Below are 116,472 nucleotides of genomic sequence, written 5' to 3' on the forward strand. Positions count from 1 at the left end.
CATCATTCCTCAGGCACTGTCCACTACCTTCTTTTAAAGATCTCTCCCTGGGAGATCCTGAGATCAGCCAGTAGGCGAGACTGGCTGGCCAACCAGTCTCCAGGATCTGCTAGTCTCTGCCTCCCCATGCTGGGATTACAGAAGCACACTGCCACACCAGGCTCTCCACACTGGTTTTAGGTCTCGAACTCTGATCCTTAGGTTTGTGTGGCAAACACTCCACCTACTGAGCTGACTCCCTAGTCCCAGAGAAAGCCTTCTCGAGCAGCTGTTGTTACTGAACACAAAGCTCATAGGAGGTGGTCAAAGGATGGTGCTCCCTGTAGGGGCCAAACGTACCGGCAAATGCCGGCGGTACCGGTGGTTGTAGGAATTAGAGAATAACCACGATAGTCCTTTTATAATTAATCAGTTTTAATACAAGGGGAGATAAGGGAACTTACAGAACCAAGGGTCCAGCGGAGCAGAAGGTACGCGGGGGAGAGCAAAACGGGGGTCCTTCCAGCGCCCCGATCCTATTTAAGGGGAATGCTACCCCGCTGGAGCAGCCATGCCCCTGAACGCAGGGATTGGGCCAGCTGCCCCAACATCTCCCAGCAGCTGTTTCTCACCCTTTAGTCTCCAATCCAGCCTGCAGCCAAGCCCCTCTTTCCTCAGGTTCCTCCTTTTCCTGGTCAAGAGAGATCTTCCCTGAAGATTCCCTTTGCAGAAGGATAAGTGCACTCTGTGTGACTGTCCCGGAAACTGGGACACCATAGGCGTTGGTCTCTTGAGGAGCCAAACAAGGCAAGAATTGGGAGCATGTATGGGAATGCCAGTAGCCAGATGGCAATGGGGATGGAGGAGGGACCAGGGGATGAGGACACAGGGACTTGCTCCCTTCTTGGTGCCTCTGCTGATGTGGTCCCTTGGCACATGGACGGTCACTGGGTCTTCCTTTCCTTTCTGTAACTTTTCCTTCTGGCTGGTTTCTTTGGTCTTTTTGGTTCGTGGTGGTGTTCTTGTCTTTTTCTGTCTGAAAAAGAAGAATTTATTTTGTCATGGACTGTATGTGTGTGTCTGTATGCACATGAGTGTGGGACCCACAGAGGCCAGAAGGGGATATGAGAGTCTCCGGGGCAGGGGCTACAGGTGGTTTTGAGCCATCCATCGTGGGTGCTGGGAACTGAATTCAGATCCACTGCAAGAGCAGTTCATGCTCATAGCTGCCGAGCCCTCTCTTTTCTCTTTGGGACCTGTACGCGTGTGTCTGCAGGTGTATAGTGCATGTGTGTGTGTGTATGCGTGTTCCATAGGTGAGCCTTGGGCATTCCTTAGGATGCTGTCTGCCTTGGTGTCTAAAACTGGCCTGGAATGGACTGATTAGGCTGCTAGCCTGGCTGGCCACGAACTCCAGGGATCCCCCTGTCTCTGCCTCCTCCGTGTTGGGACTTCAGAGTGTGTCTCCACACCTGACTTTTCTGCATAAGTACTGGACAGGGGTGGGAGGGGGTGGGTGGGTGAGCTCAGGTCCTCAAGCTTAAATGGCGAGCACTTTCCTGGCTGAAGCACCTCAGCCGCAGCCCTTCTGTTTTGCATTTCTTAAGTGCTAGTTTTGATGCTTGAGAAAGAGACGACACCACAATCCCCTGAGGCCCAGTGGTTCAGAAATCTGAATTGTTTGCTTAGTGCAAATCTTACTGCCATTTGCCCCACCTCTGAAGTTTAACTTTTATTGGCGGTAGCTGGAAACGAATCCTTCACAATGTGTGAGCACTGTTTCTGGCCCACCCAGAGTCCCTCCAGATACCCATGAGCCTGTTCTACTCCAAGCAGGTTATTTTGTTCTTTTTTTTTTAAATGTAAAATCATAGTCCTGCCCAGTGCCTGCATAGGGTGTCAGTGGCTTCCCCATCACTCCCAGGGTTCAGTACACACTCCCTACTTGAGTTTTATGGTCTTGAGGGGTTTATGGTGTCATATCTGCTGTCTTTAAGCCTTATGGGGTGGGACTGGGGTCAGCCATGGAAGCTGAGCCACAAGACAGCGTACTATTGAGCAAGACCATGCTACAGAGACCAGAGCAAGGCACCTACAGCCGGAGAAGGTCTAGACAGAGCCCTTTAGATCAAGAGAGTCTAGATGGGTGGGAGCACTGGACCCGCAGGACAGCGCTTCCGGGAGAGGCTGCTGTGTGTGTGGATGCGGGTGTGAGCTCTCCGTGACCGCTGCTCTTGTGAACTCAAGTGCAGGGCTGGATGTAGGTTTGATGCTGATAGAGTCTGGGCACAACTGGGCACATGCAGGAGGATGGAGGGTGCAGTGGGATAGGACTGCCAACCGCCCCTGCACAGCTGCCTGCCTCTCTCTGCCCTGACCAGCACTCCTCTCAGTTGGTGGCCGCTGGCTCTGTTTGAGAATGCCTGTGTAAGTGTATATATGTGCACACACACACACACTCACACACACACACGCACACACACACACACACAAGCGCACATGACTTCAGAGGGAGAGCAGAGAGGTCTAAAGAACCGTGGGGCAGATTCACTGTATGCTGTGTGTTATGTGGTATGACAAGTCCATCTAGACAGCGCTATAGCCTTGGCCACGCTGTTGGCTTACATCTTCCCTTTCCTTCTCCTGCCCTTCCACCCCTTGTCTTCTTTCCTCTCTTTCTCCCCCCCCCCCACCCCACTGTATCCTGTATTAGCGTTTATCTCATTCTTGTAACACACTACCCCACATAACACACAGCACACAGTGAATCTGCCCCACGGTTTGTCTGGTTCACAGTGGAGGGTACAGTCCATCACGGTGGAGGCTGGAGGCTGCAGGCTGCTGGTCACATGTCAGGAAGCAGAGAGAGACACAGGCTGGTTCTTGGCTCACTTTCTCCTCTTTCTGCATCCAGAGCCCACCCCCCCCCCCCCCCCCCCGCTCATGGCATCGTGATACCACGCTCAGGGTGGGGCTCTCCACCTTGGCCAATATAGAAGCTCTCTTACAAACATACTCTGAAGTTTATCTCCTAGGTTGTTCTAGACCCCTTTCAAGTTGACAATCAAAATTAAAATTAGCTTTAGTCATCTTCGCTCCAGAAGTGTTTCGTCTGGCTGAGCTTGAGTTTGGCCCAAGCATACAGCTTTCTCTCCAGGAGCCCTAAGAGCCCCATGCTGAGATCCCTTACTGCTCTGAGCTTTGGGGACTCTATCCTGTGCACTGTGGAGTGAGGGTGGCATTGTCTGTACCTCTGGCAGTGGCTCAAGTGACTGTGGCTTCCTTATCAAGTGAAGGGGCTCTGGGAAAGACATACAGTCCACAAATACACTTGCAATTCCAGACACACAGGAGTTGTGTGCTGAGGCAGGAGGATTGCAAGGGTCAAGGTCTGCCAAGGGCAACAATGTAAATACAAGGAAGTGAGATCCTGCCCCCCATGAAATAAGATAAAATGGTAGAGTGTTTGCCTTGTGTGCTGGAGACCCTGCGTTCAATTCGAGTACCACTAAATAAAGAAAAAGTATGCATGCATAGTAACCTAGCACTCACATGTTCACATACATACACATGCACACTCACATGCATGTGCACACAGATGTGGGAGCACACACTCAAACACACACACACCCCATACACATCACACTACACATACACAGACCACACACACATACAAAACACACATACACCACACTCATCATACCACATACCACACATGCACACACAAAGCTTACACATCTCTTGAAATCTAAAACACCCCTGTGTGTGGTTCCCCCTAGAATTTGACTCTATTCTTTGTTACTTTGTTATTTAACAATGCAACCTATAGTTTCTTTTCCAGGCTCTGTCAAATGACCCAGATCTCAGGGTGAAATGTACCAACTCCCTAGAGCAGAGAATCCCAGCCGTGACCAAATTAAGTTTAGTAGTAGAATATTTCGTGTGATGCCCCACTCCACGTGGAGGCAGTAAGCCGGGGCGCCTCAAGGTTGAACTCTATGTTCTTAGGCAGACCTGCGTGGGTCCTGTTGGCTTTGCTGTGAAGAGCTGGCCCTCCCAGAGCCCAGGCAAGCCTGCTAAGCTAGGTAATTGCTGCAGTTTACCACACACTGGCTGCATGCTCAACTGTGGAGAGGCAAAGAAAATGTCAGTGAGGTCTAATAACATTGTGAAAATGAGAAGATGAATGGAGGGAGGAATGGAGGGAGGGCGGTGTGGAGACCAGCCTCAAGGGAAGCCTCCAGAGTCCTCAGAGCAAAACCCAGCCATCAGGGGCTTGGGATCTAAACAGGGGAGTGGGGTGGGGGGGCAGCTAACCTCCCCTGAGCCATCACCAGCCAGATGTGCAGGTGGCCTGGGGATCCTCGCTGCAGGAGGAAGGAATGCAGGACAGAGTGTTTTGGGGGTGACATTGAGTACTCCAGAAACCGTATGAAAAGTGGGGCCAGACTGCCTCTGCCAAGTTTGAGTAGATTTGATTGCATGGCTGCATTTGCTCTTTGCTGCTCCTGTTTTGAGGTCCTCTGAGGACATAAGTGACCAGGTTGTGGAGGCCCTTGTGTGTAAGGAAAGGAGAGTCGAGTGAGCCTCTAGGAGCACAGAATTCAGTCCCCAGATAACTGTCAATGAAAATGCAAGGCCAGGAATCCAATATTCCAAAGCAACCCCATGGGCCTGGAAGTGCATTCTAGCCCAGTGAAGCCTCCCTTGACACCACAGCTCAGAATGACTCTATATTGTACCCTTGTGAGACCCTGGAAAGTGGACATGCAGAGCTACACCTAACCTCTTAGCTCAGAGACTGGGGGACAGCCACTGTGAGCTGAGCTGCATGGAGCTGTCAAGAAAATAGCCACACTGCCACCAGCAGCAATTAACCCAGGGGCAAATAGTCAGATAGAAGCCAAGTGGCCAAGTAAGATCTCTTCTTGTGTGCAGGGTCTCCAGCACACAAGATCTCCTAAAGGAGGTGAGAACGGAGCCTCTGGGGACTGGCAGCCGAGAGCCACAGCTCACATTTGAGTTGCAGTTCCACATCTTAGGAAACCAATTTCTCACTTGCTTGTTGGGTGCTGAGCACGATTACAGGACTCCTGGCTCTGACTCCCAAGTGGGTGGTTATAGCTGTAGCGACGCTTCTGGAACAAGGGTTCAGCTTGGGGAAGTCCTGATCATGTGCTCTGTGCCCACATGGCAGAGATGGGGCTGGTGGAGCTACAGGAGCAGGCAGCCAAGGCGAGAGCCAGTGCTGCCTCTGCTCTTCCCTGCTCCACAGTGACCTGGAGAACTTTGGCCCTGGGCCAATCAGCTCAAGATCTGGTTTGCCTGTGGCTGTATTTGCATAGTACACATGGGTCTAGCAGGCACTTCCGCTGAGAAGAGACAGAGCCAACTCTTCTCTCTTTCCAAGGACTACTTCCTGGGTGGAATTGCTTTCCCAGGATGGGCTCAGTGTGTTTACTGCTTGTTTATTTAGAGAAATGAAGGGCTGATGGACGGAGCTGTCATTTGTTTGCTTCCTGGGTTCCCTCTAAAGCAGTTTATGGGGAGAGCCCTGCAGAAAGGTCTAGTTCCCCTGCCCCCTCTCTGGTCTTATTTGGGACCGTGTTAAAGGGACAGGGTGATGGAATGGCATCACGTCCCTTCCTATGCACTCTGGGCTCCTTCACATGGCCTTGAAGGTCTCCAGGGCCATGTCTCATGGTTGGTGGTTGTTCTTCACCCTTTGGCTCTTTGGGGGGCCTGCCACCCTGCTCCCAATTAAATAAAAAGACTTATTATTACTTATGAATGCCTGGCAGCCTTAGCTTAGCTTATTTCTAGCCAATTTTTCTTGTTATCCCATCTACCTTTTGCCTCTCTGCTTTTACCTTTTCCTATTTCCGCGTATATTTTCTTTCCTTCTTAATCTGTGCCTGGCTGCGTGGCTGAGTGGCTGGCCCCTTATTTTCTTGTTCTTCAGTCTCTCCTCCCAGACTTCTCCTATTTATTCTCTCTGACTGCCAGCCCCACCCATCCTTCTCCTGCCTGGCTATTGGCCATTCAGCTCTTTATTAGACCGTCAGACATTTTAGGCAGGCAAAGTAACACAGCTTCATTGAGTTAAACAAATGCGACATAAAAGAATGCAACACATCTTTGCATCATTAAACAAATGTACCACAGCATAAGCAAATGTCCCACATCTTAAACTAATACTCCACAGCATCTCAGTTCTTTTCTGTACCTGTTCAGGCCCCCGTTCCCGGCTCTACTGTCCCCTTGGAAGGGCCCCAGACCATTTCCTGGCATCCTTTATTTCGTTTTACTTTCTGAGAGACGGCCTCATGTAGCTGAAGGTGTCTTCAAATATTACTATATATCCAGAAAAACCTGTAACTTGGCTCCTTCTGCCTCCACCACCCAAATTCTGGGATTTCAGATGTGTGTCACCATGGCTGATTTAGACGATGCTGGGAATTGAACCTAGGACTTTGTATATTGAGGTGGATCAAGATTAACACTTACCACTGAGCTACATTCCACCCCTCTCTTCATCCTTCAGTTCTCGGCTAAAGTGTCATCTACTCAGAGATGACCCCTCTCCCCACACACATACTGTGAATAGGCTTATTATAGGACATCTGTGACCTTTGGCCACATCGCACCCTTTAGTAAAGCAATCAATTGCCATTCATGGTCTTGGTTAGAATGTTATTTCGTGACATTGGGGCCAGAGCACAGGGATTTGTGAATGGATGGGTGGCTGACTGTTGGTGTTTCTGCTCTACTCAAGTCCTTACCTGCCCTTTGAAAGGGGAGATTTCTTGACTTAATTACCACGTTAGCGCCTGGCTTTCTGACGAATGGCGTGTGAACCCCTGGCATGTGGCATGAGAAGCGTGAGTTGGAGAATGATAGTGGCTTAGGCAGGGACAGGAGGGACAGCTTTGGGACTGGAGCAGATCCAAACCCTAATTAGGTCTGACACACATCAGATCTGCTCAGAGAGCATGAGGTTCCTTAGAATTGAGGGTGCTGTACTTCAGGGCCACTGGGTTCCTGGAGTCTAGATGGCTCCTGCAAAATCCTGTATTCTGTTTATTCCAGAAACGGTTGTGTGCGAGCGACCCTTGGGTGAGCCTGTGTGCCCAGGCCCTTAGACTTGACCTTACTGGTCCCACCCCCAGCAGCTCTTCCCGCCTCCCTCAGTCCCTTCCCTGATCCTCCTAGGAGCTTTCCCAGAGTCTAGCTTGGTAGCTCAGGCTGCCCCAAACTCCAAGTCCTCCTGCATTGGTCTCTGGGGCACATGTGTCCCCACACCCAGCCAAACCAGTTTGGATTAAGGGGAGCATAAAGTGTTGAGGTTAGAAGGGCAAAGAGAGGTAGAAGGTCCAGAGAGGGGAAGAGAGCAGAAGCGGGGGTTGGGGGCAGAGTTCAGGGAAGGACTCCTAACAGGCCTGCAAGGTTGTTTCCAAGCCACTTCTGTCAGAGGAATGCCAGCATACACGCACACAGACAGACACACGCGTGTGCACACATACCACAGAGCAGAGAGCTGTTCATTGAGCAGCCAGACAGAAATCCTTGAAAGACAGATGTCCAGACATCCAGGATGGAAGATGGATGGAACTCCCATGCCTGACATTGTCTGATGAGACCCAGGCTCTGAGAAGGGGCTCGGGGAGCAGGCTGCAGGCTGGTACTTTAATATTCTCATTGCTGTCAACTGCCTGGCTGAGGCAACTGAGGGGATGAAGGGCTTTTTAGATCTTCCTTCTGCCCCCAGTGGCCCGTCAGCCACCCACCAGGTGGTCCTCTTTTCTCCTCACCTCAGGACCTCCTTCCTCTGGGGTCAGCTGATTTGGCCTTTCTATCCAGAGCTCTGTTCCAGTGCTGTCCATGCTTCCTGCAAAGGGACCTCAAGTCTCTACTTAGAAGGCAGAGTGAGTCATTGTTAATTGCTGACCAGGGATAGAGCAGATGGCCTTCTAATGGTGGGCAGTCAGTCCAGTAGCTCCCAGTTGCCTGATGCTTGTTAGAGGGTCATGTGGATGTCTCTCAAGACTGGGCCTAGCAGGCTGGAGTCTGAGGGGTGTTCTAGGATTGGTTTGGGGGTCTCACTTCTCAGGTCTTCTGAGCAAATGTTCACAGAAGGGAGGGCCAGAGGCCAGCCTGTCACTCTTACCCAGCATTGAATACTGGATCACCTGATGGGCTTTCCCCTGTGTACTCCACATACGTCTGCCCGGGTCCTGCTCTCTGGTATGTGCCCTGCTCCTTAATGCCCTCCTGTCCTGGGTGGATCCTAGTGTGGACCCTGGCTTTCCACCTTCCCTGGGGTCGGCACACTCCCAATTCCAATCTAGTCATGGAGTATGAGGGATGGCCCAGTGTTGATGTATGTATCAGTCAACAAAACAACACACAATGTAGGATAGACTTCTGGAATGTTCTCTGGGGTTCTTGGCCTTGGACATTGGTACTTTCTTATTCTCTCCAGCTTCTCCTCTGAGTGTTTCTTGTGTGTGAAGGAGTTTTCACCGACTCTGTTCGTAGGGTGGAAGCTCACAGATGCGCCTCAACTGAGGATGAGCATGGCAGCTCTCAGTTGTGGCAGGGACAGACCTGGCACAGGGCTCAGCCTTATCCTTTTAGTGGCCATTTAAGTTTGTGTTTGTTTTTTTCTTTGAGACAGTGTTTCTCTGTGTAGTCCTGGCTGTCCTGGAACTCACTCTGTAAACCAGGCTGGCCTCGAACTCACTACCTGCCTCTGCCTCCAGGGTGCTGGGATTAAAGGTGTTCACCACCACGCCCAGCTCTGTCCATTTAAGTCTTAAATAAGATTTTTCTTATTTATTTTATATATGTTCTTTTGCAATTCTGGACCTTAAACCCAGGGCCCTGGGGTCCATCTGTGAGCTGTATCTCCAGGCCTCTGTCACCTCAAAGGTGATCTTTGTACAGAGAAGGCATCTTTAGGCATCGTCTCTAGGTCACTCAGTCATCAGCATCTACCTGGGCAGTGCAGTGACTCTGACACTGGAGTACATTATCAGGGTGCTCAGCTGAACACCTGCTGATGGAGAGAGCTCCTTTCCCTTGTAGACCAGGGACAATGAGAATCACCAGTGTCCTGGGTTCTGCAGAGCCCGAGTTCAGGATCCCCCAGAGGAGCTTGTGTTATCAGGGACTGTGTAGTCCAGGCTGCCCTCACACTCACTGTGTAGTCCAGGCTGCCCTCACACTCACTGTGTAGTCCAGGCTGCCCTCACACTCACTGTGTAGCCCAGGCTGCCCTCACACTCACTGTGTAGCCCAGGCTACCCCCAAACCTGCAGTATCATCTTTCCTCCCATCCCTAAAGCTAGAATTACAGGTGTGTACAAGTGTGAACTGTGTTTGTGTTTTGTCTTCCAGTCTCTTCAATAGGCGTCAGAGGAAGCTGTATGATTTTAGCATGTACGTATATCATATATCATATATCATATCATCATATCATATCATCATATCATATGCACTGCACTCAAGCTCTTCCAGTTGTAGTTGATTCCAACTTGTGATTCATTTTTCATTCTGCATCAGCCCCTTCATTTCATCACCTGGAGATCATGTGTGCAGTCCCAGCAAGCTCAGAACCTGAAATAAGTGAGACCAGGTAATCTCTCCTTGGCTTTTTCCCTTGGAAGCTGCTAGCATATATTCTGGTGGGCCAAACGTGTGTTTTCACAGTTATCACAGTTATTAATCTGTGTGTGTGTGTGTGAGAGAGAGAGAGAGAGAAAGAGAGAGAGAGAGAGAGAGAGAGAGAGAGTCAGGGAGCCCATGCAGAGGTCAGGGCACAGCTTGCTGGAGGCAGTTCTACATCCCCACCATGTGGGTCTCAGGAATCGAACTTAGGCTTGACAGTGTCTTTACCCCGAATCTTCTCACCTTCCAGAGAGCTGTGCCTTTAGTGTGCCGTTCTCAGCCGTGTCCCGCTAATGGCACACTGTGGTGGAGAGGAGAGAGAGCACACTGCGAACTGTGTGGGAACCCTGGAGTTCTGTCAATTCACAGAAGCAGCTTGAGATCTGAGCACTTGAGTCTTTTGGGGGTGGAGGGGGCTGGGCCGTGATTGTTTGCCAGGGAGTTCTGCCCACCAAGCACACGCGTGGGTGCCGATTTGTTGTCTGCATCTTTCTAGGGACTGCAGGCTGGTGATGATGGTGTTTAATGACAGGGCTCAGAGGCTCAGTTATGACAACTGTGTCACTGTCATCAAAGCCCTTTGTTTTCAGTGAGCAGAGAACGCTGCTTCATATTCCAGCCACGAGAAAGAGGGAAGGTGGAGTCAGCGCAGAGAAGACAGAGTGGGCCACCTAATACTGTTTCCAGAAGTTGTACCTGGGCGTGAGGTCAGCTGACTTACATGATGAGGGGCCTCAGAAACATGGACACGTTTAGGACATGCCGTTCCTTCCGTTAGAAAAGCAATTGCTTGTGTTTATAAACGCACATCACTTTTGCCATTTTTGGTTCCTAGAATTGCCCTAGGGAGATGCTATTTTTGGTAAGGGGGGTCTTCCTGCTTTGGCGTGTAACTGTGAGACGCTGGTTTTGAATCTTCTCTAGCATGGGAGAGGGAGTAGAATAGGAGGTGATGCTGGCAGAAGACCTACTAGGTGTCAGGCAAAGGGTGTGTGTGTTCACATGTGTATGTGTGTATGCACTTAGAAGGGCAGACGACAAACTTGGGTGTTGTTACCAAATGGAATTAAAGAAGAAAAAAGTCACACTTATTTATCGTACATGTATACACCCATGCAGAGGTCAGAGGTCACCTTTCAGGCCTTAGCTCCCCGCTTCCTCTGATCTTGCTTGAGTCATCACGCCTAGTGGCAAGCACCCTTACTGGCTGAGCCATCATCTTGTGTTCTGAGGTTTGGTCTCTTGATGGTCTAGAGCTCACAAATTCAGCTAGGCTGGCCGGCCAGTGAGCCTTCCCCCATCTCTGCCTGCCTTGCCATCCCCCACCCCCAGGCCCAGTGCTGGGATGTGGGGTCTGGGAATGGAACTAAAGTCCTCATGTTTGTGTGACTGGCACTTCACAGACTGAACCATCTTCCTATCCCAAGGTACATTTCTAGGTGCTGGCCTCCTTCTGTTTAGACAAATGATCTGGTTGTAACTGGTCTCATTGCCAGGTCATTAGTGAAAACAGCCACAAGAGAACATAGATGTTGCCTCTGCTGTCTCTCAATCATTTAGCAGAGATCAAGGCTTTGAATGAAAAGTGTCTCCATAACTTACTACACACTACAACCGGGAAAAAGAACTCAACAAAAACAAACGAAAAGTATCTTAGGTCAAAGAGGATCAAGAAAATGAGTGAGGCAGGAGGATGGTTTTATTTGTAAAACCCCCAGATGACTCAAAAATAAAACCCAAATTTTTGGAAGAAACTATTCTGATTCAGACATAAAAAGGCGGCATCCTTTTTGGGAACTTACCCCTCCCTCCACCTTGGGTGGACAAGACATTCTGTGTTCCCATTTTTGGGTGAGAAAGTGGCAGAAGCGGGAAGTCCAAGGCCAGGTTGGGCTCGGCCTGTCTCTGCCGAGGAAGTGGCACTATGCAGTGACACTGGTTTTATGGGAGAGATCCAGCTTCTTCTCAGGGAGTTCCCACCCCTTCTTGGCCCCCTACATACTGGACCTTGGAGCTGGAGAAACTTCTGGTAAAACTGGTCAGTTAGCAAACAGAGTAGAGAAAACAAAAAGAGAGAGAACAAAAGCTGTGTCATGTGATGGCAGATCCAAGCCACTTCTGCTAGGACAGCCCCAGAACTAGCCAAAACTTGACCATAACCCCCTCAACTAAGGACAGAATGTTGACTCCATCCAGCTCGGGCCAAACCGAGGTTCACTGTGCTATGTGACAATTTGGATAAAGGCACTTCAAGTTCAGGACGGCTTCAGATTTTCTGGTCCCTCAATGCCTGCCACGTGGATTCTGAATGTCGACCTGTGTGCCTGGCTACAAAAAAAAAAAAAAACAACCCAGGCAGGATTGGGGGTAGTGAAAAGGTCACCATGGAAGGCCCAGGCCCCTGGAAATTCCCTATTGCCCAGAAGAGGGGCCTCAGCTCTTCTACTTCCCTGAAAACTTGGGAGCCTCAGAGCTCTCATGGAAGCGCTTCCTCTTGTACCCCTCAAGTTGGTACTAAGCCCGCAAGAGCCAGAACATCCAAAGTCCAAAGCCCCCTACTGGACACACACCCTGAGGCCTTTCACCTGAGTACAAGTCAGCTGTGACCTTGAACCTAGAGTGCTTCATCAGCTGGGTCTCCAGGGACAGCTCCACTCCAGGGCGGGACTCTTCACCCTGCTTCACCCTGCACAGCAGCAGCCAAGCAACTTTCTCCACTGTTTCGATTTCTCTTGGCATGGTTCACAGAGGGAGGTCTAGGGTGGGGCTAGTGGCTGGGGACACCCCCTGGGAGTCGCTCTGACCTCAATCAGGTTTTGGGAATCACCTGAAAGGACAGGTGGGGCTGCTGCAGGGTACTTCCTGGAAGTGCTTGTTTGACAGTGCGCTATCAGAGACCTCTTGGCATGGTCCCCTGAGTACTGGGCGTCTAGACTGTGCTTGGGGAGCTAAGGGTGAGGAGAAGGAGAGGAAAGGGAGGAGGGAGAGGGAAAGGAGGAGGGAGAGGAAGTCCCTGGTGCCTGAGAGGCTGGGTCAGGAGCGCGTGGCCGCGGACGGTTGGGGGCGCGCCGGGCTGGGACGCGGAGCCGCGGAAGGGGCGGCGCGTCGGGGTCCGCGTCGGGGTCGCGCGTCGGGCGCGCCGTGGCCCCGTCGGGGCGGTGGGAGCTGCGGAGCCGCCATGGCGGACCTGGAGGCCGTGCTGGCCGACGTCAGCTACCTGATGGCCATGGAGAAGAGCAAGGCGGCGCCGGCTGCGCGCGCCAGCAAGAAGGTCGTCCTGCCGGAGCCCAGGTACGGCTCCGGCCCTCTCCGCCCTCTCCAGTCCCCTTCGGTCCTCTCCCGCCCTCTCCGGTCCCTTCCGTCCCCTCCTGTTCACTCTGGTCCTCTCCCGCCCTCGCCAGTGCCTCTAGTCCCCTCCCTTCTCCTCCACCCCGCCTGTCCCGGGCTGGTTGCAGGGCCGTCTGTGTGTCAGCACCCCTTCCCCTGCCCTCCGCCCCTCTTCCCCCGTAGCAGTAAGCAGACCTTGAGTTCTTCTCAGTTCTGTCAGCAGTGCCATCACCACAGCCACTTTCTCAACTTGGACCCCTGGTGGTCTGCCCTTTCTGGAAAGGGTGACGGGAGAACTGCTTGAGTCTAGCCTGTCTTTCAAGACCTGGCTTGTGAGTCCCTGCCAAGTTGCCTTTTATCACCACTGATTGATTATTGATTTTACGGAGGTGTGATGGCTTCTTTGGGCTGTACTTGTCCCAGGGAGTTCCCACCAGTGTTCTACCTTCTTAGCTGAGCCCATTGCCAGTTGCATAGTTGGTGTGGTGTGTCCCCCCCCCCCCCCCCGTGCACAACAAACAGCCCCTGGAGTTGACAGGAAAATTGGCTCGGACTTTATGGCAACCCTTGAACCATGCAATTCTGTAAGGATCTAAAACCAAAGCTGCTAACTCCCCCCCCCCCCCCTTGAAATGATCAAGTGTGACACACCCACTGTAGCCCCAATGTTACCTTGATTGTGATGGAAAATATACATATGTATTCTTTCAATCTTTTGAGGTACTGGGTAGGGGACCCAGGGCTTCACATGTGCTAGGGTAAGCCAGTTTACCATGAGCAGCATGCACAGCCCCCAAAGAAACTGTTCAGTGCTGAGCGATGGTCAGATTATTTTTTTCCAAGTGTGTTTTGTGAGCCCGTGATGCAGGGAGCATCAAATCCCTGTGCTGTGTTTGCTGGGAAGATTCGTACTGTACACACAGCTGCGCTGGCTGGGTATTTTTGGCTTGCCTTCCCTTCCAAGCCTTGGCCCCTTGCTGTTTTTTTGGGGGTGTGTTGCTCCCCTGATAGTGCAAACCAGGCACGAGGGGAGACCTCAGCGGACAGTGGACAGTGCATTCCTCCTGGAGTTTAACCTATTTGGAGCTCACTGGAAATGAGACTTGATTGACATCTCTAGTAAGTGGGAGGCAAGACCCAGGACTCCCAAGTCAGACTCAAGCTTCAGTAGAAAACTCCCCTGTGGGGGACACAAAAAGGCTTCATTTCGTTCTCTCATCCCCTTCCTCTGCCCCACCCTGTGAGGGGCATGGAATCTTAAATATGTATGGTTTCTATATATAAACCGATAAATCACAACTCATGGGGAGTTTTGCGGGGGACGGGGACGGTGAAACCCAAATATGAATCCTAAATTAGGAAGGTCTGTCTGCTCGTCTTTTCTTCTTGGTATCTGAACCCTAGCTGGCTTCTGCTTTGCACTGTTGCTCTTGGATGCACACTCCAGTGCCCACTTCCCCGCACCAACACCTCCGTTTTTCTATGGCCCTCTTCTTTTTGGCTTTGGCGATACTTTCTGCAACGGAGAAGTGGTTGTGTTTGAGTTCGCAAGCCCTGACATTCTAAGGTTGAGGGACATCAACAGGAGAATAGAGTTAGGACAAAGTCCTTGGAGGATGCTTTTCTGTCGCTATTTTCCAGGGGACTCTTGAATTAGGCCATCTCTTTCCTTCCAGGAGTCTAATTGGTTGCCTGCTTGTCTTAGTGGCTTCTGCCCCTAAGTAGCAACCCACCTCGGTGACAGTTCCTCCTGGTGCCTTATGAGGGCTTGACTGCCGGAAGACATTTTTCAGAGTTGTGTTTTACAGTAATGAGGAGTGTGCATTTTGAACTTACCCATTGGTCTGTCACTATTAACTTTTTTTATTTTTCAGCTAATTATCTGGTTACCATCAGTATTCTCCGTGCTTCCTCGTCTCGGTACCTCTGCCCTCTTCCCAGTTTTCAAGAAGAACCAGACAGTATCACGTTAATTATAACAAAACTGGTCTGCAGGGCCCAGCCTCCTTTGCCTGTTACAGAGAATCTTGGAAAATGGAACACTGAGCCAGGGGAGAGTTTTCTTTCCCCAAGAAGGCAAGAGGCAAACATTTTGTTATGTTGACACATTATTCAATTAACGGGCCGATGGCGTTTGTAAATCCTCTGAAGGCGACTATTTGTTCAAATCACATCTCTGCTTTAGTCACCCCAAACATTTGTTGAGCTAATGGAGCTGATAATGGGGCCTGCTGGAGGTGGTGGCTGTGACCCTTGCTGCCCTCTTAACCAGGGTGTTTATCTGTGGTCCATTGTATGCTACGGTGACAAGAAATGTTTTCCAGTTGAATTAGGTCTCACTCACAGGCTGAGGCCAGAGAGGCAGGCTCTTAGTCATGCTGTGGCTAAGAGCTCTTCATATTGGGTCCATTTCTCTGTTAACCTTTTCCAAACAGACTGTTACTGAGTTGACTTGAAGTCACATGCGACTGAAGGAAGTTTAGTCACGAGGCTAGGTCCTCCTCTGAGAAACGCCTTCTGTCTACTGGACGTTGACAGTGTTGGGTCTCCTTAGGAAGCTCTCTGTCAATTACTCATGCCAACTCCCTGGGCGAGGACCGAGAACACAGCTGAGGCTGTGGGTGTGCCAAGGTGGATGTGCAGCCGTCGGAGGACACCTGAGGTGTGAGCATGCCAAGGTGGATGTGTGTAAGCCGTTGGAGGACAGCTGAGGTGTGGGATGCAAGGTGGATGTGCAGCCGTCGGAGGACAGATGAGGTGTGGGGCGTGCCAAGGTGGATGTGCAGCCGTCGGAGGACAGCTGAGGCTGAGGGCGTGCTGAGGTGGAGGAAGCTGAGGCTGAGGGCTGTGCCGAGGGGGTGTGCAGCCGTCAGAGGACAGCTGAGGGTGTGGTGTTGCCACGGTGGATGTGCAGCTGTACAGAGGACAGTGAGGTATGGACTGTGCCGACGGTGGGTTGTACAGCCGTCAGAGGACAGTATGAGGTGTGGGCGTGCCAAGGTAGATGTGCAGCCGTCGGAGGACAGCTGAGGCTGAGGGCGTGCTGAGGTGGAGGACAAGCTGAGAGGGCTGTGGGTTTGTGCAGAGGTGGGTGTTGCAGCGTCGGAGGACAGCTGAGGTGTAGTGTGCCGAGATGGGTGTGCAGCTGTCAGAGGACAGCTCAGCTATCAGTCCACACTTCCCACTGTGTTTGAGCCACGTCTTGTTCACTGACCCCACTTCTGGTCTTCTCCTGTCTCTATCTCCCTATCTCCATTCTGTTGTCCCTCTTTATGTGGGTCTCTGGTATCCGAACTCAGGTCCTCACACTCTTGATTTACTTCCTAAGCCATCTCCCCGGCCCTGTTCAGTGTTTCTTATCCCTAAGTGGGAGCTAGCAGTTGCGGAACCTGTTTCTCGGAAGCTGATATGGGGATGTGAAGGACACAGGGAGCAGACCTGGGCAAGAGCTTTCTTCCAAGCGTGGGTGCCTCACCGTTGTATTTAACCCCACACAGGCATCATTTGGATTCCGAGGTTTCTGTATTTGTGGAACGCATCATGCTTGCGAAGAGCCTCTCATGACTCGTGAAGAGCTGGTCCACACTTGGCAACACACGAGCGACACGTACATTCATGTTTACTGTCTGTCAAATCTTGACCAATGTGGAAAGGTGTGGCCTTCTGCCTTGGTTTCACACTTGCGATCACTTGAGAGAGCCCTCCCTGTCCAGCTTTTCCGATGTTCCCTTGGCTTCGTTTCTGTGCCCAGAGCCTAACCTGGGAAGGAATCCGATAAGGGCAGGGCGCGACGTCACCAGGTGGTGGCTTCTCTGCAAGGCTCCCCATTCCCCCACAACAAACAAACAAACAAACCCGCAGAAACCCTTGGGGAAGACAGCTGTTTCATCTTCGATAGGAAGTCATTCTAGAGTTCGAAAGGCAATTTGTCCTTTCATTCTTATTTCTTACTTCGTCAAAGTTAATTCGTGCCAGCAACTCGGAGTGGCACTGGCTGCTCACAGCTGCCCGGTTCTTGTACACAGGATGTTCTGGAGCCATCAGTTTGGGGCCAGGACCTGTCCAGCGGAACGCTGTAAAATGTGTCTCCTTTGAGGTACAGGCAGTCCTTGCTTTGATGATGTGTTCTTAGCACACAGTCTTCTGAAGCACTGCCCAGAACTTGGCTTGCCAAGCACCCATGAAGACAAGGTTGTCAGGGTTGGAGGAGGACACAAGCAGGCTGGCAGATGGATGGCAAAAGGGGTGAAGTGAGATTGGAAGCAATAGGAGGCTTTTCTCCTTGGGGCCCCCAACACCCAGACAAAGGAAAGGTGTCTGCTAGGTAATGGCATATAAAACTAACGTCACTGGCAAATGTCTCCTGGGCCAGGGTCTTGGCGCCATCAAGTGTTATTGAGGTAGCCACACCAGGTGCACACCATTTTCCTGTTTCACACATGCTCAAGAATACCAGGGAAGATGGCAGATCTGGGTTCCCCATTCTACCCATTGAGCACTTTAGCCTTTCCTAGTTTGAACAGAAGAACCAATGCCCAAACACTTTATTTTACGAGAAATGGATGAAAGGCCCGTTAGGAGATCTTAATCACTGGGGTGGCTTGCAGATAGCAGGGCTGTCCTCAGGCTGTAAGAGAGCAGTGACCCCCCCCCCCCCCCCCCCCCGGGGAACCTCTGAGGAAGGTAATTGTGATGTATTCCCACAGGAGCGTGAGGTTCTGATGACACAGGAAAAACTGTGCTGTGTGTCCTTGCTGGGGTGGTGAGGAGCTGTGGTCAACGCTTGCCTCATTTTGGCAGACAGGTTTCCACCGGGGTGTCTACTCAGGAAAAAGGGGGTGCTGATCCCCACTTCCGCTTCTAGGAAAAGAGAATGTATTTAGCTTCATTCTTAATAAAAAAAAACCCACTATTTCAAACACCCTTCTCTTGTTAGAGAATAATAAGGTGTGAAGACGACAACTGGGAAATGAGTGAGCATGGTTGTCTCCTCATCACGGTATCCCTCTGCGGACACTGGCAATAGGGACAGAAGTGACAAACTCTGCCCTGCTTAATTTTGTTTCGGCTTGACACAGGCTGGAGTCGCTGGAGAGAGGGAGCCTCAGCTGAGAAAATGCCTCCAGGGAGATTAAGCTGTAGGCAAGCCTGTTAGGGCGGTTTCTTAATTAGTGGTTGATGGGGGAGGGCTTAGGCGACTGTGGGTGGGGCTATCCCTAGGCTGGTGGTTCTAAGCCAGCAGGTTGAGCAAGTATGTGGAGCAAGCTAGTAAGCAGAACCCTCCATGGCCTCTGCCTCAGCTCCTGCCTCCAGGCTCCTGCCCTGACTGACTTTGGTAATGAACAATGATGTGGAAGAATAGTCAAATAATCCCTTTCCTCCCAAGTTGCTTTTGCGTCATGGGTGTCCACCACAGTTACCCTAACCAAGACACTGCATGTATGTGTGACCTAGAGCTCACTATTTAGGCCAGGTTGACTTCAGACCTACAGAGCTACACCCGCCTCTTCCTCCCAAGTGCTGGGATCACAGGTGTTCACCTTCATGCCTGGCTTTTCCACCTTATTTTCTGTGGCAGGGTCTCTCTGTGAACCTGGGACTCATTGGTTCGGCTGGACTGGCTGGTCAGCAAACCGCAGAACCATTCCTCCCCCCCCCCCCTGCCTCCAGTCCAAGCTCTGGGCTGAGGACATGCACTATCACGCATGGCTTTTAACATGGTGCTGGGAGTCCTACTGTGTGCAGGGCTGAGGCAGCTGTGCTCAGGTCACCAGCACATTCCTGAGCCACTGTGTCAGGTGGAGCTGGTGCCCCCTTCTACCTTTGCTTCTCTCCAGCCTCTCATGTCTTCCTTCTTTCTATTCTCATCATTAGTGCAGAATCGGAATTCCCAGGCCTTCTGATTGCTCTGTGGGTCAGTCCTCATGTCCTGCAAATGTCATTTCTAATTTTAGAACTCATCTTTTGGGTCCTCTGTGCTCTGGCCAAATCATGCACATATTTAAATACTTTCTAGTGTGGCTTTACAGGAGCAGAGTTCTGCCTTCTGGGTACCTGGTAGCTGGCAAAGGTCAGCATGGACTCCACCTGGGGTCCATGCACTTGTCTCACACTGCTCCATGCTTCCATGGTGTTAGGAGCAGGAGAGCATGGATCATATATGAGAGGAGGTGGCCAGGACCTCCATGCAGAGCGACCTGACAGCCCTCTTCCATCAGGGTCTCTCAGCTTCCTGTGTCCTCCCTCCTATCATTGATGAATGTAGTAGAATAGAAGGTTCTAGGAGAACCTCGGAAGAGAGGACTTGGGAAAGTCTCCGATCGTTGTATTCAGTTTCCCCACCTCTAATGCACACTTGTCTACTCATCTGAATGCTCAAACAGAAACCCCTGTCATAAGTATTTTTATTCATTCATTAGTAGAGCGTGGAACGGGGGAAGGCTCTTGAAGAACGCCAGACACAGGAAAAGGCAGACTTCCAGCGTACTGTGTGGTTGTTGGGATTGTGCACACATAGTACAGGGCACTGGTATACTTTCAAAAAGCATATGTATGGCATGGCTAGGAGTGTGGGTCAGCTTGGCATAAACATGTGCCACAGACGCATTTGCCCAGCATGCATGAAAACCCAGGTCCACACCTGTAATCCAGTAACTGGGAGGTGGAGGCAGGAGGGGTCAGGAGTTCAAAGTCATCTTTTGCTGCATAGTGAGTTAGAGGTTAGCCTGGGCTACTTGAAAACCTGTCTCAAAACTCAAAAGGAGGACTAATGGAAAGAGGTGGGGGAGGAGGAGCTCAAATTAGACAGTGGTAGTTGTAAAGCAGTGTGCTGGAGGCCCTGGTGCCAGGCTGCCGGAGGAGAGGGAGGCAGAATCCTGGAGAGTTGGGAGGCTGACTGATTGGGCCAGGGAAGGCAGCTGGTGAGGGCCGAGACCAGAAGTGGGTGCACATCTCAGGCGTCTCCTCAGCTTCTCTGTGAGCTCTGTGAGCTCTGTGTACTGTGGCCTTGCGTGTCTAGATCCTCCTACACAGTGTTTGCTCCCTCCTCTCTCCTCCCTGCCACCCCTCTACCCCTCTGGTGAGATCTGGGGTCTTCACAGGCCTTCTGCTCTTGACTTTGTGCCTTCCTTCCCTAACATGAGCCAGGATTGATGGTGTGATGCTCTAGATGGCTCCGGGTCATGAGCAGAGGGTGATTTACCTGACTCTTTCTTAGGCGTGAGAGATTGTGTTTAAAGGGCTCTCGGAGAGCGACGAGTCTGGCCACACGTCTCGGACACCTTTGGAATGTCTGTTCTACAGTCTGAGTGCTGGGTTCCTCGTCGCTCTGTGTTCTCCAAAACACAGCCTTCCAAGCATGGCAACTGCCCATCCTGTGTTGGCTTCTGTGGGAAGTTCTCTGGTCCTTTGTCAATCTTGTGTATAGTGAGGTGTGCACATCGCTTTGTAGTCTACCCAGCACAGGAGTGTCTCCGTTAAATGAGGATCTTAAAATTCACACAGATGTCAAAAAATACCGGTATAAAATCCCCATAACTACTTTAGGTATGGTATCTTGGATGTTGAACGTGTGGTCGGCTTACTTCTAAGTTCAGTTTTAGGAAGAGATCTTTGGCCCGGGAATGCTTTAAAATCTGTGGTGTCAGCTTTCCGACCAGGGCTCAAACTAGGACGTGGAGTGAGGGGTGGGTTATACTCATATTCTGTCAGTAACCTTGGCAAGCCAAGGGCTGCTGAGCACTCAGTGGGTTCCCTACAAGGTAGAAGGCTCGCCATTGTTGATGGGGATGTTTAAGGAAGAAGGGGGCCCTGATTGTGCTGACAGCTGCCCTACCTTGTGAGAACGGAACGATGAGCATTTCAGGGATTCAGAAACACAAATCCCATTAGCCGGGAGGGCTCTGCTCTCTTAATCCTAGCAGCCAAGCTCTGCTGTCTGCAGAGCTGGGTGTGACCGGACCTCACAAGCTAGGCAAGCATGGGCGGTCTCCCTCCTCCCCAGCGTAGCATCCTGAATCATATTACCGAGCAACACATTCTGGTGTGTGCTTGATGTTTGAGTGCCAGCCGGGGTTAATGTTTCACGAAGACGAAATCTTCTCAAGAAGGTTTTCTGTAGTTTCCAGACACTTCATCCAGGGTTTCTGTATCCACATGGCTCTTGATAGGGATTTAAGTTAGAATTGGACTAAGAGTTGCCTGAATCAACCCTCATGTGCTGCTAAATCCCAAAGGCTGCGTCTTAGCTTCAAAGACATCAAAGGCTGTGATATTCTGCCTATATCCTCTTGTGGAGTATGGGAGTCTGGAGGGCCTGCGGTAGCAGAACTCTTGCCTAGCTTGTGTGAGGCCCTGCACAAAGGGGAAGGAAGGAAGGAAGGAAGGAAGGAAGGAAGGAAGGAAGGAAGGAAGGAAGGAAGGAAGGAAGGGAGAATAGCCTTGCATGTGAGCCTGAGGGACTCAGTGGTGAGTCACCCAGGCCCACCCAGCACTGACCTTCCGTGACAGCAAGCTGAGGCACTGCTCACCTGCAGTGCGGTCTCACTATCTCCTACTAAATTGTGGTGTGGCACACGCATGCGTCGCACACGTGCGTGTTGCACACGCATGTGTGTGCAGGTGCACATGGACTGCATGCGTGCGTGTGCATGTGGAGGCTGGAAGCCAACCGAAGTTTTGTCCCTCAGAAGCCGTCCACCTTGGTTTGCTGAGACAAAGTCACCCACTGACCCAGAACTCACCCACAAGCTGGGCTGGCCAGCGAGTGCCAGGGAGTCCCCCAGGTTCTGCTTCTCCAGTGCTGCGACGACAGAGCCAGCAGGCACTTCCTCTGACAGTCCATCTCCAGCGCTCTAGCACTTCTGAGCGGTGTGCAGTCTTCTCAGCAGGGCGTTAAGTGTAGGCTAGGGCATGCCCTGGCTGGTGTCCTTGGTGCCGCCCACTGAACCCTCCTCAGTGGGGCAGGAAGGAGTTTGTGGAAGAGTCCTAGCACTCTGTGGCACCGGTGGGGCACTGCCTCTCCCCCTCCACACTGACAGACGCACCTCCAGGGTCTGATCAGCGGCTGGCTGGCTGGCTGGCTGGCTGGCTGGCTGGCTTAGATCCTTGTGAAACAGATGCCCGCCCGTGATTCTGTGCTATAGACTGATGGCTGATGCACAGAGCTGGGGCGGCTCCATTTGGCGGCTCTGCCTCATTGCCGTTTCAAGCTCCGGGCTTAGCTTGTGGCTCTCTCCCATCTGTCTGGGACAGCACGCTTGATGGCAGAGTCCACATAGGAAAAGGTGACGAGTCCTGCGGCTCCATAGGCCCTCCGCGTTCGCTGCTGGTCAGTCATTTCATGCTGAATTTGAAGCTATGCTTTAACTGTTGGCTGCTCTGGGTCAGGGCAGAGCCACAGCACTGGGTGACAATCAGGGACAGGTGGGTTTGACCAGATCCTGATTCAAGTCCAACAGCCACGGGAAGGCTGGTCCTGGAGTCAGAAGAGGGAGCAGGCTTGTGTATCTTCCGGAGTTACAGTTTCTTCTGGGAGGGGGGGGGGGGGGCGGGGCAGGGAAGAGTGCAAAGATGGACGAAGTGTGGGAGGCAGAGGAGCCCCAAATCCAGGTAGCTGCTAAGGATGGGATCTGCGTGTCTTTATACTTGCTGTCTGAGAATATGATGATGATGATGATGATGATGATGATGATGATAAATTATTATTATTTGAGATAGGATCTCATGTTGCACAGGCTGGCTTCAAACTCACTGTGTAGCCAAGGATGACTTGAATATCTGATATTCCGACTTCTTCCTCTAGAGTGCTGGCTTACAGAATGCACCATCGTGCCCTGTTTGTTGGTGCTGGGGTGAAACCCAGGGCTTGGTGCATGCCGGGCAAGCAGCCTGGCGTGGGAATCCCTGTGCGATGGCGAGGTGTGAGGGTGCTAACTGTATTCTTCTAAGGTGGAGGGCCTCCGTTGTCACACAAGTGGACTGTGACAGTGTCACATGGGTGCAGCCTCTGCATTGGCAACTTCCTGGTGCAAAGAGCTTTGCTGAGGTTCCCTGAGAGCTAGAGTCCGCAGTGCTGCTAAAGAAACCCCGTGGGAAGGTGGGAAGAGCCTGGCTGGTTCAGATAGGCCGCACTTCCAGCACACTGTCAGCCAGTCGTTTGTTACCTGTGAGCCGGCTCAGCAGGTAGCAGTGTCGGTGAACTGAGTTCGATCCCCAGGACCCACGTGGGTGGGAGGAGAGAACCAGCTTCCACAGGCTGTCGTCCTGAGGGCCACATGCTCGCCATGACATGCGCACAACCAGCCCATACCTGCCACCAATTCACAGTGATTACTGAGTTTCCAGATGTGTTGCTAAGGCCAGTATGAGGAGAAACAAAGTCTTATTAATGAGAATCTGGACAGTCGAGAGCTACAGAGTTTCTAGAGCAGATGTGGCAGTGTGCCGACGTCAGTAACTCCAGACAGCTTGTTCATTCCTGAAAACACGGGCTGGGACCTCGTCAGTGGTAGAAAACATTGCCCAACCCAGGACAGGCCTTGACTTCCATCCCCACCCCTGAACAAAGTTGGTGAAGACCCTAAAGGAACTCCTAAGTGGGTCCTCACTAACTCAGAAGAGAAAGGGGACAAGATAACCAGTAGGCTATTGAAAAAGTAAGACAAACCCAGGGAGTCGCATCCTGCTCCATGGATTAGATTTATGAACTAATAACTCTGAGCTGTGGGGGGGAAGGGTGGGCTCCCGGTCACTATCACACAAGACTCTAATCCCTCTACATTGAGTGCAAAGACGAGTTCCAGAGCATTTAATGAAGTTGTCGTGGAAGAGTTATATCAGAATGCAGGGGACTTATGTCTGTGGGGAGGGGAAACACAGGCTTTCCTAAGCAAACGCTGAGATATATAGGACTGTGACTGAAGAGGTGAGGGATCTGAAGTTCTCACGTGACCCAAGTTGCCATGCACCAGCTTAAAAGACCAAGTGCCCTTTGGAGAGGTGCACGGACCAGAAGTGTCCCAGACTGGGGGTTTAGCTTTTTAGATTTTGGAATATTTTCAGGCACATACCGTGATAGGACACAAATCTAGTCAAAGAGGGAAGTCTGTGTCATGCACACCTCCCACCCTTGGCCCTAAAGGGCATTTTGTTAGTGAGACCTTGTAATTAAAACAAATACACAGACAACACTTTTGGGTTCTGGAGTATTCTGAATTCTGAGTCTTCAGATCAGGGGTGCATCGGGTGACCGTCCTAGAATGGGGTGACTTAGCTTGTCACTTCTTTGCTGGGCAATACTCATTTAATGACATTTCTGCTGAACTCACACGGCTTCAGGGAGGAGGTGGCCTGGCCAGTGCTGAGAGCACAGGCCTTTTCTGTCAGTGAGTCGGTTTGCTGGACAGTTTCTCCTCATAGACTCGGAGGGAGGAGCTTCTTTCCAGCAGCCACACGGGTCCTGATGCTGTGGAGGCAAGCAAGTCCCCCTGCAGATGCCGCTCGCTGACTTCTGTTTTCCTGCATTTGAAGGGAAATTACTGGTCTTTTGTGAGTCTGTTTGCTGTGTTCTCCTGGTCTGGAAAAGCCAGCGCCTCCTGTCCCTGCTTCTCTCTTTGTCCTCACGGGGGACCCCCCTCAGTAGCTACAGTCCTGAACAGTATGGGTGTCTCCATGCCCCACTGTTCTAGCTACGTTCTCCATGCCTCCCCTACATGAGGCCCTGCAGGGCAGGGAAGATCAAGTCTAGAGCCGACTTTGAGCAAATGAGTGACTAGCAGCTGAGCGAACTCTCTCTTCATTGTTCCCCCGAGGAAGAACATGTATTTAGAAAGCAAGGCCTGGTGGTGCAGGCCTGTAATCCCAGCTGCCAGGGAGGCTGAGGCAGAGGGCTAAAAGTTTGAAGGCCTGTGACTTTTACCTTGACAGAGTTAAGTTCAGAGTGGGCAACCAAGTAAAGAGTGCTGTGGGTACAGCTCAGTGGGAGAGCACTCGGCTAGCATATACTAGGCTCTGGGTTCAGTCCTCACCCATCCCCCCAAAGAGAGCGAGAGAGCTTGCTAACCTATATGTGGTAGTATGGTCGATATCCAAAGTGCTGAACTTAAGGCAGTCGTGTGGAGGACAAGGTTCTTTGTGCTTATGACATCAGGAACTCCTGGATTCCTTTGTATGCATAAAACACAAGCAAGCACCGTTATAGGAAGGACAGTGATTCTCAACCTGTGGGTCATGACCCCTTTGGGGGTTCCATGGTCCTTTCACAGGGGTTTGCCTAAAACCCTCGGAAAACACAGATATTTACATTACGATTCACAACAGAGGCAAGATTATAATTATGAAGTAGCATTGAACATAATTTTATGGTTGGGGTCAGCACAACTTGAGGAATTGTATTAAAGGGGACGCAGCATTAGGAAGGGTGAGCGCCGCTGGTCTGGGAAGTGACCTTAGTGACCTTATTTTAAACTGCAGATTTGGATACATTGGACTGAATAGCTTTCCTTAAGCTGTGAAAATCATTTTAGTTTTCTTTTTCTTTTTTTTTTTTTTTCCCAGACAGGGTTTCTCTGTGTAGCCCTGGTTATCCTGGAACTCACTCTGTAGACCAGGTTGGCCTCTGCCTCCCAAGTGCTGGGATTAAAGGCGTGCACCACTATGTCCGACTCAAGAATCATTTTTCTCTAGACAGTTCTGGGGCCCCTTACATGAGAAAAATACCAGGTGAGGAATCTAAACCATTTTTTTGGTGACTAATGAGACAGGAGGCTCGACCCACTGGGCTCAGGGCGAGACTGTATGGGTCAGAAGCCGCGGGGCTCAGGGCCAGGCTGTGAGGTTAGAAGCCTGGAGTCTTGGAAGGATATTTTCTGGGAGGCTCGTTTTGTTTTGAAAGTAACTTGACAGCTCCACGTCAGTACAGGACTTCACACTGGATGTGACACTGGACGTGACACTGGACATGACACTGGACTTCACACTGGATGTCACACTGAATGTCACACTCAACCTCTTGCCTTGCTGTGTGTGTCAGTTGTCTGAGAAACAGAGATAAAGGGAACCTGGGTCATCTAGGGGTTTGTTGAAGGTCCGTGCTGTTTGGGCAGGGTATGGTTGGTAAGATCCTATTACATTAGGATCACTGTGGAGGGTCCTAGGGTGTGTGTGTGTGTGTGTTGTGTGTGTGTGTGTGTGTTGGTGTGCTGTGCGTGCGTGTATGCAGAGTGGAACGTACACATCTGTGTGTGTATACACTCGTGGAGGTCAGAAGTCAGTGTCTCCCTTACCTGCTCTCCACCTTTGTCTTTCCATTTTTCAGACACAGTCTCTCCCTGGGCTCCCTGATTAGGCCAGGCTGGGTGGCTACAGAGCACCAGGAATCCCATCTCCTCTCCAGGGCTGGGATTGCAGGTGTGTGCCCTGGTGCCAGGGAGCCAAACTCCGATCCTATGCTACATGGCTAGCACTTCTTTCACCGAGCCATCCCCTCGTCTTCCCATGACCCCAGGTTTGGCAAGGATGAGAAGCCAGTGAGCAACTAGCCCTGCTTCCCGTGGCTGCTCCATGTCCCTACCATCCACAGTGCTCTTCCTGTTGGCTCCTGCCCCAGGCCAGATGCCAGCTAGGGATGCATCCCCAGCAGGAGCAGGGGAGGAGTAAGAGCAAGCCAACTTCCTTTTAAGAAAGTGATTAGGGCTTGTCCCTTCTGGAAAGGTTTCCACTATTGAGAACTTGGTCATGTGACCACACTGATTGTTGAGGTGCATTGCCTATGGGCTGTCCAGGGTTCTTCTCTGTTCAGATGGAGATGGAGGATGGTGAGAAGCAGCCCCCTCGGCATCAAGGGTCCTGGATGCCAGAGGCTCACAGGCTGCAGGAATTTGCAGGTTGTAGATCTCAGTCTTTAGCTGCTCTTCCAGGCTGAGAGGTTTTTATTTGGGCCCCCTTAGGGTAGGCTATGCAGAGATTCAGGGGGGCAGCATTAGACAAGGTGAGGTCCAGTGCTGCCACTTGGAACCCTGGGTAATGAAATTTAAGTGTGCTTACTGTAGGGCAAAGAAGAGGATTGGGGAGTGGGTTCACAGTGCGACCAAGAGGGCCAGCGTTTGTGTCTTCAACATTCACATGCCCAGTGGCTCCTGTGTATAATCCTGGCACAGGGGACGGAGATGGGGAAACCTGTGGAGGGCTGGCCAGCTGACCTCATGGAATCTGTGAGTTCCAGACTCAGGGAAAAAACTCCATCTCAAAAAAAGGTGGTGCATGCAGGGTGTGGGTATGCTGGTGAACATCTTCCATTGATTGGGAAGCCGAGCCTGGCAGATATCTGTGAGTTCCAGGCCAGCCAGGGCCACATTGGGAGGCAATGTTGCAATAAATAAGCAAGTAAATAAACAAATGGAATAATGAATGGAAAGGAAAAGAGAAAAACAATGACACGTTGTGGAAGAAACTCATTGATCTTTTCCTTCCATGTGCTGGAATACATATGTGGGCATACGTCTGCATCACACCACACACACACACACACACACACACGCACACGGCATGGCATTGACTGTCTAGATCCTGTTGGAGTAGCACCAGGAGTAGCACACAGCTTCACTGGCATATGGATGTTCAGGGACAAATGACTATGGGTGCTAGATCGCTCAGGACTGTGGGATTTATATGCAAGACTGAGTGCTGAGGAGCTGGGGGGGTGGAGGAGGCTAGGGCGGAGCTGGGGATGGAGGAGATGAGGGAGGAGCTGGGGGGTGGAGGAGGGCTGGGGAGAAGCTGGGGGTGGAGGAGGGCTGGGGGAGAAGCTGGGGGTGGAGGGGCTGGGGTGGAGCTGGGGGGATGGAGGAGGCTGGGGAGGAGCTGAGGGTGGAGGAGGCTGGGCGGAGCTGGGGATGGAGGAGATGAGGGAGGAGCTGGGGGTGGAGGAGGCTGGGGAGGAGCTGAGGGTGGAGGAGGCTGGGGAGGAGCTGGGGGGATGGAGGAGGCTGGGGAGGAAGCTGGGGGGTGGAGGAGGCTGGGGAGGAGCTGAGGGTGGAGGAGGCTGTGGAGGAGCTGGGGGGAATGGAGGAGGCTGGGAGGACCTTGGGGGTGGAGGAGGCTGGGGAGAAGCTGGGTGTGGAGGAGGCTGGGAGGAGCTGGGGGTGGAGGAGGCTGGGGAGGAGTTGAGGATGGAGGAGGCTGGGCGGAGCTGGGGGGTGGAGGAGGCTGGGAGGAGCTGGGGGTGGAGGAGGCTGGGGAGGAGTTGAGGATGGAGGAGGCTGGGCGGAGCTGGGGGGTGGAGGAGGCTGGGAGGAGCTGGGGGTGGAGGAGATGAGGGAGGAGCTGGGAGTGGAGGAGGCTGGGAGGAGCTGTGGGGTGGAGGATGGGGAGAAGCTGGGGGTGGAGGAGGCTGTGGAGGAGCTGGGAGTGGAGGAGATGAGGGAGGAGCTGGGTGTGGAGGAGGCTGGAGGAGCTGGGAGTGGAGGAGGCTGGGAGGAGCTGGGGGGTGGAGGGGGCTGGGGAGGAGCTGAGGGTGGAGGAGGCTGTGGAGGAGCTGGGGGTTGGAGGAGGCTGGGATGAGCTGGGGGGATGGAGGAGGCTGGGAGGAGCTTGGGGGTGGAGAAGGCTGGGGAGAAGCTGGGGGTAGAGGAGGCTGGGGAGGAGCTGAGGATGGAGGAGGCTGGGCGGAGCTGGGGGGTGGAGGAGGCTGGGGAGAGCTGGGGGGTGGAGGAGGCTGGGAGGAGCTGGGGGGTGGAGGAGGCTGGGAGGAGCTGGGGGTGGAGGAGGCTGGGAGGAGCTGGGGGTGGAGGAGTCTGTGGAGGAGCTGGCCCCCATCTCCATAGTGAAACACTTACGCAGCCTACTGTGCAGCCTGTGTGGTCCAGTGGCTTAAACAGCAAGGCAAAGTTTCCATGGTGACTTTAGCTATTTGGTTCTGGGTTGTGTGCCTAATGAGTTGTTTGTGGAAAATCTCTAGCAACTGTACATTAGAAAACAAAACACCCAAGTCTTGCGGTTTCGTTTTGAGGGACTTGACGTTTGAAGCGGCTGCCGAGCCATTTTTCTTAAAAGAAGCTGCCCTGTGGTTTGTGATCCTGATGAATGGTGACAACCGCCATCTGAGTGTGTGTGGTTTGCAGAGCCCTCGCACACACCAGCTGGCCTGGTTTCCCCACCTGCTTCCTGTGCAACTAGACTTTTACAGGAATGGGATGCCTACCAGGTAAAATATTTATGCTCTAGAGTGAAACAGCCAGGCCTCAGGTGGAGCTTGGTGGATTTTAACTGTGGAAGCTGTTCAGTCAGGTCAGCCGCTGAGTCTTCTCAAACAGCCACAAGCTGGGGCTCCACCTCTCTTCCCTTGGCCTGAGAAGATCAGGTGGCTGGTCCTTCAATCGATTAATTGTGTGTGGGTGTGCATTGAAGTCAGAGGACCACTTGTGGGAGTCACGTCTCTCCTTTCACCATGTGCGTCCTGGGTATTGAGCCCAGGTTGTCAGTCTTGGCAACCAGCCCCTTTGTCGGCTGGGCCATCTTGCGAGCATCTCATGTGATTTAGTAGCAGAGGCGTCTCAGTCATGGAGCTGTCTGGTCCGTGTCCTCAACAGTGCTGCCGTCTCTACCCAGCTGCCGTGCAGTTTTAAGGAACCTACTGGACTCCAGTCAGAATCTGTCTTATATCCCGGCTTAAGCTGTCAAGGGAGCTGGAGGCCGGGCTTGGGTCCTTTCACGCTTTGTGTGGCAAAGCTGTCACAACTGTGCAGAAGGAGAGAGTGGCGTGTGAAAGCACCACCTCACCCAGCTGTCACTCTGGCCCCCTCAGCCTGTCTTCTAGGGCACCTGGCCATTCTCATCTCCCTCCACCCCCCATTCCCCCTGGTTATTAAGCAACACCCCCAGGCAGGTACGTTGTTTCACCCCAGCTCTTTCTGTACCCATTCATGAGAGCAAGTAACTCTTTTCAGATACAAGTTGCTTCAGATGTTCAATCAAGCCACAGGTATCTCTCTCTCCTTCCCCCCACCCTCTCTGACAAAGTCTCACTATGTAGCCCAGGCTGATGTCAAACTCATGATCCCCCTGCCTAAGTGCTAAGATTAGAGGTGCCACACCTGGCAACATTTTAACATGAAAAGATTTTTTTTTCTTAGTTTGTACTTACCTGGTACTTTCTTGTTTTGTCTTGCAGGACACTTGTCCCCACTTCTGTTGTTACCTTTTGACTATTTTTTTTTTGTTCCAGAAATCAGGTCCCTTGTGTTCTGCTGCTGTGGTAAAAACACCATGACCAAGGCAAGGTCAGAAGGAAGGATGTGCTATGGGTGTTCCATGGATAGGAACCCATGGCCGTCATGGAGGGCGCATGACAGCAGCAGGCAGGAGTGGCGCTGGAGTAGCAGCCGAGAGCTCACATCTGACTCACAAATAGGAGGCAGAGAACACGCTGGGAATAGCCAAGTCTTCTGAAACCTCAGAGCCAGTCCCCAGTGGCATACCTCCTCCAACAAGGTCATACCTCCTAATCCTTCCCAAACAGTTCCCTCAACTGGGAACCAAGTATTCAAACATATGGGGACGTATGTTCCCAGCACCCACATGGCAGTTCACAGCTGCCTTGTAACTCCAGTCCCAGGACATATCCAATACCCATTTTTGGCCTCTTCTGGCACCAGGCACTTGCATGGCTCACAGAGGTTCAGTCAAGCAAAACATCTATACATATAAAAAAATTTAAAAGTTAAAAAATAAACAAGACAAGACAGACACACAGTGAAATATAAGAAACCCAATAAATTTGATTCTATCAAAATTAAACATGCAAGTATGTGACTAATGACATATACTAGGTAATAACACACACATCTCCACACACCATCCTCAGCACCTGGGTCTGCCCTCTGCAGTCAAGGAACATGCACTGCTTTGAGGGGAGATTCAGAGTCTCTGTTCGTTAACTCAATTTATCTATGCTGTTTAGTGCATAAATCAGTAGCTTGTTTCCTTCTGATCCTCTGTTTTGAGACACCTCATTGCTCTGGCTAGCCCAGAATTCACTATGTAGAACAGGCTAGCCCCAAACTCTCAGATATCTACGCCTCTACCTGGCTCATCCCGTTTTATGGCCAAGTGATCGCCATTAGTGGACGTCCTTGTGGCAATGTGTGTGCTTTCCAGATGTTAGCTTGGATCAGGCTGAGATGACCAGCCTGTCATGTGTCAGCTTGTATTTAGTTGTATGCATTCACATTTCTGGGGTTAGTGCCCAGGAGCGGAAGGTGGGTCTTGTGGCAGTGTTGTGGAACTTCTGGACACTGCCAAGCCCTTTGCCGTGTCTGTTCCACGCTCCCAGTAGTTGTTATTCCACGTTTGCTGACATGGGGTTTGGTCTTTTCTCTGGCAGTGTGCGCTGGAGTTACACTGTGGTTTCAGTTCCTGTTTTCTGGCAACTCATAATGCTGTGTCCCTCTTCACGAGCCTTTTCACCATCTGTAGATCGTCTACAATGAAGTGTTTGTTCATTTGTATTTTCTCATTTATATTGGGTTGACTTTTGTTTCCTTTTTTTTGAGACAGGGTCCCAGGTAGCCCAGGTTGGCCCTCAACTTGCTATGTAGCTGAGGACGTCCTTGAACTTGTGATTCTCCTGCTTCCACCTCCAAAGTGCTGGGGTTACAGGAGTTTACCAACACACACAGTGTTTTAGATTGCTGTTCTCTTTAAATTTCTTTTTTAGATTGATTTATTTTATGTGTACGCATGGTTGCCTCTCTCTCTCTCTCTCTGTGTGTGTGTGTGTGTGTGTGTGCGCACCATGTGCATGTTTGGCACCCTCTGAGGTCAGAAGAGGGTGGTGGGTCCCCTGGAACTGAAGTTACAGACAGCGATGAGCCACCATGTGGGAACTTCACCCCTCTGCAAGAGCAACAGGTGCTCTTAACCGCTGGCTGTCTCCAGCCCTTGTTTTCATGTATGTTGGATTCAAGCCTCAGGCAGATGGCGATCTGCATTTGCAGTTGGTTCTCTTAGGCTGTGGCTTTTCCTTCACCCTCCTAAATTCTAAATGCGAAAGGGAAGTTTTGATGCCAATGGCTCAGTTTTTCCTTTACGGCTTCCGGTTCTGTTTTCCCGTGTGTGGTATGGAGGCCAGAGTCAATGCTGAGTGTCTGCCTAGATCACTCTCCACTCTGTTTTGGTACAGGGCCCTCACTGGCAGGTTCCAGGGGCCTGTCTGTCGCTGCTGCCCTCCCGGGATTGGATTACAGATGTGCGTTGTCGGCCTGGATGTCACATGTGTTTCGGGTCTCTGAGTTGCGATCCTCACTGGCGCAACATAGTTTATTGACTACCCTGGCAGCTGTGTGGCTTGTGGCCCCGTCTCCTATCAGACATCTTTGTTTATTCCTCTGGGGGTAAAGGCTTTTTTTGTGGTTTTCTTTAGGAAGTTCTGTGGCTCCGTACGAAAGTCTATGGTGCACCTCCCTGAAGTCTATGGCACATTTCAAATTATTTTCTGTATGCTGCATTGGAAGACCAACCACTTTCTCTGAGCCTGAAATTAAACATGAGAAATATTGAAGTACAAGCAGGATAAGCATAGAATAGGTTTCAGTGAGAAAGGAAATTGGGCCTTTAAATGAAAGATAATTATATTGCTTTGAGAACTGCATGTAAGTGGACTGGGCTCTGAGACTCGGGCCAGATTTTATGGGAGGCAGATTCAAAAGTCTCAGCATGGTAAATAAGGCAAGAATTGAGAGTCGGAATGGAACCAATGCTAGGCTGGTAAATGTGCTTACTGTGGGAGTCTAGAATGTTCCCGAGACAGTCTCTAGAGGTGTCAGGATGGTGTGTGAGCCAGTCATAACATGCGAGATTCTAGATCAAATGGCCTTAGTTCATCAAAGAAGAAAAGATCCTGTCTTCCAAAGGAAGCAAATCAGCAAGCAGCCCATGTAGAGCTGAGTTTGGTCCCTTTCTCCAGGCAGCAGTTGACACACTGAGAATTGAGGAACGTGCGCTTGCCTAATTTTACTTTTACATTACTTATTGTACCCTATTTGAAAAGTTCATCACTAGTAACCAACTCCAAAGAAGGACAGTAATGAGCTGAGCGATACTGCTGTCTCTTCTCTCCCTGCAGCTTGCAGGGTGGAATGCAGAGCCAGGAGTAGTCCTCATGTCTCCACAGCTTGAAGCACCGTCATCGTGGTTCAGGGGAGAGAGCTCTGATAGGTGTTTTCACTAACAGTGCTGAGCAAGGAGCCTCTGCAGGCAGAGAAGTCAAGGAAACACCATCCGCCACACCCCAGAGGAGCCCCGCTGCATCTTAAGCCTGCACTTAGGAGCTAAAGTGAACCTTCTAGAAGAAACCCTCGTGGGGCAGGTTGTAGCCTCAGACTAAGCAGTTTTGGTTTGGTTTGGTTTTGGCACCAGAAGCTCGATCCATAGTAGAAAAATATTGAAAAGTCAAGATTAATCAAGTTGCAAATACTAACGCCCTTCGAAGACATCAAGGGATTTCAAGACAGACTTTAAACTCTGAGGAACTATTTAAATAGCTGTCATGGTTTCCATTCTAGTTGCTAAAGAAACTGAAGAGAGAAAGGTCTATTTTAAGTCCTAAGTCCAGGTTACGGCCGTCACTGGAGGGTAGTCAAAGCAGCAGGGAGTTGGAGCAGCAGCGTCCACAGAAAGGAGCAGCAAGGACAAATCCTACACACTTGCCCTTGATCACTTCCTCCTCTTTCATAGCTCTCAGGTCTCAAGACAAGGGAATTGCACTGCCCACTTTTAGGCTGGGTCTTCCCAAGTCAGTTAACATGGTCAAGATGATCTCCCACAGGCATTTCCACAGACCAGCCTGACCTACAGTCCCTCAGTGAGTCCCTCCCAGGTGACAGTTGACAAAACATCCTGATGGTAATATATGATAACTCAAGTCCTGAATACAGAAAGAACTAAATAATAAATACCAGTCCTCGTCAAAGTAGGCGAAGTATTTGAAGGGGTTCTCCCACAGAAGACATGCCAGCAACAGACAGATTAGGTGCTTAGCGTGTTTATCATCTACTCTGGCTAATTTACTATCCAGGCCCATGCAGAGGCCAGAAGGTAGACACTGTCTACAGTGCATTTGCGGTATTAGCTCCATGGGGAGAATGGTGTATGTGTTCCTGGAATCACGAATGGGCAAGTCACATGGTATATGCAGCCTACAGGATTCCCCTCGCAATGCTGAAAAAGGGATTGCACATACGCCATATGCAACAGCGGCAGACAGGAAGACCGTACTCTGCACATTTCTACATGGAATGTCTAGGGGTCACTAGAGACAAAGATACATGGCCAGTGGGTGGATAGCCTCTGGTGGGAGCAGACTTAGATCGCTTGTGGACACAGAGGATCCTCTTGGCACATTGAAAGTGTTTTGGGATGGATTGACGTGGCAGACCATGTGTTTGTTAAATGTCATACAAGTCATCACCTGAGATGGCCCAGCAGGTAAAGCTGTTTGCTGCCAAGCCTAGTGACATTTGAGCCTGGAGGACCCACATGGTAGAAGGAGAGAACTGACTCCCTGGGCTGGCCTCTGATCCCCATATATGCACCACCATGGCGTGTGCATGTGCGTACACACCAAAATAAATAAAATGTAAAAAAAAATACAAACAAATTAAAATCCTTCCAACCTGCATTTCCGTGGCTAAAACTGAAGAAAAAGAGCTGACAGAAAGCACAATAGCAGGGTTATCTATTTAAGTCCACCCACATACAGTCAATGAAAATTGTCCACATACTTCACTGAAAAGACAAAGAGGGGTCAAAGAGAACAGGGAAGTCAGGTCCAACTGTACGCTGTGAGCCAGAAACTCACCCAGGTAGGAAACACAGATGCTTAGGCAGCGGACCCCACACAGACACCAGTGAGAGAAACCTGCAGCAACCTAGTCAGGCTTTAATGAACCAAGGCTGTGACATGCATGAAGAAGAGGAGCTTCAGGGTGATGGGTCCCCTCAGTATTGAGATACAGTACCCTCTGCTCATGTGTCTAATAGAACTACAAAACAGACAATGCAGGTGACGTCGGAAGCAGACATGACAGTCAGGATTAAAGTTTGGGAGTTCTTTATCCCTGCCCAGGCAATACTGAATCTGGAAAATCTAAGTGGCACTATTACTCATTCCGGCCCAATGATTATTTACCAATCAGTTCTTCCAGTAGCACACATGTATGAAAGACTCAAAGATAGGTTACATGCAAGACAGTAAAGCAAAGATTGACAATCCAGAGAGAACAGAACCATTTGGTGTGTGCTTCTAGCCACTGAAGAATTAAGCCAGAAATCAATAACTGGGCAGGCACCTGACATCTCCAAGAGCTCAGGGACTCCCAAGCTTACCTCAAAACTATTATCACCCATGCAATCCCCAAGCTAGTGAAGGAGCAATGAAAACCAGACCACATGGTACTTCTGTCAGGGGTCAGGTGGGGCAAATACAGAGCTGTGGGTGCGTGCTGTTGGCTCCACAGAGGGTTCAGGATGCCTCAGTGAGGATCAGATGGTCTTATGACAAAACAGTGACCCATTAAGGACAATATGGAAAACAAGATGTTTTTGTCTTTTACCCTATCAGCGCATAGAGGTCAGCCTGAAATGAACACTGCACTGACAGGAGAGCTACGGCTAAGATTATTTTGTTATTTTAACTGTGTGTGTCTGTGCATGGGTCTAAAAGAGTACCTTGGATCCCATGGGACTGTAGTCACAGGTTTTTGTGAGTCACCGGTGTGAGGAACCGAACCCTGGTCCTCTGCTAGAGCGAGCTGTGCTCTTAGCCACTGAGCCATCTCCCCAGCTCTGATTGTTCTCAAACTTCTAAAGGAAAATATAGATGGCCTTGGAGGTATGAACACTGCCAAGTGGGGTTGCTGAAATGACCCATCGCATGATGTCATCAACTAAACCAGTGTTGCAGAGACCCCGTGAGAAACCAAGAGAAGACGCTGAGGGCTAATCCAGGGACAACTCGAGTTGTATAGACACCTGTTCTTCCAGGCTGCATAAGGAAGCTTTCCGTTCAATAACCAGGCAAGCATCCCAGCGAAAAGCCAGACTATTTGATGAGGCTCCTCACAAAAGTAGATGTGTCGATCCCAGTCAGCACATACGGACATGTTCAACATCACCGCTCATGAGGGAAGTGCAAGTTAAAATACAAACTGAACTAAGATCTTCCACACGCAGCAAGGTGTCTAAAAGAGAGAATAGCCTGAGTACGGCCAGGGTGGAGGAGCAGCTTGAAACATCACATGCTGTCGGTGGCATTGAGACAAACAGGACTGCTTGGGACTGTGGGTGTTCACGGTTTCCCTTGATGGATGATAGAATTTACCAGGCGAGCAGCATCTCAGCTCCTCAGCGTTCCCCTGTGAGAGATGACAACATGTGTCTTTAAAAATGTTCTTGCAAACATGGATATTTAAGGTGTTTATTATTCATAACCAATCCCAAACTGGTGGCATATACAAATGCCCACAGACAAGTGATCAGCAAACCCTGGGCTATTCCTGCAGCAACAGAAGCTTGGCTGGGAAAGGCTAAGGACTCACAATATGGAGTGTGGGAGTAGCCCTGGGGCTAAAGAAAAAAGCAAGCTCATGAGATGAGACAGCCCAGCGTGGAGGCCGATGCAAGCTGCAGTTTTGACCTGCAGCGCGTGGCCTGTGTGGAAGGCCCCTCGCTGCCTGGACTCCAGAATCTGTGGGACACTTTCTGCCTTGTAGGACTGATGGAAACTTTTAATGTCTATTTTTAGGACAAGGAGTTACAGGGTGCGTGTACTTGTATAAGGTACACCTAACAGTGCTACCAAGATATGCATTGAATTATGACTTGTCGTGGTTTGAATAGACTCCCAAAAACTCATGCATTTTTGTCATAGTTGGGGTTTCTATTGCTATGAAGAGACACCCATGGCAACTCTTAAAAAGGAAATCGTTTAATTGGGGCTGACTTACAGTTTCAGAGGTTTCGTCTGTTATCATCATGGCAAGATACGATAGTGTGCAAGCCAACAATGGTGCTGGAAAAGGAGCCGAGAGTTCTGTATCTTGATCTGCAGGCAATAGGAAATGAACTGAGTCCCACACTGGGTGTAGCTTATGAGACTCAAAGCCTGTCTCCATAGGGAGACTTCCTCCAAGAGGCCACACCTATTCCAACAAAGCCGAACCTCCTAATAGTGCCACTGTCTATGGGCCAAACATTCAAACACGTGAGTCTGTGGGAGCCATACATATTCAAACCACCACAGTTTGAATGTTTGGTCTATAGAGAGTGGCACTGTTAGGAGGTGTGGCCTTGTGTGAGTGGAAGTATGTCACTGTGGGGGGCAGGCTTTGAAGTCTCATATGCTCAAACTACACCCAGTGTGGGACTCAGTTCCCTTCCTGTTACCCGAGGCTCAAGATGTCGAACTCTCTGCCTCCAACGCCATGTCTGTCTGCCTGCTGCCTTGCTTCCTGCCATGGATAAACCTCTGAAACTGTAAGCCAGCCCCAATTACATGCTTTCCTTATAAGAGTCGCAACGATCATGGTATTTCTTCACAGTAATAGAAACCCTAACTAAAATATGATATATGCTAAAACATTAAAAGTGAATTATACCTTAGTTTGCCTTTAAGCAGATAAAAAAAAGTAATTCTGACTATCAAGGAGCTCAGCGGGTAAAGGCGATTGACGAGAAGCCTGGCAGTAGGAATTTATGGCCCAAATCCACAGGCAGAAGAGAACTGAGCCCCCCACACCTTCTGACCACCTCCACACTTGTGCTGTGCATACTGACACACACTAAGTAAATGCAAAGCACGGAACTAGCTTGTTCCCTCACTGCCAGCGACCAGCAGACTAGATTTCATTCCATTTGAGTCAGTGCTCTGGGGCTCACAAGCTGAAAAGCCCCCTTCTCCGTTTCCTGTCTCTGTCCCACGTCATAGTTCAGTGTGTATGTTGTTTACTTTCTGCGCTCACCGCTCCTTCCGCATCCAGCGCTTCTTTGTGTCCCGGTCGTGTATAATTAGCCCTGATATCTTACTTCTCTTCTTTTAGAAATGCACTGGCGGCCCTAGACTCTGTGTTGTTTTATATAAATTGTTTCTTGTTTCTGCATTCTGTGAAAGTCCCCCTGGGGTCCTGATGGACTCAGACAGACTTGATAATGAAATGTGGCAGATCTTTAGATGTTCTTAATGTCAGTCTTTCTGTTCATAACCGTGGTGCGTATCCCCACTCCTTAATCTCTCTATGTGACTTATAATTTTCCCCATAAATGTTTTGTGCACATTTTTGGAAGATTTTAATTTCAAGGCATTTCAGCTTTTTTTTATTTTATTGTAACTAGGCTCTTCCCTTTTAATCACTTTAAAAATTGGTGGCATATGGAAATTATTTCAAAGCACTAATTCTGTACCTTGGGGGGCTGTCTTTTGCTTTTGTTTAAGGAAGAGATTGATAGCAGAATTTCTGTGTAAGCATGCCTGGTAGTGTATGGGGGTATGCATTTGGTATGTGTGCATGTGGCTAGGGCTGTGTGTTCAGTATACATGTGGCATTGATGTGGGCTGTGTGCAGGGTATGTGTACATGCATGAAACTGTATGGGGGAGTATGTGTGTACATGCATGGGGTCATGTGTGGCATATGTCTGCATGTATGAAACTGTTTGGGTTATGTATGCATACCTGGGGCTATACATGGAATATATATGTGGCATTTATGTGCATATATGGGGTGTGTGCTTGTGTGGGACTGTGTGGAGAGTATGTGTGTGCGTGTATGGGTCTGTGGGGGGTATGTATGTATGCATGCATGAAATTGTGGGGTATGTATGAATGCTTGGGGCGGCGGGGGTATGTATGCATGCATGGGACTATGTGTGGGATATATGTGCATGCATAGGAGCTGTATGAGGAGCATGTATATGCATACATGGGAGTGTAGAGGCATGAGGCTACCATGTTTGGATATATGTGTATGCATGGGGCTGTGTGAGGAATATGTGTGTGCATGCATGGGACTTAGATGGTATGTACGCATGCATGGGGCTGCGTGTGGGGTATATGTGCATGCCTGGGCTGTGAAGAGTACAGGTGTTCATTAATGAGGCTGTGGGTGGGTGTAGTGTGTATGTGCATGCAACACATACTGGGGTGTATGTAGTGTGTATTCTCATGCATACTTTAGAGAGAGGTGATACTGAGGGTGTGCGTTTTGGCTATCTTCTGAATGGATTCTCCACATACAGAGTTGGCCCGGGTCCTGGGAAAGGGTGGTGGCTGGAGTCTTGGCTGCTGTCAGTCCCCTGGACAGTTTCCCTTTATTCCTGGACAGCAGTGGGAGGAATCTCTCATACAGCTGATGTCCTGGAGTGGCAGTGACCGTCTCTTTCTCCCTCTGTGGATCAGGGTTACTCACGCTGCACTTTTAATGTAGTCTTTAAACTATGCCACTGTATCGATTGCTCTTCCTCTTGTCGTACCCGAATGCCTGACAGAACAAGCTGAAGGAGGAAGGCTTACTTCCTTTTACTGTTTGAGGGTGCAGTCTGTCATGGTGGGGACGGCATGGCGGCCGGAGGCTTCTGGGTGTGACTGCAGGAACACCAAGCTGCTTGCTTACATCTGGACGGATCAGGAAGTAGAGATGGGGCAGGAAGTGGGTTCTGACTGTGAGCCTCATGACCCATACTCTAGTGCCACACTTCCTCCGACTGTGCCCTGCCTCCTAAAGGACCCACACAGTCCCCAGACAGCACTACCGGCTGCAACCAAGAGTTCAAAGATAGGATTCTGGGGCGGGAGAGAGGGGGAGGTATTTTACACCTAAACGTAGCTTTCTTCCTGGGACCCCGCGGGCTCACGGCCACCTCGTGATGCAGCTGTGTCCAGTCTCATTTCAAATGGCTTTTTGTTCCCACACTGTTTTCAAAAGTCCAGGGTCTCAGCCAGGCCTGGGTGGCTCACACCTTTAACCCCAGCACTTGGGAGGCAGAGGCAGGTAGACCTCTGTGAGTTCAAGGCCATCTCGATGTACACAGAGAGTACACAGAGAGTTCTAAGACCCTATCTCAAAAACCAAACAGTTCAAAGTCTCTTCCTGGACTGAAGACAAACTGTTAACTATAAGTCCATGCAACATTAAAAGTATGTTCCTTACTTCCAGCATACGTGTGTTGAGTAGATATTCCTGTTCCAAAGGGCTGGGGTGAGTCGAGGCCTAGAGAGGAGAGACCAAGCAAAGCAGGAACAACCAGCAGGGTAGACCCTGGATCCCACAGCCCCAGGTTCAGGATTGGGGCTCTTGGTGGCATCTTATGGGCTCCAGCATTTTGGACATCCACAGCCTCAGTTCTGTTGCCTGTGGCACCTGTGACCATGCTCTTGGGCCTGCTCTACTGGGTGCTTTGTCAGACTTCTGTTTCTGGGCTCTCTCGATATCCTGGGTACCCCCCCCCCATTGCATCCTAGGCTTTACCTGCTCAGAAGTTCCCTCTACCCATGACCAGGGTTCAGGGTTCTGGAACCTAGGCTGCAGGCATTGCATCTTTATTCTTGCGAAACCAACACCACGTGGCTAGCCACCCATTCTGTTCCAGCTGAGATGTGGCCTGCCACCCCTACTCCTCCTTAGCCCACCCCATCCCATTCCCACCCTCTCTCACCCCACCCCACCCCCATGGACCACAGCTGCCCTCTGTGGCTGAAAATGAGAAAGCATTCTTCTTAGATGCCGGGGGGGGGGGGTGGGGTGGGTGCTCTTTGCTCAACCACACCCCTTGTATCGCAACACCCTGAGATTCTGGTTAGCAAGGCCCTTCCTCCTGTTCCAGCTCTGAGTCCTGGGCTCTTTCATTAATCACAGTTACAAGGCCTTGGCTTGTCAACATCCCCTGAGCGACTTTGACCGCAGCTTTGCTCATTCACTGTCCGTTCCTTTCACACGTTCATCTCTCTGCTCTCTGTCCCAGTCACATCCCCGGCCTGAACGCCGTGCTACCCTGAGGTGGTCTCTTCTCCGCACCCCATTGTATTTCAGCCTCACTCAAGATTGGGGGGGGGGCCCACAGGAAGAAGACAGCCGCACTCTGCCAGAATGTAATGTGAATGATTGTAGTCTGGCCCCCAAGGCAGCTCTTATCCCTGTGGACCTGCTGGGCGTGGCCTCCACCATTTGCATGTTTTGGGCATTCTGGCCTTCTGAACATCTTCTGCAACGGCCCATTAAGGTCTGCTAATAGCATTTAAGGGCTCTTCAGTTCTCAGATACAAACTCTTCCAAATTCCTCTGCAAAGTGGTTCATCAGCCCGAGAGCCACGTGGTCAGGTGGTCAGAGCCATGCACACTGGTTCATCAGCCCGAGAGCCACAGGGTTAGGTGGTCAGAGCCATGATTCCACTGCAGACGGGTTCATCAGCCCAAGAGCCACGTGGTCAGGTGGTCACAGCCATGATTCCCCTGCACACTGGTTCATCAGCCCGAGAGCCACAGGGTCAGGTGGTCACAGCCATGATTCCACTGCACACTGGTTCATCAGCCCGAGAGCCACGTGGTCAGGTGGTCAGAACCATGATCTCCGTTTCCAGCAGCAACTCTCTTCTTTTGGGTCTCTGTGACTAAATGTACAGCAAGAAAGGGGAGGGGCTTATGTTGACTTATAGTTTGAGGGTTGTGCTAGCTAGTTTCATGTCAACTTGACACAAGCTAGGTGGGGAACTCCACTGAGGAAATGCCCCCATAAGATTCGGCTGTAGGACATTTTTTTACTGAGTGGTTGATGGAGGAGGGCCCAGCCCATTGTAGGTGGGGCCATCCCTGGGCTGGGTGTCCTGGCTTCTATAAGAATATAGCTTGAGTGAGCCATGAGGAACAAGCCAGTAACCAGCATGGTCTCTGCATCAGCTCTTGTCTTCAGGTTTCTGCCCTGTTTAAGTTCCTGTCCTGACTTCCTTCAGTGATGAGCTACTGTCTTAGTTAAAGTTCTAGTGCTGTGAAGAGACACAGTGACCACAGTAACATTTATAAAGAAAAACATTTAATTTGGGCTGGCTTACAGATTCTGAGGTTTAGTTCATTATGGTCATGTCGGGAAGCATGGTGGTATACGGGTAGACATAATGCTGGAGAAGGTACAGAGAATTCCACAACTGGATCCACAGGCAGCAGAAAGAGATGGGGGGAGAGAGAGAGAGAGACAGACTAGGACTGACTTGAGCTTCTAAAACCTCAAAGCCCACTCCCATTTGCACACTTCCTTGAACAAGGCCACACCTTACAATACCACTCCCTCTACTCATTCAAATCTGAGTCTGTGGTGTCAGCTCTTACTCAAACCACCACCACTACGATGTGGAAGCATAAGCAAAATAAAGCCTTTCCTTTCCAACTCATTTTTGGTCATGGTGTTCATCATAGCAATAGGAACCCTGACTAAGACAAGGGTTCAGTCTGTCGTGGCCGGAAGGCATGGTGGCAGGAAAGGTGTAGCTGTGGTTGTTAGAGTCTGAGGCTGCTTGCTCACATCTAGGTCAACAAATAACCAACAAACAAAAACCCTGAGGTCAGGCAGTACGTGATGCTCCCAGCATCTGCTTCCTCCAGTGAGGTCCCATCTCCAGAGTGCCCCCAGCTTCCTCGAACCCTGGAGCGTCTGCAGGGCACTGTGCACGCATGCCCTAACAGCCCCTCTTATCTTGCAGTATCCGGAGCGTGATGCAGAGGTATCTTGCAGAAAGAAACGAAATAACCTTTGACAAGATTTTCAATCAGAAAATCGGTGAGTTCTGCTTCTTCATCGGGTACTGTCATGGCAGCAGTGAGAGCTGGTGATGTCACAGTGACCTCTGCGTAGAGCCCTTGGTGCTGTGTACCATGTAGAGCTGAAGAGGGGACTGGTTAGTGTCATGTGGTTAGTGATTCTCTTCACTCCTGTGTATTTTCCCTGTAATGCATTATTTGGAAACAGATGGTTTAAGCTTTAAGGTCATTGGTGGGTGTTTGTGGGGTATAACCCCACAGCCTGGAGGGAAAAGTGAGGAGAGGTTCAGCCCCGCCCCAGCAGGTTCCCAGAGCTGCCTCTCTCAGAGGGAGACATTTCTCCAGGTTTTTCTGCCTGTTCACACCAGATGGACATTTCTATGCCTCAGAAAGCCCCCTTCTACTGGAGCCACTCCTATTCTTGTTGAGAATGCCTCGTGAAGCATCAGGCTTGCTCTTTGTGTCTGAGCTTTAGACTTGCTGGCTATTTCTCATAGAGGGAGGCTTGCCCTGCATGGAGCCTGTGATCTCCGTGTCTGACCACTTTCCCTGACAACGAGGCTTTCATTTATTTATCTGCTGCTGCGATGTTAGCACTTCGTCCCCTTCCGGGGTGTGTGTGGACTTACCACACTTTGTTTATCCATGTAGGAGGTAGAAGACCGTTGGATTATCTCTACATTTTTGTCCATTCTGAGCAAGGTAGCTGTGACCTGTGAATATTTACAACACCCCCTCTATCTCTCTCCCTCCCCTCCCCTCCCCCCCCCCCGTGTGTGTGTGTGTGTGTGTGTGTGTGTGTGTACCTGTACAGCCATTCATTTCCTTAGATATACACCCCTGAGTAGAGTTGCTGGGTTGTATGGTAAAGTCACGTTAAGCTTTTAAAGAAGAAAGCAGCAGACTGCCTTCTAAGTGGCTGGACTGTTGCACACGCCTGATGGGGGGGGGGCTCTGGTTCCCTGAGTCCAAAGGCCTGCCCCTGACTGCCACCCCCAACCTGTCATTTGGTTGCAGCATCTCGTTGTGGGGTTTTTTTTTTCTTTTTTCTTTTTCTGGTTTTTCGAGACAGGGTTTCTCTGCAGCTTTTTTAGAGCCTGTTCCTGGAACTAGCTCTTGTAGACCAGGCTGGCCCTCGAACTCACAGAGATCCGCCTGCCTCTGCCCTCCCGATAGTGCTGGATTAAAGGCGTGTGCCACCACCGCCCGGCTCTCTCATTGTGGGTTTATTTCTCATTCCCTCACAGTAACAGTGTTGGGGTGTTTGAATAATCGGCTGTTTCTAGATGGTCTTTGGAGAAATGTCTGTTTAAATATCTTGCCCTTTGGAATCGGGTTACCTTTGTCATTGTCATGGTCATGTTTGAAAATGTGCTCTTGTAGGCAATACCTCCTTTTCCTGTTTCACTGGCGGCATTGGAGCCGTGAGGTTTCACTATTAACGCCAGTCCAGTCTGTACACTTGCTCTTGGGTCACAGCTCGGAGTCATAGTTAAGATGTTTTTGCTCAATGGTTTGTAACAACTTTCTTTTTCTTTCTTTTTTTTTTTTTTTTTGGTTTTTTCGAGACAAGGGTTCTCTGCAGTTTTGAGCCTGTGCTGGAGCTAGCTCTTGTAGACCAGGCTGTGTAACAACTTTCTTATAATTGTTTTGGGTTTTTCTCTTATGTTTTGTATTTAGCTTACTGGGGTAAGTTTTTTAAATCTACAATAAGATCTAAATTAGTGGGGTTGTTTATTTGTATATATATTTTTACATTTATTTATTTGTGTGTGGGGTGCACATATGCATGCCAAGACTTGTATGAGAGGTCAAAGGGCAACTTTTGTTCCGGAGTTGGTTCTCTCCTTCTCTCATGTGGGTTCTAGGGATTGAACTCAGGCTGTCGGGCTTAGCAGCAATCCCATTTTATCGGCTGTGCCATCTCACCTGCTTCTTTCCCTTTCTTATGCATGACATTTTCTTTTCCCCATTGTATTGCCTTTTATAATCTTTTCTGAAAATTGACTGTAGAATTGGCTTAGTGTGGCTTCTGATGTCTGTTTACCCCTGAGTCAGCTTAGGACATTGTTCATGTCCCTGCTTTAGAGCACGGTTTAGAACTGGAGAGATTAAAGTCTCCACTGTGCTCTCTTGTTGGTTTTAAGGTTGTTTGGGGACTATTCTGGACCCTTTACATTTCTGTGTGAGGATTTTTGGTAATCCCTTTGCAGTTTCCTCTGGGCCTGTGATAGAGAGCCTTCAATCCGTGCTGCTGGGAGCCCCTGTGTTGACCCTATTAGTGAATAGCCTCAGCTGCTTCCACTGCTCTGGCATTACTGTCTTTTCCAGCCTCGCGCTTCCAGTGAGTTTATTCCTAAGGAAGGAAAGCTCTTCCACAGGGTCGAGCTGGAGCTGCTTCCACTTTTGATTGCTCATTGCAGAGATTCAGAAATACAATGTGATCTATAGCTAGCTCCTGGGGTCCAAACTAGGTTAGTAGTTCTAGTTAGGTGGGTGCTTGTCTGTGTGTACACCAGTGTGTGTGCACTTGTGTGCATGTGCCTGTGTCTTTGTGTGTGTGTCTCTGTGTGTAGATGTACCTCTGTGTGTGTGTGTGTGGTGTGTGTGTGTGTGTGTGTGTGTGTGTGCATGCATCTGTGGTTCGTGTGTGTCTATTGCATGTGTGGACCTGTGAGTCTCTGTATGTATGCATCAGTGTGTGTGTATCTGTATGTGTGTGTTTGTGCTCTTATGCGTGTGTATGTGAGTGTGTGTGACTGTGGTTCATGTGTGGTTTTGTGTTTGTGTGTGTTTATGGTACAATTATGGTATTCGTGTGCATGTAAGTGTGTATGCATATAAGTGTATATATGTGAATTCCTTAGGCTAGTCTACAACCTGTCTGAATAACCAGTTTCAACTTCTTTCTTTCTAATCTTGTGTCTTTATTGTTTTTCATTTTAATTCTCAATGTTTCTCTCAATTGTTTTTAGCATGATTTAAAATAACATTCATCTATAAAGAATTCATAAATGCATTTTTGGTTCTTGTGGCCCAAGTATAAAATTAGGGTTCCCACAAGCTTTGAGAACAGAGAAGTGTATTTGCTGATGGGAAAATAAAAGTGTGTGGGCATCACAGAGGCCGCCATGTTGTTCACAGCCGTGTGAAAGAGGGAACAGTTTTTTTAGTCTTTTTCCTGTAGAGACAGAGATGAACTGATTCATCCAGGTCTTATTCTACAAAGCGTGTGGTCTTATTCCACACAGAAAACACTGGAACTAACACTAAACGCTATAGATCATACCAGTAAGACATTCTAGGGTCTGGTGATGTGGTTTGGTGGGTAGAATGCTGCCTCTAGTAGATGAAGCCCTGGTTCAATTCCCAGCTCTGCACAAACTAGGTTGGTAGTGCACCCCTGTAATACAGCACTTGGGGGCATAGGCACAGACGTTTCAAGGGTATCCTTTTGACCACCACTGAGTTTGAGGCTAGCTGGGTTACACAAGAGCTGTCTACAAACAAACAAACAGACACTTTAGGATTCATTGTTGTTGATCTTAATGAGCAAAGTTACCAATCTGTTTATTGGCTCATAAAATGATTGTTTTGGAAGTTTTGTGCTTTAAAGCAAAATAGTTGTGGCAGAATCTTCAGATCCGATAGCTGGGCAGCCTCTGCCTGATGACAACTGAACAGTCTGCTTGTGGCCCTAGATTGGGACCAGTACCTGTGACCATGCTGCAACATGGTCCATTCTCTCTGGACTGATTCTTTCCTGACAGACAATCCCAGGTCCCCTTCCCATTCCATCAGTGCTGTGTCCTTTAGCTCAGAGTCACCTTTACCACAGGAGAGGAAAGAACAAGGGTCCCCCTTTGTCTCAGCAATCAATGGTTCAATGGTGCTGGCCTTGTGAGTCACCACTGCAGGAGGGGAGGGGCTTAAGGATCCCTTTGGTCTTCCTGAGAGTGGGAATGAGCGCTCAGCTAAGCTCTGATAACTGAATTTTCAGTAGAAAGGGTTAAAGGGTAGCAGGCAGGTGAGCTCTGGGGAACCTGGGTCAGTCAGAGTCACAGATTCCAGTTTCTGCCTTGGATAACAAAGCCATGCAGAGGGAGACACCGAGGAGAGGAAGCAGACATTGTTAGATACTGACAAGGTGATCTTGGCAGCCACTCTGTCAGCTTGGGTCAGATAGGGGACCTGCCCCTCCCCACAGCCTCTGCACCCTGGGGACAAATGAGAGGTCTGAGGTGAACGCTGATGGAAGGGCCACATCTGTCTCCCAAGGAAACTGTTTGTCTTCCTGTTAAGCCATCACTCAAATTCTAGAAGCAACCACAGTCATCACTGCTCAGAGGAAGATTCAGGAAAGGTGCATTTTAGTCTGTTACATATCTGCTACCCTGTGCTTGAACCCCTGGCTCCTGACCTTTGACCCATGATTCACAGGCTGGTAAATCTACTTGCATTTTTTTCCCTAAGGGTAGATTTTCCCCTCCCATGAGCAATATTGTCCATCCAGGCTCAGACCAATAGCTTTGTCCTCTGCTTGTGCAGTTGGCAGTACTTGTGGTTCTCACTCCCTAAGGAGCCATGCTACTTATGTAATATTGCCCCTGCTGCTGCTGAGTTAACTTCCGCTATCATTTCCTCTCTCCATCTATGGGCAGACTAGGAAAGAACACTTGCATCTGTAGGGGCCGAGGCAGGGGCTCATCTGGAAGAGTGCTCAACCCCCACATGCACACCCAGCCATCAGAACACACAGGGCACCCAAACATGCACTCAGTACTTGTAATCCATATATGCGTGCAGGAAAGTGTGCACACATGCACACAGCACAACATACTTCCATGCAGAGACTGTGCACAGCACTCAGGAGTGACTGTATGTATAATGCATGTGCACATGTGTTTGTGCACACATGCATTCATACCTCTGGCTCCTTGCTCTACTTCCTGTGGGCATCAATGACTCCACTGTTCTCTAGACACTCAGGTAGGTGATTGACACATCTATCCTTGCCTATCACTGTCCTTCTCCACGCTACTACTGTAGCCTACACCATTATCCCTCTCCAGGATATCTCAGGACGTTTTCCGAACTGGTGGTTCTATTCTTACTTTTATTCCCTTCCTAACTGATTAGACACAGTACATCACACCAGGCTCACGCCATGACTCTAACCAGGGCAGAGATCTGCTAGACTCAGGAACGCAGACCAGCAAAACAGCCTCAGTCCGTTTGTTCTCTTTGACTTCACTGTTTGCCTCTGCTCCCTCCTTACTCTTCCCCTTCCTTCTCCTGCCTCCTGAGAAATGTCCCTACTGCCATCCTCAGGAGCACTAGGCTCCTGCCCTCATTGCTGTGTCCACAACAGCAGCTTCTACACTTGTGGACTCAAGAAGCTGCAAATTGAGAATATTCCTAAACAAATCACATCTGCGCTGAACGTCGCACTTTCCCTGGTCCACGCTCTCTGGGCACTACAGCAGACCTGCCATTTTCACAGTGTTTCACATCAGGAATGATGAGGGGATGGGAAGAAGGGACAATGGCGGGATGATGGGAGGGTGGAAAGGTGGGAGGATAGGAAGGTGGGATGATGGAGGATGGGATGATGGATGCTGGTGGGAGGATGGGAGAATGGGAAAAGTGTGGACAGAAAGAGCCTCACTGTATAAAATAAATTCAGGAGATGGTGACAGCGTGGTAGTCTTCACCACACTGGTCTGCAGGATGTCAGCATAGAGAAAAGGCACAAAGGGAGGGCGTGCTTATTCGGCAGAAGATGGTGGTTTTTAAAGTATTCCCTGCCCCCGACTGGTCTCAAGAAAATCTTGCTTTCTCTCTTCGTATGCTGGGCTTGACTGACACCCAGATTTCATCCTATTGGCTTAGGATACAATTATTTATCTATTAAATAATTTTGGGCTTGAGTCCGCCCTCTCTCTCTGTCTGGGCTGACATGCAACCAATTGCCTCTGTCTAGTGCTCGGCTTTTGGGGATCTGAGATAAGGGGCAGGAGGGTCTCAGCACTTCTGCTTATGAGTCATTCTAAAGAACTCTAAGCACATCTCATGCTGAAAAGGGACATCACACTCTTGTTTCTTTCTTTTCGAGACAGGGTTTCTCTGTAGCTTTGGAGCCTGTCCTGGAACTCGCTCTGTAGACCAGGCTGGCCTCTAACTCACAGAGATCCCCCTGCCTCTGCCTCCCGAGTGCTGGGATCAAAGGCTTGCGCCACCCCCTCCAATCACAATCTATTTCTTACAGTGGGAAGATGGGAACTGTGTGAGTGCATGGGTCCAGATTCCACCAGATTTCTTGGCACCTCAGGACTTGGATTACCTGGTGTTTTTTCCAAATCTGAGGGACAATGCCAATCACTTTGTTAAGGTGCCTGAAACCCTTGTTTTCTAAAGCGTTCACTGGCACATATGTGGAGAATGTGAGTTTTGTTTGCTTGTTTGGTGTGTGTGTGTGTGTGTGTGTGTGTGTGTGTATGTGTGTGTGTGTGTGCATTGTTCCTTGGGACCACTGGTGAAGGATTTGAATTCCCCATGTGGAATTTCAGATTAGCTCAGGGCTGAGTGTTCAGGAAGTGTCTTGGCTCAAATCTCCTCAGCTCTGGACTTGCAAGCTGGATTTTCATGTCTTATAAAACAATTGCCCACTTTATTAACATGATTCCCCACAGGCCTTTTGGCAGTTGGAAGCTTCCAGCAAACACCATGCTGTCCAGCTGATACATATCAAATGTGGGTTTCTTGCAAATGGGTCCCTGGGCCACTGAAAAAAGTAGCTTTAACAGCACCTTTGAGACCCTGTGCTGTCGCAGATCATCCCTGTCACCGTCCTTGTCCCTCAGGGGCTTGTCCTTCCTGAGCTGAAGTCGTGGTGTCGTCTCTGTTGAAAACGCCTGCATCAGGGCCTTTGAAATTCTTCCTGTAGCCCATGTATATCTCCATGCTTCCCTTCCTCTATGACCCTCCATGGCTTCCCACCATGCTGATTTTCTCACAGTACTGATTCCTGTCAGCCCTAGCCAGGGGACACAGAGGAGAGGAAGGGTGAACCCCTGTCTTCACACAAGTCTGACCTGGTGATAGGGAAACAGAGGGGAAAAGCTACTTATCCAAGGAGATGGTCCTAGATGTCAGTCATAGCACAAGGAAACACCCTCCGCTCCAGGAAGTAGGGAAGGAGCTGAGACACACATTGCTCACACTGGGCCAGGGCTCATACCACAGTCACCTCAGTCATGGCACCCTGTGGCACAGACTGGCAGTCTGCTGTGAGGGGCAGGCATATAGATCTTCATGAAGACTTCCAGTCCCAGTGGTAGTGTGTGCCCAGTCCCTGCACTTGGGAGGTAGAATCAGAAAGACATGAGTCTGAAGGCGGCTTGTGTTATTGTTCCTTTCTCTGTGGCTGGGATAAAACACTCTAACCAAAGCACTCAGGGAGTGTGGTGGTTTGATCGGATTGCCCCCCTCCAATATGTGGCGCTATCAGGAGGTGTGGCTTTGTTGGAGTAGGTGTGGTCTTTTTGGAGGAAGTGCGTCACTGTGGGGGCGGGCTTCGAGACATTTGCTCAAGCTATGCCTAAGTTTACTTCCTGCTGCCTGAGGATCAGGATGTAGAACTCTCAGCCCCTTCTCCAGCACCATGTCTGCCTGCAAACCATCATAAAGCTCTGAAACCGTATGCCAGCCCCAATTAAATGTTCTCCTTTATATGGGCTGCCATGGGCATAGTGAAACCCTAAGATAAGGAGGAAGGGTTTACTCTGGCTCTCAGTTCAAGGCACAGCCCATTATGGTGGGGAAGTCAAGGCAGGGAGAGCCTGAAGCTGATCACATTACATCCTCAAGCAGGAAGCAGGTTGCTTCTCCACTCATACAGTCCAGGACCCCAGCTAGGGAATGGTGCTGCCCATAGTGGACAGGTCTTCTCTGTTAATTCAAGATAACCTCTCATGGATGTGCCTGGAGACTTGTCTCCTTAGTGATGTCTTAGGAAAGTTAAGAAACCTAATGCAGGGGGCTAAGAGGAAATGGACGGCTCCCTGGATCTCTGAGGGGGGTCACTCAGGGGCTACTCCTTCATGTAAGGCACAGCAAGTGCCAGCCACCTGAAGTTGGAGGGCAGATGGCCAAGCAGTGTCCTGATTGGCAAGTGAGAGAAGAGTGTGGGAGTCTTAGTGTGTGGAGGTCAGGTGAATGGTTGATACAGTAGTAAATATAGTATGCAAATATGGTGGGTGGACCCTATGTGCTGGACACCGGCCAGCCAGGAAGATAGGATGTAGAGACTGTCTTTCGTGAGGCAAAACAGGTGTGCACTGTGGGGCGATGTGTGTTTTCTGATGTCTGCAGCAGCATCCATGGACGTTGGAAAGCACTGGGAAGGCGCTGGAGAAGGGCTGGTAGGAAAAGACACCGGAGGTTAGAGGTACTGCAGCGTAGGATGCTTGCTTGTGTGGTTAAGGGAGCCTCTTCCTCAACAGGCCAGTCTGTCTCCGTGTTCTAGTCAGCTGTCGGCTTTCTGAGTCTCTCGAGTCAGTGGATTACAGCTCGGAGGGCTCCTCATGACACACATGTGACACCCAAGATCCTCTTTTGTTTTCAGGGAACTTGTTTGAAATCTCATACCCCTGGGAAGATGTTCCCATGGACTCAGTCAGCACGGAACACCGGGTGGATGCACCTTGTCCATTGGCTGCTTGCTCTTGGCTACGTCTTGTTGGATCTGGTGTAGAAAACCAGCTTCAACAAAACTCCTACATTCCAGGGTAGGAGCGTGAGGATAAGAATTATTAGGCAAAAGGAACAGAGATAGAAGAGAAATAAGAGGCAGGAACACAGAACAGCATCAGCGTTGGGAGGGACATTCAGTGAATACTGAAACCACCTCGGTTATTTGCCCACCCGCACGCGTGGCTTATATGCTTCACTCAAAGGGGGGGGGGGGGCGCAACAGACTTCATTAGCATGACACAAGGAATAGATTTGAATTTTCTGACCTCTGGTCCTGGTGGAGCAGATCTACTCAAAACTCAGAATACTAATTAACCACACCCTAGGCCAGTGTCTCTTGTTGTTTGTAGCTTCGTCTGTTGTTAACAGCTTTGAGAGAGCAAAATAAACTCAAGTTCCCTCACCTTCAGACAAGGTGGACCACGTCTGCGTGAGCCCAGACAGTCTGGACATGCTGGGTCCATGTGGTCTGTGACACCCTCCTGCCTCACACCCACAGAGCCAGTGTGGGTGGGTGGCTCTACACAGTTCTTTGGGTAGTATTTGTCCAGCGGCTTATTAGACTATCTTCATTTTTTCGTAAATCATTTGAAATCGGCTTAATTGTCAGTGTTTGTGCTATAGAAGGATGTCATAAACTAGAGTCATTTGGAAAGAAGAAACATCAGTTGAGAAAACTTTTCCATCCGATTATCTGTAGGCAAGCCTGTGGGGCATTTTCTTGATTAGTGATTGATGGGGGGGCAACCCATTGTAGATGGGCCATCCTTGAGGAAAGCAGGCTGAGCAAGCCACGGGGGCAAGCCAGTGAACACACCCCTCCATGGCCCCTGCAGCTTCTGCCTCCAGGTTCTGGCCCTGTCTGAGTTCCTGTCCTGACTTTCTCCAGTGATGGACTGCCTTGGGACTGTAAGCTGAATTAACTCTTTCATCCCCGAGGGGTTTTTGTTTAGTTGTTTCTCACAACAACAGAGACCCTAAGTCAAGGAGCGCGGGCTGGGACTGGTGAAGATAGGATTGTGGCCTGGGGGAGCCGCCCTGCTCTAGGACTGGAGACTTTCACTGCACCTTCTGCCAGTTGTGACAAGATCGTTTTATACAGCCGGAAGGAATACAGCTATGGGAAGGGTTGGGTGCAATTTTTTCCCTCCCCAGTGTTATAGAAGTTTCCTCCCATTCCACTTTTGTTTTTTTTTTTCTAGACAAGGATGTTCCATGGGTTTTCCTTTGGCCTCATACATAGATAGCCATCTGCCCTTTGTTCCCAGGACTCACGGCACTTTGTGAGAAAGGAAAGGATCCTGTAGCTCCTTCAAGAGCGTACGGGTTTCCTGGGAACAGACAGAGCCTGGATTTCAACTCGGGTAACATGGCTGCTCTTGCCTTCAATGGCAGTATACTCAATATGGGTTCTTTCTGTGAAGGTTTAAGTCCACATGCAAAAGCTCCCTTACCATGAACAATTATGGCAGCCTGCACCTTTAATCCCAGTACCCAGGAGGCAGAGGGAGGCGGATCTCTGAGTCTGAGGCCAGCTTCGTCTACAGAGGGAGTTCAAGGATAGCCAAGCCTACACAAAGAAACCCTGTCTCAAAGAACTAAACAAAATAAAAGAATAACAAAAAGTTTACCAAGGAGGGCAGTGAGATGCTCAGTAGCTAAAGGTACTTACCATCAAGCCTGATAACCCAAGTTCTAGCCTCAGCATTCACTTGCTTGAAGGAAGGGACCGACCCAACTGACTCCTGTGACCTCCACATGCTTGCCGTGGACACACACACACACACACACACACACACACACACACACACACACTATACACATGGAAATAAACAGATAAATAAATGTATGTGACTAAAATTTTTAAACTTAAAAGACGTGGGAGGGTGTCAGGGAGGCAGTTAGCCATGCGCTTATTTTATTACATTCATTGGTTCCTGTTGGAACTGAGATGAATCGAGAGGGCCCAATGAGGACTGACAGCGTGGGCTAGTCAGATGGGCCCGCAGCAGCTGGGCATGCAGTACCGTATCTGATGGCTAAATGTGTGCCTTATTTGTTTTTCTATTAATTTGCTTTTCCATTCACTGTTTAAGGTTCCCTTTAGTATCCCGTATGTGGGACAAGACTCTGACCCCTTGTTTCAATGGCTGACAATGCTGGATATGGCTCCACGCACCCAGAATTATGTGTTTTGGGGGTGGAAATGCTAAGCCCTCGAACTCACGTATTTTTGTATGGAAATGTACTTAGAGTGTAATTATCAGAGTTCTTCCAAGGGTCTACATGCAAGGCTTTTCGCGGACACATGGCTTGCAGGCATGTTTCTCCAAATACTCGGGCTTCTTTTGCAGCTCCTAACGGAAGCGGTAAAGCAATACTGAAGTGCACTTTGCTGTTTTTCTAATACAGGCGGGTAGGCTGTTAGTGACCTTGGCTAACCTCAAAGGTTCTCCTATGACAGTCATCATCTGGAGTCACAGTCTTCTTAGGGTCCATTTGGCTGCAGCTTTCCTAGCGGTTCCTGTCCTTCATGCCGAGCAGCGGCAGGCGCAGTCACACAGAGGCCCAGGGGGTCCCTCGAGAGCCTTCTCTCTGCATTGGGTTTTTATCTTGTTTTACAAACCCCTGACTGTGTCCGTATACACCTGTCCTCTGTTCTGCCCACTGCTCCGTGTGCGTGTGTAGCTCATAGAAGGCTGAAGTCGAATACGTTCCCAGATAGTCCCAGCCGCTACCTTTGTTGTCTGAGTTCCTTCACATAAATGTTAGAGTCTGTTGATTGGCTTTTAAAGAAATTTCCTGATGAGCTTTGCACTAGCCGGGATTATTCTAAGACAATGGTGGACCTAATTCTTCCTATCCACAAGCATGGCGTTACTCTCTGCTTATTTGTGTTTTCTCGGTTGTATGCGTTGGTGCTTTGTAGCTTTTAGCCAAGGAGTCGTACACATGTCTGGCTAGGCTTGTACCCGAATCATGCACTGGTTGGTGTTGATGAGCTGCACGGCCGTGTAATTTCTCATGGTGCTGTGCACCAAAGCCTGACGTGAATCTATTGCATTAGTTGATCTCATTGTACAACAGTGAAGTCTTTTATTGCATTATAGCTCAGTTTCTAGACAGACACTGCTCTTTCAAGACAGTATTTTAGGTTGTGCATTTTTCATGTTGAATCTGGAGCTTCTTGGCATCCTTAACCTTTGAGACAGTGTAAGAAGATGCAGTACAGATGATTTTATTACCAGGGCCGTTTGTTCTTCTGCACAACATGATTATGCTGAGTGTTCACTGTCTGCCCTTTGGATAATTTTATTGTTATTCTTGGACCATTGAGTTTCTGGCATCTCCTGTCTGGGTGCTGCAAGCTTGCAGTGTCTTCTGCTGCTTCTGTTTCACCATTCTCTGGTCTTCACAGCATGATTCCTACTTGAACCGATGTCCGACCACGCATCCCACAATGTTCAGCTCACTTTGTCATATTTAAAAACAAACAAAAAAAAAGAACCTTAGTGGTGAAGACCCACCGGGGACTGATCCAAGACCCTTTCCTTTTTTAATTTTTTAAAATTTTTTCTGTGTTTTTTATTGGGGTTAATCATGGGTAGGAACTGTCACCTTCAAGGTATGCCCCTACCACCAAGCATGTCCATTTTTAATCCTCTTGGGATGCTTTCCGTAACTTTTTCTTTTCCTTTGTACTCTTTGTCGAGCTAACAGCAGCTTCAGGTTCCTCAGAGAATTTCCTTTTCTTCTTGGGGACAATGGGGCTTGCTGCCTCTTCTGGTTCACTGGCCATTTCCTCCTTCCGTGAGGATTTCTTCCTCTTGGGAGGACTTAAGCTGCTAGTAGTCCCCTCTTCAGCATCACTGGCCAACTCCTCCTTGGGAGGCCCTTTCCTTTTTTAAAATCGCATAATTTATTTGTGTGGGTATGAAGGTGCACCTGTGGAAGTCAAAGGTCACTTGTGTGAGTCGCTTCCCTCCTTCTGCTCTATGGGTCCTGGGGATCAAACTCAGCTTGTCAGCTTGGTGGGAAGCTCCTTTACTCACTGAGCCATCTCTGGGCCAAAGTCTTTTTGTTTTTTTTTTTTTTAAGTTGAACTGTGCACAAGTGCTAGGAAGACGATGTGCGTTTTGTGACCTCACTCACCCGGATGAAGCAGGCACGCCACATGTGCGGTGTTCCCAGATAGTTTCCGTGACGCAGTCATGAAACTGGCATGAAGACATTTGTTTGAAGGCACCCGATGAGGTGGCAGCGCGGAGCACCAGGGTGTGTGCTCGCTCAGTGCTTCCTGAAGGTGTGGAAAGACATGTGGAAGGCGGGAACGGCCTCCCGAAGGCCTTTCAGAGAACTCTCGGAGCATGGGGTCTTGGCTGGCCGCGTGACTCCTCTCCCCACTCAGCGTCAGGGTAATTGCCGCGGAGCTTAGAAAGGCACTCGAGTTAACTTATGCTAGCAATCCCATCCTTTTGTGTTTGCTCAAGGATGTAATATACTCAAAGTTTATTATTTTCTTTGTTGCCGAACTCAACCACCTCAAGTGGTTAGGAAACGGCTAATTATCTATAAGGGATGCATATTGGAAAGCCACACTGATAGAGTTTGTTTCTATTATTGGCCATATAAAAATTTTAATTATCAAAGGCAAGACTTTGGTTATCTCTCCAGCATAATAAAATGCCTCCTCCAGGAAATTATATAACCATAAATTATTTTTTATTTTACCTCCTGCCACTGTTTTGTTGTTGTTTGTTTTATTTCTAAGACATGGTCTCACCCTGTAGCCCAGACTAGTCTAGAATTTTACTATATAGCTCAGGCTGGTCTAGACTTTTAGCAGTCCTCCTGCCTCAGCCTCCTGGGTGCAAGATTGACACCTCTTGCCTCTATATTGTCTTTTTAAAAATAAAATTTAATGTGCCTATGGATTCAGAGATAGGAGCAGTGGCATTACTGGCCCTCCCCAGCAATGTGGGAGGTCTATACCAAGCATGGTCTTTGAAACCTGGCTATCCTAGCGGTTGGGAAGGGGAGTCTCCAAATACATAGTTTACACTGAGACAATGACAGGCACATGGAAGAGACCCTTCTATGTGTCTATACCCAAAGTGTTCAACCTTCATGCCCAGACATTTTCCCACTGTTTTATTAAGGTGTTTCCATTAAAAAAAAAAAAAGTGACTTACGAGAGTTTTGTTCAGGGCATGGAGAGATGGCTCGGTTGGTTCAGGGTACTCACTGCTCTTCCAGAGGCCAGGGATGTTTAGAATCCAGAGCTAACCCCTGACAACTCCCACCCAGCTCCCATCCAGCTCCCACCCAGCTCCCACCCAGCTCCCACCCAACTCCCACCCCGCTCACACCCAGCTCCCACCTAGCTCACACCTAACTCCCACACAGCTCCAGGGGATCTAATGGCCTCTCCTGGCTTGGCAGGCAGACACCTTTACTGGCTGAGCCATCTTCATGGCCCCTAACCTTCTGGAGTTTTTTATTCCTGCGTCTCCACCCTCAGTGTGCTTGGCTTGTTCAGGCTTGACTGTGAGGCTTCTGCTAGGTATCGTGGTTGTGAAGGACAGGAGGCTTGAGACTTAGAGAACTAGCTAGAGGCCCGAGGCCTGTGGGGGAAGCCATGGAAAGGGGTGCACTCTCCTGGGCTGGGAAGTGCTCGGGGCAGTTATGTGAGATAAGCTTGCTTTGCAAGCTTGAGGGTCTCAGTTTGGATGCCCAGCGCCCATGTGAAAACCCAGGTGTGTCTGTGCTCACCTTTCCCTCCATCCCTGGGTGTGCAGAGACAGGCAGATTCCAGAGCTCGCCAGGAGAACCTGATACTGACATCTAGCCTCCATGCACACACACACTTACCTGCACCTTCGAGCAGTCTTGCACAGACAGGGACATGTACCCCAGATGGACTCTAGTGTTGTGTCTCATCCTGGGCATACCTCAGAGCAAAGGTGGCTCTTGGAGCAACTGGAAGGAATAAAGGGTCTCAGAATTGTTTGTGTGGGGGGCAGGGCAGGGAGTTGGGTGTTCTAGGCATGAGGCATGGCTGGCTTCAAGGTGGTCCCGGTGTCCTGAGCAAGAATTCCTTGTCAGTGCTTGCATACCATGTGTTTGCTAGGATGTGAGGAAAGGGCCTAGAAGGGCCTAGTAGCTCCACCAGCTCCAGGCATCCTGTTTCCACAAGAATCCTGTGGTGGTCACATGAACTCTATCCTCTATGTCTCTGTCCTCTTGGACTGTTAACTCACTATAGTGACCTGCAGTCTCAGGGGCTGGTGACAATGGGAGGAGCTGTAAGCAGAGAAAAAAATGCCAAGCCAGCCGTGGGTATGGTACAGTCCTCTGGGGTTCACCCTCTTCAGTTCTCCATTTTCCCCCCTGCAGTAGGGGAAGGAGATGCTGAGTGATAAACACATTATTTCAAAGAAGCCCTGTGGGCTAAAATTTCCTCGTCTCCCCAGTTGAAGTTTTTTCTTCTTTCCCTTTAGGCTTTCTGCTATTTAAAGACTTCTGTTTGAATGAAATCGACGAAGCCGTGCCCCAGGTGAAGTTTTATGAAGAGGTAAGGCTCAGACCTCTTGTGCAATTCTCTTCCAAAGTATTTTCAGCTTAGCCTTGGAACAATCTTAAAGACCGCAAACACCTTGTGTAATTCAGAAGTTCATTAAATAACTTGGTGGTGGCAGATGAGTTAGCAGCGCTGACCATGCCCACAAGCCAGGGCTGGTGTACAGTTCAGGCTCCTAGCCTTGAACTCACAGCCTCTGCCTCTTCCTCTGCCTTTGCCTTTGTCCTGCCTCAAGAGGGCTGGGACTCAAGAGTGAGAGCAGAGGTTCTCAGCCCCTTTTGTGGGGTTCAATGACCCTTTCACATAGGTCACATATCAGACATCCTATATATCATATATTTACAGCACCGTTTATAACTGTAACAAACTTACAGTTATGAAGTAGCAATGAAAACAACTTTATGGTTGGGGGGTCACCGTGGCATGGGAAACTGCATTTAAGGGTTGCAGTGCTGGGAAGATTGGGAACCACTTCTCTAGAGGCTCTGGAGCACAAGGGAGGAAGAAAGCAGATGAGACTCCAGAGTCATTTGAAGGTCGTAAGCGGCACCTGCTTTTGGCCATCTATAGGTGTTGGCTGTGACCATGAGAGCCGAGGCTGGAGGATTTGAAAAAGAACTTAAAACCCGAGGTTTCCTGGCCATCTTGGAGGACTGGGGCAGGAACTTTGTGGGGTTGGGGCTCCCAGACATACATTTGCTTTCCCCAAGACATTGGGTGAAGTTTGGGATTGGAGGGACCTATAGAGTTACTGCAGAAGTTTCTGGAAGGTCCATTGAACTCTGTCTTAGCCTTATGGGGGTGAGAGAATGCAGGCTTCCTGGGAGCCACGTGAGTAAGTGAGGGACACCCTGGTGGGAGTGATATGCCCACTGCTGTTTTGGGGGTGAACTGGGTAGTCGGGAATTAAGGCTCCCCACTGGCCGGAGAGATGTTTCCAGACACAAGGAGAATGGAGAGGTTTTAGGGAATGACCCCATCCCTCAAGGCATGCCAAACACTGAAGCCAAGGAGAGTGAATTGTCACCAGGCTAGGCTGAGAACTCCTTGGTCTCTAGAAAAGACACATCTTTGAATGCCACAGAAGGCCACACTCAGGAAGGGATCTGTTGGCGGAGGCCGCTTGTTAGTTTCCAGCTTCCCAGGCCCAAAATAATCACACAGAAACTGTATCAATTAAATAACAGTTTGGCCTATTAGCTCTAGCTTCTTATTGGCTAGGTCTTGCATCTTAAACTAGCCCATCTCCATTAATCTGTGTATCACCATGTGACTGTGGCTTACCAGATAAAGTTCTGTCTCCAGCGTCTGTCTCCCTTGAGGCTACATGGCATCTCTTTTACTCCACATTCTCTGTCTCTGTCTCTGTCTCTGTCTCTGTCTCTGTCTCTCTCTCTCTCTCCAACCTGGCTATATTCTGTTAAGCCATTGGCTGAAAGCAGCTTCTTTATTAACTAACAAAATCAACATATACAGAAGGACTTCCCACACCAGGGATCAAACCCGAGGTAGATGGGGCATTTTGGAAAAGACAGCCCATCTCTAGTCAGGCTCACTTGCTGTGATGTGCCCACTAGTGCACAGGGAGACCCTGTTCTTGATGGATGCGATGGGAGGGGACAAGTGGGAAGACAAGGCCACCGAACACCAAGACCGGGTAGATGAATAGTGGAGTAACTGACAAGTACTTAAATAACTGCTCACAGAGGCCATGGTGTGTGTGTGTGGGGGGGGAAGTGGGCAGGGGCTGTTGGCACAGGCCTATGATCCCACACTCAGATGGCAGAGGGGGTGGGGGCCCAAGTCCATCCCACCCCTTACAGGACTCACACACAAAAGTCTCCTTAATCTGCCTGCAGCCATGCCCTCCAGGTGCTGTGAGATGTGAGACAAATCACATGTCACATGGCCATCCCTGGTGTGTAAGATACCAAACTCCCTCCACTCGAGGACTTAAGACTGAGGTCCAGTGAGCTGGGTGGTTATTCCCGTCCACTTCCCAGGACACCTGTCAAGACACAGACAGTCTTAGAAGAGAGAATATAACAATAGAGGGTCAGTCCCTAGGATTTTTTTTTTGCCCCTGCTGATTCAGTCTTATTCCTCGAACCCCAGCCTCATGCCTGGCATTGTGTGGTTCTGTGTCTCTGTGCTTATACTCTGGGAGAGAAAGCTACAGCCAGCTGGATGTCCACAGGCATAGAACTGCTCCAGTGGCTCAGACAGACCCCATGTGGTTCATTGTGGGTTGGTGGCCACTCTGCATGAATGAGCTCAGTATCATCTCAGCAAGGTGTCATTTAAACAAGAACATGGGTGACTAGAAGACTGGCCCCTCTGAGGTGGGATTAGGAGAGCACAGGAGGCCACACCCAACTTCGTGGTGGGAGGAGCTTAGCATTGAGGAGCTGACATTGAGGAGGGCAGCCTGGGGGTGGGGGGATGGGGAGGACAGGCGAGCCGGACGATGGACACAGTGACAGGTTTTGATTCTAGCATATTTGGGTGCTCTGATCCGGAGCCTCTGCCATGTGCTGGATGCTCTCCATCTAGACTCACATCACCGCAGGTCTCACCTACCGTGAGAGATGTTGAAATCTGCCACTCTGATGGGGGAAGGCCTTTTTGATTTCTCTTGAAGCTCTGTGGTCGGGCTCACACATGATATCACTGGTATATCACTACAAGAAGTGCCCTGCCTCTTATTTGAGTTCTCTTTTGTCCTAAACTGGCTTCTTTCTCCCTGTGCTGTGGCCAGAGCCGCAGCTTCTCCTTGCGAGAGACCGGGAGGTCTCTTTCAGGCCCGTGTCTTCACAGTGCCTCTTTGTAGGTACAAGAGTCCCACTGACCGTTCCCATCCTGGCAATGCCTGCTTTCCAATGAGTGATTTTAGACATCGTATTCATTTTGCAGAGTTTGCTGAAATTCTTCAGCCTGTCCATTGACATCTTTAAACAACTCTGGAGCCACTGGGACAGTTATCTCTTGGAGCACACGCTCTCCTCTCTTCCAGGACTCTGGGCGTATTTTCATGATTGATGGATATTATCCTGTTGGCCTCAGCACTATGATCAGTTTTTTCTTCCTCTTCTGCAAATTGGATTTTGTCTCAGCTTCTGCAGCCTGCTCTCCCATCCATCCGCCGAATGGCTTATTTCAGATTCCAGACTTTCACTTCTGACAATCCCAGTTGCTTTTTTTTAATAGCTGCTGTTCTGTTTTCATTTCTGTTGCTGTGATAAAATACCTAGACAAGAACCTTGAAGTGGGAGGATGGGATTATTGTGCTTAAAGTCCTGGGTCACAGTCTGTCGCTGACGTCAAGCCAAGAGTTTGAAGCAGGTCACATTACAGGCAAGAGTAGAAAGACCCTGAGGTTGCTCTTTGCTAACTTGCTTTAAGCTAACTTTCTCCTCTCAACCTGTTCAGGATCTCCCTTCTGCCTCTGGTGAACATTGCTGCCCAGGATGGACTGGACCTTTTCACATTAATTAACAATAAAGACAGCGTCGCATAGATCCACCCTGCCAAGGCCACCTACTGTAGAAAATCACCCAGCATTCCTGTCTTCTGGGTGATTCTAGGTTCTAACACATTGATGTTCAACTAGAGTAGCGTGACCATTTCCTTCTGATGCCACCCATCCTTCCTTTTTCTCACACACATGTTCTGTTATTTCTAATTACAGTCACTGGCGTGAAGTGCTTGTCCTGGTCATTCCAGCCCCGATCTTGCTGGATCTGGCTGCTGACCTGCTTTTTCCTGTGTGGCTCCATCTCCTGCACATGTGGAGAGCAGTGCAGTCCACAAAGGCGCGCTCAACCCCAGAGAGGGTGTGAGTTGTTTAGTGCCAGCAGCCACTGAGTCTGGCCTTCCCACACCCCTGCGCAGCGTGTCACCACTGAATCTGGTTCAGCTCCTTCGCCATTCTAGGCTGCTGAGGTTGGCCATGCCCAGATGCCCACATGTCATCATGTGCTCGGCAAGTTTGATAGAATGAATATCTGCGTGGATTCTGGAGCCCACCTTTGTGGCTTGTTATCTCCAGCATGTTCTTCTCTCATAGTTTCTGTTTGATGTCCCTTCTCTGTTATCCCTGTCTCTTAGGTCTCTCTGCAGTGCTTCCTTGAATTGACAGTCATGGTCTCAGGAGGACCACTCTGCTCCAAGGTTGTTGTCTGGGTTTGATGGGTTTTCAGTGATGCACAAGCATGAAGGATGATGGGTGCGGCACGTGGCAAAGAGTCAATGGTGACCCCTGTAACCAGGGTGGGACGTGGCGGCTGTGATTCGTGGCAAGTGGCTAGCTAGGGCTCCCTTAGATGACCCCAAATGGAGATGCAGGAAAGGTCACATGCGCTGCCCCTGTTGCTGACGTCTGTGGGCCTGACAGCTTTCCCTAAAATGTGTGTGGCTAGTGTGTGGCACACTTACAGAGTGCCCAGTGCTCTGAAGCCAATGGGAGACTGAGTGAAGTGGAGGCAAAGCCCTGGAGATGTGGAACTCAGATCCCAGAGAGGGGGAGCTATGGGACACAGCTGCGGCTTGGGCAGTGACATCTTCAACCATGCATGTGCCCAAGCAGAGAGTTGATGCCTGAGGGAGATGCTGTCACCACTGACACTGTGTTTGCTCTTTAGCATGGAGACACCTCTAACGTGGTCCCACTTACTTAAGTACCCGATCGGCCCTCCTACCAGGATTGGATGTAGTGTTACTAAATCAAGAATTCCTTTAGGCCAGCAGAGCCACGGCTGATGGCCTGTTACTTAATTAGTGATCTTTCTGAAAGAAAGTACGATGTAAGTTCAGCGCTGGTCCCATGCTTGCTGTACTCTGTCTGGTGTTCACACAGATTTCGTCAGACTCGGGTCTTGGAGCACAGACACAGGGCCATGCCTCATTTGTTCACGAAGCCAGGATTGTCTGTGTAACTACTGCAAGAGACAAATCATGGAAACTTCCAGAGAATGAGCATGTGACCCACCAGATGCCACTTTTCCTCATGGGTCCCCTGGACTCGTTTCCCATTATGCGTGTGTTCGGGATATTAGTTTGGGGTGGTGCCTTGAGGTCATTTGCACAAACCTTGCACAAACTCACAGGGACAAACCTTGGTCTCTGGTTGGGTTACATCTGTTCTGGCATCCAGGCCTGCTGGCATTAACCCTCAAATGTCCCAAGACCAAAATGTAACCAGAGCAATCACCAAGCAGAGGAAGTGAACCAAGCCCTAGTCCTTTCCTTTCTGGTGGCTTGGGTGCATTGTGCCTGACTTTGGCCACCTGGCAATGCCATCTATGCAGCTTCTGTGTGATTAGTTTTCAGAAATTGAGGTAAGATGGTTGAATCGGGTCCTTGGTTATGCCAGCTTCGCTGCACTGCTGAGAGCCTCTGATCCTCTTGAGCTGGTCCTATGGTGACTGTCTTCTGCTCCAAGAAGACCCCATTCTAAGCCCCAGAAATTCCATAGGCATGTGCGCTGGCCACCATGCTACACATGATGGGATCTTGGTAATTTCTCAGTGTGGGAACCTGCTAGTTGTTACAGAGCCTCAGTGGTGATGAGCTATGACCTCGTCTGTATGAGAAATCCTCGTAGGACTGACTGGCTTTAATTCCAGTATGTGAACATCAGTCTGTAAGGTCAAAGCTACTCCCACAAGGAGGTCCCTGTTTCTGCCAGCCCAGGTGGACGGCTCTCAGGTGTGACACCATGTGTGTAACCAGGTTACACACAGCAGCAGGGTGTGCAGAAGGTGTCTCTACCTTCATAGTTCATTGTCTTCAGTTTTGTCTTGTGTTGTCAAAATATGTCTTTAAAGGGACCTCTTGTAATCAGATAATAACAATTTGGACCGTTCCCACATAGGACAGTTGTCTCTAAACTCCATCTCATTGTTTAGTCAGCTAGGAGTCTTTCCTAGCATAGCATTTGAAATAATAGTGTGTCCTTCCTTCCAACTGTTTCGCTGTTAGCCCGGGCTAGCCTTGGCTACACTCCTTCATCTCTGCCTCTGGAGAGCTGGGATGCACAGCCATGCACACCACACGAGGCCTGCATTTGCAGTAAATAGTACACTGTTTGCAGTAGTGCTGGAAAAGCATTGTTTTTATCCAGTAGTGTGCTCCACCTCCACATACACACTTCCTTCACATGACTTTAGAAACCTGCTAATGAATCCCGACCAATTTCCCCTGCTGATCCTGGAACTCTGGTAGAGCGTGAGCCAGCTCCATCTCAGAGCTGAAGCACAGCCAGGTTGGAAGATCTGTGCTTTGGAGAGAACTGGCCAGGCAAGTGGTCCCTGGCTTCTGTGCTGCGGGATAACTGAAAATGCTCAGGGTCACCAGAGAGGGAAATCCATTTGTGTTTCCAGCTGGGTCTAACTTGATGCAACCCTGTTATCCCCTCATGCGAAGCGGTCATTTTTCGGGGAATCGCTGCCTCAGTAATTTGTCTTATCTCTCATGGGGAAGGGTTCCTGGCTGGGTCAGTCATGGTTCTAAATAAAGCTGGTTTCTAGGAAGCTGTAAGCTAATGTTGACAATCTCCGGAAATCTAGATAAAAGAGTACGAGAAACTGGACAACGAGGAGGACCGGCTGCGCCGGAGCCGCCAGATGTATGATGCCTACATCATGAGAGAGCTCCTGTCCTGCACACACGTGAGTGTCCCATCCGGCTCCCCAGACAGCACCCATGGTGGTTTCACTGACCCCCCCATGTTTCCAGAAGGGAGCCCAGCTACACAGCTGCAATCCTGGAGTGGGGTCTGGGTCTTCTTTTCTCCCATAACCGTGCTGGTTTTCTGACTCAGTGTCTCCTGCTACATATATGCTTGCTTTATCCCCTGAAGTCAGTCTTGGTACTGCGGGCAGCTGATGCCATGAGAGAGGGCTTGTTTGGATCATGAAGAAAGGTTTCTATTCTAGACTTGATGAAGGAAATGAGGATTTACTCTCATTCTTAGTGTCATTATTATTTGACAGGGTCTCTCTATGTAGCCCAGGCTGAACTTCCGCTCCCGATCCTCTTACCTCAGTGTCCTACATGCTACACCACCACACCTAGATGATGATGTGATGATGATGTGAGGATGATGTGATGTGATGATGATGTGATGATGATGTGATGATGTGATGATGATGATGTGATGGTGATGTGATGATGTGATGATGATGATGTGATGGTGATGTGATGATGTGAGGATGTGAGGATGATGATGTGATGAGGATGATGTGATGATGTGAGGATGTGAGGATGATGATGTGATGATGTGATGATGATGTGATGATGTGATGATGTGATGATGATGTGAGAATAATGTGATGTGATGTGATGTGATAATGATGATGTGAGGATGTGATGATGATGATGATGTGATGAGGATGATGTGATGATGATGATGTGATGAGGATGATGTAATGATGATGATGTGATGATGTGATGATGATGATGTGATGAGGATGATGTGATGATGATGTGATGATGTGATGATGATGATGTGATGAGGATGATGTGATGATGATGTGATGATGTGATGATGATGATGTGATGAGGATGATGTGATGATGATGTGATGATGTGATGATGATGATGTGATGATGTGATGATGATGTGATGATGTGATGATGATGATGTGATGATGATGTGATGATGTGATGAGGATGATGTGATGATGAGGATGATGTGATGAGGATGATGTGATGATGAGGATGATGTGATGATGATGTGATGATGAGGATGATGATGATGTGATGATGATGATGTGATGATGATGATGTGATGATGTGATGAGGATGATGTGATGATGAGGATGATGTGAGGATGATGTGATGATGATGATGTGATGATGATGATGTGATGATGATGATGTGATGATGTGATGAGGATGATGTGATGATGAGGATGATGTGATGATGTGATGATGATGATGTGATGATGATGATGTGATGATGTGATGATGATGATGTGATGATGATGATGTGATGATGATGATGTGATGATGATGATGTGATGAGGATGATGTGATGATGAGGATGATGTGATGATGTGATGATGATGATGTGATGATATGATGTGATGATGATGTGATGATGATGATGTGATGATGATGATGTGAGGATGATGTGATGATGATGATGTCATGATGATGATGTACTGATGATGATGTGATGATGATGTGATGATGTGATGTGATGATGTGATGAGGATGATGATATGTAGATGGAATGGCGGGGCAGCATCCTGCCACCCAGCTAGCTTTACCCAAAATAATTACATGGAAACTGTATTCTTTTAAACACTGCCTGGCCCATTAGTTTTAGCCTCTTATTGGTTAATTCTCACATCTTGCTTTAACCCATATTTAGTAATCTGTGTAGCACCATGAGGTGGTCGCTTACCAGGAGAGATCTTAACCTGCGTCTGTCTTGGAAAGGAGAAGCATGGCGACTGCCTATGGGGACTGCCTTCTCTCTCCCAGAATTTTGTTCTGTCTACTCCGCCTACCTAATTTTCTGTCCTGTTAAAGGGCCAAGGCAGTTTCTTTATTAAGCAATGAAAGTAACACATAGACAGATGACTCTCCTCCATCAATGATGATGTGATAATTAGTGTTGCTGTATTGTATAGAATTGAACCCAGGTTCTTACTATGCAAATACTACTAAGCCATCTCCCTAGCCTTGCTTTATTAGTTTTAATTTAGCTGTACTTTAACAATTAGGCGAATCAGAATTCGATTAATATAAATCTTCAGTGATGTCTTGGATTAATAAGAACTATAATTATTATGTTAATTTTATTCATGAATAGTTAAGTCCATTTTTTTCACGAATAGTTAAGTAATGGTTGAAATTATTGTCTTCTTAGAAGTCAGATAAACAATCTAATTGAGATAAACTAGATACCAGAAATAAGTGGACTAATTATCAATGTGGAAATTACCATGAGGATGCCTCTCTATTAATGTGGGCCATTTTATAAAGGACACACAGTCTTCACCTACTCTGTCCAGGGCCTTGGCCACTAGCCACATAGGCTATTTGAGTTTATTTAAAGCAATTAAAATTAGTTGAAATTGCTTCCTGTCAACCATATCTGAAGTATCCTGGAGCTCTGTGTGCCCAGAATCTTCATATGTGGCAACACACAGGCACGGCACTGTACTGTGGCTGGAAGGCTGACTAGATGGTCCTGCCAAGCCTTAGCACTTAGGGTGTGGTTACAGTTCTCAGTGATGCTATGAGCAGCTGTACACAAGCTGGCCCTCTCAGAGCTTCCATTGCTTTACTGTGCTTTATAGAAAGAATTGGGGCTGGATGGTGCCCTGGTGCCTTGGCTGAATCATAGAGGATGGATGTGTCTTGTGGAACCTATGTGAATTTGACTTTCCTCAGCTGAGCTACAGGGGGAGGGGCTTTGGCAGAGTGGATTTTATTCAAAAGGCTTGTAGTGATTATCCTCTAGATTAAGTGAGATTTATGTTCAGGAGTTAGAAGCAATGCTCCCAGAACCTTTAACAAGCCATGAATAGCAGCTGGGTGGTGGTAGTGACGCACGCCTTTCCCAGCACTCAGGAGGCAGAGGCAGGCGGATCTCTGTGAGTTCAAGGCCAGCCTGGTCTACAAGAGCTAAAACAAAACAAAACAAAAAAAAAACAAGCATGAGTGGCATGCCCATGCCACTTGACTCCCTCTATCCTGAACACTACAGAGATTTAAATGACCAGACTCAGAAAGCTGGCCTCTCCCCTGACAGGCCTGTGTGTGTCTTTGCTGCTATTAAGGGTGAATGGCTTCTCCCTGAAAGCCTTTTCCTGTATGGGTTTTCTGAGGAGGTGGCTGTGGTAGTTGAGGACGTCTCAGATAGGAAGCATACTTTCGTGTTTCTACGAATAACAAGAAATGTAGGAATCCCATTAATCAGAGATAAACAATTTGAATAAAGCAGTCTACATTGAAAGGTTTCTGGAACATAAAGTTTGTAACCCACATGGAAGTTCCGTTCTGTTTGCCCCAGCTGCCCTGTGCTGGGGTGGCAGTGAGGCCTCCCAGTCCCAGAGCCAACTGCCACTGTGGCCTGGTTTGGAATTCTTGTGCTGAATACATATTCATATTCCAGTATCCGTCTTCTCTGACACAGCAGACAGTTTACCTCTATAGAGCCGGCATCAAGAAAGGAAGAGGTTATGTAGTCAGGCAGTGGTGGGATTCCATATACTCTGTTGCCATGGGAACTTTGATTACTGAGGGTTCTATTCTGGGCACTTAAATAAGGGCTCTGGATGCTCAGAAGACACTATGTGCTTGGATTGTGTGCAGAGAGCCCACAGGTTACTCTTACAGGATCTCTGTGTCAGCCATTTGTTGTAATGTGTGATCTGTAGACACATCACCTTGTTAAAATCATGATGTCTTCCTTCCTTCCTTTCCTCTGTTATTGTTTCCAAGACATTCTCCAAACAAGCTGTGGAGCATGTCCAGAGCCATCTCTCCAAGAAGCAGGTGACAGCCACTCTTTTTCAGGTAAGACAAAATGGCTTCCACACAGATGCCCCTGACCTGCCTCCCAGTCAGACCTGATAATGTTGTTCTCAACTAGCAGAGCTGAATCCATCTGCTCAGAGCATGTGGGTCCTCTTCTGCAACCTGCCGCAGAGCCAACAGGTTTCCCCGATATTCCCAGAAAGGGGCCGCCTGCAGTGTTCTCGGAATGATATGTTCTGGAAATCTATTGAGCTAAGACAGAGTCGAGCCTTCCTCCTGCTCGGCACTTGGTGTCTGTGAGGAGTGGAATTCTATCACTCCTAGTGATTATCTACTGGGTTAAGTGAGATTTATGTCCGAGAGTTAGAAGTGATGCTCCAAGAACCTTTTGGGGTCCCATGTCACTTGGCTGCTTCTATCCTGAACACTACAAAGATTTAACACAAGACTTGGAAAGCTGGCTTCCCTGCTGATGGGCCTGTGTGTGTTTGCTGCTGTTTAGGGTTTTCTGTAGCCTAGGTTTTCCATAGAGGTGGCAGTAGTCGTGAGGGCAATCTGAGTCTCAGATAGGTAGCATCTGTTCATGTTTCTGTGAATTATAAGAAATGAAGGGACCCCACTAATCAATTAGTTCTCAAAAGTGACATGAATGCATTCCTCCTTTATTAGATTACCAGGTTGTTTACAGTGAGCTACACTTGGATAGCCCAGGCTAGCCCCTGGATCCTCCACCACCCTGGGACAATTACAGGCACATGTAACTGTACCCCACTGGTTTTGGATTCAGTGTCTTAGAACACTACAAACTTCTATAAAACAAAGTCAGTAATTCTCAGATTTAGAGCACCCGTCTAGTGACATACCTGGCATCGCGTTCCCTTCACACAGTCCCAAATGCTCTCACAGTTAGGTCAGAGCCCGTGTCCCTGGCAACACTGACAAGCTGGACAAGCTGACAAAGGGGCCTATAGGGAACTGGCTCTCAGAGGAGCCTTGGAGTTGAAGTGGGCACACACAGAATGCTTTCCAAGGGGCCTGCCCGTCTCACCATCCCACAAATGAAAGCTGTGATTAGCTATCACAGTCAGTGTGGTACTAATGTCTGCATTGGATTTGTAGTGTGAGAACTTTGGGTTTCAACTGATTTGCATAAGGACTAAGATAGCCCTTAGCCAGTCACGTGTGACATTGCTGGACTGTACCATAGACTACATGGCATGTAGATAGCCCTTAGCCAGTCACGTGTGACATTGCTGGACTGTACCATAGACTACATGGCATGTAGATAGCCCGTAGCCAATCATGTCTGGCATCGCTGGACTGTACCATAGCCTACATGGCATGTAGATAGCCCGTAGCCAATCATGTCTGGCATCGCTGGACTGTACCATAGCCTACATGGCATGTCGATAGCCTGTAGCCAATCACGTCTGACATTGCTGAACTGTACCATAGCCTATATGTCATGTAGATAGCCTGTCCTGATGCTGCTGGGCTGTATGGTCTATTGCTTGTCATGTCACTTGAAGTTCCCACAAGGGAGACGAGATATAGCATTAAGTCAGATTTATCTTCTAGAAACAACAGTGACTTCTTTTTTTCTTCTTTTTTTTTTTTTTTTTTTTTTTTTTTTTTGGTTTTTCGAGACAGGGTTTCTCTGCAGCTTTTTTGGAGCCTGTCCTGGAACTAGCTCTTGTAGACCAGGCTGGCCTCGAACTCACAGAGATCCGCCTGCCTCTGCCTCCCGAGTGCTGGGATTAAAGGCGTGCGCCACCACCGCCCGGCTCAACAGTGACTTCTTGCAGTAAAGAGTTTTACTCAGCTTTTAGCCAGTTGGGATGCTGTGTCCTAGGGTAGAAGCCCCGCAGTCCAACTTCCCTCTAGGCTGCCTCTTCTCATGGCCGGGGGGGGGGGCTTGAGGCCGGAGAATTGAGGGCAGGGTACAAGGCTCATTCCTTAATAACGTTCTTCTCATTGGAACTGGCCAGAGTCCCTGGAGAACTGAGCCCCTCAGGGCCCTGTCCATCTCCTGCCCATCAGTTCAGCATCACCTTGCTGGAGACCAGGCTTCCAATATATGACCCTGGGGAGACATGTGCAGCCACACTCAACCCTTGGCTCCTTCCATATTCAGATTTCAGCCTTAGCGACAAGGGCATAAGGTCGCTGTAGGCGAGTTCCAAAGACTACGGTAGCGGTGGCCCACGATGGAGTGTGGGTCAAGGCAGCATCCTCGGAGCCTAGTGATGAACTGGATGAACGGCTGGACGGAAGGACAGAGGGCCGTCACCTAGTGAAGTCACTTGCAGCTTAGAGCACAACACAAGTGTGTTAAAGCAAATACAAACCCATCAATTAATATTCCTTGTGTTTGCCAGTCTGGTTTGGAGAGAACTAAATTGCATCAGTGCATTTGGAGGGGGGTGAAGGGCCTGGCTGGAGGTGGGAGAGGGGCCCGGCTGGTGGGTGACTGAAACATGCTAGGCCTCAAGCTCTGCTGGCAACATTCTTAAATCTCATTTATTAGATGCAACTGTCCCTTCTTATAAACTGAGGAAACTGAGGACCCTAGAGGGGACATGTGCTCTCATCCCCACTGCTGACCACTGGTTCTGTCTCCCTTCCCCTGTGTGCATGTGCAGTGGTTCTGAGCAGTGCCTGACACAAGCCACCTCAGGATAGAAGAGTTTGTTGGGGCTCACAGTCCACGGAGACACAGCTCCTGTGGTGGGGAAGGTGTGGGGGCAGGAGTCCACAGTCAGGAAGCTGCCTATCACATGATGGTGTTCTCCGCATCACGGTGGCTCTTCCTTCACAGACATGCTGAGAGATCTGTCTCCATGGCGATTCTAGGCAGTCAGCAGCTACCAGCACAGGATTGATAGGTTAAAATGTGCCCAGATGGTGGTGAAGTAGTCCTAGAGAGGCTTGGCTGCTCTCCAGTTAATAGGAAGAATTCAGTGTTCGATAAAATGGAGAAGTGAACGATTAATGAACCCACCTGTTCCCTGTGGAGAAAGTCTATTAGAGGACACGGGGATGTGAGTCCCCGCCTGAGCGACCTGCTGCCAGGACACTGTCTGCTTCTGAGGACTCCAGTCTCCCACTTTCTCTATGTGTTTTGGCAAACTTTTAGTGAAGACGTGGAAAAGGTTAAATTTCCCATCTTCCAACTCATCAAGTGTTATCAAGATATTTTCCCAAAAGTCCACTCTGGTGAACTTTGAAGCATGGCCATCTGCCAGCTTCTTGTTCTCAACTGGAGTGTGTGGAATAGAAAATGTGGCTGCTTGTTCAGGATGATGAAGCAGAGCTGAGGTAGAAGGTAGCTGAACCCCTTGTGAGGAGCCTGGAGTTCTCAGTGGCTCTCCAGAGAACTCCCTAGACGTCCCAAGGGTGCCTCCCACTCCACCCCACCCCAGAGCCTCCTTTCCCTTCTCCTGAGTACCTTTAGCGTTGAATCTAAAGAAGGTATAACATTAATTAACCACACAGACAATTAGGACAATCAGCTTCCAGTCTTTAAATCCCAGTCCACATGGAAAAGGCTCCTAGCAATTTACAAGTGAAAACATGCAATCTCCTTTTCAGAAGTCAGGCAGAATTTCAAGACGATGACAGAGGTTCACATAGCTCAGGGCTGGGACCCTCTACATGGCTCATGAAGCCAATTCTGATCACTGGAGAAGTGTCTGTAGCTCCCGAGGAGCTGCTCTGTCCCTGACGATGGGGAATGTAGCAGAAGCTGCTGAGACAATGACCCTGGGATGAGGGGACAGCAAGAGGGACAAGCACAGAGCACGGAGTGTCCCCGAGAAGCGCGGTTGCTGACTTCAGCCCCGAGCCCACTGGTACGTGCCTGTCTTTGCTTCGTTCCTGCTTACATGGTGTTTGTTCTCCATATTTTCTAGCCATACATAGAAGAAATCTGTGAGAGCCTTCGAGGGGATATTTTCCAGAAGTTTATGGAAAGGTATGCAGCCTGTGTGTGGATGCCTGGTGTTTCCCAGTATGTGCTACCCTTCTAATGTGCATTGCCTTATCCCTCCACAGGCCTTTAGTGGCCATGGCCCACAGCCAGCCTTTGGTCATACTGCTTCCTGAACTTTATGTTATAGCTCTGGGGCATATGGCTTGATGTGCCCTGGACCCCTGCTTTCTCCTTCAGCATGGTCTAAAATTCAGACAGTCCGGGGAACTTCCAGGATTAGAGAGAGGTCTTTGCTGACACAGCACGGTGGCAGTGTTTTATCTGATGTCATATCTTGGGAGTTTGAGGCATGTCTCCCCACTGCGAGTCAAGCCTGGGAAAGGATAGACTATGTACTCAGAGGTATCATTTGCATACTTGATTGATTCGTCCCCCTGGGTTTCCAGGCTACAGAGTGGTGTGCAGTCTTGCTCTGAAGCTGCTCAGCGCTCTTTGAGCTGCTTGTTCGTGTGCCTTGCAGTCAGTTCTCTGGGCTCTGAGCCCCTGAGAGGCAGCCTCTTGTGTGTGTTCTCCTTAACCATGTGTGTGGTGATTTATCCTGTGCCCAGTATCTTGGGAAATTGGCATTTATTTATGGTATCGCAGGTACTAGCAGAAACCTCTGGAAAGGGGCCCAGTGAAGCCAGGGAGGAGTGCAGGCCCCGGGGGGCTGATCTTCAGCCTCATTCCAGGCCAGTCCCACTACCTTGATTTCTCAGATCTGGCTCCCACCTCTGAGTCTATCTTACTCTTGTGTGATGGGGTACTACTTGCTCCAGGCCTAGGGCCTATTCTGTTCTTTACCTCAAGAGTTGGTGATCCCTCATCATGGGATGCCAAGGACCATGGAGTTTGGGTTTCAAAAGCATGGGCCTTGAGCATTACCAGAGATGTATAGGCAGATGAGTAGGTGCATTCAGGGGCTAGGTGTGATTCCCCGTGAGCTCTGGCATCTGTGCGGAAGAAGGAGAAACCTTAGCAGTGTGGCTGTGACTCTGCTGCATCCAGGGAGCACTGAGGCTGGGGGAGGGGAGACTGGGAGTACCGCAGACTCAATGAGTCTCTTGCACGGAGCAGCAGAGTTGGTCCTGGACTCACCCAAGCCACTCCCACATCCAGGTTTCACCCTCTTTACCCTCCAGGTCCTTTGGCTCTGACTGCCCTGGTCCCTAGAGATTTGCCCTCTGCCCCAGGTATTAATGAGGAACCGTGCCCATGTTAGCCCTGAGGCATATACTCTGCTACATCCCCAGGGGACATCTGTGCTTCCTGAAGAGGAACTAGTCACAGCAAGTTCATGCTTAGCCGGCAAAGGGTACTGACTATTATTCCTCTTCCCGAGATGCCAGAACGCTAAGGCTGATTGTAAATGTGTCAGATCCTGTCAGACCCAGACTCTCAGAGAGAAGAGTAGGTTCAAGTCATGAGGGGAGGGGAGTCCCAAAGACTGGTGTTTCTGCACAAACCAATGCACGTCTGAACCGTGATTTTAGACAGCCTCGTAGAGACATTAGGAGGGCAGCAGAGACGGAAGGTCACTTCAGTTCACGGGGAGAACTGCTGTGTTTGCGAAGACCACAGGGCTTTGGGTGATTGATATCGGAAGCCTTTTATTCAGTCATCCCTGGAGGCTGTGGCAGTTGGCATCTTAAGCTTTCTCTTAGGATGCCAGTACCTGTGATGTCACACAAACCCCATCTTCCCTTCCTCCTCCCTGCTTCATTCAAAGAAGCTTGAATTCTGTGTCTTTATGAGGAATCAGTCAGGGACTAGGTGAGATGCAGCCTTCTGGTCCTCATCTCCTTCCCTTCTCCCTCTCTCCACTTCTTTTCTTTCTTTCCCCTTTCTCCTTTCTCTAGCTCTAGGGACTGAATCCAAGACCCTATACCTGTTCAATGGACATTCTACCCCAAAGCTACATTGCCTAAGCCCACACCCTGAGTTTCTTCTGAACCTCTTATAATACCACATAAAATTCTGCTCATTAATGAATAAGCAAGCATAATAGTGCCTGAGTTAAGAAGACAGAGGAAAACACTTCTCTACTGCATGAATGAAGACAGAGCTTGGCAGGCAGTGGGGAAGGCATCTTGAGTACCAGGGGCTCCCTGCTGCACTGCATGGCTTCTTGAGAAGCTCAGGAGCCTGTAGGTCTCTGTCCACCTGCTCACCCACATATGACCTTTGCCCAGCACCATTTGCTGGCCTTGGTCTTGGCAGCCATATAGTGGGGTTGGGTTGCCCCGGGTCACAGGGCTGTTGAAAGGGGTCAATGAGCCATTGAGAATGCTTTCCTTGTGTGAGAGGCAACACTGGAGTTGATTTCAGCCCGTCCCTTGAGGCTCTTCTAGAACGCCATTAAGTGTTTATCTAACTCTTTGGTAATGACTTATATTCTCTTTTAGCGATAAATTCACCAGATTCTGTCAGTGGAAGAATGTGGAATTAAATATCCACGTGAGTACCGTCCTTCTGTTTCCTCTGCCCTGATGTCATGAGAAAAACGCTGCTTTGTTCTGGAACATTTTCCCCAAGGGTTCTCAGCACAGATGTCCTTGTACGGCTCCGTGGCTGGAAAGGCGGGCTCCCATGCTCACTGATAAGCAGTCAGGACCTTGACTTTCTTTTCTCCTGTTTGTGTGAGAATGAGTTTATATACATAGGAAAGGCTATGTTAAGCTGGACTTGATTGACCCCCAAACATGGCAGTGACAACACAACCTAATGTGCTATCTCTGCAGCCTGGGCTCTGGCCACGTTGTGAAGCTTCCTTTCCCTGTCTACCGTAGGGTATAATAAAAGGAGCAGAATCCTTTGCTGGAATAAAGTTTCAGGGTTTTTTATTTCCTTTTTCTTATTTTGAAACTGACAGAAGTAGGGGTTGGGTATTTAGCTCAATGGTAGAACACTATTGAGTGAAAGAGTTCAGGCCTCAGCAGCATGAGGGACAAATCTCTCTCTCTCTCTCTCTCTCTATCTCGATCTCTCTCAGCATCTTCTGACCTCTCTCTCTATCCCCCTCCACTTCCATCCTCCTCCCCTATCATCTCTCTCTCTCTCTCTCTCTCTCTATCTCTCTTCTTCTCTCTCTTCTCTCTCTATCTCTCTCTCCACAAAACAGGAAATTGAAAAAGTTGGACGCAGACCACCGCTGTGTGTGTTGCTAGGTAGCACGCCATTCCCTAGTCTGAAGTGTCAGTCATTCCGGGAAAGGACTGCTCCATGGGTCATGTTTGGATGCACAATTCTGTCTCCATCTCTACCTTCCTCATGAGGATCTTTTGAAAAACATGGGGTTTAATGGGCAAAAGAATCAATTGTGTTTTGTTTTTCAAGAAAATTTGTACCTAAAGCAGTTCTGTTCTTTTGTATTGTTCATTTGTATCCCGTGTGGTTTAAAAGAAAGGGTTTGGAACACACACACACACATACATAGATACACACAGACACACACAGGCATATACACACACAGATACACATGTACACAGATACAGGCATACATATATACACATACAGACACACATACACACATATATACATACAGACACACAGACACACGCAGACACACATAGGCATGCATACACATGTACACAGATACACAGATACAGGCACACACATATACATACACACAGGCACAGACACACACACATATATACACAGACACAGATACATACAGGCATACACACAGACACACGTACACACATATATACACAGATACAGGCACACACATATACGTACACACACACACACACACACACACATACACACACCTCTTTCCTGGCCCCTGAGCTCTGTGGATGGAGGGAACACTTGTATAAATGAAGTCTTTTTCTGTGACTCGCTTTTATTTTCATCTGAGGAGTCCTGCCCACAGCCAGCCTCTCAGCATTTCCAGTTAGAAGGACATTTGTCCTGAAACAGATGCTCTTGACATGGACTCTTGTCCAACCCCCCCCCCCCCCAGGATAGTGCCTGGAATGGTCTCATCGTTCCCAAACTCTAGGCTTCCTGGTGGCTGAGATCATTATTCATTTTGAATAGGAATTCTACACTCACTTGGCCCCAGGGTCATGGCTTGTATAACCTAAGGTTTGCAAGTGTGCAGGGACAATCCCCTCCTACACTGCAGCCCCACACTCTCTCCCTGTTGGGCCTGGTGTGTCATGGGGAGATGGCCAGGGGAGAAGGCTGCTTCTAGTTACACTACCCTGAGAGGCTCAGGAATCTCTCCCGGAAGGGGGAGGGGACACCAGGCTGTCTGCACCTCACCTTGATGTGACTTTCTGTGATTTTGGTCTTCCTTCTGTCTTATGCCTCCACAGCTGACCATGAACGACTTCAGTGTGCACAGGATTATTGGCCGCGGAGGGTTTGGGGAAGTGTACGGCTGCAGGAAAGCGGACACCGGGAAAATGTGAGCCTCTGTCTTCTCACCGGGGCCATAAGAGTGCATTGTGGAGGCCTTGCTTCCACAGAAAGAGATAGGGCTTGAGCTTGGACTGTCAGCCTGGCCCTCCACTTCTCAGGGCTGCCGTAAAGCTAACAGGAGCCACATATAGAGTGCCCACACCAGGGAGAGCGTCCTGCAATTGCTACCTGTTCCTCTTGGAGCTTGATCCCCATGATGCCCACAGAGGCCCCCCGTAGGGCTCCTGCTGAAAGTTCCCCCAGGACCAGGGTGTCCTGTCCTCTCTGCTCTTCAGTAGGAGGTTTTATGAAAACCATCCTGGCAAAGGGTGACAACTGGAGCATCTCAAAAGTTCCTTGTCAGGGAGAAACTATTTCCCATGTACTGAGGGTTCCTTGCTGCCTCGGGAACCCGGTCATTGTAGGACTGCACAGAGAAAACACTAGAGCATCTGTCTGCTTTCCTATAGGTCATGTGACAGGGTCTCAGTGTGTGGCCGAGGTTGGCCTGGAACTGTCTACTAGACCAGGCTGAGCTCTGGCTCTTAGAGATCACCTGCCTCTGCCTCAAGGCATTTCCCAGCATGCCCAGCTCACACTGGTTCAGTTAACAAAACATAAGTGGGTTTTCTGAGTCCCAGAGAGTTGAAGCAAACGTGACAGGTCACCCAAACTTTAGATTTCTCTCTCAGCTTTTCCCACTGTTTTACTAAAAGTGCTTCCTGCTTTCCTCCACCTGAGATGGTTCTTGCAAATTTTAAGTTGTCAGCGGGCCCTCCAATAACCAGCTACAGACATGAAAAGGCTATTCATCACTTGAAAGAGCACAAGATATATAAGAGGGTTGGGAAAAGACAGTCAGGGTCTCCTGCTCCCCCCTCCCAGTATCATGGGGCAGGAGCACACGTTATGCATTTCTTTATTAATGCTTATTTATTTGTTTATTTATTGCTTCTGCTTCACTTTTTTCTCTAATTAGCTTCTCTACCCACGTGCTGAGAGAAATCCCTCTGGTGCTGCATGATTTCTTTCTTCCCATAGTGCCAGCAAAATGGAGATTTCCTGCAGGGCACCTGGGGGTCATCTTGCTTTCTTTCAATGTGGTAGAAATATTCCAGAAATTCATGTAATCTGGTGTAACTGGCCGACTGCACCCTCACCCGTATGTTCTCAGGTACGCCATGAAATGCTTAGACAAGAAGAGAGTGAAGATGAAGCAGGGGGAGACCCTGGCCCTGAACGAGAGGATCATGCTGTCCCTCGTCAGCACTGGGGTGAGTAGCTGGCCCTGTGGCTTCTTAGCTCGTATCCATTGCTCTGTTTGTCCCAGCTGATCACAGAGGTGGTTGAACAAGGGTTAGGGTGTGACACAGGGAGGGCCGTGCCGGGTGGATGGAGTGTGAGGACAGCACAGCCCTTGTCCTGCAGACCCAGCATCTCCCTCGGAGCCCTGCCCTTCCTTGGCTTCCTTCTTTGTGGCGTGTAGTGCCAGATGGCAGAAATTATAATGAGAAGAACATTTGAATGTGATTTAAAAGTTGCCTACACCATGGAAAGCTAGCCAGAGGAAGAAAGGTTGCCCCCTGTCCTTCATGTGCCAGGCAGGGGTGGGACTTCCACTCTGATTTATTTGTCTGGCAATGGTGTTGTCAATCACGGCAGCCTCAGTTCTGGAGCTGGAGATGTGGCTTTGGGAAAGAGCATGAGGCCTTGTGTTCAATCCCTGTGCCACCACCAACAGAAACCCCAGAAGCCACCTGGTGAGCTGACCCAACCAAGACAGCTTCCCTTGTCTGAATCTCTGCAGCATGTGGACACCCGAAGGCTGCGGGCAACGCTCAGGGCAGGGCAGGGGTTGGAACCATGGAGCTGAACTGTGGTGCAGTATCCCTGTCATAACTGGAGGGTGTCTGATTGTCCCTGTCCAGGCCATAGGTGGGCATTTCTTAATTGTCACCTCCAGCCACGTGTGGGCCCTTCTGATTGTCATCACTGGATTCTGTGTCCTGTCTGCCTAAAGGATCTGAAGCCATCAAACCTTAATAGCTAGTCAAAGAACCCTTTCCGCTGGTGAGGGGGCTGCGGAGACCCAGAGCGGACCCACCCCTTCTAGTTCTCGGCCTCACTGACCCAAGCTCAGTCGTCCCTTTGGAGGCAAAGTGGGCTTCGTGACCAGCTTTTGTTGACGTGTGGTTGGTAATGATTCTGATTTTCAGAGCTTCCAGAAGGACTGTTTGCTACGGAAGCAAAACAGTCGTGTCGTTTGGGCGAACTGTAGGATGAGAACGGGGCTCTAAATACTCCCTCATTGTGCTCCAGCTCTGGACATTTTGCTTCGTTCTCAATGAGTTATTTCAAAGCCCGGTTCGTTTCCATGAAGTCATACAGGGAATGTATTCTTTTGATGTTGGAAGTATACAAGGTCGTTTTGTTTGTATTCTTTTAATTTTTTTTTCAAACAAGGGTATATCTTTGGTCTGACCTGAAGGGAATAAATTTGAAAATGATGTTACATTGGGCCACTAACATACGCTGACTGAGAGAGCCCTACTTATGTCCAGATATTGATCTGGAGGCTGGTTAATGGGGGCACAAGTGTCTCAGCCTGGAGAGCCATAGCAAAGTGACTTGGGATTGTCAGCGGCTGGCTGGTTCTGCATGGACACCAGATGACACTCCTTCTGGTGGCCACTTGGCCCCTGGAACAGTGAGGCTCGCAGGCAGTGGATTCTGAGGCAGCACCCAGCCTACCCCTTTTCTCTGTTACTCTTTTGGTCTGTTTCACAGCATGTCCGTGATAAGCACTGTGGGGCTTGAACTAAAGCCATGAAATCTGTAACCACTTACCCCGGGGAAACAACTGAGCTCCAGACTAAAGAAATCAGAAGGTCTGGCTTCCTAGGTGTGGCAGGGGAGGGGGCTTCCTAGGTGTGGCAGGGGAGGGGCTTCCTAGGTATGGTAGGGGAGCTGTTGACCACAAGTATTTGTACAATCTCACAGTACTTTGGTCTGATGCCCAATGAGGCCAGCTGAGTTTGCCACTGCCACATGTTGCTGTTAGGCTCTCCACCTTCATGCAGAGATCAGGGAAGGCTTTGGTGGCAGGTGCAGCTTTGGTGAAGTAGCTGTGGGTTTTCTTAAGCATGAACTTGGAAGCAGGCAGAGATTATCACCAGGCTGTGGTCTGAGGCTGTGAGAAACAAGGCTTGCATAAAGGATTTGAAAGACTCAAACTTGAACGGCTTGCATGTCCAGAACTTGATGGTCAGGACTGAGGCTGGTTAAAAAAAAAAAAAGAAAAGCCGGGCGGTGGTGGCGCACGCCTTTAATCCCAGCACTCGGGAGGCAGAGGCAGGCGGATCTCTGTGAGTTCAAGACCAGCCTGGTCTACAAGAGCTAGTTCCAGGATAGGCTTCAAAGCTACAGAGAAACCCTGTCTCGAAAAACCAAAAAAAAAAAAAAAAAAAAAAAAAAAAAAAAAAAAAAAAAAAAAAAAAAAAGAAAAAAGGTGTAGATCCCACTGGTTGGAACTGGGTTGATAGGAGCCTATACCTGGCACTGGATGAAACCACCTTCTATGGAACCCTGGGGATGCTCAGGAGACTAGCAGGTGTGGGGCTTCCATCATGGTCGGCTACCCATTTTTTTTGTGGCCTCAGGCAAGCAGTTCCCTATTCAGTGGGCTTGGGCTTGACTTCCTGAGCTTTGAATTAAGGAAGTGAGACCTGCTGGTTTTTTAGAGCCTCTGATTCTAAACCTAAAACTCATTTATTTTCTTACTAAAGGCGCTTGCTCTCTCAGGGAGACCCAGCCAGCCCCTTTGCAGTTTCTCGCGGCTGTCATTAGAAGGACTACAAGACAGCGTGTCCCAGAATCTTCCCTGTGAGGTCCTCCGGTGTCCTGGGTACAGTTTCCCACCTAAGCTTGGAAAGACCGTGGCCTTACTGAGTTTAGGGTCCTCTGTTCCAATGAGCTGCCCCTTAGATCACAGGGCAAGTTTTAGGGGAGCCCCACTGAGGATTAAGGGGGAACTGTGGAGGAGAATAAGATGTTTTCCCCAGAAGGTCGTGGGGAGATCTGGAGAAGCATGGGGGGCTGTGCTGGCTGAATTTGTGTCAACTTGGCACAAGTTAGAGTCATCTGAGAAGAGGGAACTTCAATTGAGAAAATGTCTCCATAAGATCAGTCTGTACACAAGCCTGTAGAGAATGTTCTTAGTGATTGATGGGGGAAGGTCCAGCCCATTGTGGGTGGGGCCATCCCTGGGCTGGTGGTCCTGGGTTCTATAAGAAAGCAGGCTGAGCAAGCCATGAGGAGCAAGTCACTAAGTGGTACTCCTCCATGACCTCTGCATCAGCTTCTGCCTCCAGGTTCCTGCCCTGTTCCTGCCTTGTCTTCCCTCGGTGGACTGTGGTCCAGGATACGTAAACCAAACAAACCCTTTCTCCCAACTGAATTTGGGTCATGTTGTTTCATCACATTAATAGTAACTCCGAGTAAAGCAGGGCCCAGAAGGCCACTTGCTCACAGGAGGATAGCTCTGTGCTTCTTGTACTTGAGGGCACACACAACACTTGGCATCAATCAATTTGCCATCTCAGCAGAGGACCAAAGAGGAAGCTGTCATTCTTGACCCAGTTTTCTCTAGAACTTATGGGAATGAGTCTGAGTTTGTACACCACCTCTCTGCCTCTGTGGTGTTGGGATTTAGCTCTTTAATGTGGGCTCGGGAGATCAAACTCAGGCTGTCTCGCTTGCGTGGTGAGAACTTACGGATTAAGTGCCTACCTAATACCAAGGTTTTAAAGAAGTTTTCCTGTGGAAACCTCGGCACCTTCTTTGGATTTTAATAATTCGCAGTGTTGAGAAAGTCCATATTGTGTGGCTAGGCCGTGTTGTACTTGCAGCCCCCTCTAGTGGTGAGGTGTAGTTGGAATTTTCTTTGGGCCACCTACCAGCTCCCCAATAGAGACACAGAGACTTAATTAATTGTGAAGGCCCAGCCGTAGCTTAGACTTGCCTACTAGCTCTTTTAGCCTAATTTAACTTGTTTCTGTTCAACTATGTTTTGCCTCGGGGCTTTTTACCTTTTGTTCTGTATGCCCTACTTTCCTGCTTCCTCCAAGTCTGGCTTACTGGCTCCTGGTGTCTCCCTGGTGTTTTTTTTCTTTTTCCTTTCAAGACTGAATTCCTCCTCCTACTTACTCTCGGTGCACAGAAGTCCTGCCTATCCCTTCTCCCTCTTTCTTGGTCATTCAACTTTTTAATCAGAAATCAGGAGCCTAAGGCAGGCAAGGTAAAACAGGAACACATCTTTACATAATTAAACAATTGCAACAAATCCTTGCATAGTTAAACAAGGGTAACACACCTTTGTATAGTTAAACAAATATTCCACAGTGGTGAGGACATGTGAAGAATCTAGACTTGTGAGTCCCGCAGAAGAAGAGCAGTCATGAAGACTGGTCATCAGGAGCAGCAGCCTTGTCAGGAGTCAGAAGTCCTGAAGTCATCCAAGGCTTGGGACATTCCTCTCCTGAGCTTTCACAAGGTGGCTAGCTCTGCTGTTAGCCCGACCTATGTGTGACAGAGTCTGCTTCCCTCTCCCTGAGAGCACGAGATGGCCTGTGTTGCTCCACATGGCACTTGCTCGATGAGCTGGACAGCAGGGTTGGCGGGAGCTTCCCCAGGACCAGATCCAGCTTGAGGCCGTCTTCTAGACAGCCCTGAGCCGTTTCTAGATGGAGGAAGAGGACACAGGTAGACGGAAGATGCCGTGCATGGTCTGCAGAGCCGGAGCTCCTGTCTGGCGCTCCTCCTGCTGACTCTCCTCAGGGGCCTTTCCTGGGCTGGCCAAGTCCAGCAGAGCTGTGAGGTGCTCTTGCACCTGAGGCACAGGTGGGCCCCCGACTGTCTGCCTGGTGTGGAGTTGCCAGGTCGTGGGGTCAGCAGGTGATGCACAGTCCAGGTAACAGCTCCAAACAGCTGGTCCCGGCTCAGCACCTAGGTGTCTGAACCTAGGTCAACCTGTCAGCGCTCATTTCTCTTAGGGTTCTATGGGATCCATAACTGATTTAAGGGACAATGGACACCCATTTACTGTTGAGTTACTCTGTCAGTCACTCTACAACGTATGTTCCACCTTCAGAAGCTAATTTCATCCTAATAGCACAGATACCAACCACCCTCTCGTTCGGTTCTCCTGTGTTCAAAGCAGAGATTCAAATACATAGTTGACTGGCCAGGACCCAAACCATGGCCAGCAGAGGTCACTGGGGCAGCAGCGTCCCTGGAGGCTCTGAAGAGAGCAATGCCAGATTGAGTCAGGGTGAGAGAATGTCTCGAGTTCAGCTGCTCCGATGATGGCCTGTGTCTGTCTCTGTCATCAGCGGGATCTGTTGCTCCATGGTTTCTGAAGTGACCAGTGTATATCACACTCAGGGCCAAGGAGTCTGCAGTGGGGTGTTTGGTGGTAGGAATGGTTTCCGGGGCGGCTTCTGTTCTTCTCAGACTTGTGTTCGTTCTCTCTAGGACTGTCCCTTCATTGTCTGCATGACTTATGCCTTTCACACACCGGACAAACTCTGCTTCATCTTGGACCTGATGAATGGTAAGCAAACCCAGGGGTTCAGCTGCAGGGAGGGCTCTGTGTGGCATTCATTCTGAGCTGGTGGCACCCAGGCATGCTGGATTCTGTGAACCTGTCCCATAATTGTAATCTCTTTGTAATTTGGAGGGCATCTTTGCCCTTTGGACTTGGGTAGATTCATCTTCAATATTGGTTGTGATTTCTCTCTCAGCCTGCCATTCTCTCTCTGGGAAGAAGCTGGGTCTAGAAATTTCTCACAAAATTAATACAGGCCTTGAAGTTTTACCTTCTGGACTGCAGCTGCCCCCAGTCTTTAGTTAGCTTATTTCGTGGTCTCAACTCTTAGGAATGAAATATCTCCTAAGCATATAGGCCAAACACAGGCATGCATTGAGAAGCTGGCTTTCCAGGACTGGTTTGTGTGGGTCCTGCCTTGCTCCTTTGTGTTTCTGATGTCCTCAGGACTCTGCGTTCATCTTTGAAACCATGAACAGTCACCCCGAAAACACACAGATACAGAATGTTCAGCTGCGGAGGCTTTCAGCGTGAGGATGTGATATTGGAGCACTTGGAGTATTTTTAGGAAAAGCTGACATGAAAAATGAACCATTCAGCCATTCAGATTCCTTTTATTTTTTTAGTTCCCTTGAAGTTTTATTATGTTTTGAGTGTTTGATTTGAGCTCAGATCTACCCCCAAAATAGGAAGAACATAAGGTCAGTAATGAGCCAAAGATGCCAGAGCCAACAGCACATGCCTTGCAGATCCTGTGTGTAGACGGATGGGCAGAGGGGGCAGTGCTCATGGAGGGGTGAGGGCAGAGTGGCTCCTTCCCTGCCAGGGCCAGGCTGGTGGAGTCTGAGCTGGCCCACTGGGAAGAGCTTGGAGCCCTTTATTTGGTGTCTCAGTACATGTGCAATGAGGGAAGAGGTGTGTGGAGTCCAGGGCAACAAAGTCAGACATATGACAGACGGTATCATACACCCCCTCCCTGCCCTGGGCCTTATGGACTGTCCTTGAAGCAATGCAACTCTTTCCTTTTCCCAACATTGTATTTTGAACAATTCTGAAGTCATGGCTAAGGTAACAGTTTTAGGAGGTTTCTTGGATACCCATCGACTAGAGTTTGCCAATAACACTTCACTGGTCTGACAGCATCATATCCCCCTCCGTGGGACCAGTGTTGAAGGCTTTTCTGTTTTTTTTTTTTAAACTGTGGACTATTGAGGCGGTCATTGCTTTGGAACACTATGTAGGTGGGTTCAGTTACTAGGCAGGTTTAAATAATCAGCCGGCCCATGCTTGGTGGTATAATTGGTAGCAGAGCCCCCTAAAGCCCCTAATGGTTGGCTCCGTCTCATTCATGAGACATGGTCTCACCCTTCATCCACTTGAAGTTGTTTCTGTAATGATCAACACCTTTGATCAGATTACAGAAACCAAAGACAGATGTCAAGGGAAAAAGGAAGAGCTATTGTATTTTGCTCTACCACCCCTGTTATTTAGGGTGACCCCGTCTACTCTCAGTGAACCATTCTGGGTCTCTGGTTGTAGGGGGCGACATGCACTACCACCTCTCCCAGCACGGGGTGTTTTCTGAGAAGGAGATGCGCTTTTATGCCAGCGAGATCATCCTGGGCCTCGAGCACATGCATACACGCTTCGTTGTCTACAGAGACCTGAAGGTGAGGAGGGTTGGGGTGTGCCCACAGCAGGGACGGTACCTGTGGCCAAGCCCCATTGTCATGGCAACCTCACTGCCTGCTAAGGTGCTGGGTGGAGAAGTTCTCATGCTAGGTCCAGGAGTCGCACAATAATGGAGATGCTAGTTGGTATGTTTTGGGCATTTCCAAGTTTGTATATAATCGTGGTTTGGTTGACACTCACTAAGGAACAAATTTTATCCTGCTGGTGGGTCAGGGTTTGAGAGGGATAAGGACAAGCCACGGGCCAAGATAAAGGATGATGGAGTCCTTGCTCCTGTGAACAAGGGTGGTAGGTTGGAAAGGGGTGGGTTGTGGATTGCAGCTCAGTTCGTAAAACTTCCTGGGGACACCCTGTGGTTCCTTACGAAGCTGAGATTGACTCACTGAGCTGTGGTCAAGTGCTTGGTGCTGGGGTCTCCATGCAGGAGGGAATATGGCTGTGTCCATGGTGACACCATCTATGTGTGATGCAGACAGAGAAGAAAATAAAAGGGACTGCATTAGTCAGGGATTCTATTTCTTCAGTAAACCTCCATGACCAACACCAACTCAGGGAGGAAAGGGTTTGTTCCCTTTTATAGTTTGTAGTCCATCATGTAAGGAAGTCAGGACAGGAGCTCAGACAGGGCAGGGACCTAGAGGCAAGAGCATGCAGAGGCCATGGAGGGGTGCTTGTAATGGTCTGTCCTGTCCCTCTAAGAGATAAGCCCTGCCCACTCCCCTCCCCTTGGATCTTCCTCTTCCAGCCTGCAAGCTCCCTCCTTTCTGTCTCTCTCTTCCCTCTCCTGGAGAGGTAACTTCTGCCTCTCTCCCTTCTCCTCCCTTCTCCCCTCCCCCACTCTGGTTTTCTTTCTCTCTCTCTGCCTGGCTCCCCCACTCCTTCCCCTTTCCCCTCCCTCTCCCCCCACCCCCCCTCCCATAGCCCACTGAATAAACTGTACCCAAACCCTCTCTCCGAATGGTATGCCTATCCCTCTCTGCCTCTCATCCGCTACAGCTCCTCGAGGGACTACCTGGCCCACCAAGGGCTCTCATCTGCCACGCGGCTCCCTGCCTGGTACCCACTGCCCCTTGTGGCACACTGCCCGCTGCCGCCCCTAGGTGACCACAGTGTTTACTTTTACCATTACGGTGCTGCTTACTGGTTTATTCCCCCACAGCTTGCTCAGCCTGCTTTCTTATAGAACCCAGGACCACCTGACCAGGGACGGTACCACCCACAATGGGCTGTGTCTACCCCATCTATCACTAATTAAGAAAATGCCCTACAGGCTTGCCTACAGCTTGATCATAAGAAGGCATCTTCTCAGTTATGGTTCTCTCTTCTCAGATGACTCTAGCTTGCGTCAAGTTGACAAAAACAAACAAACAAAATCATCCAGGGTGAGACCCTGACAGATTATAGACACATGTGTGGGATGTGTCAGTAGCAACGAGAGGTAAATTGGTAGAGGTGACAGCTTACCAATAGGGTAAGAGAACGCTGAGAGAAAGTGCTAGTGACTCATTTCTGTTTCCTTCTGGAATGGTCAAATATGCAATGGTCTGGGACGAAGTCCTGTTACTTTCTCCAAGGCTCTGTGAGACGTTGTGTTGCTTGTTTGAGACAGGGGTCTCCCTGTGTAGTTCAGGGCAGCGTGGAACTCGAGATCCTCCTGTCTCAGCCTCCCAAGATGTACCAGCCTGTCCGGACGCTGATAGATCTAGGAAGCAAAATGCTATATTTTGGTTTTGGGCACATAATTTTTTTCCAGAATACTTCTGAGAAGTTGAAAGTGTTCTTTGTGTTAAAGGATTACTCTCTTAGCTTTCATGCATGCATACAGAAGAAAAGATAATTTTTTTATTGAACTAGAAATAACCAGATGCTGGTGGGCTCATGGCATGTTAGTTGTTCATGAATTTTATGAGGAACCAGTTACATGCTGACAGCTCCTGGAGCTGCTGCCCTGTGTCTTAATTTAGACCCTGGGATGGCTTTTACCCATGTCTCTCTGTGTTTGTTTTCTCAGCTTTTTAGTAGGCAATGATGTTATTCAGTTCCCATTTGAATGTAATGCTAGTCACTCATGATTATTCATGCTTCAGTATTGTAAGAGCTTGCCATTATTTTTATTTTATTCAAAACAATAGGTGCTTCATGGCGGAAGGCAAAAAGCTATTCCTGAGGAGACTATAGTTGGGTGTGTTGGGGGTGTGGTCTTTGTTTCTGTGATTGCTCAGCCCAAATCTAATCTGGATGGAAATTGTCCCGGTCACACCAGAGTCAGGGTCAGACCATTTAGCCATTTGCTAGGGCTCTTGTCAGCGATGGCTGTTCATCAGAATTAGCATGAAGCTTTGGGATGCTCCCAGTCCTTGGGTCAGCAGTTGCACATCTCTGCAAGATCCCTTCCTTGTCTTGGCCCTTGAAGCCATGTTCTCTAAACCTCGTGGTCCACAGATGACCTCCAGAAGCCTGTGAGCCTGCTCCCCATTGCTAGGATGTCCATGCGGCTACACCGGGGCTTTTGAAGTAACCCCATTGTTAGGATGTACATGCTGGTTATTACCAGAGTCACATCTAGGATGTCCATGCAGCTGCACCGGAGCCCTTGGAGTAACCCCATTGCTAGCATGTCCATGTGGCTACTACACCTGAGCTCTTGGGGTCATCCCATTGTTAGCATGTCCATGCGCCTACACTGGACCACATTGCTAGCATGTCCATGAGGCTACACCGGAGCCCTTGGAGTAACATACCAGTACAGGGAGGGTCCTTTGTCTCTCAGCACCTTCCGGAACACGGAAGTCAGCAGAGTGGTGCTGTGTTCCTTGTCCTGCTGGCTGATTTGAGAACACAGAGTTTCCCGAGATAGCATAGGGATGCCCCGTGGAGATCATGTGCAGCTCTGGTCATCTCCTGGGGACTCGTGAACTTCTTTTTCTTTCAGCCTGCAAACATCCTCCTGGATGAAAACGGTCATGTGAGGATATCTGATCTCGGTCTTGCCTGCGATTTCTCCAAAAAGAAGCCGCACGCCAGTGTGTGAGTAGCATGTCTGCTGCGTTTGCCGCGTTCCACAACATGGCACCTTTGTTCAGGCAGCACACCTGGCCCCAGGTGCCCCTGTCTCCTGTATCAGCTGCATTTTCTCTGTTGTACTCAGTGTCAAGGTGGTGGGAGTGGAAGTAAAGAGCAGAGCGCTTCCTGTCACTGTTTCTGGGGACAGACATGGCTCCCGGGGAACTGACCCTGCTTGGGAAGGGGTCTGGTTCTGAAGAAGCTGAAGGTCATGCTGCCCGTGGAACTCTGAGCAAGTCAGTTCACCTCTCACCTTTAGTCTGTTCTGAAAGTAGACCTAATACATTTTTACCCCATTGCCAGAGTATGTGACAGAGCCCGTGCCCGAGAGAGGCATGTGACGTCTGCCCAGGATGCCCCCAGGGAGGGCTCAGGCCGGCTTCTCACCTCCGTCTCCTGTACTTTGGGAACTTCGAGGAATCAGCCACCTGCTTACTCACCATTCAGGGTTTAACACAGGCCGTACCTTTAGACTTGAGAGGTGAACCTGTTGCCACAGGGAAGTGCCTCTTGAGCCCACAGCCTTTAGCCATCTCTGAGGACTGGGAGCTGCATTTAGTGGTGGCAGGTCTAAGTTCAGGTGACCTGGCCTTTGGCCACCTCTAGGTAAAATCCATGCCCTAGCTCTGAAGAGGAGTGTGCCAGTGACCACCCCGAATGCCCACTTTACCTTCTAGAATGTCTCCTCCTGGGCCCATGACTGGCTCAGCAGAGAAAGCTGTTGCCACACTGCCTGACCACCTGAGTTCAATCTCCAGGCTCCACGTGATGGGAGGGAGGAGAGAACTGACTCCCATAAGTTGACCTGTGTCCTCCACACACAAGCCATGGCCCGACACACATGCGCACACGGGCACTAATAGGAATATGAAGGTTTCTCATTCCTAGCACCGAGTCCTCTACAGTTCCATTTCACCATCTCTACTGAATGGTCCTGGAGATAGGTACCCTGCGTTTCAATTCTGTGTGCAGAATAAATACAGACCTCCCCTTTTGTGTAACTAGATCTGAAGGGGTGGATTAGGGCCTGCTTTAAATCCAAACTGCCTTTGAAAGCACATTGCTCCGCTGTTGATACATGGGTGGTAAACTGCACAGTTTCTCTAAGCAGATGCTCTTTGCCCGGAAACTGTTGCAAGACTCTGAGAGCATCAAGGGTCTGCCCCAGCGGGCTATCTGCACTTCTTCCAGGCAGTTCCTTGGCCATTTTTGAGAGATGCTTTTGCATTTTTAATGCCACCCCTCTTTGGCATGCTCTTGTCTTCAGTTTACTGTGGTCATTACTAAACATGAGCAGGAGATTCATGAGGATGCATCTTCCCAGAAATTAGCTTGGTGGCGTGGCATAGTTTATCCTACTGACCTGGCCGCCTAGGTCCTGAGAGGCAAATGAGCTCCACATGGAGGCCTGCTGTGCCTGCCTCCGGAAGCACTGTATTTTGAACTGTGGCTTGGCTTCCTTTTCCTGTCACTGTGGTAGAATACTCTGATAACAACAACTTAAGGGAGCAAGGACTTGGGTTGTGTTCCAGGTTATAACGCATCACGGCAGGGACATCCTAGCTGTGGACCTGAGGACGCTGGGCACATCACATCCGGTCAGGAGAACGGTCCCCGCTCTGCTCACTTTGTCCTTTTCGTACAGCCCGGGACCCAAGCCTAGGGAATGGTGCTGCCCACTTTTAGTGTGGGTTTTCCCACCTCAGGGAACCCTAATCAGTTCAGTCCCAGGCATGCCCAGGAGTGAGTGGTCCCTCCCAGGTATTCCAGATCCGCGCGGACAGTCGACACTGGCCGTCTCAAACAGCATTCACAAAGAGATTGGGCTGAGAAGTCGCCCTGGCTCCTGGTCTAAATGCTGGCATCTCTTCAGCGCAGATAAATGTACAGGGAGTATTGTGACTGTGGGCGGCACTAGTGAGCTCCAGAGCTAGTGGACACCTGCAGAGCCCATCTACATCAGCTGGTTTGATTTCTCCTGGAGGATGCCCCTCCCCTCCCAAATGGTGGTTCAGTCACGGATAGCACCCAACAGTTACTTCAAAGGGCTTCCAGGCTATCTAAAACTCAGCTTTCCCAATAGGCATTTTGGAAGCCCTGGCAGGGGTCTCCTTTGTTGCTGGCATGGCTCTTTGGATCTTATGCTGGCACCTTGCGGAAAGCCAGGCTGGCCAGCACCCATTTCATGCATTGTGCAGCTCCTTCAAGCCTCCCCATGGGCTCCAGTGATCACCCATGATCCTTACTGACTTGGGGTTTCTGAGTGAATCCTCAGTGTGCGTAAACAAGTCAGCAGCACTTACCCTAAGGCAGGGCATGATCTGAACCTTGCCTCCTGCCCTACGTAGGTTCACTTCACCTCTTGGACTTGTGATGCCGAGCCATGGCCATACCTGCGTTCCCCTCAGCACCTCTTCATCCTCTCATTAACAGAAGTCAGTGAGAAACCGAACAGCTGTAGGGCTGCAGACAGGGGCTTTTCCAACATTCTTTTTGATGGCATTGTAGATCCCCTGGGTCGCTCAGGCTCATCTTGGGGCACAGTGTATGTACCTACGGGTCTTTACAGACACCACCAGCCAGATCAGTTGCATCATGGGTCCACGGGGTGATAGATGCCTTAGCCAAATTGCCCTCATCCTCCTTCCCTTCCTGTGTGAACTCACAATCGCCTTCTGCAGAGCACTCAGCATAAGGTGTGTGCTCAGGCCATGGTGCATGCTCTCTTCTCTGTGCTCAGCCACTGCCCTCTCAACCCGGGGTGGTGTCCTCCTTATTCCAGAGTGAGCGTCCTCCCGTGACCATCTCCTTCCCTCCCCAGGGGCACCCATGGGTACATGGCTCCGGAGGTGTTGCAGAAGGGGACGCCGTATGACAGCAGCGCTGACTGGTTCTCCCTGGGTTGTATGCTCTTCAAGCTCCTGCGGGGGTGAGTGGAACCCAGATGTCCTGTCCTGGGGTGCTTGGGTGCAGTGGAGCTTCCTGGGCTGAGGTTAGCCCAGGGGCAGAGGGCTTGCCTCATGTGCCTCATGTGCCTCATGTGCAAGAGACCCTGGGTTCCATCCTCAGCCTGGGGGTGGAGAGAATATTTAGAAATTACTGTCCTGATGTTATGTTAAATCGCACAGTGGCCTCTAAACCACACTGCTGCAGATGCTGGCTCCTCCTTTTTTTTTTTTTTCCTCAGGCCAGCTTCTGTGCAGAGGACTCAGAAATTAAAGCTTTATGGCGTCATATTTTTTTTGTCCCATGCCATGGGTCCTAGGTACCTTAAGCTAGGGCTAAGGTAAAATAAGACTAATAAATAGAGCAAACCAGGAGGGCTTTGGAGCATTTCCACAGTAAACCATATTCTGGGGCTAGGAGGAAGTATTAAAACGTGGATGACTGGAAGTATTAAAACATTAAAAGGTGGTGTGTCATCCCCCCCCCCCCCCCGCCACAAATGACTTCTCATGATTCCTGAGTCGAGCATTTGGGGAATTCTGGAGAGAGTGGTGAGGGAGCCAAAGTAACCCCACCTGAAAAGGGCTTGATTTCTCTGTGAGACTGCTAATATTGTCTCTTGGAAGTTGACCTTTCTACTTGACTGTATTCTAGGCTACAGAGACACTGAGTTGGGCAGCAGGGAGGGGAGTGTACCCCAAGATGTGTGTCCTCATACTGGATGACTAGATTGTTCTAGTGGGACCCACTGTATTTGTCATTCCCACTACAAAGGTCCAAGAAAGAGACCTGTCCCCACTTCCTGTCCAGATTTTCCTCTTATCAGTAGCCTGTGCCCACAGTAGCCTGTGCCCACAGTCTATTGAGAGTTCACTGCACCCCTGGGAAAACTCATAGGTTCTGCGTAGTACATTTGAAGAGCTGTTCAATGCCATAGTCCCCCAAACTTGGCTCCAAGTACCACTCACTATATCCTTGATGCTTCTGTAATCTAATTCTGCTGTGCCCATTGTATTCCCTGGGGATCTAAAATTGTATTACCGCTGAGAAAGTCAGGTCTGTTATTCCGTAATTATATTAGCAGTACCATGTCGGTGGAGCCCAGGCGCCCTTTATTCCTGATCCCAGGACTAGCTGACCTGATTAGAGGTTATGCAGAGCGAGTCAGAGGAAGCCATTTCCCAGGGAGGCCCCCTTCTGTCCCCACTACAGTCCTTGCAGGTTCAGGGAGACACCCAGGAGTCCCTCCAGTCGCTGGAGACAACAGGGCACAGCGGATTTGGATTACAAAAGCATCAAGCCAAACTGTCCACACGAAAGTCATCAATAAAGGACCCCAGGGAAACAGTGCAAGCCCGAGAAGGCTGGGATTTGCCTCTTCATTGCCGTCCCTAGTGAAACATGACTTTGTGTTTGAAGAATGGGGAAGGGCTTGTCTGATTATCACTTCAGTCCTATGCAACTGTGATTTGCCCCCTCGTGGAGTGAGTTTAGTTCTACACAGCTGCAGTTCAGTTTCTGAGTCCTTCTAAATAGGGAAGTAGAAAGTCCTTGGTGAAATCTTTCCTCTTCTGGGGCAAGAAGTTTTTGTCACAGTCCTTAAGATTCCTGAGGATGGCCACAGGGACAAGTGTGGAGAGAGAAGTGAGAGAGATGGAAGCCAGAGAGTGGGCACAGGTCAGGTGACCAAAATGCCAGACTGCAACTCTTCAAAAGGGAGTCTGGTGGAAGGGCTGCTTCAGGGGAGGGCTGCTGAGATGACTCAGCACAGAAAGACACCTGTCGTCAAGCCTGGGGACCTGGGTTCAATCCCTGGGACCAACATGGTGGAAGGAGAGAACCAACTCCTCAAAGTTGTCCTCTGACCTCTACACATCTTCCCACATGCATGTGCATGCATGTGCTAGCACACACACACACACACACACACACACACAGAGAGAGACAGAGAGACAGAGAGACAGACACAGAGACAGACACAGAGACAGACAGAGACAGAAAGAGAGACAGAGAGAGGTTATATCACATAAGAATCTGTTATATGTGTGGCCATGTAAGCCTCTTGCTTCTCCATGGCCAGTTCCCAGGGTCCCTGACTGCTGACTGCCCACATTGGGGAGGAGTCATGGCCTATGTGGCTAGTGAGCTTTGATGCTTCCTCCCCACTGAGGTTCAGCGCTCAAACCACTCTCTACCATGCTTACTCAGAAGTCCTTCCAGGGAGCTGCTTAGCACTAGAAGCAAAGAGCAGGAAATTAGTTCTGACTCCTGCGATTTAAGCTTGATAAACATTTATTGAGTACTTAAAGCACACGAGGGCCTGATGCAGAGGAGGAGGGGAGGAGGGCTGCCGGAGGAGGAAGAAGGAAGGCAAAAGAGGGGGAGGCTCCCCGGAGGACTGGGAACTGGGAAGCACAGAAGTAGAGGACCCACTTCTGGCGTGGCTGAGTGGGGTGACTTGTGTGGGAGATGGGGCTCTCAGGATGGAGACGATGTGGTGGGGACAGGTGCAACTTGCCACTGGGGCCCACTGAGTGGTAATTACTGTCTCAAGTAGGGTATGTTAGCAGAGGCAATGGTGACCTGGGAGGGCCTCTGTATGCGCCATGGAGCATGGCCCTGTTTCCCGGTGTCAGGGACTGGGGGATTTTTAACAACGGGCTGACAAGGCCTTGTAACCTGCAGCAAAATGATTCTTGAAGCCGCCTGTAGTGTAGAGGAACAGAGTCGTGCCTGAGTTGCAGCAGGAGGGGATGTGAGGGGCAGAACAGTACTGTAGAGTCAGCGTAGACAGTGCAGGGACATCCCGTGCACCTGGATGAGGAAGGGCAGCAGTTTGCTCTTGGGAGGGTGTAGTCAACAGTGCTTCAGGCAGGACCAGCGGTCACAGGGACCGGTCCTGAGCGAGGCCCCAAGGCGCGTCTGCAGAAGGAAGACCCGAGACTAGAGAGATGGCTCAGGGGTGAAGGGCACTCTCGGCTCTTTCAGAGGACCCAAGTTTGATTCCCAGCACCCACATAGCAGCTTGCAGCCATCTGTAACTCCAGTTCCAGGGGCCCTGGCTCTCCTGTTCTCTGGCCTCCGCTGGCACTGCGGGCACAAGGTGCAGGCAGACAACCAGACCCATAAAGTAAAAATGAGGGGATTTGCCATAGAGGCAGGGGAACTAGGCAGGAAGCCATCTTTCACCGGCCGGAAATAACAGAAGATGCCACTCATGGAGCTGCGTCCGGGAGGCTCGGTGCCGCCTTGCGAACCTGTCCGTGTTTAGAGGCCCCTGATGCTGCTCTTCATTGGCCCTGGGAAGTGAAAGTGGGTGGAGCAGGACACTGAGTGAGCAGAGCTTGGGCCTGGGGACCTGCTGCATTCCTGGGGTGACCTTTTCCCTTCCCATCCTATCCTAAGGGCAGCCTCAGCCGCACAGCCAGCAACACTCAGCTGCAACCTCCAGGAACACTCAGCACTCCCTGGGGACAGTTTTAGTTGTCATAGTTTAGGGTGCTTGGGTACTACTTGGGTATCCTAGTGCATAGGAGATTCCCTGTTCCCTTCAGAATTATGGAAATCAAGAACTCTTCCTCTGGGGGAATTCCCCCCCCCCCCACCATATGTCTTCCATCAGGATAGAGCCTGAGAGGAGGTCTGGGGTTAGGGTTAAGTGCCACTGGGGGAAAGGGGACCATTTATAGATATTTCAGTTACTGGCTCAATTCCAAAGGCGTATTTGGTATGGCATACAATCTTCCTTGCATTCTAAAATTAAGTTGTGAGAGTGTTTAATCATATGTCACATTGGTTTGGGCTCAGTGTCAACCCTGTGGATTTGAAGTGTCTGATGTGGGAGTGCGTGGGCTTCCTCAGTTTCCTAAGCAGGTGTGGGGGGATGTGCACAGCCTGACACTATTTAATTAAGAGAGCCGTGCATGCTTTTACTCGGGATGTGGGCTCTCTGTAGTCAAAAGTCGCCCGGAGCTGGGAAGCCTGTCTCTGCACTCTGTGCTGAAGACAGCCGGGAGCTGGACATCTATTTACAGAGCCTGCACCAGGGCACAGCTGCCATCACATGTTCCGTGAGTGCCACTTGTCCTGCTCAAAATGGAGATGTTACTATCTGAAGTTTCTCTTTAACATTTTCCAAAATAGAAAGCCAAGTCCCAGACTTGGTTCACAAAGAGTAATCAAGACTCCATTTGGCAGCTCGTATGTGTGGGGCTGAATACTCAAGTGTTCCTGACGAGATGGCCCAGGGTGGGAGAGCTGGAAAGTCGCTTCCCCTGTTGCCTTGCTGTGTCAGACGTGGACTCACTGAACTTGTAAATGGAGACTGTGGACCTAGGGACAGATGGGTGCTTGGTGGAGGGGCTGAAACGGAACCACGCCAACCAGGTGTTTTTTAATGAGCAGCATTATTTTGGGCTCATGGTCCTGGAAGCCAGGAGTTTAGTGAGAAGCTTGAAGGATTTCCTACAGTGTCATTACAGGATGTGGCCGAGCGGGAGAGGGAAGCCAGATTCACCTTTCTGGCTGGCCCCTCCACAACAGCTTTAATCCTTCCTGGGGTTAGAGCCCTCCTGATGTCACCTTTTAAAGGCCCCCGCCTCACAGGACAGTTAGGACATTTCAGCAGGACTCTGGGAGTGTCCTTCACACTGTGTCAGAGGTCAAGGATGAATGGAGCCTGCTGGCTTTGCACTCACCTGCATGGGCATCCTTAAGTTCAAGGTCCTCTCCAACCCCTTAAACCTTGAGAAACATAGTGGGGTGGAGGCAGTAGGATGGCAGATGGATATGCCACCACTGACTTGGCATCCCTCTGCCTGGACCCCAACGTACTGGTACTTCTGCGGGTTTGTCCAAGAGGGGCTATCCAAGAGGCAGTTGGTGATTCAAAGGACATTGTCACCAGTAACACGCAAGCACTGTCTTCCGTGCTTTGGGCTTTAATTATTTTATGTATTTATCTGATGGTGTCTCGTGTAGTCTATACTTGCCTGGAATTCCTGCATACCTGGGGATGGCTTTGAACCTGGATCCTCTGCTCTTCTGCCTCCCTTGCTGGTTGCACCACCATGCCTGACTTCTGTTTCCTCTTTGAGCGCAGTAACTGCATGTTTCTTCTCCTTGGAAACAAGGTGAAAGGGACATTTCCAGTCAAATCTGTTGAAAGATTATCACACATCCTTGGCTAGTGTCAGTTTCTCTTGTTTGAATTTTTGTTCAATTAGTGCTCTTAGAAGATGGCGTAGCTGTGGTCATTCACCACAGTGCTGGGGCTCCCTCTCTTGTCCAGAGGGAGAAGGAAGGAGTCTAAAGGAAGGAGACTAAAACCTTCCCTCCAGCAGGAATGGCAGCCTAGGACAGATGGAACTGGGACTCACTCCTTTAGAGTTGCTTGGTCACAGCTACCATGCATGGCTGCAGTCGGCCGAGTTGGCCTCAGATGTTTCCCAGAGGATCTTGTGACAGTTTGTCTGACATACCTTGCACATGGGCTTGGTCATGGCAAAGACATGCCTGTCTGTCAGGATACCTGGTCCTAGCCTGTAGCCCTTCATCAGCTTCCAGTACATCACTGGTCCAGGGGTTCTAATGTGCATATTCATAATAGTATTTAATGATAAAGTGTCCTTTGAAAGCTAGCTTCTACAGACTTTCCAGGACACAAAAAATATGGCTCACACTTGAAATCCCAGCACACTGGAAACTAAGGTGGGAGAATGGAAGTGAGTCTGAGGATAGCCTGGGCTACATAGTGAGTTCAGGGCTCACCTGGGCTACATAGACCCCCCTCCACCCATGTGTGTGTGTGTGTGTGTGTGTACTATATAGCACTTTCAGATGTTTATATAAAACTTCACATGAACACATCACAGACACTTGCTGACCCACGCTCACCACAGCAGTGCTCACAATGGTGAGGCTAAGCAGCTAGGCATCCACCAACAAAGGCACGGATGAAGACAATGCAGAATTATGTTCCGCCATCAAGGAAAATGAAGTTAAGCCGTTTGTAGTAACTGGAGCTAATCATATAATGCAAACCGAGTCAGCTCCAGAGACACAAGCATCATGTTGTCACTTGTGGTCCCGGATTTTAATACATGTGTGGATTATAGGAGAGTATTGAAAACTGTGGCTAAAGTGGGGGGGGGGAACAGAGAGAAGGGGAAGCAGAGGGAGAAAAAGAGGAGCAGAGAGAGAAGAGGGAGCAGGGGGAGAGAAGGGGAGCAGGGAGAGAGAAGGGGGAGTAAGGGGAGAGAAAGAGAAGATGTTAACATTATATACACAGCTGAAAATGGCCTGGGGTAACTCTATATGAGAATAATAGCTTGAAAAATAATAAGAAGAAGTATATATAATAAACAACACAGCGAAGAGGAGTCCTCGTGGCTTACCAAGCGCTGCTGGGCTCTGACACTTTACAGCTGACCACAGTATTAGCCCCTACTGTCTGCTGCCACTGTCTTTTGTCTAGATGTGAACATGGAGGCTGAAGGTTTGTGGGAACAGCCAGGTCACATAGACTCCAGCTTTCCTGACTCATCCTGGGTAAAGCAAGACTGGGCCCGCTGGTGCTGTCCTTGTTACTGGGCTGTGTCATGCTGTGCACCCTGGCTTCCAGGCTGATCCGCATTCACTGCAGGAATTCGGTGCAGCCCAGAGCATCGGGCTATTTTAGGAGCTGGATTGCAGAAGTCTGCCACAACTACTGCAGCCCTCACCCTTCCTGACGTGCTGCCTGATGCCTGTGTCCTGCTGGTGACTTTTAGCTGGAGAAGCCTGTCTTACTGTCGTAATGTCACCGCAGTGAGGACCAAGTGTGTGCCCTATCTGGCTCATTCAGGATATGGTCTCTTCTGTGGCTAGGTTTTGTTTTCGGAAATAGCGAATGTTTATCATCTTTGAACTTCTGTACTTTACCCAAATATTAGTCAGTGCCTGTACTAAGTTAGCCAATGCCATGTTTTAATAGAACTTTCTTTTATGTCTACAGCCACAGCCCTTTCAGACAGCATAAAACCAAAGACAAGCACGAGATAGACCGCATGACCCTGACAGTGGTGAGATGATTAAGTGTGGTTTCGTATTCTGTGTCTCACTGTTACTGGCTAAATGTGCTAGGAAAAGCATAAGGTACAGCAGGGCTGGGGAGATGGCCCTGTGGATCAAGAATTTGTCCCACAGAGATGACCGCTGAAGAGAGGAAAATCCACAGAATAAAATATGAAATGTGAAATAAATACATGACGATAAAACCATTCCTAGGGAAGTTTTGAGAGAAACAGATGAGTGGAAGCTCCCGGGCAAATGATGAGATCTGCAACCCAGCAGACAGAATAAGCTGTGGCAGGTGGGGAGCCAGCATGGCCATCAAGTAAACAGAGACTAGCCCTGCCAGCCTGCCGAAGGATTCCAAAACCAATCAGTAACCGTTTTAGATTAATGCTGGCCTGTCATGAATTCAGTTTTAGATAATCTCTTACCCAAGGAGCAGCCTTGACCTCTGGTTGGGTGTGAAGCCACTGTCTTAGGATGGGCCTTTGAAATCTATCTCTTCTCTCCCCAGAACGTGCAGCTTCCGGATGCCTTCTCCCCTGAACTGAGGTCCCTTCTGGAGGGTTTGCTCCAGCGGGACGTGAGCCAGCGGCTGGGCTGCTGTGGAGGCGGGTAGGCTATCTTTCAGAGTCTCCACCCCAAGGAAACCGGTGGTCTTTTATATCCAGACCCTACAAGCCCTCAGCATCTACTGGAGTGGGATCACATGGGCGGGGTGTCGGTTATCCATGCTGTTACCCTTATAATTCTAGACAGAAATGCTCACAGTTTCAGAGGGGTCAGCCTGTCCTGGCTGGAAGCCAAAGCACAGAGGGTCAGTTCTCCATGAGGGTGTAGGCCAGGCTTGTATCTTAGCTGAACTGGAAGCAGAGATGGGGGAACTGGAGGATTTTTTTCAAAGTGAATCTTTTATTGGAGCTCAAACTTTCTTGTTAGAGACTCCAGCCTCCCAACATAGTATTAGCATCTGGGAAAACTGTTCAAACAGAAGCTTGTGAGAGGAGGGAGAATATGGGGGAGGGATGGGGAGGAAGGGGTACAGGAGGGGAGAAGATGAGGTAGGGGGAGGGGAGAGGAGGGGGAAGGGGGAGAGGAAGACAGGAGGGGAGAAGATTAGGGAAGGGGGAGAGCAGGGGAAGGGGAGAGGGGGACAGGAGGGGAGAAGATGGGGGAAGGGGGAGAGGAGGGAAGGGGAGGGAGGGGAAGTTAAGGGGAGGAGATAAGGTAGGGAAGGGGAAGGGAAGGGGAGGGGACAGGAGAGGAGAGAAGATGGGGGAGGGAGGGAGAGAGATTGGACAGGAGGGGAGGGTGAGGGAGGGGAGAGGGTGACAGGCATGGAGGAGAGAGGGACAGGGAGAGATGTGAAGGAAATCGTGAAGGGAAGGGGGACAGATGGGGACCGGAGGGGAGGGGAACAAAGGGGGACAAGAGGAGAGGGGGAGGAAAAGAGAGAGGAGGGAGAGAGGAAACAGAGAGGAGGAGGAGAGATAAGGGATTTTCATTTTTCCTCCCAAGTCCTGTGAGAACTGACTGTGGCCTCTGTCCCTCCTTTCTGGGCCCCATCTTTAACTTCACTATGTCCCCAAGTAGCCCCTTAGAGAGGGGCTGAGGAGTGAATACTGCCCCCACCCAACCAGGCTGATGTCGCAGCTGGGCAGAAGTGCTAAAGGTCTGAGGCTCTGACTTTGTGCTGTCAGGGCTTCTCCAAGACTGGTGTTCCTCAGCTGTAGAGAAGTGTGCCATCTCCCCAGCCTGTGCGTTCTCTTAGCATTCCTATGAGCATTGGCAGAATGATGCCCTGACCTTGTGTGTTATCTGTCTCTCTCCTTTGATTCCTTGTTTTACTCTCTGATCATTTATATCCCCAACCTTTCTATTGATTTTGTTTTTTAAGAAGCTCTTTGGCAAGTTTGGTTTTTCAAATGTCAAACCTTCCAGGGCCTTCAAAGCTTCCTGTTAGAATTCACATCTAGTTGTGGAGACTTGAGGATTCAGGAATGGGAACAATGCTTGTTGTGTGGGTTGAGTGCGCATGTGTGTCTGCGTGTGTCAGTGATTCCACAGAGTTCCAGCACACACACACACATGCACACGCGCACACACACAGAGTCTGGAGGTCAGCACGTGCTCCATCCCCAGAGCAGCTGTCCCGTCACCCACCTGTGCTGCACACCATCCTGTCCATCCCCAGCTACCTTTGGACAGCCCCTTGATGTGTCTGTGTGCTCCACCAAGCAGTTCCTGTGACAGCAGGGAAACGAAGGAGCCAGATTGGACGCCAGCCTCCTCTCTAGTTCCTTCTGTCACGTGTTCAGTCTGCTGTGTGTAAGACAGCAGCAGGTGCAGGTGAAGACAGGACAAGGCCCCTGGAATGTCGCTCCTGAGGACATGGTATCTGCTTTGTCTGGGGCCCTCCATCCATTTCTGAGTACTTATTAAGCGATTTGGGTTGAGGAGGAACCATGAGGGCAGCAGATGCAGCAGTGTGCTAGAGATGGGATACTGAGCAGCATCCTTTGAAGAGAGGCGGGTCATGGGTCTGAGCCATTCAGTCAAACCCGTGACTCGCCTTGCAGAGGGAGGGAGGGCTTGGAGGTGGGACCCCACTGCAGTGACTCAGCAGAGCAGAGAGACTGGAGTCACCAAGGATGGAGGAGGGGGCAGGTGAAGAATAGCTCCGAGGGGCTGCAAGTTCTGGATCTGGGGTCTTGGGTATTCATAGAAAGGATCAGCCCACAGGAACCATTGCTGCTGTGGGGAGATGGGCCTGAACATTTGGATGCTGCTGTGTGTCCTCAGCCTTGATCCTGGCCTTCAAGGAGTTTGTTTATTCAGCTGAAAGGGGGTGAAGGTTCACATTGTGCCATTGGAGTTTGCCATCTAAGTGAATGCTGGAGGCTTCGCAGTCCTGCCCCTTTCCTGTCCTTCTGTCCATCATGGCTGATTGGCATTTGCTGGAGATACTTTAACACTCGGCTCTCCAGCATCACCTCTTCTTCAGTTTTGTGTTGTCATGTGCACCCACACAACACGGATGTACATATGTGTGTCTGTGGGAACTGCCAGGCTGTCTTAAGCTACAGGATGCATCTGGACAAAGGGTATGTCTTCCCAGGTTCAGTGTTGATGCCTCCAGTTGCTGCAGCATTTTCTGTGTTCTCAGAAAGTAACTTCTTGCTTTTTTTTTTCTACACGTGTGTGCACGCGAATCTGCGTGTGCACATGTGTTGTCATGCTTGTGCACATGTCTGCATGTGTGTATGTGAGCCCGAGATTGATGAGTGTCTCCCTTGATTGCTCTCTACCTTGTATACTGGAGCAGGTCCCTCCCCAAAGTTTTCTGGTTGGCCTAGTCTAGCTAGCCACGTGCCAGGGCATCCCCCGTCTCTGTCTCTTGCTACCATGTCAGTCCAGCATTTACACGGGAGCCAGGGATCCAAACTCAGGTTCTTGTGGCTACATGGCAAACACTTTCCCTCCTGGGCTGTTTTCCAGCCTGCAATTGGTTTCTTAATGAACAGGACCGTTCTCTGTGGGAGAGACACACTCTCTGGGAGGTAGCGCAGTACTGGTCACATTTCCCATCTGACCTCTGCAGGACTCTCTCTCCTCTTCCCCAGGGCACAGGAGGTGAAGGAGCACATTTTCTTCAAGGGCATCGACTGGCAGCATGTGTACTTACGCAAGGTATCCCTCTGGGCCCTCTGAGCTCTCTGTCTGTCTCTCTGCTGTTGGCTTCCTAACTCTGCTGCTCCAGGGTCCTCTCCCCGGCCTGCTATGTCTATACATTCTGCCTGGATGCATTGCCGTGTAGGGGACTCCTACTGGGGAGGCTCCTTTTACTTATTTTTCGCACGCGGGCCAGATGTGCCTGATTTTGCATCTGTGGTTCAACCAACCTTGAATGGAAAATATTCAGGAAAAAAAAAAAAAAACACAAAAAAAACCCATAAAACCACTGGTGTGCTCAGCACATGCGGACTCCTGGTGTCAAATGACACAGACTGACCACTATCTGCGAGCATTTACGCTGTCACCTCAAGGTTGAAGTCTATGGAGGATATACACGATATATACAAGTTCTGTGCAAACCCTTGCTGTTGTATGCGAGGGACCTGCTCTTCAGTGGACTTGTAGCCAGGTGATGCCCTGGAAAGGTCCTCTGCAGGTGCTGAGGGGCAGCCATATAAGAATTTTGGAGATATCATCTCAACACATGAATAGAAGGCCCAGGACAGCAGTTGTCTGCCTAATTGGGATATGTATAGAGTCAGACTTCAATATGCAAGGAACGTAGACATTTTCCTAGCCCTATACCATCCTTTCCTGGTTTTTATTTTTCTTTTAACTTTGGTTTTGTGCTAGAGCCGAAACCAGGCCTCTCCACTAAGCCTGTCCTTTTCCGTGCAGCCGTACCCTATCCCCTCCCCTTATTTTAAGCTTTGTTGTGCTTCTCTTTGGTACAGAAACACCCCAGTTGAATTTTTAAGTGTGTTTCTGTGTGAAGCCCAGCTGCAGAGTGATGGCAGTTCCTATGGGGAGGAGGGAATGCCCGCCCACCCTGCCATGCTCAGGTCACCTGGGCAGCCAGCACTGATGAGGGTTTGCAGTGTGACGGCTCAGGATGGTCTGTCCTCTCTGGACGTGTGCTTCCTGAAAACCAGGCTGTGTTCTTTTTATAGACTGTTATCTTGGGCTGGGGGGCATACAGGGCAGCTGATAACTGAGCCCTACCTACTTGTTGGATCTTCTAGTACCCACCACCCCTAATCCCTCCTCGGGGAGAAGTCAACGCTGCTGACGCCTTTGATATTGGCTCATTTGATGAGGAGGACACCAAAGGCATTAAGGTATGCACACTTCCAGGTATGGGATTTCGGCTATATTCACTGTGTATGGAGTGGACTGGGGATCGACTGGAGCCCTTGTACATGCTAGACGAATACTATACCACCAAGCTACACCCCCAACCCTGCACTCACTCTGCAGCCCAGCGGGCTTGAGCCAAAGGTCCTCCTCAGCTTCCCCGCTGCTGGGGTAACAGGCCACCCCACCCTTCTAGCTTGAAGAGAGGAGAATCTATTGCACTTAGCTATAGTCTCAGAATTAGCACCTACATTCAGCAGCAGCAGCCACAGCTTTCTTTTCCCGATCATTTCACGTTGATGAACGACAGAGTGCTCGCTTGCATTGTTATGTGTGGCATTTGCGGTTAGACTCCACCTTGTATCTGAGGCAGGAATAACAACGGGTTCAAGCACAATCCACTCACAGCAGAAGAATCCATGATCTTCGTGCTTCTAAGTCCAGGGCTGTGGTTATCAACCTGTGGTTTGTGATCCCTTTGGGAGTCAAGAGACCCTTGGGCCCCTTAAGACCATCTGCATATCAGATATTTACATTACAATCCATAAGAGTAGCAATATATTGTTATGAAGTAGCAAACAAAATAATTTTATGTTTGGGTGTCAGCTTTAGGAAGGTTGAGAACACTGGTCTAGGATCTGCCTGTGTCAGGAGGGAACACGCACACAGCAGGAATCTCTTTGCACATGCCAATTAAGGGTCCTCTGCATTTTTCAGACTTTGGTGCATGACTCTGTTTTTCCAAATGGTGACAAGACATACTCACAGGGAGAGTGAGTCATGAGGAAGATCACCATCTGTAAAATGCTAAGTCAGCGAGTCACCAGCCTGCCAGCCTGTCATCTGCCCTGACTCTGGTGGCTTAGCCTAGCCCCTGCTCTTCTCTGCTGCCGGAGTTTATCCCGGCAGGGCCAGTTACTCAGTTTCCCACCTGAAAGCCCCCTCCAGCCACAGTGATGGTTCTGCATGCCAAACCCACACCTGCTACCTGGAGAGTGAATGGCAGGCTCTGTGACTGAGTCTGGCAGGGGCTGTCACAGGGACACTCAGAACAGGAGTGCTGGGGACAGAGTGAAGGTAGAGCCTAGTAGAGCCTGGAGGGAGATGAGGCCTGGAGGAGAGGCAGCTGTGAGCAGGGGCAGCTGGCCGAGCCGCGGGCTCCTGGAGTGGAGGCCGCCGGGAGACCATGGGGTGTTACAGGAGCTGTAGTAAAGCCACCATCTCCTGGACCGCCAGGGCAGCCTGCCTTAGAGGGCAAAACAAAGGTGTTTAAGACAAAGACAGTGATGCCAAGAAGTGCACACACCCGTCACTGTGGCTCCCGGGCTGGGAGCCTGCTCTCCAGCCACTTGTGTTTAAACATTCGTCTGTGCACGGTGCTGGTGTTGGGAGGTCCTGCGATGGCTGCTGACCCGGCCTGCAGCCCGCTTTCCCGCTTTCCCGCTTTTCCATACCATGTGAGGGAAGTTGGTCAGCCAGCCCAGCTTTTCTCCCTTATTGGATTTTGAATACTATGCAGACCCTTGTCCCCATTTTTTTTTTTATAAATACGGCACCCACAGCTGAAAGTCTACTTGGCTGCCGAGAGTCTCTTACTGTTTCTAAATAAAACACAGTGTGTGGGGCTGGAGGAGCACACAGTCAAGTGTTTGCTGCACATGAGCGCCTGAGTTCAGAGCCCTAGCATGGGAGTAAAATTAGGCACACTGATGCACACTCATAACCCAGCAATGAGAAGTGAAGGGGAGCAGAGACAAGAGGAAGCCTGATGTCGTTAGTCCGTAAGCTCCAGGTTCAGTAAGAGAGACTGTCCCCCACGTATAAATACATAAATATGCTGTATTAGAGAAAGACACTACTCACACAGACACATGCACCTTCATACACATGTACATACACAGGACCACATACACCACATACACATGCATACAAACAAACTTTAAAAGTCAACGTAAGTTCATTTTCATTGACAAAATTTACCCTAGTGTTATTGAAGACCAGGCCCAAGCTGCCTGGCCTGGGGCCATGGAGAAGCCTTCCCTGGTGTGGCCATGGGAGGCACTAGAGCGTGTGTTCCCCTATCCTTACACACCCAGCTCTTGGACTGCGATCAGGACCTCTATAAGAACTTCCCACTGGTGATCTCTGAGCGCTGGCAGCAGGAAGTGGTGGAGACCATCTACGATGCCGTCAACGCCGATACGGATAAAATCGAGGCCAGGAAGAGAGCTAAAAATAAGCAGCTTGGTCAGGAGGAAGGTAAAAGGCTATGGGGCTCACTGTCATCAAGTGCTTCCCAGCATAGGAAACAGCGTGCCGGGCTTGGGTTTCACGTGGATTCAAAGGGCTGAGTCCATTTTCTTGAAGCATCCAGTCTCCAGGCAGATGGGAATGAACACTGAGGGAGGCATTGCTATCTGCGTTCTGGGGTCTCCCTGCTCCTGGGACTCGGGGAGGGGGGCAGCCTTGAGAATTTAGTCCTTGAAGATAGGGCATTACAGAGTCAGGAACAGACCCAGTGAGATTCCAGATGTCTCGGTGACAGGAAAGTACAGTCCCGGCACCTGTGTCCAGGACAAAGGCAGAACCAAATGTGTTTTAACTCTACCCAGAAATGCAACCTCGTGTCAGAAGGGCAGCTCTGTGGGCCCCCCCCCACCCGCCTTCCTCTGCTGTCTTTTACTTTTTCTCCATCTAAAGGAACATGTGGGTTTCATCCTTTCAAGGGTTGCCTGACTGTCTCCAGATTGTACATTCCCAAGGGCAGGCAGATTTTTGTCTCATCTTTATGGTTGTTCCTCCGTGGGCCCACCAAACACAGATCCATGCCTATGGCATCGTGGGTAGACTGATGGATGAGTGATTTTTACCACATTGTGAAATGCCCCCACTTTAAAGACTCAGTCAGTGTGAGTCTGAGCTGTTTAACTCCGCTGTCTTTGAGGGCGGTGAGCTGAGGATGAGCCTGCAGTGACTGCCACTTTAACCTTTGAGGGGAAAGGCCTAGCTTCAGAAGAATTTATAGGACAGAAGTGGATTAAGGGACAGTTCCCTCCAGTGGTAACGGGACTTTGGAGAGAATTCATGATTAAACAGTCTCTTATTTAGTAGTTTGGGAACAAAATTTGTCTGGTCTGAGTTGCCAGTACGTACTGCAGGTTCAAATGCCAAGAATCAAGGTTTGAACTCAGAGCCTGGAACCTTCTGAGCTTCTACATCCCAGTCCCGTGTTTTCAAAAACTGAGATCATGATGTTTAAAAAAAAAAAGAATTGCTTTTGTAGAAACGTTTGCCCCCTCTCCAGCCCCAAAGCGTGTCATTAGTGGTGTTAGCTCAGGACCTGAGTGACCCTGTGTCTCCACCCTCAGATTATGCCCTGGGGAAGGACTGCATCATGCATGGGTTCATGCTGAAGCTGGGCAACCCCTTTCTCACGCAATGGCAGAGGCGCTACTTCTACCTGTTCCCCAACAGACTGGAGTGGAGAGGAGAGGGCGAATCTCGGGTGAGTTTTAGGCATGGCACCTGCACAGCTCTGGGACGCTGGGGCTCTGGGGCTCCCTCACACTGCCTCCTGCCTGTATCTCTTGTGTCTCAGAAGCAAGGGTTGCTATGGTCTAACTTTTTGTGTCCATGTCAAGTTTCTTCCTGGAATAAAGACACAGGTGTCCTTTGAAAGACAGAGTCCCGAGTGCAGCAGCCTTACGGAGTCATGGAGGCTGAAGAACAGAAGGTGGGATAGGAGAAGAGCAGAGAGGGCAATTCCAACTCATGGCTCGCAGGACTCAGGACACTCCAAGGTGCCTCTCTGGGCCTCAGTTTCCTCACTGAGAAGTGGGAGACACAGAAAGCCTCACAGCTCCCATAATTAGGGCACGCTAACCCGAGGCCAGGCGCGCCATAAACAAACTCAGTGGTTAGCAGCTTGCAGGGTCCAACCCCAATTTACCAAAAGGCATCCAGGGCAGCCAAGGGCACAGCCAGCCTGCTGTGGGTGGAGAGGGCTGTTGACCCCGGTATGTCTTGGTCTCTCCCCAAGTCAGATCAGATGAAATGTCACCCATGGGACCTGTTTAGGGTGGCAAGGACGCTGACCCAGGCTGTCTGCCCTCTGCTGGGAATCTCAATCCCTCAGACCCTTTCTCAAGCTAATGGTAGCAAAGGGACAAGGCAGGCTGCTTCATTAAACACTCTCCGTGTGAGATACCCAGAAAGGAACCCACCTGGGTGGATGGTGTGTGGTCTGCTGTGAGGCGGGGCAGGGTTCATCACTGTGAGTGTGGCCGTGGTCCCTGGGGTCAGGACATGGTTGGAATTAGGAGTCTGGAATGAGGATCAGCAGCCTCTCAGCGTCAGAGGACCCGAGCGGGAGGCTCAGCTCTGCTGTCTTGACTTGGAGTCATGGTTTTTGTGAACTGCTCCTTATGAACAGTGGCAGTAGCCCGTGGTCACTTCCCGGTTGTGTCACAGGCCCTTTTACAATTAAAACCTCTTAGATTTGAGCCTGAAATCGGGTGTCCTATGAGTGCACCTAGATGCAGCTCTGTGCTGGCAGGTAGTGAAGTATCTTCCCAGAGCCTGGGCAGGCAAGCCTCTCAAGCCTCGCTGTGCAAGGCCAAAGCAAACTGTCGCAGTTGCAACAATGTATCTTTTATTATTACTTTTATTTTCTTTGGACATTCAGTATTCTGTGTGAAGCTAGGCAGTCCGGAGGTAGATCTGTAAGAATGAACAGAGGGACAGACAGCGTGGGAGTTTCTCAGGTTTTCCACTCCACATTCCTTAGAATGTATTAAAATATAAACAAACAAACACCACCCCCATGGAACCACAGTGCGGCCTGCTGAGCCTTCACACTAGATCTGCTGTGAGGATCCTGCAGGATCGCCTCCTGTATTTAGGTCTTTCAGATGTGGATCTAGTGTCTTAGCCCATCCACGCCTTAGCTGTCACCCACCACCGGTCACTGATTTCCTGCTGATGGCTAGACAGCGCCAGATGTCCCTGCCATGTGGCCCTGTACTTTCATGGCTTCCCACAACCAACACTGTAATCCAGAACCCTGGGCGATGGGCCCTCACAGAAGCAGTGCTTCCTTGGTTACTTTGAAGTTTTTTGTGTCCTTTGTAGCCCTTCTCCTCATTTCTAGAATATCAGCCAAGAAAGAAAAAAAAATGTCATTGGCTTTTGAAAATTCACCCTTTAATTTGCCATAAGAGATCACAAAGTAGCAAAGTGATTAATTATTCACTTTTCCCATTTGTATTTAGCAAAATTTACTGACCATGGAACAGATCTTGTCGGTGGAGGAGACCCAGATTAAAGACAGAAAGTGCATTTTATTCCGAATAAAAGGAGGGAAACAGTTTGTCTTGCAATGCGAGGTGAGTTTTTTATTGGCATTCTCTGGAATAACAACAGACAGAGATGGGTGGGTTCCCAGGACTCTTGCCAGGTCCCCAAGCTCCTCCTTGCCTCTCTCACAGACTTAGCTGTAAGGTTTAGGTAAATTAAGTCCGGCCAACTATCACAGGTAAATTTGTGTTAGCGGAGAGGATAGTTGAGTCTGGGAACTGCCTGGGGCAGGCAGAGCTGGAGTCTGCTCTCCCAGCTAACTTACCTCTCTGATCTCTGAGATTCCAAAAGGGCTTTTCCAGGGGGACTGTCTTTGTTTTTCTCTGAGTTGTACGGTAGCTCAAGTTTCATCATTTTATACTTTTCTTTGGTGTACTAAGGTGTGTGCACACATGTGTTTTCACAGGGTGAAGGGAGAGGAACTGGTAGAACAAGGACACCCGTTAGCTTGTTGTTGAGACAGGGTCTTGCTACGTAGTCCAGGCTGGTGGGGAACCCGGGACTCTTGTGACTTGGCTTTCCCAGTATTGGAATTACAGGTGGACACAGGAACTTCAGAACTACCTTAGACATGTGAGAGGGTGTCTTACCGTATCAGGACCCTCTCCCCCTGTTCATTATTCTATAGGCTGCAGTTTTAGGACCCAGAGAAAATCCCCAACTAGATTAAAGCAGTAGATAGGATACAAGAGATGCACTGGGAGAGCCCAGATCTGACTCTCTGAGTTTCTCACCACGCTGCAGGGGACCTGAAGCTAGAAGCAAAGCTTCAGGGCTGACAGGCAGGATGTGTCCTCTTTCAGGCTCCAAACACTTTTGTAGATACTGTTGGCAGATGGGTAGACAGGTCCCAATTCCTGCATGTTTCTCTGTGCAGAGTGACCCCGAGTTTGCACAGTGGCTAAAGGAGCTGACGTGTACCTTCAATGAAGCCCAGAGGCTGCTGCGCCGTGCCCCCAAGTTCCTCAACAAACCCCGAACCACCATCCTGGAGCTCTCCAAACCACCACTGTGCCACAGAAACAGCAGCGGCCTCTAAACCACAGAGCAGCAAGGCCCGCAGGAGGGGCCCCGGCTCTTCAGTCCAGGAGTGGAATGGAGCCACGGGGAGCCGTGTGGAGCTGAGACACAACGGTTCTGAGCACCGGGCTGCTCCAGGCTGGGGATGCCCACGACACCAAGGTGGCCTTGCAGGAGTTGGGACAACCTCTGGGCTGGCCTGTCCACAATAGAAATTACTGAAGAAGCAGAAGGCATTTTTCTGCATACCCACTTACTTTGGTACCCATGGCCTCAGAACAGGAAATGACCTTTATCACTCAAGCGTTTGTGTCTGGCGTCAAGCCTGTCTGGGACCACAGTGTCTGGGGCTGTAGTAGCCTGTCCTAGGCACTGATGTATCTGAGTGCCTGCCTGGAGTTTGGGGGTGTGTGGCTCCAAATCCTGGAGGAGGCACAGTAGCCTAGGGTCTCTGTAGGTCAGGGATAACTCCTGTTTGTCCCAGAGGTGATGAGGTAGCACTGTACCACATACACTGGCTGCTTCTAGTGGCTCTGCTCTAAGGATGCCAGTCAGAGAGCAGAGGTAGGAATGTCCCGTTGAGGATTGCTGTGGCATCCATCATGGTCACCTGGTCAACACGACCAGAGGAGATGCCCCAGGACTTCAGGTCAAGCAGGATGTAGGTAACCTACCAGGCAGTGCATGCACGCGCTTGGGGTCTCCATGAGGGGCAGGTCTATGACAGAGTCGTGCTCCCTCTGCCAGGCCTGGGAAGCATATCCGAGGACATGCCTAAGGCAGAGGAATATAATTTATAATGAACTCACACTGATGGGTGGCAGTGTCCGGCGGTCTCCCGTGCGCCCTGGCATGCCCCACATCCTTCTGTCATTGATGCACTGTGCACTGGGTTATTCTCACGGGGGCGGCAGTTTGCCCAGCACCCTTCCCCTGAAAGTTCCTTCCTCCACCGCTGCCCCGAATAAATCCTGGGTTCTTGTGTCACCGCACTGAAACAGAAGTCCTTGAAGGGCTCCGCGGACTTGTCCAGCTCCTGGGGGCTGTGTTTCTAGATGAACTGCTGAGCACGTAAGAACCCTACATTGAAGCTCTTTGCATTCTGTCCTAGGTCTTTCTGACAGTTCCCAGTGTGTACCCTTGTGTTTCTATGCTGGGAAAATAAGGCGTTTATTTATTTATTTTTAACATTGCAATGATCTTTTGAGAGTTTGGAAGATAATTTACCTGTTATTATGCAGGTGTGTGGGGGAGTTGTGGGGCTCAGTGCCCAACTCGTTGCCCATTCAGGGTTCGAGTCAACACCCATGTACCACTGTTCACTGCCTCTAGTGTGGGAATGTGGCTGCAACCTAGCACAGGCACCCTGCTTGCTTAAAGAGAATGGTATTCAGATTCTATTGCACACGTAGTTAAGTATTGGTGTTACTGGGTGGGTGTGGCTGGGGTGGGCAGCTCACACAAGCTCAAGCAGACCTGCAGGGGTGGGAGCTGCATCTCTGGCCTTTTCAGGGGGTATACAGTACCCTCTAGCAATCGTAGTGGCTCGACCCCAGCCAGTGTTGGGCTAGCCAGACTAAATTTTGTGTTGGGGTTATAGCTGTACCAAAGGGTTTTTTGAGGCGGCAGAGGATTATGGGTTCCTGTGCCTGCACGGTGTTGGGCCACACTCTCACAGACATAGTGTGTTACCGCCTTGGCTGAGTCCGTTTGAAGACTCCTTTCCGTTTTAGAAAGGAATTGTGTGTGTGGAGAGGCTCTCCCCAGAGCCCCCTGCCTCAGACTTACTCCAGGTAAACCAGTTTATCCCCTCAACCCCATTTCCCTCATGAGGACACAGCTGAGGGAGGGCAGATGGCCCTTGCAGTAGGTCCTCAAGATTCCCATGGCGGGTGATGGATCCTCAGAGGCCGTCTTTCCACCCAAGCACACGGTGACGGGGTAGCCTGAGCCCACAGGGTGGAGGGAAAGCTGCTGAGTTTACAAAGCTTGGCTGTTTGAGACTTTCTGTCACGTTGGTGGATCCCCAGATGCCAGAGGCTTCCGTACATTAACAGAACGAGCCCGTGTGTTCTCCTGATTCCAGTTTCTGGGGAAGAGTACTTAACACGGTCGAAGACATTCCAGGTGATGCTGTTTTAATACAATTCTGTTCTAAGCAGCCTCGGTTTCATAAACAGACTGTTAGATCGCTTTAAAGCAGCCATGTGACTCACGCTAAATTGAAGCCTTTGGCAAACCCCTGTTTATTTGTTTATTTTTTTTTAACCTAAAGTACCCTCTTGCTCCTGGGCTCCATGCTCGTGCCTCCAGGACATGGTTAAGTGTGATACTTCGGCAAAGCCTGTAGAAATTGTCTCACTGTCATGGTTGACAGGGGAACCTGTCTCACTGTTGACACAGGGGCCTGCACACTGATGGCTCCATTGATTGATATTACAAACTGAAAAACCAGCAGCAAGTGCAGTGTGGATGGTGGCTTACTGGGGAGAGATGATAGGTCTTTCAAGAAAGACAGCATTGGACAGACTTGATGCACCACCATCATGAGCCCAGCCTTGATTGACAGAGGCAGGAGGCTTATGAGTTTGAGGCTAGCCTGGGCTACATAGCATGGCCTTGCCCTCAGAACACCAAGGGCTTGGGCAGTAGCTTTGGGACCACACTCTTGCCTCACATGTTTATGGTTCTCCAGCGGGGGTGGAGGGTGGACAGCCAACTGTTAGCCACCTAATAAGACTTAGCCTGAGTAGCCCCTTGACCTTAGCCATGTTGCTATTCGAAGCAGCTATTCTGGGGCCCCACTAGCCATGACTGTTCACCAGTGGGCAGCGTGGCAAAAGGGTCAGAGCTCCCCAGGACAAGAGCTAGTCTGTTTCATATTCCTGAGAGGCCAGTGGAGTCTGTGGTGGGATCAGGGCAGGCGGAGAAGGTTTGCTTGGTCAGCTGATGGAAACCAGACTCTCGGGCATGAAAATGCAACAAGGAGTGATGGACACTAGAGGGAGACCCCTGGGAATTCCCAAGCCATGAGTTCCCGAGGCCGAGTGGCTCCCCTCATCTAGGCGTCATGCGTTCTTCCCTGGACATTCCCAGGAAGGTCCCTCATCAGTGGTATATCCCTGGACGCCGAGTCTGTCACCTTACACTGTGTAGCCCGGGCAGAAGGAGACAGTGCCTGGGTCACTGCTACTGAATGTGCTGCCGGGGTTGGGGGCGGTGTCCCAGGATGGCGCCAGGGCCTTTCTGCGTGTTTAACTCCATTTCCACTTTGAACTTTGACAAATTTTCAAAAAAAAAAAAAACAAAAACAAAAAACAAAATTTCCTTTCCCGAGTGAGGTTGACCTGAAAGTTGCTCACGTTTGTGTTAACAGGATTGTTTTACTTTATTCAGGCCTCATTCTCATCTGCTTGTTTGTTGCTCTGGAATGAAGAAAGCTGAGCTGTAAGCCTCCTCTCCTCAGTTGTGATGGCCCTTAAGGTTTTCCTTGTTGATTCACTTTTGTTTACTTAAATAAGAGAGAACTGAGCCCAGCATCTCATATCCCACAGCCTTAGTATTCAGGACACCGAGACAGGAAGCTGGCAAGTCCCAGGACAGCCTTAGAACTAAGTAACTAACAGAATCAGAGTTGTTGCTTTCTGACCCCAAACAAGTGTGAGCACTCTGCCAGCAGCGGGGAGGTGGTGTGTCCTGAGACGTGGCGGAAAGTGGGTTCAAAGTGTGGGCTTTCAGGAAGAACAAAGACCTTCTCATAATTAGTCCAAACCAGTGGCATAGAGGACCTCCCCAGCGGGGGGGTCCTTTCTGAAACAAGTACCTAGCCTTCTTCCCTTTTCGTTTGGCCCTAGAGATAAAATGTCTTTGAAGGTGGGGTGGGGGTGGAGCGATCATTCCAATCGTCAACTGTGATTTGTCCGTTTGTTTGTTTCCTTGGTTGTTTACCTGCCCTTGGTGGTACGTATTGCATGTGGTTTATAAACTCAACACTGGCCTTTTTTTTTTTAGTTCTGTTATTAAATTATATTTTTCTATGTTCTAGGTAATAGCAGTCCTGGCTTTTTCTGGGTAACAGAGATGGATGGACCTGTAACTATGAGACAAGAGTTCTATTTTAGCACAAAAAGCATTTTATATTATTTATTGAATTCATATGTGTGTTCCCATGGAAACCATCTGTATTTTACTGCTCCTTGTGATCTGTATAGTTTGTTATTTAAAGAGAGATGGCAGCCTTTTGTGTTGTTGAAACAATAAAGCTGAGCTCCGACGAGCAGCAGCGTGAGGTTGATGTCTCAATTCTCTGGCTTGGACTGTCCTCAACTGCGGTGTGCACGTGGGTTTATAATGCATCACGGGTGGCTTGCAGAAGATTGATCTCCTGTCCCTCCTCCTTAAAAGGCACTGAGAGTGCTGTGCCCAGGCTGACTACCAAACATTTCAGAGAATGACCTCCCGTCACTCCATCAAGATGCTGATCTGGTTTCAAAGCCAGCCCTGTGTGTCTGCCCTGTAAGCTGGGTGAATAGAGTTCTTCTCTAGCCAGCATGGCCTCCTGGGACCATGGATGTCCAGCATACTTCAGCCTTCTTGCTGTGTGCTGTCCCCCTCGGTCTTAATGGCTTCCATGTACAGTAATCCATCGCACGAGCACAGCCCTCTTTCCCTGTCTCTTACGCACGGCAAGTTGTATGTTAGAACTGGTTCGGAGAGGGGCTCGTTTTGCCGGGGTATTCTTACCCCTTTCTGTTCAGTGCTTGCCACTTTAAACCAGAACCCATGCCACGGCTGCCTGAGCAGGACTGTCTGCTGTGGGCCCATGCCAGAGGCCCGTGCCTCCTGTCTTTGAGCTGGACAGGAGATGCCCTGTATCTTGCTGATTTGGTAAGAAATGAAGTTACCACTGACCTGGCCAGGTCACTACTGAGACTCCCTGGAGTGTCTTGGTGCTGACTTTAAAACTCATCAGCCAAATAGCCGTCAGGAGACCCCAGTCTGGTGACCCTGGTCTGGTCTGTGCAGCCGCCCTGCGGGCACAAGATATCACCTTGTGAGTCGTAGATGTACACGTCTGTAACCAAGGCTGAAGAGCTCCTGGCCCTCGGGAATGCCATGCAAACGCCATCACCCCTGAACTGGCTTCTCTCCAAGGACACTCAACTCAGCCCACAGCCGGTCACTTTGAATGGCACAGCTTGTGTTTTCTGTTATGTGTTGTATGTGTGTGTATTGTCCCCTGGACTTTGCTTTTACTATGGGAGAAGCTTGAATATATTCTTCAGGCTGTTTGAAGGTAGTCTCAAGCCTAGACTATCGATGTGGTGAGACAGTCATGAGGCGTGTCACCGCATGGGATGGAGAAGCAGACCCTCAGGGTTCTAACCGGGAAAACACGCACACATATCAAGCAGAGCAGTGGGGTAGGCCACCCGCAGCAGTCGCCACACAGTCTGAGCACTTGTATGTGATTGCTTCCCTCAAGTTGCCCACCGTGCATTTGTGTTACGCGTGTGAAGCCCAAGAGTCCCCTCCTTGACTGGACCCTTAGGCTTGCGAGTGTCTGACTTGGGACCAGCACAGAAACTGGGTCCGTCCTGGTGACCTTTGGGTAGGAAAAGAAGGAAATTGGTGTATTTTGTCCTCCCCACAGTAGCTTTAGGTCAGCTGTCCCCTCAGCTGTCAGTGTCACTCCCTCTACTGTACATGGCTTTCCTTGTCTCCTCCATTTCGGTCTGAGAGGCTGGCCCTGCCTCTGGCCCCTCAGGTCTCCCTCTCCTAAGTGCTGCTGTGACTGTCCAGAGACCCTTTAATCCTCTACACTTGGTGGACAGTTTGAGAAGCCTTTCAACTCCTGGTGTCACACATGAGCATCTGTCCTCATGTGCTGGTGTCACGCACGCACATCTGTCCTCGTGTGCTGGTGTTACGCATGCGCATCTGTCCTCGTGTGCTGGTGTCACGCACGAGCATCTGTCCTCATCTGCTTCCTATTGCTCTATAAACACCATGACGGAAGGCAGCCTGGGGAGGGAAGGGCTTCATTTATCCTAGACTCTCAGGTCACAGTGCATCACTGAGGGAACTTAGGGCAGGACCTGGAGGCAGAGGCCACAGGGGAACATTGCTTACTGGCTTGATCCCCATGGCTTCCTCAACCTGCTTTCCTATACACCCAGGACCATCTGCCTAGGGATGACACCACCCCATGGGAGGACCCACAGTGGGCTGGATCCTCTCATGTCCATTGTTATGCAAGAAAATGCCCCATATGTTTGTCTTATGTTTTGGGGACATTTTCTCAGTTGTGAGTCCCTCTTCTCTGGTGACTCAAGCTTGTGTTCAGTTGGCAAAAACCCAGGCACCAAGGGCCTTGATGCTGTTAGTGCACAGTGTTGAGTTTGTGGCAATTTGATGTAATATGCTGTGACAAGGTGGGACTCCCCCAAAGTCCGCCCCTTCCCAAGCCTGGGATGGGAATGTCAAAGAAGCAGGTTCTGAACCTTGATACTATGGACCTAAGAGATCAAGTGACTCATTGAGGGGCCACCAGGTGTTGTGGGAAGTGAATCCACAATCCAGGGTCTCCAGACACTGCTGCAGATCCCTTAGGTACCAAAGGAGGCAAAATTGCTTCCAGCTGAAAGCCACCAGTTTACAAGAGGGTGGCTTTTGCCATGTTGAGGTTAAGACTGGGCCTGACTCCATGGGTGAGTGTTGAGGTCAGGTTTAGTGTCTGGAGCCTTGACTTTTCTGAGATGGTGTGAGCTCATGTGATTACAGTCGCCAAATCTTCAGGCCAAGAAATCAGCATGGGACCTGACTCCTAGAGTTCACGCTGCCCTGAGCCAAAACTGAAGGAGCTGTGGCCATTAAATGGTGGGAGGGGACCTGCCCA

The 116,472-nt window shown here is 49.8% G+C and overlaps 1 protein-coding gene across 2 annotated transcripts; it reads left to right on the top strand.

The window, feature by feature from the left end:
• Positions 1-12,476: 12,476 nt before the first annotated feature.
• On the top strand, positions 12,477-113,862 carry Grk3 (G protein-coupled receptor kinase 3). 2 transcript variants are annotated; one of them, XM_038346277.1, is made up of 21 exons: positions 12,477-12,602; positions 42,712-42,788; positions 58,024-58,097; positions 64,670-64,771; positions 68,560-68,634; positions 72,507-72,568; positions 74,971-75,022; positions 76,888-76,979; positions 78,147-78,246; positions 83,504-83,582; positions 85,116-85,246; positions 88,201-88,295; positions 91,153-91,260; positions 98,272-98,338; positions 98,845-98,945; positions 101,954-102,020; positions 103,088-103,183; positions 105,296-105,458; positions 106,568-106,704; positions 108,470-108,583; positions 109,432-113,862. In XM_038346277.1, the coding sequence occupies exons 2-21, from the start codon at positions 42,725-42,727 to the stop codon at positions 109,591-109,593; spliced, it is 1,941 nt and encodes a 646-aa protein (XP_038202205.1). In that variant the 5' UTR covers positions 12,477-12,602; positions 42,712-42,724; the 3' UTR covers positions 109,594-113,862. The 2 variants fall into 2 exon arrangements, with proteins under 2 accessions (XP_038202205.1, XP_038202204.1); XM_038346276.1 differs by lacking the exon at positions 12,477-12,602 and adding an exon at positions 12,780-12,939.
• Positions 113,863-116,472: the final 2,610 nt, after the last annotated feature.

Source organism: Arvicola amphibius, chromosome 10, assembly GCF_903992535.2.
Source record: "Arvicola amphibius chromosome 10, mArvAmp1.2, whole genome shotgun sequence".
Taxonomy (NCBI): Eukaryota; Metazoa; Chordata; class Mammalia; order Rodentia; family Cricetidae; genus Arvicola; species Arvicola amphibius.

Bases quoted from the DNA above. Each gene is read 5' to 3' on its own strand.
- Grk3 (XM_038346276.1), top strand. From the start codon at position 12,827: ATGGCGGACCTGGAGGCCGTGCTGGCCGACGTCAGCTACCTGATGGCC. The intron at 75,023-76,887 runs GTGAGTACCGTC...ATGCCTCCACAG, and splicing joins ATGTGGAATTAAATATCCAC to CTGACCATGAACGACTTCAG. The intron at 98,946-101,953 runs GTAGGCTATCTT...CCTCTTCCCCAG, and splicing joins CTGGGCTGCTGTGGAGGCGG to GGCACAGGAGGTGAAGGAGC.